This window comes from Psittacula echo (genome assembly GCF_963264785.1).
Source record: "Psittacula echo genome assembly, chromosome: 1".
NCBI classification, from domain to species: Eukaryota; Metazoa; Chordata; class Aves; order Psittaciformes; family Psittacidae; genus Psittacula; species Psittacula echo.
This window is the reverse complement of record NC_137735.1, coordinates 116980852-117125030: the sequence shown is the minus strand read 5'-3', so window position 1 is coordinate 117125030 and position 144179 is coordinate 116980852. Positions and strand designations below refer to the sequence as shown.

Genomic DNA, 144179 nt, shown 5'->3' with positions numbered 1-144179 from the left:
GCTAAAGCTAGAGAATGGCTGTCACTCCCTCCCTCTATCACAGCATCCTACAGGCATCAGCGTGTGGACTGTGTTTGCAGGAGTCCCCACTGTTCCATACCCAGAGTACCACAGGGTGACTGAAAATGGGGAAGAGGAACCTCAGCAGCACCTGGTTCATACAGAACCACAAATGGCCCCTAAAGCCTGGATGATCCTAGCTTTGGAGTGCCACTTGAGGACCCCATGCACATCCCCAAGAGCCATGGCATGAATGTTCTCACACATTTTCATGCCATACTTGACAAAAAATGGGGTAGTTCTTTACTTCACAATACATGATTGTTCCTGTCATCCTGATCCACTGATCTCACAACTGTCACTCTCATCCCTCCACTTGTCATTCCTCTATAGTGTTACCTTTCCCTGATTCATGACTCTGGGAAAGAGGCTGATAGCATTTCACAGGAGATGGACAAGGAATCGCAGCAGTAAAACACAAATCTTCCCTCCACTGGTGAGAGGAAGACAGGATAAAAGAAGATTTAGGATTGTTTCCTTGTTTTTGTAAAGGGCTTCTTTTTTAGCATGGCAAGTCAGGGACATCTGTGATAGGTTGACTATCTGCTAGTGACTGTAGTGGCAAGAAAGGGAAGAAACTTTGCCCCATGAAAAGAAGATGAGGGTTTAAGGAGGAGAAAAGTAAGTTATCTGAAAGACAGGGAAATTAGAAAGGGGAGGGATGAGAGAAGAGCTGTGAATTTCAAGAGGAAGCAGAGGCATGGTTGATGAAAGCTATAACACCTCCTGGAGGCATCTTCACAGGGTTTGGTAGATGAAGGGAGACCAGTGAGTATTCTCTACCTTATAGTTCAGTAAGGCTTTCAATAGTGTCTCCCATAATATCCTCCTAGAGAAGCTGATATAGTACAGGCTGGAGAGCAGACATTTAGGTGAACTGAAAACTGGCTGAATGGCGCGGTGCAGGGGATGGTTATCAGTGGTAAGAAGTCTAGTTGAGACCAGAAACTAGTAGTATTCCTCAAAAGTCAGTACTAGATCCAATCATCTCTTCGTTTAAAAGGCACTTTTTACCTCAGGAACATAAATTCCTAATTCACTACAATACACCGCAGCACCAAGCTTTACTACTAATCACCTTGCTAATATGTAAGATGAACAGAATCTAAAAAATATTTTGTTAATTCTGCTAAAAGTCTCCCAAAGTTTTCCAAGGAAGGTGAGAAATTTGGCAAGTTTTCATAAAAACAGGCATCAGTCTAGCTGATCTGTCTGTACCATATTTCATTAATAAAATGCATCAAAATGTGCTTTCCTACTCAGCTCAATGGTGTTATCATTGTGGTTTGATGCATTTATACAGCAGCAAGACAGAAATTTGCATTTTATTTCCATTTTAACATGAAAGCCTGAATCAAGGACTGTACTGCTTCCACTGTCTTCCTTGTTGCATATTGCTCTCTAGTCTTACCAGAAAACAAAAGACACTTGAGCAGATATTATGAAGTGCTTCATGTAAGAGGCATTTTAAAAACTCTTTCATGTGGTTCTCTCATGAAAAGAGCTTGAGCTGACCCTCAACATTCTTGTAGAAAGGAAAAGGTGTTCTTGCTCTCAGAGGCTTTAAGATCTCCCTGTAGACAGGATCATCTTTGCTTCTTACATTTGTACATCATTTAGCATAACATCAGCACATTTTGAGACAAAGAACTTCAGTAGTGATATAACATAATCATATTTTGGAGTTAGCAAGGTAGCACTGCCAGAGGGCATTTGCACATTAGTTTTCTCACCTTGAGTCTACCGGGGATTTGAGCTGTAAGGGTTTCTGCTGATTGGATCATGTTTTATTTTCTTCTAAAAAGGAAAAAGGAAGCATCCTATCAGTAGAAGCTCTACTTTATAATTCCAGCCATAAGAGATTCAGGGTGCCTGATTCAGAGAGGTAACCTGGTTAACACAAAGCATGAGACTGCATTTTTCTTCCCAGGTCTGTTCTTGAGTTACAGTTCGATGCAGGAAATGTTTCTGACACACTAACTCTTCTCAGATAAGGAATTTGGGGTTTTTTTTCTTTCATCTTTCAAGGGTTTGTATCAGCACAATGCCATGCAGACACAGTGACCATTACCCCAGCACCTGCAGAGGCCAGTATCCAACTTGACCAGCAGCCAGGCCAGAAAAGCTGATGTGTTGGATTTGGCTTGGGTGGAGTGAATTTTCTTTACAGCATCTACTATAGGCTCTGTTTTGGACCAGTGCTGACAACAATGTTGATAATACAGAGGTGTTTTAGCTATTGCTGAGCAGTTCTCACAGAGTCAAGGCCTTTTCTGCCTCTCACACCACCTCACAGCAAGTAGGCTGGAAGTGGCACAAGCAGTTGGGAGGGGATACCTGGGACAGCTGATAGCTGACTCCCAGCTGACCAAAGGGATATTGCAGACCATATCAGACCATATGGCCTCATGCTCAGCATATAAAGCTGGCAGGAGAAGAAGGAATTTGGGGGGGTGATGTTTGAAGCGATGGCATTTGTCTTCCCAAGTAATCGTTACAAGTGATGGAGCCCTGCTTTCCCAGAGATGGCTGAACACCTCCCTGCCAGTAGGCAATGGTGTGTGATGCCCTTGTTTCTCTTTGCTTGTGTGCACAGCTCTTGCTTTACCTATTAAACTGTCTTCATCTCAACCCACTAGTTTTCCCACTTTTACTCTTCTGAATCTCCCTCTCATCCCACTGTTGGAATTGAGCAAGCAGCTGTGTGAGGCTTAGTTGCTGACTGAAGTCAAACCACAACAGCTGACCAGGTTGTTTGACATCAATGGAGCTAAACAAAAACCCCTTTACCTATTCTGTCAATTCAGATGTACAACACAGATACTACAACAGTTATTTTCTAGAGAGTGGATCTCCACTGTGGATTTGGAACCCACAGTATACTGTTCATGTCCTCAGTACAAGGTATGTGAAGTATTAGACGTTACAGATCCAGAAGACTCCCTTTTTGTGTAGGCTAGGTAGCTGGAAATTATGTCCCTCTGAAATCACATTTCTTATTACTTTGAAACTTGCACTTTAAATCTGGCATACATTTTCTCTGTTTGTTTTTAATGTATCAAATGTGATAAATCAGTATTTTTAACTCAATGCCTAATAGTATCGTTTCCCCAGGGAAGGCTTTTAACATTCTTTCCAGCCAAGAATAAGGTGAACTTTTGAACCAGGGTTTCAAACTATTCAGAGTACTGACAACAAAACTACACATTCTGATTGCTTGGTGAAGCCTACTACGGACAATTTTTGTTGCAATGACCCATCTAGAGTAATCACAAGGATTTAGAGTTTCTGTGTTCTCTCTAGCGCCAATAATAACTGCAAAATTCTGTGTGTTGCCACTACTGAAGTCTCAATAATATAAAAAAAAATCTTTAAAGTTTGGAAGCTTCTGCTTTGTCCAGCTTAAATTATATTTTGTTTTGTTCTTCATTTGTTTGTTTGGGGTTTTTTATTACAACAAACAAGCCATAATTAAAGGTAGAGTTCTGGGGCACTGCTGCTAGGGGAGACAAGAACTTCATCCTGCTATGTTTGTTAGCATGGACATAACATCCACATGTACCTGGAACAGGTTGAGTGGGTTGGGTTTTATAGGAGGCCTTAGTTCTGTCTCTGTTACTTTCAACTTGTGAGTATGACCTTTATGTAAAGCTAACAAAAACTCTTTAACAATAGTGTGACGCAAAAGAGCAAACTTCATGACTTCTGCCTACTAAAAAAGTACCACTGAAAAACTGTACAGAGTCATTGGCACATAGACAGGAAACAAATTAATGGCAGCCATTAATTCCTTGGTGAAAGAACCAAACATGGAAAAATGCTTACCTGAACATGTATGAGCTGCTTAATGACCTACATCATAGACTGATTTGTTTTGTAGAAAAGAAATTTTAGCCCCAGATTTGGGTGTCTCATATAAAATACTGGGCTCCATAGAAAATATCGAGAGTGAACTCAGTCAAATCTAGTATTAATTTTCCTGCCCTGCCACAAATAAGCTTTTCTTCTTATATACCTGATTCTCTATTAAATAGTTGAAGGCAGAAAAAGCTAAGAAAATATCATCCCTTTAGCCTAGTCCCAACCCAGATTTCTTCTGCCCTCTGTGTCATGCAAACTTGATCATTACATGAAATCAAATGCAAAGTTTCACTTACTTGGTCTCAGGCAAACATATCAAACTTCTTCCTGAGAACTCATTAACACTTTCTTGCTTTTCAATACGAAGATACTGAAGGATGAAGTATGCCTATGATCCAGACTAAAACCAAAAATTGCTTTGGCATCTGGGAAAATGCCCCAGTCATCTGTCTGGAATTATTCACATTTTCTCTTTTCTCTCCTTTTCTGCTGTAAGAAATCTCATTTTTAGGAACCCCATTATAAAGAAGCAACAGGTTTACGTGTTCCAGCCCTACAGCAGCTTTGGAGCCTGGTTCTTCCCTCACAGAGACCTCGCTCTGGCCTTGCAGGTAGGCATCTATGCCTGTTAGCAAGACAAATCATACCAGCACCTCTAACATCAGCATTTCCTACAGTTACTTTAAACATTTTCATTTGCTCTCCTTCATATCTTATGCCTGTTCCAAACCCCTATTGGAAATACCTGAATCTCTACTTTTGTGTATGGCGATTACTGGCTTCTAAGCTAGATGTGTCAGTGCCAGTCCAGCAGCCAAGCAAGGACAAGGACTGAAATAGTGGGAGTGTCACCACTGCATAAGCAAACTCTGAGAGCCTGTGGTTCTGAACTGGGTATTTGCTAGACAGTGCTACCAACACATTTGCACAAGTTTATGTAGGTAGAAATAAAAACAAACATTTCATGGGATAAGACATATGATCTAACCCTAAAATAATTTATTCTTAAAAACAAAGAAACAGTAAATTAATTCTCTTACTTTGTGGCCAGAGTCAAGATGACTATCAATGAAAAAATAGAAATGCCATTCAGTGCCAATCTAACATTTTTCTGCTATGAAATCATAAAAAATGTACTTCATGTACTTGGCTGCTCTCAAAATACATGGGATGAACACTACAGAGAAAATGAGGAGTCTTTCCTTCAAGGATGAGAAATGAGTTTATGAATGACTGATGATGTAAGAGGAACACACATTTCATAGTATGCTAACTTTTTACAATTCACTTGCACTTGCAAAGTCCTTTCTGTTGTCATAGAAAGTCAAATCCCAGGATCTTCATTGTTCCAAAGTCTGTGTCCTTCTCCAGTTGCTTGTGCTTTATTTGGTCTCATGACCTACTATAAGGAGAGAAACTCATCACAATCTCTCCAACTTCCATGTAAGATACAATTTTTAATGCTTTTCTATGCATGAAGACACAGAGAACTTGTGAGTAAAGCTTGAATCTGTAACACCTAGGTCCTTTTTGTTTTCCAGAATTATAAAATAAAGTAATGACTATTTGCCAAAAAGCTCGGCCATCCCACTATTAAGCTTCTTGTTGTCCATAATCCTGACTTCTGAAAGAGAAGTCCTGCCTCAGAACACAGGAGGTGAATGTTATGGTAAATGTAACAGGCATACTCTAGTCCAGGCTTTGTGCCACACAGTAAGTTGCTCAATTGGATTCTTAAAAAAGAAAGAGGTATACTTTTTATATGGTCCCAGAAATTGCTAGTATTTAAGGCAGAAATCCTTTCAGACTGTCACAACTCTTAATGACAGATGCTTGAGTCTGAACCTAGCTGAAATCAGTGGTTAATGCTGTAACAGCATTAACAGGAGTGGGAAAAGGGTTAGAAATCGCGTGTTTGCTTGAAAAATATATAACTGAGTGTATTAATTAGAAGCAGAAAGCAAGAAAGAGTTCAGAATGAACTGAATGGCCTTATTTATGTAGACAACTTAACTTGTTTTCAAATTCCTTGAAGTACCCTTAATCCTGAGGTTACCTTGCTTCTCAGCAGAGACCACATTGTTTCTCATGTACATACAAAAGATGGTTCATGCCAAAGAACCGTCCACTGTGTGGAAAAGCTTAAAGAATGAGAACCTGTCTGCTGTGTATGTGAACACAGCAAGCAACTTTATGAGCAGCATGGCAAGTCCATTCAGAGAGAGCCTGTCCTGGCATCTCATCTATGCTTTCTTGTAAAAAGCCTTCAAGAAAAGGAACAATTCCGAGTACTGCCCACACCCACAAACAGATGTAGAAGTGGAAGGCTATTACAGCAATTAGCTATGATAAACTCTCAAGAGATATTTTGTAACCCACAATTTGCCAGGATAATCCCAGCCACGTAGTTTGTCTCCCATGAAAACAGTTTGACCTCAGATTTCCGTCTTGGAGTGTGCAGCAGTTTTTTTTCCCAGGACCCTCCCTTGAGCATTCAGTGGAACAGCTCTGTTTACTAGTGTTTCAGCCATTCCAAGTATAATATGAGAGTGCTAGAAATGTAATGTTATTTCAGATATACAATCTTAAATTACTGGTACAGTTGCTGGCATGTGATTAAAATAATGTAAAAACTTCCAAGGAATGTTACCAGATACTGAAACTCAATTTGTTGGAGATTTTCAGGGAAGGTTCCTTCATAGAAAAGTCTCCATTTTATGTTTAGAATAGTCACATTTTGAGCAGTCTCAGATTTGTTGAAGTTCCATCCAAGGCAACTGCGGGTATATATCAGAGCAGAACCCTGATTCTCTGTAAATAAACATCATATAGTAGGCAAAGTATTATAGCATGTTCCCTTTAGTCATATAAAAAGAAGACACAGAACTTGCTAGTTCGGCAACTCATGTTCTCATAATAATAACACTTCAACAGTTTTCTGATTTCATGATGCATTCAAAATTATGAAATTGGTGCAAAATACTTTTTGCTAAGAGTTCTTGGGCAATAGCTGAACCCTAAAAAGTTTCCCAGAAATCTCTTTCTGAACCTCAACTTTAATGTTATCTCAAAACATAGCCTCATACATAGTCAATCAAGCTGATGAGTTTTACACTACGTCATTTTCTTACTCCAAGCCCTGTTTCATGAGTGGATCACACATTAGCACAAATACCAGTTTAAAGGACATGGATCTGTTGGAACAAGTCCAGAGGAGGGCCACGAGGACAATCAGGGGAGTACCTGATCATCAGCACCTCCCATATGAAGATAGGCTGAGAAAGTTGGGGCTGTTCAGGCTGGAGAAGAGAAGGCTGCGTGGAGACCTCATAGCAGCCTTCCAGCATCTGAAGGAGGCCTACAAGGATGCTGGGGAGGGACTCTTCATCAGGGATTGTAGTGATAGGACAAGGGGTAACGGGTTCAAACTTAAACAGGGGAAGTTTAGATTGGATATAAGGAAGAAATTCTTTACTGTGAGGGTGGTGAGGCACTGGAATGGGTTGCCCAGGGAAGTTGTGAATGCTGCATCCCTGGCGGTGTTCAAGGCCAGGTTGGAAGAGCCTTAGGTGACACAGTTTAGTGTGAGGTGTCTCTGCCCGTGGCAGGGGGACTGGAACTAGATGATCTTAAGGTCCTTTCCAACCCTAACTATTCTATGATTCTATAAAGGTGCTCTGTAGGGCCTTTTCTTCATGATGAAAGCCATTAGTATAAGATTAAGATCACAGAGTTGGGAATTTTCTTCCTGAAACTGTATTTTTTTGCATAGTCCCAAAGCCCATAATTCATCTCCAGGGCAAAACTATAAGGGGCAAACAAAGGAAGAACTAGGTCTACATTATTGTCTTAACAGTATTTTGACATCATAAAACTACTATATTTTTGACAGATACTAAGTGATGCTTATTCCAAGTTGTGTATATGATTCACATGCACAGGAGTTCACAGTATCAGCAACGGTATTGGATTTTAGAAGCTATAAGTAAATCATTCTGATGGAAAACAAAATAACATGATCTCTGCCAACCAGTTCCTGGAAAATAAACCACGTGTGTATAACTTGTGAAACAAGGAGGCAACAATCAGCTTGTCTGAAACATCTATAATCTTTGTTTGGTGCTTTTTTTATGTACAGAGGCTACAGACAAACCAAGCGGTCGCTGGGAGGTTAAGGTCATCCTGCTGAAACTCCCTTTCAAGTGAACAGCTAGCCAAAAACATGATGCATAAGTTCTTCATAGTAATCATGGAAGCTGGGAGTAAGATGGACCTAAATCACCATAAACTGTCCCACAGGGATAAGTTTTAATCACATGGTCATGTTCAGTAACCCAGCCATGCTTTGGATCTGCTTTGGGCCTGATGGAATATGAATATGAATAATAGAACAACAGCAGCTACATTTGCAAGTTGCTGATCTGCACACAGGATTGTTACCATATGATTTATATCTGCCCAAAGCAAAAAAAAAACCCTCTCAACATTGCCAGTGGAATACTTTGGCACATCTCTCTTCATTCCTCACTCCCACTGTATTTGAAAAGGAATTTATCACTGTAGCTACTATTCAATGCAGTGACACTGAAGTGTTTTCTAGACAACAAAGAACTGAAGTAGAAAGCTTTGCCCTTTCCAAAATTCAGAATCTCAGCTAATATTTGGTATATTGTTAAATTAAAACTTGAAAACCTGGTAAATCTCCACCTTTGCACTGAGCAGCCTTTGTTTAATGTGTAAATCCTAAGGAAACATAACAACACAAAAACAGAGAGAAATAGAGCATTTGTGCTAACTGTCCACAGTGTTATACAACATGGCTTACTATAATGTAAAAAATCATTTGGGATCTTATCTGGAGTATTTTTTTTATCTATGCATCTTTCCAAACTGTCCTTGTTACAAACTCCTTTGCTTTCAAGGCTTATTCATCAGAACAGATTTTGTTATCTGAAGGCTGAGTAGATAGGAGGGAAAACAAGCAGCCCAAGCTGTTGTATGTCACCAGACAATGTCTTACTGCCACCTTGTGTTGAGCAAAAAATATGAAAAGCTCGTATTTCACAGGCATCTGAACCAAATAAAAAGCTGTCCAGAAAATAAACAAGGAAATCTTTTAGGAAGGTGTATGTGAATACTTGAATATATATATATATGATTACAATAATGGTTTAAGAGTTTATAAAAAGATAAAAGTGTTTTATTTTCATTTCAAATTTATCTTTGCAAGCAAGTGGCAAATGTCCACTAATGGTTAACAGTCTTTTTGCTTTAAAAGCTGCAAAAAGGGCAATTTTTTTTTTTTTTTCTGGGGAAATTTAATGGACATTTATGATTTTATTCCTTGTGCAGGGTTGGTTTTTTTTCTCTCCTTTTTTTTTTTTTTTTTAATAGTTACATCATGAATAACAAGATTTCTTGAGAAGCTAGACAGATTTTTTATCTTACTCTTGGGCTTTTTCTCAAACATTACAAACAACACTTTTTTCACACACTTTGGTACATCCAAGTAATGAAAAATTCCTACAGTGTTTTTTCCTCTTAGCAGTTCAGAATAAATCCACATGCTGCAGACAACTTTCCCACCTACCAAATAAATCCAATTCAATGGCAGGATTGGTCCTTGCAGTTTAACAACTTACAAAATCATTGCTTAAAGAAAATCTGTCCTCTGGTAGTCCCATAGATTAGTTTTCCTTATGAAGCAATCACTGCACAGCAACACATACATACACGCATGCACACACATGCACAAACAAAGCCGAGAGGCAGTAAACTCTTCTGCAGCATTTGACCTTGTAGACTGATGATTAAAAGAACACAATTAATCAAGTATGTATTAAAGACATTAGCATTACTACAGGTTTACTCTCTCTATGGTTTCCTCTATGGCTTACTGAACACCATCCTTTATGTTCTAAATCTGTTGTTTTCAACTTGCAGCTTGCAAACCCCTCAAAGTCCTGTGGAGTATGTCTAATGTGTCTGCAAAACCAAACTTTTAAAGAAAGCTCATTTTTAAAAGAGCATATGTCTTTTCTAGCTAAGTATATACACAAAGTTTTCAAAGGCTTTAGTTTTCCATTGGTCGAAACTTAAAAATCCACGAAGTGAAAGATGTAGGAAAGCACTGAATTAAAGCTCAGACTTGATCACAGAACTTTGGGAGATACTCAGAATCACATTTTCTTTAGGACACCACATACTTCTATCTTCAAACCTGTGGAAACCAGTAAACTGTTACTATCAGCTTAACTGCTTAGTAGGATTCCAAGCACCAGTTATAAACTTCTTGAGGCTTTTTAAGGTTGTCATGCTACCATGACCATGGATTTCTTTAGTATGCTAGATACCATTATTTGACAAGTCTACAGCAAATGAGGAAGTATCTTGGGGTAGTAATATTGATTAGTGAGAAGTGGTCCCACTAATTCCATCATCATCAAAGAGTTCGTATGAGCATTACGGACTGGTAATGGACTACAGGTATGTAAGTTTCATCTCCTAGAAAGTCAGTGCCTGTGATGCCATTAGTCCCAGTATAAAAGAACTGAAGTTCTATGGCTTTGTGCAGCATGATAAATGGATGAAATAGTTACTTAATTTTGTGTGGATGATAAAGACTCTTTTCAGACATGTATGACGCTTGCTAATCCCAAGTCATAAGAGTGAGCTTGTTTAATGCACTTTAAGGCACAATGCTGTCTCTTGAGGGTTCACTGACTTCAGTCACTGCAGTCTGTCCTCAGGGAATTACTTGCCGGGCTGGTGAAAGTGCTTGTACAGCAATTAAAAAAAATAATAAAATAAACCAATAATTATTAAATATGTATAATACGAATTACCACTCAGGTTTTGATGTCTGTAACTAAAACAAGTCTTCCCACTCCCATATTAACTCCTTGCTCATTGTAAGAGACTTTTATCTGCTGCTATCATTCCTAACTAGGAAAATCTGTGCTTTGGGCAGTCATGGGAAGGTATTAACAAAGTCTGAATGTAGTGAGTTGCAAAAGATGTTATGGTACAGGTTTAGAGGCCCAAACCAGGAGATTGCTTCATATCCAAGTAAACAACCCAAGTCACACTAACTGCGACTGCTGGAAAGACCAGATTAAAAAAAAGGAAAAAGAAAGAAAAGATAGCTCAAAGACAGGAATAGAAATAAGAGCATCAGAAAAGGGGTAAAGCACATTTTTTGTGCCCCAAATCCTCTTTCATGTTAAGAACTTTTCTAAAAGGGTAATTTTCAAACCCTAGGACTCATAGTTTCCTCAAGAATCCTTCAAGCTTTGGCAAGAGAGTCATATCATCCTGTCTCAGTTCTGCAGGTCGAAGAGATGTTAGAAGGCAGCCCTCCTCTTACTACTGCTGTATTTGTCCTTGCCTTATTCCATTCCATTCCACTCCATTCCATTTCTTCATATTTCTCCTCTGCTTTTTACCTTCCCCTTTTGTTACAGAAAGAAGCAAGACATACCCCTTTTCTAGTCCCAGAAGTGCTCAAGGTCACTTAAGTCAGAGACCTCTTATGGCAATAAGAAAAAAGATACCAGTAAAGGGGAGTTTCTCAGACTTTGCTACCCAAGACAGCTTTCATTCTGTCACTCATAGTCTTAGTTAATCATAGGGCTGCTAAATATGTAATGTGGTAACATGCTTTTATGAGTCTCTCCCAGTCTACATAGCCTACTCAAAGTATACATTTACAGAAGTGCCTCGTGGTCCTGTTCTAGATCCTGCAAAATCGCACTTGTGGTTAGTATGTCTTGCCTGTAAACACAAGGACCTTTGAGGCCAAACTCCAGGAAGTAACTAGAGATTCATGCATTTAAATCTCTTCAGAGTAAAGGAGAATTAATTGAGCCAGTCTCTTCTGTTGCAGTATTGTCAAATTACCAAGCTCAACCAGATGCCATGTGTTCCTCTGGCAGGATGTGGGTGTAAGTAAAACCTACTAAAAAATGGTTGCCTAAGATTGAAGATGTCCATTTCTTCCATACTACAAGGAGAAAAGTCACCCATATATACAGGTTAAATGCTCATAGGTATCAAGGCTGCACAGTATGGATTTGGATTATAAATCCACATGAAATCTAGATGCTGGCGTTTAATCCCTGCGAACCCTTGACTGTGTCATAGCTTTGAAGCATTCAGTTGGAAAAGCCTGTCTAGAAGCCCTGTACATGAACGATGCCTTTTGTGGTCAGATTTGAATCAGATTTGTCTGATGGTAGCCATTGATGACCTTTATCAGACTAGTATTTTCTCCTACTTCTGTCTGTAGAACCAGAAGCTTAGAAGTCATTCATTTCATGAGAATGAAGCTCAAATATTTTTTCTTACAAGAATTTGAAGGATTTCTGTGTTAAATTCTTAATTCCTTGCTCCTAGTTTGTGACTGAAATAGCTCTATATTATTCTAACTTGCCTGTGATAAAGAAAATATGAGGGAAAATGTACACCCACACAGCAGCTCATTGTGCTGTGTAGATTTACCCCCACCACCACGAACAATGGCTGCTCAGCTGCCAGTATTTAACAATAAACAAACATCAACAAATAAAAATGTTTGACAATAAATTTAATTACTGTTGGGAAGGGGGGAGTTGCTTTTGTCTTACATAAAAACAAGCAAGAACTTCTTCAGGAAAGACAGTCAGTATTTCAAGCAGAGGAGCTATGCAAGTAAATCATTAATGGAAAGAGAGCCTTGCATCTGGGACAGAGGATAAAAGGGAGCTAAGCAGCCAGCAGGATGCAAAATGACAGCTGTTTAAACCACATTTCTAACTGCTGTGGCCAATGGTTTGATATCTCTGAGGAACAAGCAGGCAGCCATGGAGGGGGGTGGGACACAGAAAAACAGAAAAGATCAGCATATTATTATTTCTATTGTGACCAGACTGTCTGTTCCTGTCCAACTTCTATAATAGCTAATTAACAACTGCCAGAGTTCACCCCATCCAAACATCTGGTTATCCAAGGCCTGCTTTCCCCTCTAAAGCTTTAATGAATTTTAACATGTTTGAAAAAGCATTTCCCTCTGGCTTACTGAGATAAAACAAGATATAAACAGACCCCTTGGGCCTGGTACATCCTCTGCTCAGTAGTGTTCCCAAAATGCTTATTCCCCTATCTTCTCAGGATTTATTTGCCCCCAGATCTGCTAGCTTTTGACTTGCTGAAAAAAGAAAGCCCTATGCCTTGTGAGAAGGATCATACCCCTGCTCCTACAATATGCCAGGAGCAAGAATAAAGCTGCTGAAGAAGGTATTTCAAGGTATTTCTTACCACAAAATGCTGTGATGAGGCTTTGCAGTGATAGAGCATCCCAGCTCTATTTCCTATGCAAGCTGCCTTCATCCATGACAGAGCATACCTCTCATCTGCAGCAGCCATTCTGTGTACACTTCCAGTCCTCAACTATATTCTTATACTGCTTGCATGAACCAGACCTCCAAAGCTGTCTCTAGTGAGAGTCTTACTAAGCATGACCCACCCTCCCTAAAATACATTAATTTTATGCTACGTATGTTTGTCCGGCAGGGGGAGGTTGGCAGTCCAGCTGGCAGTCCAAGTAAATGCCATCAAAACCAATCTTGAGACAATTCAGTCTACATGGCAGTGTGATAGTATGAAAGAAAGGGAGGTGGGGAAACTGACCCAACACTCCAGTAATTCCTGGAATTACCTCAAACATGCTTCACAAGTTTCTCATGGAACCAAACACCTGTCTGCCTTCACACGTTACATGGCTTATTTGCTCATCCATCTTCTTACTCTGAGCACCCAGAAAACTTCACAAGCAGGCAAACTGTTTAATCCGGTAACTTTGTACTATCAGCAGCTGGAAGTTATAAAGAATTGTGACAGTGAAAGTTTCAGTCCAGATTTCAGTAGGGTGCTTTTACACTGTTTTAAGGAGTCTTAGTTAGCTCTTCACTCACATTAGCTTACTCTGAAACAAGTTACATGAATAAAAAATCTGGCTGTGGTACCAGATAGAGAGAATGATAAGAAACAATTTATTAAGTTTGACAGGGTGTCTGGTGTGAAGCTTCCTTACAGGGTATTGGATGAAGCTACCTAGTTTTTTTGCTGTTTGTAGAGAACTACCATATCAGAGGAAGAGAAAGGTGGTAGTATTTGTTTACACAGCTCTATAAGCCTGCTGCTGTAGCCACTGAATGCTTTCACTATCAAAGACACTTTGGCAATAAGGTTATCAGAAAAGAAAGGAGAATGTGTACATGGCTGAAGGATGGATTTTTCTGCAGCCACTTGCTTCAGAGCATGGATAATTACCACACCAGCTGCTCCTACCAATTCCTATTTCTCCTAGTTCTCAATCTATTGTTATTATCTCCCCTGACTTCTCACTACAGCTGCCCTACTAAGTATCTCACCTATGTCCCTGTACCACCTCCCACATGCTGTTCCATATGCATTTCACCTGTCCCTGCTCCCCAAGCATGCTTCACTGAAGACCCAGCTGTAAAAATCAAAGCTGAGGAGAGCAGAAATCTTGTGGCTTATACCACTACTCATTAGGGGAACTCCTTCCACATTCCAGGGCTCACAACACCCCACGAACTACCTATAAATCCCCGAAAATCCCTTCCGCTTTGACCTGACCAGAATGAGAAGAGACTAAAAGAAAACAACACTGATGGTGTTATGGGCAGTTTCTAGCACCCAAAAAGAATTCAGCCTGTATAGACAGAAAGCGTAACTAGCAACTACATCACATCCTAGGACACTGCAACTGTTGACTGAAACGCAGCAACCATTTTGCTTTGTTCTTTAGTCAGGCAACAGTACAAGAAAGCAAGTAAAGCAGAATTTTATACCTGGATCCAAAATGCATTTTCAAAATGAGGGCATATCTATCACTTTACCTGTAAAGTCATGGGAAGAAAAGATTTGTCCCTTTAGACTTGGGAAGTTAAGCAATTTCATTTTCCTTTCTCCCTTGCATATCCCTGAGATAATTCCCTGTTCTCCTAGGAGGACTGCCCTTTCCTGGCATTTTCTCTTCTTTTGGGTTTTTTCCATACACGTGCACATACACACTCAAAATGTTTCTGCTATACTTTGTTATCCGAGTCTTGTAGCTTTTAACAGGGCCTATCAGAGACAAGAGAAGATGAGATTTGGCTCAGTTGACCTTCTGCAACCTGCTAAAATCAAATGTGACAGCAGCAGACCAGCACAGCAGGAGGTGTCAATGACAGCTGAAAGACTAGAGACACAGACCTGTGCCACAGATGAACACTATCCAAACATCTCACACATAGTCTCAGTTAGAGATCACTTCTGAAACCTCAACTACTGATTTCTATTTGAGGCAGGATCTCATGGTTGCATATTATGCTCATTTCTGACCTCAGTTTTCTAGGAAAAGCAAGGGATTAACTTGCAGTGTCTGGAGATTTTAATATTTTTTTTATTGTTCTTCACAGGAACATTCCAGTCATATTCCAGATTTCATCTGGAGATCACCTTGTGATCACTTTGTGGCACTTGAGATGATGGAGCTTTGACTTTTATTTTACCAGAGTCTGAGTCCTCTTAGTTATCATTTGAATGCATTCCTATATCCTACTTACACACATATTTGTCACTGCTTACTGACACATCAGTGAGGAATACCAAACACATGCATAGGCTTATAACGGGGGCCATTATATCTGATAGATTCTGTCTGAGGGACTTGAGGTATCTGTGTAGTCAGCCTGTGAGATAATGTAAGCAAAAAAGCAGCAGCACAATTACACAGCCAGACTGAGCTGTGGCATTTCCTGATGTTTAGTGGTTAACTGTGTAAATGTATTCTTGAGTTAGCATAACGTTTTTATTTGACTTCCCTTGAATTTGTTGTTTGCTTCTGATTTTCCTTTGCAGATAGCATTTCAAAAGGCTAATCCCTACTGCTTTGAACCTGTGCTGCTTAGACAATAATTACACAGCAACCATGTAGAGTCTGTTGGTGTTTGACTCAACACTAGTCCAATCTTCTCATTTTATTCTACTTTCCTGTAACCAAGCTGTCTTTAAAAGTGAACTGTGAATACCATCTTTCACTAGTCCCTAGATTAGCTTTCTTTGTCTTTATAACCTATCTAGTTTGCAATTATTTTGGAGTTCAGGGAGTTCTGATTATACTGAACAAGCACAGACTACAAAATAACTTCTTTTTTTTCCTACTGACATGCTTTCCAAATGCTCATATTTTAATCAATTAAAAACTCATTTGCTTTGCAAAAATACAGTGCCTTGCAGTCCAGGGACCGTTACTTCAATACCAGGTCCAATATGTAATTTTATCTTTTATTTTGCTTAAAAATAATGTACTTTTTCCATTATAAACATATGGGGTGTTTTTACTCCATCTCGTATCTCTATCTGAACTAATGTTTCTGAAAATTTTCAAAGGCAACTGCCTTCCATAAAAAACTCCAGGGAGGGGGTTAGACAGTAAAATAGTTATCTCTGTGCTGGGGTCTCTAAAAAGCAAGGAACAAGAGGGGTGTAGAAGGCTATAAACGTATAACTCTTGTGCTGGTTTTTATAACTTTTTGTACTGTTGCCGGGCAGATTAATGCTGGGTTTTATCTTGCACATACCTAACTGCCTCAGGAATAAATGCACCAGTGATTCAAGGTAAAAGCATGACACTGGCTTTCTTTACATGTGTGATTACTTCACTGAAAGGGTTATCAAGCATTGGAACAGCCTTCCTAGGGAAGTGGTTGAGTCACCATCCCCAGAGGTATTTAAGAGACAGTAGATGTGGCACTTAGCGACACTGATGGACTTGGCAGCGTTGGGTTAACAGTTGGACTTGATCTTAAAGGTCTTTTCCAACCTAAATGATTCTATGATTTACAGCATACTGAACATTGCTTCTGTCTACTATCTCAGAATTTAAGGATCAAGGCAAGTTGCCCTCATTTTCCTATGTGTTGGTTTCCTGCTCTATAAAACTGCATTAACTATGATGGTCAGATAAATGGGACTTAGGAACCTCTCCCAAGTGCATATGAGTTGCATGGGGATGAGGAAAAACAGGACTCATTTTTCTATCCCAAGAAGATCTGTGTCATAGTCAATCAAGCACTGGAATAGTTCATCCAGAGTCTGTGCAGTCTCCATTCCTGGAGGTTTCATGACCCAACAAGAGGAAGCCCTGAGCAACCTGGTCTGATCTCAGGGCCAACCTGGCTTTGAGCAGTTTGGACTAGAGACCTCCTGAGGTCACCTGCAGCCTGAATTACTCTGTGACTCTGTGTCTCTCCTCATCCTTACAGCCACAATAACATTACTAATGCAAAAACCCATCTCAGAAGTTGCTGGATTTGAACATGTATAATACAACTGAAAGCTAAAGGATGCAGTGATCTGCACAAACTGACATCAGAAATTCTAGTGACTGACACATTAGCAATAAGCTGGGCTAGGGAGCCTCCAGTCTGACAGCTCCGCAGAGCTGGGATCATTCTCCTGTAGAAACAAAGCACAGGGACTAAACTCTTTCAGGTCGTACAAACCTAGCCAATGTATGGTGCTGCATCTCAGGAAAAACAGAAAATCCCAGCAATGAGTGGTCAGTAATCTCTCAAATTCAGTGTTCCAGCCTTCGCACAAAGCAAGATGCCTTTTTGAGGCAATGACTGACAGGCTCCCAAAAGAGGTATTATGTAGCAGATAGCAGGAACAAACACCACCCAGAAAGTATAAAAGTTATGTTACACTGGTAATGCCTTATTACAAGCCCAAAATCTTAAGAGCTCACCAATTTTAATGTCAGAACCATTACCACCATCAGTGAAAAAGGATTTCACCCCTTTTGTATAGCGGAAATCAATCAATCACTGCTGTCATAAAGAAGATATGAAAATGGCCCATTTTCATATGGGCTAACTGGTAGCTAATCAGTATTCAAAATCAGTATTCAAAAGGGAGAACTCAGTAACTTGAAGATTAACTTATCACATTATTTCAAATTTTAAAACAAATAATAAGTTCTTTTTTTAACAAAGATCTACATACAGCATCTTGTCACTTTTCACTTTACTGTGAGTTCTCTTTTTCTCTGAGCAGATTTACAAAAATAAAGGTAACTTTTCTTTCTTAAGTATTACAGCTGTCCTCTGAAGGTGTTATTCACTTGAAAAGTAATAATTAAATATTGAAGATAAACACTTTGTAGAGGAGGATATCTTATCAGCTGAGTTCTAGTTGCCATTTTGATAATTGATTGTAAACTTAATTATTGTAAGTACTTATTTTGCACTAAAACTGTTGTCTTCAGTACTGTCTGATACCTTCCATCAGGGAATATACACATCTGTATCTGCACTGGTTTTCTGCTGATCTCTTTGATTTTCACCAAGTAGTTTTTGCTCAGCATTAGCCCAGCTGGAAAACTCTGATCTTCACTAAAGGGCTGGGGATTTCGTTTATTGTATTTGATTTTTGTAACTGCCACAACTTTTGAAGGAAATAAATAAATAAATGAAAATCCAGAGTAACAGCAAACACACTCAATGCACTTATGTTGCTGTTTTCCCATTTAGTAAATCACATTCTGAGCTCTGAATAATTCCATTCTTTCTGCAAGTGAAGAGAACAGAGTTGTCATTATACTAATCTTTAGGTTGTGACTATATTAATTCTTCTTTTAGATTAGCATGTGTCTGAAAGGGTGAGTGCAATTCTGCTCTAAGCAACACAGCTAAAATTCCAAGCCTTTTTCCTAAGATGAATGTATAAATCACTTAGACGCGTTGATCATCAAAATAGCTGACACCAAGTCTATGGAGACTGCTATTCATAGAAGTCTATAGCTGTAACTGTATGGTATATTACTGCTCTAGCAGAGGATCTAAAATACAGAAATGTGTATGAATATCCTGTTGAGATGGTGAATCTGTGGATTTTTTCACTGTAGGGGAAAATTATTAACTTCTTAAATATCAAAACACAGAACCAAAGAAAAACAAGAAAGCAAGCTTCCAGCTGCAGGGAAATTATTGCCAGTTTTGGGGTTGCTCTTAGTCAGCAGCACCTCTGGTTTCACCCTCCACGAGGCATGGATGCAGACCAGAGATTTTTAGAGGTGTTCACATAATAAACTGTTCATGTTGTAAATGAAGTAGCTTTTTAATTATTTAGTCAAAGAGTGCTCTGCTTTATGTTGAGGATGACAACAAAAAAGGAACAAAAGGGTGCCTTCTTTTGCTTGTCTTTATATTATGTTGTAATCACTGCCTACTGACTGTCAACACCAGAACAACCTCTCAAGTTGCATTGTAATAACTTCCAAGGGTTTTACAAAGAGAAAATTGCCATATGGGAGAAAGACAAACTACCACAACTATTTTACGTTTACCTCTATTTTTCATTGTAAGACATATCCCTGTTTTCCTCCATTACCTTTTCTCCTTAAGCTAATGCTAAAAGAAATAGACCATAGGAGTGGATGTAGTCATGGTAATTCATAGTAGATTAATTCTTTCATCAGTTCATGGTACAGATAAATATTCTGCCATCCCAATGAACATCCATAACAAAAAGTGATTATCCTTCCTTCTCTGAAAAAAAGTTGTCAATAAAAAATAGATTTATTTAAAAACTAATGCAATGTTTCCCAGTTTGGAGGATGGTCAGTCACTTCATATCTAGATAATACCAGATATGGTTCTTTGCCAGCTAATACTAACAGCAACACCTGCCAACATCTGGTAGGTAGATGCAGCAAAAACAATTCCCTTTAACTTGCCTTTCTATTGTCCTACATGTTCTTCAGTTGGAAAATTTATTGAAAATCTTCAGTGGTGCAATTTATTGAATTTATATAAAAAAATTTGCATTAACCTGATGATACCAGATATGAATTTATAACTTTCCAAAATACTGGGGAGTTCTGTTCTAGGAAATCTTCTCTCATAGCACATGAGGTCCTAAAAAACATACACAGAATGCAAAAATGTTTGTAGATATTTGATAGGGATCCTCTCATTTTCATTACTATGATTATCACGTGGGAAGCCACTGATGAGCACACAGAAACAGATGTCATTCTTTACAACATGTCTTGGCAGGACTACTGTATCCACTAAGTCCAGCTGTCCGCATAAACCAATGCCAAAGCATAATAGTGTGAGGGAGATTCAAAGCCTTTTCTTACCAACACTGCATGTTTCCTGGGTGTATGCCATACAGAGCTGGACAGGAAAAAATAAACATCCTTAGGCTAGAACACAGGCTAGTTAATAGAAAGTTACTGTAAAACTATGATTTTTCATGTACAGCTTTATGTTGTGATTATTCCATAGCTGATCAATCGATATCTGTTACCGTAACAGCCTCATATAGTGCTCACGCTGATGTCAGGATACTGGGTTCTTCTGAGTCAGTGTTAGACTTCTGCTTACAGCTTTTACATTGTGCTGTAAAAAAGACGGTTCTGAGGGTCGTTGGGAGAAAAATCTCTGCAACTTTTAATTTAAAAACAGCTGTCCTAAGAACCACATTAAAGTAAAAGAATCAGTCTCATTTATCAACACTTAAGCACACAGATTCCAGCTCTGTATTCTCGATTGACGATTTGCCAGATAATTCCTTTCTCCATTTCTAAGTTGCTTTGCCTTCAGCTGGAAGGCTACAATTCTTTCCTTCATTACACCTCTATTCCTGCAATAATTATCCCGCAAAGAGGAGAATATCACTGTCTGAAACCAAGTGCAGCTGCAGAGAAGACGTTGGTTTGGAGGTCTGGAATCCAGGTTGAAGACACAAAGTTTCTGACACAAAGTCTCATTGCTCATTTATTTATTCAGTTTTTCTCTCAGTTTGTCACTTGTGAAATAAGGTAAAATATTTTACAAGACCCTTAAAATGCTCTGAGAAATAAAGGATATTCACATATCACCCAGATTATGTCAGGGCCTCCAAGTGCATTAACAAGCTATGAAACCTCTTGACCCCTCCTTGGGCACGTTATTGATTGTGTGCACCGTGTTATAGATGGTCTGTGTAGAACAGCATATCCTTGCCCTAGCCAGTGCCACATTCAACCAGGGGAAGTCCTTCCAGGTCTTTTCCTTGCCAACTGCACAGTTTTCCACCAGCAGCTCAGCCATACAGGGGCCAGGCACCATCAGTCACATCCATGGATCAGAATACAAAATCAAGGTAAAGCACAAGCTTACCACTCCTTACTGAACAGACAAGGTTAGACAACCTCTTTGCAAACTTCATGCATCTGACAACACCATGCTGTAAGACCAGCAAACATGCTCATTAAACATGATCCATCACTGACAGTGTCCAAGGCCAGGCTGGATGGGGCTTTGAGCAACCTGATTCAGTGGAAGGTGTCCCTGCCCATGGCAGGGGGATTGGAACTAGATGATCTTTAAAGCTCCTTCCAACCCAAACTATTTGTCCTGGGTTCAGCAGTAGCAGTCACTTTTTTCTCCTTCTTAGTAGCTGGTGCAGCGCTGTGTTTTTGACTTTCAGCCTGGGGACAGTACTGATAAAGCCGATGTTTTCAGTTGCTGGTCAGAATGTTTACTCTGACCAAGGACTTTGTGAGTCTCATGCTCTGCCAGGGAGGAGGGGAAGCCAGGAGGAAGCAGGGACAGGACACCTGACCCAAAGTAGCCAAAGAGGTATTCCATACCACAGCACGTCATGCCCAGGATGTAACTGAGAGTTACCTGGAGGGGCACTCTCTGCTCCGTCGGGCTCGTTTTTGGCGGGTGGTATCGTATTCTCTTCCCTTGTTATTTCTCTTATCATTATTATTATTGGTGGTAGCAGTGGTGATTTGTGTTATACCTTAGTTACTGGACTGTTCTTAACACGTGAGAGTTACATTCTTTCGATTCTCCTCCCCATCCCTCTGGAGGGAGGGGAGGAGAAACTGCGTGGCTGACTTGCCAACTGGCTTAAACCATGACACCATTCTATGATTAGCAACTGAGGGCCAGACAGCTTGAAGACCATAGGAAGGATTCATGTAAGATGGACAGATAAATCTGAAATAGTCACACCTTAAGCCACTAAGGAGAAACAGTAAAATCTACTGGGAGTCCTAAAATAGGTGCCTAATGTTGGTCAGGTGAATTATCCCCTGAAGAGCACTGCATGCATAAGAGGTTTTACCTCTGACTACACAGGGACTGGAGAATGGTTGCTTTAGGTGTGTGCCTGTCTAAACATGGATGAGATTAATCCCTCTCTCAAAACACTTGAAGTGAAATTGGAGAAAGCAGACCAGCAGCTCTCAGATCTGCCAGGTGAGATTCAGACCTGATCCCTTGACTGTTGCCTCCTAACTCTGCTTCAGCATTCTGCTTTGCAAGACACCACAGGTTTTTATGCTTTTTAGATTAGGTGCTGAGAGATGAAAACCAGGCACAGGATCTGAAAGGAAAGGCAATCACTCTAGATCACAAAAAGGTATCAACGTTGTAACCAAGATGCTAAAGTTTAAGCTGACACCCAAGGAATTTTTAAGGTAATTCCCAGAAGAGAAGAGGAACCATAAAGGGCACATAAATAAAGCTGAATAAGATCTTCTTAAAATAAGTAGATTTGTTGAATTATGTGGTTTGGAAGCAACTCATGTAATAATACTCAACAAATGTTTTCTTCTAAAATTATTTTTTTGGAACTAACTCTTCAAATGGAAAATTTCAACTCTTGAAGTGACCTATTTTTAATGCTAAAAGCATTACCTACCCAAAACAATGCTTCACTATGCCCAGAACAAAGTTACAGGGAAGTTTGCCAAGACAGTCGTTTCTGTTTTACTTTAGCCCAAAACTAAGCTGCTTTTTCATTATTACTTTACATCTCATACCCTAATACACATACCTGGACATGATTCCAAACCAAAGCCACATACAAAAATTGCTAAATATTTGAGAAATAAAAAATGTGTTCCTCCTCTGCCTTTTATTCCCTTTGATTATTAGTTACATTGTTGATGTCACTGATTTCTGAATAGAAAGAAGATTTTCTCCATATAGTTTGGGTTACACAGAAAAATGACCATTGACATAGAAGTTTCATAGAAGTTAGTTCGGAAAAAGTCTCTGCTATTTATAGAATTATAGAAAGTTTTTCTATTAACGGGGGGGATGGTATGAGATATTTTTGCCTTTGTTTTGTTTTTCTTCTATAAATCATATTTTCTATTTTCTCCAATGGACATTAAAACTAATTGCTTTATACAGAAACCCTGTAGAAGAGGTAAGGCACTCTGCATCACTCATTAACTTCTGTAAAAGTGTTGCTGTCTACTGATTTAAAACAAACCAAGCACACTCTTATTATTAAAGGCCGAGCTGACAGTACATGTTAAAATCATCCAGTACGTGCTCTCATTATTATTAAATTCTTATTTGCTTTGCCAGATTTTAACCATTTGGCAGAAATCTCATACAACAAATATCTGCCATTAACTGAAGTCTTTGAAACTTCTCAGGCAAAATGCTCCAAATTTTTGAGGGCAAGTGCAGAGGATAAAAATGTATTGTTTGTGCCATAATAACAAAATGGAGATTTCTTCTTTTGTAACTCTAGCTTTGGTTAAGTCACTTAAAATTTCACTGGAAAATAGAAAAATAGGTTTTGTTTAATTTAGGTTGATCCCATGAAATTTTCAAACTTTGTTGAAGGTATTGTCTTGGAAAAATGGCAATGAGTACCTTCCTGATTCAATTTCAGAAGGTTTCTGTCCACAGTTACTAAAAAGATCAGCTAAACTTGCACTGTCTATGACTAAAGCTCTGGGACAAGCCAAGACTTTCCTCTCTAACTGAAAACAGGAATCTTCCTTTCTTTTTTTCTTTAATTAGGGCTTAGGATAAGGGGGCTGTAAGCTTTATAGAAGACTGTACTTTGGTTGCAAAGCTATGCGCCCAGAAATGAGAAAGTACCAGAACATAAATCTGCTTTGGTACCTTTTTTGGTCTCTTTGGGGAAAAACTCAGTTCAGATAATGGAGAAATGGTTGCAAAACCTGCAGAGCACCCTGCACCATTTCGTCCAGTTCTGGCATTGTGATGGGCCTTAAACATCTGTTCACACTGTGTGTTGAATGAGACTGTTTCTCAGGGTACAGGATGTCCTAGCTCAGGGAATGAATCAGTACTGAGACACATAGGGGACCATTGCTCTTTATTTGTTTAAAAGTTGAGAAGCATGAGATGACTGAGGCTGACATTCATAGGGAAAGAAACTGAAGTTCTCATGTGAATGCTTCCCCAGAAAAATAGATTTTCTCTCTTCATCTACTGCATAAGTCTCTGTGGTGCTGTCCAAGCTATTTAAACTCTACCCTGTCTTGTGAAAGCATCCATGCTGAGACTGACAATTTTCTCACCATAGAAATGCTCCTAGAGGAATCTTACTGATAGACCAAAAGATAAGACTCCAAAGTGTGTTCTGAACTTCTAAGCCTTCATTAGGGTGCCCACATGTACAGTGTGTAGACTCTTTGACCTTAGGACCAACTCCTACCTGGCTTGCCCCACAGCTCTCAGCATAGTCTTGCATTCTAGCTGGAAATCCATAACCTCACGTTGTGCCCCAGTTCTGGTAACCACTACACTTGTTTTTGTGGGAAACACAAGAAAGAATAAGGCAACAAATGATGCCTGAAAACCCAGGAAGAAAGTTGAGGACTTTTCCAGCCAACTTTGATAACCCACATCTCCCTGAAGGACCTGCAGGGACATCATAGCTAGAGGTACATAATCCTGGACCACATAATTTTATTTCTGTAACTTCCTCCCTAAAGAGGCTATCAGTAGTCAAAAGGCCAGCTAGGTGCATTACAACTAGAGGGAGGTCTATGATCTCCTGTCATGGACCTCTGTGAGGTGCTTGCAGACAGTGCTGCACTCATTTATTTCTCTGCCATGAAACTAAGCTTCACTTGTGTTCTAAGGACCTATTTTGAAAGACAAGTCTGAAGGCTACACCTCAGCCTAAGTTTTGGGTTAGATAAAGTAGAAAACTACAAACTCTGAGAATTGCTTAGTTCTTAAAGGGTAATGCAGCAAAGCTGAGAACAGGTTTAATCCATCTGGCTACAGTTAGCCCTCTGACAGATGAGGCAGCCCTGGTGTTAAGGCTAGACCAAATGAGAAAATGAGATTATGTACAGACAGAATCTCAGTATCTCCTACATTAAGAAGCAATTTGCCAGGTGAAAAGGAATGAGGGGAGGAGCCATTGTCTATATTGCTGAGGTGACATGAAGCATAAGGGTTCAGCATACAGAGGCTCAGTAGCATGATTAATGTGCGAGTTCAGAAGGTGACTGGAGAGGCCAGAGAGGACGCCTGGCTGTGTGTATTTCTGGAACAACCAGGGAAGTAGGGCTGGAGAAAACATTTAGGATAGATCTGGTTATGTTCAAAGTTAGCAGAGATCATTGACCTAAAGTATCATCTTGATCCATAAGGGGGCATAGGTCTACCTTAGAGATTAACCCTAGGAGGAATCATCTGGCAACATCTGCAGCTGTTTAAAAGACCATGGCTAAGGCTGATGGTAGCATTACAGCCCAGGTCAGCAAAGGCCAACAAACAAAGGCAGTGGCTGTGCTCAAAAGAGACTACCAGAAAAAGATGAATAAAAGACAACTGATCAACTTAACCGTCAGATTGGAGGTGTATTTTAGATTAAAGTTAGTTGACAGAAAGCTGAGGTTTGAGCATGAGTATTAATATTTTGACCATAAAAGGCCATTTATCTAATGTAATGATCTGTTTTAGAAAGCACATAGAAGGTAACTGGAGCTTGGTCAGTTAAATGACAGCTACATTTGCTTCTGAGGAAAATTATAGTTCGCAGAATTAATGCTATGACAAAGGCTTGCCTAGGACTGAGTTTATAGTTGGAGCTAGGATGATACTTTTTTGAAAAAGTAGTAGCTTATACAATGTGAGAAGAGGTGGTGATAGGAGCCCGTTAAGTACACATACATAGTCCAAGCTGAGACAGGTACTTGCTTTATTACAATTAGGTCTAAGAGGCAAGTTAGGCAGTGCGAATGAATTCTGGGCAAAATGAGGGCAATCGTAATTTCACTTACATCCAAAAAGCCCCCCAAGTTAAACCAAGGAAATGCTTAAACTGTTAAGAATAAAGGAAGCTCAAGATGGTTTTCAATTTATAGCACCAGCAAATGGGACTGAAATATATTAACCCAGTAGCAATTATGTTATTCTAAGTGTACTGATCACATTAAAGATAAGCCTCAGCTAGAATGAAAAAACAAACAAGCAAACAACAAAAAAGCCAAAAAAAAAAAAAACCCACAACAAACCCTCACCAAACCCCGCACCAATCGCAGAACACAAAAATACAAAACACCAGTCACCCAACTGGTCTTAGTCAGAACTAACTGGTAAAAAAAAATGGCCTTAAAATAAGGTTTCTGCCTAGCTACACCAAAAGCCACCTAAACTAGTCCGGGCACTAAGTGCCAGTGAGTAGTTCACGCCAGCCCTGATCTCAGGCTAGCACTCTAAACATTTATCCTTTTCAGATGCAATTAAGTGACATTTTCAGCAAGTGCTCTATTAACTGATACTAGTCTTAGCAGCAGTGTTATCTGTTTCTTAGAAGCCAAATTGGATGAAAACAAAAAAAAAAAACCAACACATTGTAATACTGTCACAGTCTTTCAAATAAAGTCTTTCAATTTGTTTTTTTATTTCGTTCTTTTGGAATAATCCTCCCTCAATCCACAGTCACATCCAAAGCTAAGCAAAATCAAAGGCACTTACCAGTTTTAGGGTATCTCATTTTGATTTGTGGATGTGTTTTCAAAAAGTCTTTACAGAAAATGAAAGCATCATCCTGCAAAGGTTATCTGCATTTGCAAATGTTCACTCAACCCTCCGAAAATGTGTGCTAACTACCCAACATTTTTGAACATTTTTTGAAGTTGGTGCTTCCTCAAAAGTTGTGTATGAAAAAAAGCTCTTTCTCCCAAGCTTCGCTTTCAGTTCAGCCAACCAAATAATGCTTAAATCAGTTCTGATGGGTTCCAATCAGTTCTGCAACACACACACAAATTGTCAATTATTGATGTTTGGGTGAATTTGCAAATACTCCAATAGTAAAATCAGTGTTCAGAATTACTCAGATAGTTAGCACATTTGTTAAAATTAAACTCTTACTGTAAATAATGTAATAAAGGGATATATCACTACTACTCTTTCTTGAAGGATGAACAATGTGTAGTTAGATCCAGCCAAATGAATAAAGACAAGCCAGGGGGGAGGAAGAGGGACGTGGATTGTCGGAAAGGAGTGGAAGAATTTCATTTGCTCTTGCAACTGATTATATGCTTGACTGACATTTCTCTTGCCAAACTTTATCAATGTGACAAATACCCCAAAATATTATGAAAGGAATGAAGTTTATTAAAATGTATGGATCATGTTACCTTTTGTATATGGGCATTCATCCTGAAGCCACTTCCGTCTGACCTGATAAACAAATCCCCTAGAAACAAACCTACAAGAAGAAAAACTAGTTCTCTATACCAGCAGTCAGTAAGGTGGCGTTAGAAGAGAAAATGCTACTGCTAAGCCTAGTAGCAGTTAATCAAGCACTTGTTGAAAATGTCATTTAATAGCATGTGAAACGGATGTGATATACTGGAAGTCGATAAATCTTCACTTGGCTACCTTGGTAAGTTTAATGATATACGCTAAATTTTCTCTCTGTGTGTGGCATATTTCTGCACTTTTTTTAATAATATATTTCCTTTACAAATATTTTGCAGCTTTATTCTATTTACTCACAAAAGTAACTCATGAATACTCATAAAGAAACTAGTACATTTTGAATGTCTTTTTAAAAAGGCAGCTTATTAAACTGGAAAGCAAAAAAGATCCTATTTTTAATACAAGTTTTCCATGAAAAGATGTCTTTAATCTTTCCTACTTCAGCAACGGAACACTATTAACATGAATATCTGGAAGCTCCTTGTCAAGCTGCAAAATTCTGCACAAAGAAGAGGTAGTTATTAAAAAGAAATAGAAAATAAAAAGCGAACAATGGCCAAACAATGATCAGTTTGATGCAACTGCACTTCACAAAAGTCTCAAAAGGTTAACAGCAGTAATGGCAAATCTCAGAGCAATGGTGCATATGCAATCATGTCTTTGCTCAGAATTAAAAAATAGTAATCATTTGTCATTATTGTTATTCATGATATATCTTGAATGTGATTTTTCATTCTAGTCCATTTTAAAAAGCATGAGTTAATTAGCCCTTATCTATTAAAGAGGAATTAATAGATGCTAATATATTTGTGGCTCTTCACCACAGTTGTGAAAGAAGCCATTTCCATCATAAAGATATGGGTTTTATTCCTGTAAGCATCTAAATACCGGTCCTCTAACAGCTGAGGAGTTTGTAAAAAACAATACTTTGAACTTTAATAAAAGAATTTTTTTCTAGTGCCTTTATAAATCAATCTGATGGGACTATATAATTAGACAAAAATTATATTCAATAGCTCACAAAAAAGTCAACATGTGTTTGAATAAACTCATTCTAATAAATGGAAGTCCCCAAAAGAAGCCAGTAATCATGAGCAGATTTAAGATTCCTCTTAGCAAACAAACTGAATTAAATAATAGATTGAAGAGGCTGAATTAATAATCTTCAGCTATAACTTGAAATGTCAGCCCAGTTTTAGAGAGACTAGTCATCAAAATACTTTAAGATAGAGCTTCATGAATCACAGAACATAAGATTATTTACTGATCAATCAACAGATTACTTTGATTCGTTGTCTACATAATGTTTACTACAAAATACTTTTCCTGATGAAAAAAAAAAAAAAAGGAAAAAGTTATTAGACTCACCTTACATAAATGCCAAATTGCATTTGCTTAAGCATTCAGCAAGTAATTAGTATTGTACGTAAATGATTTTGCAACAATTAGGACGTTTGAGAGCTAGTGATTTCATTTTTATCCCACATACAGCAGTGTCATAAACTCCCTTATTGATGGGCGAGTGGCGACAAGAAATTAGGTGGCAGAGTTCCTAATTACAGGGTTACTCATTACCATCTAATTCATTCTACTAACTGATGCTGACACTGCTTGCACACTCAAAGTTAGCAGCCACTTAAACCACTGCTTGCTGAAATTGGGTCCTGAAACTGTTAACACCTGCATTTAAATAGGATTTGAAGTGTGGGCAATTGTTCCTGTGCTAGTGCACATATCTACATTATTTTGCTTAGATTTTTTTTTCCCATTTGCATGTTTTCCCATATAAAAATTCATATGGCAAGTTACTAAGAGCTTTTTCTGATCATGTTTCCTAGCATCTATAAATCTTCATGCTGCAAATAAAGAATGCAACAACCAAGGTCTGATTATTCTCCAGACCTGGTCAAAGAAACCTGCATTAGTGTGGAACTTCTAAACAGGGAAGCTGACTGTCATAAGAAAAATGTTGCTTTGTCTGGAAGCAGCAGTCCAGAAGATGTCTTCAGCTGCTGTGAAACACAGGCAGTATCAGTTTGTGTGGACACTGCCATGCCTCCAGATGACTACATTCAAAGGCGAGGCTATACAGAGCCTTCACTTCTGAAGCTTCCTGTGGAGGAGTCCATTGGGAGTCACCACACACCTTTCCAGTTTGACCGGCATGCTCTGGCCAGAATTTCCACTTCCCCAACTTTAAGACGTCTAAGGATGAGCTCTGCTTCACAAGCACTGTCATTCCAGGACTGTTCTGACACAGCTCAGCTAGAGAATCTAAAGGAATACAATGGCTCTCTCCACCACATTTGCAAGAGTCCACCTCGGTGTACTACAACTTCCTCATTGTCGTTGCTTCCTTGTGTTCATGCAAAATTAGTGTCTTCCAAAGCCAAGTCTGAAACAACTATTGCAAACTCAGCATCTGCCAGCCCCAGATCAAAACTGCCAAGCCAAAAAGGTCCTCTCAGCAATGGCAGTACCAGTGAGAGACTCCAAAACTCTTGGAGAGCCAACTGTGCTACCCTGCCTAGGAGAATCCCTAGTCCCAGCCCTACACCACTGGAGGGTGTCCAGGTAGGAGAAATAGAATGATGCAATCTCCTTTTCAGTCTTGCATATTCAGTGTTGGTCCATCACGGCCAAGAGCACAAACAAAATCACAGTTCTTAACCTGAATTGCAGCCTGGCCTGTGTTCCTTTGATATAACAGACTGACTTCTGTGTTCATCAGGAAGGGAGATATTTCCTTCCAAATCAGCAAGAGACAAGGGTTCCAGACTTGTGTTGTGGTGACCAGGTTGGCCTAGTCTGCTCCTACACATGGCCACTCTTTCTCAGCTCTGTCCATTCACCCTGGTGGACCAGTATAACTGGGTTTGGGACTATGAAAGAACAAAACTAAATGATTCACCCAGTTCTAGCTTGGGTTTTACAAGATTTTCTTTCCAGGATCCTTCAGCAGGGTTCCTCCTAAAACAGGGCAGTTCTCTATTCTGTTTTACTGCATAGGATTATTAACCCTCCAAACCCCAAGAATGAAGTCATTCAAGATGATTGAGCCAAATGTAAGGTTTCCTACTATCAAACGAAGAGGTCCCATACCCTTTCTTGATTTCCACTTACCTCTGCCAGCTCTGTTACTCGCTGGCCCCCTTCAGTTTTATGTTCAGCTCCAAAAAAAAAAGATACACTGGTACAGCAAATGCCAGTGTCAGTAATAAGCAAGGGAGGAGCTAGCTTACTAGCTTAGAAGCTTACTAGCTTCTAGTTTTTCTTCTTTTCCTAGAAGTAAAATACCATTCAGCTATCCCCCATAACTTCACTGCAAGGATGAAAGGAGAGGCAACGCATAAGCCAAGTTTGCTGCCAGATCTACTCTCAAAGACCATACGTTACTTGCACAAGCAGTTGAATTCAGACACGTACTTCATTCTGTCCTTACACAAAGCACCTACACACATTTCACTGAACTGAACTGGATGGTGTCAAATAGGTGCACAGCTCTTTACTAACTGGGTACTTTTGTGCCACAGACCAAAAGCTATTTCCCCCCTCCTTCAAATATAGAAAACATTCCAGATATCAAATGAGTTCTCCTTTCTCCACAACAGTAAAAATAACAAACCAATGCCTAAGTCTAGGTAGTGCATTTGTCTTAATGAGTACTTTATTTTTTTTTTTAATAAAATCAGACTGCTTTCTTGCTTTCTGACCAACTAACAAGAATATCTCACTTTCTTTCAGCAGTGTGGATTGCCTATACTAAGGTATGCATATATTTATTTTATCTTATCCCAAGCTTCACTTCTCTACATTTTTAATGAATCCATTTCACTCTAAGACAAAACTGAACAATGAGGCATATGTGTAACTCAACTTCAATTCATAGATTGGTTTTGTGAAATGCCTATCACTAGCTTGCTAAACTAAACTTTTTAATGAGATTTTCTTTCAAAGCTGGCCCTCTCCCCAACAGGTTTAGCTATATTTCATGCAATATTTCAGCTGGACCATCATAGCTCTGCACTAAGAACTAAATGCCAAAAGGTCTGGCTGTTTGGATTAGCAGTGTCAAGTTTCTGCTTGAAGAATGTTAAACATCTTATAATCTTGAGCAACATTCTTCAGAACTTTGTGGGAAGGAAAATGGGAGCAAAGAAGCTAGCAGAGCAGCTCAATATTGTTCTCATACATAAGCAAAGCAGATCTAGGTCTGCTACTAGATGGGGAGATTGTTAATCCTACAAACTAAGAAGAACTCTTGAATTTTGCAATTCAAGTGCAAGCAATATAAGGTGCTGCATACCATAGATCTGTGCAGTGATTTCCATCAAGCTCTTACAGGCAATCGTCAGGCAGTAAAAGCTTGATTAGAAATTATTTTGGTTCGGCCATGTTTGTTTCCTCCAGAAGTCCAAATGTTTACAGAAGCGAAACAAAGCTTATTTTCTTCTCCACACAACAAGGAAGTTGGAGCTAGTACCTCCCTTAATAGCCCTACCTCTCTTACTGATGGTGCAGTGCTCACTAGACTGCATGATCCCCTTGAAGATTTCAGGTCGGTCATGCAGGTGAGTGAGGTATATTAAAAGCACAAGCACTGGTGAGGAAGTCTTGGCAAAGACAGAAGTAGCCTCACAACAAACAACAATACACTTCTTCTGTGACTCTATCATAAAGTATTTCACTTGTTAATGCAGTAAACGCCATTAGTTGAGCTGTATCTCCTCTTCTTCCCAATGTTTACTCATTTTTCAGGTAAAAGCTCTGTTATAACCTGCAGTTTATAAACAGATCTGCGTTTCAAGCATATTTATGTTTGGAACTGAGTGGGTTGGAGCAGGCTGATGCAGTCTATGAGCCATTACGCAAGGCAGCTCCCTACACAAAGCGTAACAGATGTGTGTATGCATTTGAAATCATGTTCCCTGCAGAACAGGCCTCCTAGATTTTCTCAATTGTTGCCATTTCAAACCCACTCTTCAGTATCTTTAATTAACAATGGAGACTGAGAGAGGAGGGGAGGGAGACATCTTTGCATCTTGGTGTGAAGACAGGTGATCTGTACCTATTATGGGAAGAATCTGCTCTGACCAAACTCAAAACTGTGATTTTATCTCACTGACAAGGTGAAGATTTGTGTGATCTGTAGCAAACTTCAAGGGAGAATTTGAAGGATACTGAATGTAAACGGCTAAACTGGAGAACACTGAACATTTAATGCCACTTGTCTGGCATCTTCAGAGGCAAGCCATCTATATGACAGCTAATATATTGGCTCTGGACTTCTATCCAGACATTTTAGAAATCAAGAAATCACACAAGGAACAACACAAGCTTTGTTCCATAGCCACCAACACAAAAGATTGACCAAAGGAGGTTTGGATGATGTATCAGAATTTCTATTTTTTGTCTTGACCAATATTAGAATGTAGAAATATAAAACAAAAATAACCAGCATATATAAAAACAACCACTAATAACAAAAATAAATTTCTGCTTTAAGATTTTTTTATCAAGTTGAATTTAGCCCAAGGTCTGGGCAAAGGCTATATTCAGCTCATTCTTTACCCAAATCATTAGTCTAACTCCTTAACAGCTTATCACAGCCAGAGAAAACTGCTTGAAATATCAGGTTATTTTCCCCACCTAGAATCACATTGAGACAGATGACAACTGTCCTCCAAGACTGACTTATATATCATCCCAGTTAAAAATCATACATCCATCCTTCAGTTTTAATGAATACATCTTCTCCCCACTCCCAGGCTGTACTTTCAAAAGTCTTTCTTAAAGCAGCAATGCTCTTTTTAAACAGAGTTCCCACACACAGCCCTCAGTCAGGAATGCCAGTATATCTCTGTCGGCATGGCAACATGCTGAAATGGTGCTAATTAAATATAATCAGCCAAAATAAATAAGCAAAAAGGACAGAGAGGTGTGGCTGGGACAAGGCAAGATACTAAAGCCAACTCTGCTGTGGAAGGAAATGTTGATAAAATAAAACCTTTACTCTGAGCTCATTTTCTCCTTGCACCACTCAGCCTATCAGAGACTCACCGGAAAACTGGACTGCACTATTTCCTAAAGACAACCAACTAAAGAAAAGTCCTCTCAGTAACTGACAAAGCAGCTCCTTTTCAATTAAGTGAGGGAGCTGGCCTCGTCTATCTTGAAATGCTCCTCTTCTTCTTTTAGTGTTTCATTTGTCTGTAAAGTGTCATACTAACTCTTTGAATCTGGGAGTCCAAATATGCTCCCTGAATGGCTTAGATGAAATCTAACATCTATCTCAACACTGTGACCACCCTACAACGTTGACCTTCATAACCTTTTTTAGTTGCTTTTATTGTTATGTAATGATTACTTCTATAACTAACATACCTGTTATTTAAATAAGATGATTTATACAGACATCTATTCCTTGGGACAGCTGGTTAGGCTAAGATTATGGATATATAGATATAAACCTCTAAAAGGCAATCAGCTGAAACTCTCTGTGCCCTACAAGCAACTATATACACAGGATATTTATTTTTCCAGACCATGAGCTGTTTCAGTGCCTTTAATAACGTTCCATAACTTTGTAATGTTAATCTATGACATTATCTTGTTTCACAAAACAAGTAGATTAAAGGAGGAATTGTTGCATTCCCCAGGTGCTTGAAGTCATCCCTAAAGTACAAGGGTTTGTTTCACTCAACACTTCAGTCCTCTGCCCCTTGTAAGAAAACAAAACAAATAAACAAAAATCTAAAGAAAAGAGCAAAGCTGTAGGGTCTATAGGCATGAACAGATTCTAAAATATTGCATATAGACTCAAAAGCTGGCAAAGTGCATTACACAGCACTCCAGTAGTTTAATTCCTACAGAAAACCCAAGAAAAACATCTAACATATCTAAGACATCTAGACACCAGGCCAGTTGATAACAGATACTTGTACCTTCATCTGTGAAGCATGAGTGCATCATTTAGTCATTTAAGTCATTAACTGGCCCAGGCATGCAAGACTGCAGGGGCATATTGTAGATACACATGCAAGTGACCTTGGCACGCTTTCACATATCACAGGCTTGATTAACTATGTGAAGAGCTTGCTTAAACATATGTGGGTTTGAAGTTCAAAGTTTTTTTGATCTAAGAAGGTAATGCCATTTAATTCAGTCACAATGAAGCTATGTTTCCCATTACTTATCTTCATAAGCCACTAGCCTCCAACTTCAAAATATATTCTGAAATTGAAGTAGGCTAGATACTTTAAAAATCAATAATATATTGGCAAAATTTTTCTGTGATTCAAACCTGAAATAAATCTCCTGAATTTCCTAGTACAGGAGTGGCAACTTTAAGAATTATCTTTGTATTATATTGCAGCATCTGGATTGTATAATAACTCAGCTGCCCAAGAATTTACATTGTGGCATCACTGAAGGTTTCAGAAGCACCTTAATACAATAGTTACCAACACTTAAAATTTCCATAGGGTAGCACTCAGCGCACCTCATAAGGAAGTGGTCTCCCTGCACTGTTACGGGCTTGCAGACAACCAAGAAACAGACACCACCCATAAAAGCTGTAACGAACCGTGTGTTAGGTTCAATTTCATGATGAACCTCAGTCTCCTTGTAAATCCCAGTTAAATAAACAGATCCAATGTTCCCCATTCAGCAAGACTACCAGAAAAGGAAAAACTCTTAGAGAACTCAACCATTGCACATTGTAAACTCCTCAGCATGTAGTTTCCAAGCTGTAATATGCCCATATTTCAAGTGTTAAAAGTCCAAGACCTGGCTCTCCTGTTACCCTACAACCCTCTCTGCTGTTAGGACCAGTCTTTCATCTGTACAATTCAATTGGTTTAGCTAAAGCAACCGCAAGCAATGTCACTGTCAGTTCTTAACAAAAAGCATAACCTCCATGTCCTGCTATACATAGCAAATCCCAGTTCTTTCCATCAGAGCTCACCTGCAACTTGATAAGTTGTCAAGTGACTATTCATGCACTTAGGGGGAAAAACATACCTGCCAGGTTTCACATCAGGCCTTGGCAAGTGGCTAGATATTCAGTAACATATCTGCCTAGGCAAAAAACGAGCAGTAAGAATTACATTTAACTGACCTAAAATACTGTACAGAATAGGTGGTGACTGAAAAAAAATGTATATATGTACACACACTTCGTGCTTCCTCCCTCAGCTACTTAGCTACTGACCCTTTGAACTCTAATGGAGTCTTCATGCATCAGTCAGTTGAAGACTATAAAAAAGGCAGCTGTAGACACCAGTCAATTTGCAGCAGTACACTAACACAATTAATTAGGTATTGGTGTGAGTTACTAGTAAAATCCCAAAAGATTTTGATGTGCACCAGTAGTTTCTGTATTTGAATGCAAGCAGCCTCTGGCACAAACATGTTATTGGATACAGAATGCCTGTGTCACTTCACTTGATAGATCTACATCCTGGACAACACCCTCTATTAGTAACAACAATAGTTAGAGAGAGCCATCTGTTTTTGATCAGCAGGGCCACTAGGTCATATTACATTCAAAACACAAAATATTTGAATTAACAGAAAAATGTCAAAAAGATTTAAAAACAATAGCACAAACTTGCCAAAAGGTTAAATATTTTAAAATATATACCCAACATTTTAACTATTTCACTAGTATGCCATCTTTTCTTGAAATCACTCAAGTTATATGAAGGTTCAAAGTAATGACAACCCACGTATCAACTAGGGACATGGGATTTAACTACTCCTTTGTTCTCCGGTGTCAAAACACACATTCTGAAATCTCCACTCACTTTTTTTGCCTAATCTCAGAAGAACCCAAGAATTTCCAATATTTAAGCTCTCTAAGTACCTATTATCTGAGGCAAGCCATGCTCATAAGCACCTTGATCTCAGCAACAATGTGGAGTTAGAAAGATAATGAGATATCTCCTGTCGATCACTGAAATTTTGTACTCATTGTTCCTTTAGTACATCATTTCATAGCTGCTGTGATTTGGGGTTTTTAGCTCAAAGGAGTGCTTCAGAAGCTTCCTCTGCAGCCATGAGCAGAGAGAGATGATGTGTTGTTGTTGTTGTTGTTGTATCTCACAGACCAGAAGGGCGCAGGCGTAGCTCCATGGTAGTGAGTCTGCCGGGACTCGAGGTGTTCCCTGGAGACCTCCTGGTGTCAGACAGTGCAATGGACTGCGTGCCCCATGCCACCCTCTTGTTAAGTGCAGGTCAGATACGGGGTGGTGTTTGTTCATCCGAAAATGCATGCGCGTGTGGGATGGGAAGGGAGGATCAGTGCAACAATTTCACACAAAGCAGCACAGCCTCTGTAGGGGATGCTGTTAGCCCAGACCAAAGAGACTGCATTGCTAATTTAAAAATTCCCCTCAGTTTATTCTTTTTGCCTGAATGTTGTTGTTGAATACAAAATGTAAGAGGTAGTTGCGGTGGGGAGGACACAGATCACCTCCCTCCTCCATAGGCCAGGCATAACCAGAGCCCAAGCCAGGATCTCCATCTACAAGCAGTTGAGTTACAAATCCCAATCCGTACAGCTTCAAACAGAGGGAAGAGATTGGCCCGTGCAACCTTTTCCAGCAGCGTTCAGTCGCAAGGGTAACAGACCCAACTTATGGCTAGAGGTTGCTCAAAAGAACTTCCACCAGCAAAATGTGGACCTGCAATCAATGTCCACAAATACCTACTGTGGAACATAGAGCGATTGCTGGTGACCAGAGATCAAAGTTCCTTAAAAAATAAGTCAGTCAATGTCACAACCAGCAGCTTTATGAAAGCAAACAAGCCAGCCATCCCCAGACAGAGAGATGAAGGCCTTCAAAAACCAAAAGGAGAAAGTTTTGACTGCGATTCCCGGTCACACACTTGCCTGAAGGTAGGTGCCACATATAGAAGAAATTTGTTACAAATTTCTTGCTGAACAAACACAGGCATTCCTCACTTCTCACCCAGTGCATTCCTACATCTAGATCCTTAGCTTTCCCTGCGCCTCACTAAAGACCATGAGTTAGAGCCTACAGCATTATGCCAGTCCCATGACAGATCTGAGGCTCAGAGTTTGTAGGGTTGTTTATTCACAGGAGTTTTAAATACCTGCATAGCTCCAAGATATCACTAATGAGCAGACAAAGCCCAATTCTTGCTTCAAAACAACAAATATCTTAAGGTATGATGTGTTTTCGCATGTAAAGAACTGGCAATAACACACTGATCATCTGCAGCAAGTGGGAGTATTTAGCATCATCCAAGATCCCATCACAGACAGACATAATTCTTGCTGGGCGGAACCCAACAGGCTTAATGGGTTTTAAGTCTGGCACACAAACTGTTTAAACACAAGTATTAAATCTGAGCCAAGTAGAGTATAGTATATAAGGCTTCATCTTAAAAAAAAAAAAAAAAAAAAACCAAAAAAAAAAACCACAAACATATAAATAACAGTTTTATTTTTAGTTATTTGTTTCCTTACTAATAACATGTTTGTTTTACCCATTAGAGTCCAAAAAACCAAGGTGGCCATTTGCCAGAAGAGGAGTTGTGAGTATTTAACTTCTTTGTTCCCCCTTGCACTGACCTTGTCTTCTCCCACAACTAACCTGGATAAAAAAGAGTTTCTTTACTTTACTGCCTCTGGAGAATGGCAGCCAGCAGGTGAGCTGAAATCACAGGCCTCAGCCCACCCTGGACTTAGGCATTAACCTGCAATGAAGGCAGGTAGCTCCAGCGCAGCCACCAGCACCACTGCACATGAAAACAGTCAGTGCTGCTGCTCCCCATCCCCATGGGTGGTGGAAGGAGAGGTGCTCTTAGCTAAGACAGTGCAAGAGATCTCTCTCATTCAAGGTGTTCGGGAGTAGCAGCAGGTCCAGTGCAGCTCTGCAGGGTAAGAGGGCACAAGGTGGGCAAGCCAGTCTCATCGTTGCTTTGACCACAGTGTATCCTGTATTTTCTGCATGTCACCCTAGATCTTAGGCCTTTAGGGCTCTGGAATATTTGCCTAACTCCCACTCATATGGGAGGGATCTAGGCTCTACCCATAAAAGTAGCTTTCTGGATGCTTTCTTAGGCCTTTTCTGTCCTCATGGGCAACCCACACACACACTTGCCCGCATAAGCATAAACACCAACACAGTTCAGTTAATTTCCTTGTCTAACACATTTCTGTGTCTTTTCCAGTTATGAAAATTTTCACCTACTATGGTATTCAAATTTCCCTTCTGAGTGTTGTTCATCATTCCAAAAAAAGATCATTTACAAGTGTCTTGATATCTTTGCACTTCTAAACATGGAATTGTGTGCAGTCCCTTCCTCATATTATTTGCATTTTGTCTTCTAAATCTCAACTATCTAAAGGAGAGTTTGTGCACGTGAAACCAATGCGAATACTCAGTTTACACATACAATAATCCTCATTTCATTTGATAGCATCCTTATACCATTTGAAGGAGCATGGTCTAAAACTGAGAATTTTTAAATTAAGAAAAATATTTGAAATCAGCAATAAAATGCATTTGATATTTAGCCAAAAGTGATTTCTGAAGCTATTGAATGCCATGAAATTTGTGGGTACATTGGTTAAGTGGGTGTATATAAAATCGCATTACTGTTTATGCTTCATTTCAAGCTAACTTTCAAAATTAAGAGTTGAGCTTAAATTCTGAATTTCAAATATTATAATCAGACACGTATTTCAAAATTGGCTTGCATTCAGTGTCTAAAGTTCAGACAACAGAAATCCACAAAGTAAGAGGATACTGTTCCAGACAGCAGATAAAACTTAAGCAAACACCTTACATATAGACTTACCTTACAAGTTTATGCTCACAGCACTAATTTATAGTTCATAAATATTGGTTAAACTTTTTACATGGCACTGTTGGCCTGAAAAATAAAGCCAAACCAAAAGCAATTGTATTTATTTCATGGTCCCTCACACAGACAAACTCCTCCTGCTCTCCAAGCTTTCTGAAGCTCACATTATAGACACTACTCTGCAGCTGACCAAAGGAGTTTTTTCAACATGTAGTTCAAAAAAATAAAAAAGCCTGCAAATTTTGTGTGCCTATGGCAGAAGAATGATTTCAACCATGAGGTTTTTCTTCCCTACTTCTGACAGGCCTGAAGGAATCAAAGCCTTTTATTTGCTCTGTCTTCTGAGGGTAGCCCAGTATTTGTTATTACCATACCAATGAGTTGCCCTGGCAAAAATTTCTGTGTTACATAAATAATACCTTACATACCTACATACCTACACACCCCTCCCACAGCTACAAGTAAACCTGCCATCACTGCTTCATGTCTGTGTAGGAGAGTCTTGGAGATAACAGGAAATCACTCAGTTAAGGGCAAACCCTTACAGATCAGAGCAAGGTGATCTGAGCTGGGTAAACTTCTTAGCAGTCTTTAAAATACTGTATGAATCAGGGCCATTTTTTTGTTATTCAACAGGGTAAAGACAAACAGAAGCAAGTATCTGATCTGGAAAACTGTCTTTCAACTGTTAAGATCACAGACTGCAGCACGTATGAATTTTTCTGCTTTAAGGTATCAAAATACTAAGTATACTGTACCAAGGATATTTAAAGAAGGAGAGAAAAGCTTTGTCTTATTTTCAATTTACCATTTTTCATTACATTAATCTGGATAGGAGACCTTTTTAATTATTTTAAAAATTAATGCATGAGCATAAGATATATTTTTGAGGCCCTTAGTGACATGGTTTAATGGTTGGCTTGGAAGTCCTGGGCTAGCAGTTGGACTTCATGATCTTAAAGGTCTACTCCAGCCTAGTTGATTCTATGAAATGGAGGGGCAAGGGCATTAGCAAGGAACTGACTTTGGAGCAGGTCACTGAGGTGGTAGCAGCTGCCTTAGGACTAAACAAAATATCTAAGTACCTATGAAGACCCAGTCCTTCTGTACTTTGATCATACCATCTGGAAAATAGGAAGCTCTCATACATCCCCGCTTTCCAGCAACAGCACTACAGATTAAATTCCTTAGCCTTTGCAAGCTGCCCACTATTTTTTTCTTGCGGCATCCTTCAAACACAGACTTATCATACTGTGTTATTTTCAGATTCAGTACTTTCATGTTACCAATATTTTGGAGGAAAACATCAGTTTTTAAAATCGCTTTTAAAGGCCTCTTTAAGCTTTCAGAAGAATTGCTAACACTGGCAGTCAGGCTCTTTGCAACAGTCGGTGGTTTTCTTTCTTCTTCAATCAATAGAGTAAATCTTGGCATGAATTTATAAAGGCACAACAGACAGAGCAGAAAGATGTCGACAGCCGGTTCGAAGTGAAAAAAGAAGCAGCAGTGTGGGAACTTTTCACAAGTGAATGCACCTACTTTCTGGACCATTTGCTGGTTCTCAAAATGGTAACTTCAGATTTCATTTCTCAAAAATAAGTATTTTCCCTGCTGTCAGCATGGCAGACATAAAGCCACCTGTAACCTCTCATTGAGTGTCTGTGGGGGAATGACTTAAGCAGTTGGTTTTTCTCCCATCTTGCCTGCTCATCCTGTTGCCACAGTTCCCTTTGGTTTTTAACTTCTTTATAGCATCTCTTCTTCCAGATACCTCTTTCTAGTGCTTTACAAACACCATCTGATTGCAGATCCTGCCAGTAATTTCAGCTGATACTCTACTATTCCTCTCACTAATGGTGAACTGAAGCCACTCTTCAATTGACCATACTAGATGTTTCTCTATTACTGATCTGTAACACTATAATCTTAGTTTAACTTCATATAGAACCATGGTTAGATTATCCTAAATAGATCATGAAAATCTCAGAATTCAGCAGACCTGTAGTTCTAATATTACAAGAAAACAAAGGAAACTAAAAAACTACTCCTCTCCCAAAACCTCCAAATTGTCTCCACCATGGTGAATTTTAAGAACTTTGAAATATGGACAAGAATATTAGACACTGATACAATAGCTGCACAATTTACATTCAACACACATCAAAAGTTAGTGTACACATTTAAAAGGATAGAAGCTTCCCTAAATATCTTCATATCACTTTCCTCTTATTCTGCAAAGTAAGTTTCTGTTTTCTCATTAGTCAAAGGAAAAGATTAGTGAAACATTTTCCAGGTTGCTGAGAAGTTAGACCAGGCAGTACAAGAAGTACTGCAAAGAAAAAGGAATAGAGAACTGGGCTGAATTCCTCCTTGGTGGGGAAGAACAGGAAGGGAAAGGGGATGACCAGGACCAGCTGTTGGTCCAAGGCAAGATGGAGGCATTCTTCCTTCCATACACTTTGTTCAGGGATCTGAGAAGATTAAAAACAGGTGAATCCTTGGAAGAATGAGGACAACAGGAGACATGCATACCCCTTGGCAAGTCTGATGTAGGAACTCACAGACAAACCTTAGCCAGGCTCCTGTGACCTATAAATGATGAACTATTCAGTCCATGCTAGCTTTCCAAACTTTTCTGCCAAAGAAGGAACCCACTGAATTTGGGTAGCCAGTTTTAGAGATACCTGCTACTCTAAATACTTCCCAGTATAGAAATATTCCACCGATTTTAACGAATCTCCACAGAGAACTTTAAGACCACTGTAAATCCCCTTTAAGGTCTCAGGTCAACTGCTCATAGTGACAAGAATTACACAAGGCTAAGCAAACCCTCTCACTAACTCTTCAGTCTTGGCACCTGGATGACAGTTTGGTGGGTTTATTTTTTTCATTAGTGCTTTTCACACATATACAAAAACTCCACTCAGTAATCTACATTGTTTAAGCCTTTTTCAGGTTTAGGTCAGATTCAGCACAGCTCCAAGATCATCATCAGAGCTTAAATACTATAAAACCTTAAACAGCCAATAAGTACACATGCAGTTTTCACTCAATACAGGTTAATAAAACAAGCCAAAGAGATGAAAAACTTCATGAGCCCTCTACTTACACTATTCCAACCACTTCTTAACCCCCATACTAACTCTAAACAACTTCTATAGCAGCAGATACATGGGATAGGGAGGAAAGCATTTAGAAAAGTCATCATTACAGAAATCTGTAACAATGACTCTGATGTTATTAATTCTTTCACGCAGAAAGAATGCTAGAGGACCCAGCAGAGACATAGCTGCCTCTGTGGCAGCCACAGAACACCCCAGGGACATCACTCATACTCTCCTCCTCACACAAAGCCCAATATTTAGCCTTCAGGCAGGTCTGGATAAGTTTCACAGACTGCCATTTTCTGCCCTCCCCAGACAAAATAATCATTAAATAAGAATTACAGTGCAAACATGTTCTCTTCAGGAAAAAGGAAAGAAAGAGGACATACATTGAATTGCCCCAAACAGTAGATAACGTGGATTTGTTTTGTTTTTAAAGGTATTTATGAACACTCTAAAATACCTCCAGAGTAATGAACTTCTCTTGGATGTGGATTTATGGGGACTTTTTGCAAACTTAGAGGAGTTAAACAAGGTGAGTAAAAAAAAATAACAGTCTTATTGAGATCAGAGACCAACCCAATAAAAGGAGATGAGAAACCATCCACAAAGTTTCTATTGAGATTCAGTGCTCACATTTGGGACTTAGTTCAAACAATTAATCTTTCCTTCGTCTCTATTTGGTATATCAGGGGTTCAAATTTCACCAGTGCAAATTATTCTCATGCACCTTCAGCAAAAGATAAACAGGCATTTGAACAGCAAGGAGAGCTTGTTTGGCAGCTGTTTCTGAAGTAAACGTGAGATTTAGACTAGTTCTCATAAGCAGCATCGTTTTAAAAGGATTTCTGAAGATAAACTCTGACTGCACAATCCTTACAGCAAAGCACTAACAACAGCAAAATAACTTCAATAACAAGTTTCCTTCTGCAAATGGACACAAAAACTTTGCTGTCTTTTGTACCACTCCAGTAGGGCAAGTTAAAACAAAAGAGTGACCACCCCTCTCTGCTGAGGTTTCCCTCAGTGTGAGTGGAAGGATGTTTCCCACACAGACTGGATGCTCTGTGTTCATGTGCTACTTACCCTCCAGCTTCCAGGAGGAGGGAGACCACATGGCTTGACTGTGATGAACTCCAGCTCTCTGCTGCTTGTGGCCAGTTGCTGGGAGAACATTTCCAGCTCTGAAAGTTAAAGGAAGCCATAAGTCCAAAGTAGCTTTTACATAACTTTAGAAGCAAACCAAAACTTTTTCTTAGCTTGAGAGGTCTCTTTCAGGACACTTTGTCCTTGATAGCAAAGTGACTTTTTGAAAGGTACTCTCCAGCTATGTAAATTGAAGGAAAGCTCTTCAGAGTAGGGACAATTAGCCAGAGCTTAAACACATGAGCAAGTCATCTCTGCTCTGCTCTACCTCACACCATGTGAGCTGCTGTGAGTGACCACCTGAGCAGGTCTGGCGATACAAGAAAAGGTGTTTAGCTGATGTGTTTCACCTTGCACTTGTGTACTAAGACCATACATGCAGCCAGCTGCTAGAGTTCAGCTGATGTGTGGTTGCTGATTCCTTCGTTCTTGTTCAAGGAAAGAAGTGGGTTATAATGCTGTATGTCATTTAGCAATCACAAAAGCTTTGAGCTTGGCTGGAGCTGGGTTACGTCTAGAGAGAATTATCTTTAATACATTTTCTGTTTTGTTTTCTAATTTTATGTCCTTATTAATAAAGATGCTAAATGATCAGGCATTACTCATACTTGTATATAAAACAGTGATCGAATTCTGGAGAAAATATCTGCTTTCAATGCCTTTTATGCCTTTGTTCATGCATTTTACTGTATCCATTTCTTCCTGACAGCAGGTTGAATCCATCAAAAAATGCATGTTCTAAAAGGCATAAAATACACCCTTGTCATAATGAAACAATAAGCATCATTTTATAAGCAGCACTGTCCCCATGAATACACCAAACAAAGCTGTGTGTGAACCTACAACAGCAGTTCATACCAGTATCACAGACAATGATGTTTCCTTCTGGCCTAAAATTTGGCCTAAACTGAGCCTGGTCATGAATTTGTGGGCAAATAGTGCGCTAAGAAGGCAAGTGTGGGCTTATGAGCCAACTGTCATCCCCATCTGACTGACAGTGTGGGCACCCTTCAATACAGTGCAAACACATAAAGTTAACTTCTGGGCAATATGTGACTTTTTACAGAATTTTGTAGAGATTTCCCTCATCTCCAATAGCATGAAACAAACTCAGACTATGAAAGATGATATCTTCTTCAAAGGGCCATGAAGACTCCTTTATCATCACAGCTAGGTCATATTCAGTGTTTTCCAATAGATATCATTCATCCATTTTAATTTTTCATGTCAATTCATGTTCGATACAGCTGCTGCCCTAAAATAAGTTTAAATGGAATAACTAATCTTGTTTCAAAGCTTTTGTCGCATGGCATTATCATGACGTAAATGGATATTTGTATAGATTTGATTCAACTTCTAATTAAAGCATTCATGATGTAAGTCTGAAAATAATTCTGGCAGTGCTGGGAAGATAACTATAGGCACCCCATTGGGCTTGGAGCCTTTGAAGAGACGAGGGATGGGAAATAAATTTGTTTTAAACTTAACTTCAGAAGATCACTGCTGCTAATTCCTCTTCTTTTTTCCCATTTCTTAGATAAGTCTCAGTTTTCTGGAAACTTTTTTTGAAGCCGTGAAGGAGCACGTCAGAAAGTCAAACTATCCAATGGATTTCAGGTCCATACTCAGAAAGGTAACATAATTACAAGTATTCTTATTTAATACGAGGAAAGCCTTGCAGCAGGCCATTTATCATAGCATGCAGGTGATTTAATGCAATCAAATCAGTCAAGGACACGTCATCTGTCATAGGCAGTTTGGTCTCAGCTTGAAGCACCTTCTCTCAGTAGGATGTTTTCCTTTTTATCCATTGGCATGTTTGAGGTGGTCATGGAAAGGTGCTCTGTATGTGGAGCTAAGTGTGGAAATATTTTACCTTCCTTGAGATTAAATAGCTCAGACTTCGAGGAGACTTTGCCACAGGCAGACATGAGTTTCTTACTCCATGGAAGATGTTTTCCCTGAGACCAGACTCCAGCCCCATCACTGAAAGTTCCCTAGCTCCTTTCACTCCACTGCATAGATCCTTCCTTTATTCCATGGACTGGACTCACAAGCGTGTTTAAGTGCTTCATTAAGAGCTCAATGGGTCTGAAATACCTCTTACTCTTTGTCCTGTGCCTGCTAAGCAAGAGAGAAGCACAGACACAGCTGTCCTGCCACTGGTAAACACTGCCTGCAACCTTTCTGGGCAGTCTTCATGGTAAACATGGAGTTGTCCAAACAGCAGTCTCCAGGGACTGCATTTCCTGCACAGCTTCCCAGTGACTGAACAGTTGGACACACTAATACAGACAGAAAATCAGTTCATGGGCTTGAACCTTCCCTGGTAGCAGAGGCCACTGGAAAACTTCTGGAAAATAATAAAACAGACCCTATCTCAAGGTCAGGATTTTAAAAAGGGGAAGTGAGGCTGGAGCTTATCTTCTCAGCCCCATTACCTCTGTCTTCAGGCATTCTCACCAATAAGGTGTCTGTGAGACAGATGGAATCCCAGACAAAACTGAGTTTTATCATGGGTGGCACATAACATTTCTAAGAGCTATCTAACACACTCAGATATAAAGTGACATGCTATACAAGGGCATGTGAAGCTGTTGCATAGATAGTGGGGTTTATGTTCAGCTTCTACATGGATTTCACATGACATTTATTCCTAATGAGAATGAAGTCTAAGAATTCTTCACACCTCTGGAGAGCTGTTAGAACTGTGCTCCCACACATTGCTTGAGCTCTGTTGTAAGGTTTTTACTACTTTACCACTTTTACTACTTTTTAAATTGCCCTTTTCTGTCTTAACTCCCCTTTGTCTCTTCCCCCATTTTCCTCGGTAGGAGTAAATCTCAGGTAAAACGCACATTGCGAAACCAGAACTGTTGTTTCTCCCTTTGATATGTCATTTTTATTTCTTGATAAGTTTCCAAGTCTTTTCTGCAGTTTTTCCAGGGTGACCTCTGCCAGACACATCAGATTTATTGCCTTAATTATACCTCTGCTGTCTTCTACTTGGAAAACCTGAGACAGAGAGAAGATTTTGGCATCTACCTGAAAGTAAAGTGATGGTGGTGATGGTGATGGTGATGTCTTCAGCCTTTCTGCCTTATGACATGATTTTAACAGCAGACTAGGGAAGTTCATTGGAAGCAAAACTGTGTAGATAGCATTTTACACAAATATTTTGAACTGCAGAAGGTATCACAGATACAAAGTCACCCTTCTGAGTGTATGTTCCTCTGCACGTGTGAAAGCCCATACTTGTAATTTAGAACAGACAAGAGGGGGAAGCAAAAAAGGAACAACTGGCGGCATTTTTGAAGGCAGAAAATATGTACTGCCAGCCTCTATCATTCACGTGTTCTGCGCGCAATCCCTTGAGTTGGTGACCTCCACCTTAACAAAGTTAACTTGTTACAGAAAAAAAGGAAGCAAAAATCAATCAAGGCACATTGTAAAATCTTTCTCAAGTGTGTTACTTTATAGATGTCCCGCACATCAGCTTGCTTTAGATGTTGAGTGGGAACACAGTATGTAGGGTATTACGCTCCTTAACAGATGATACGGCTCACATTCCCTGAATACAAAACAGACCCCAGCATCCACTTTGCCACAGTGACTGGAGAAACTTATGATGGGTTTCTTCTGCGTAAGGAAAGGGCTATATGATAAAAGCCAATATAAGGGGAATAGAAATCCAGGTGCACATCAGTGCTTTCTTGGCACCTTTGGTGAAAGGGCAGGGTGGGTTTTGGCTGAGCCGGGGCAAGAAAGCAGGGCTGCTTTCCTCACTTATGGGTATTTGCTGCCTCATGTGCCCTCAGCGAAGGAACATCCTGGGTAGAACAACAACCAACCTTCTGCAAAGGCAAGGATAAAGTTAATTATCTTCCTAGTAGATTGTATAGTGCTGTGTTTCTGATTTAGGATGAGAATAATGATAACATGCTCATGTTCTAGTTGTTGCTAAGAAGTGTTTACACTAAGTCAAGGACTTTTCTACCTCTCACACCACCCAACCAGCAAGTAGGCTGGGGTGCACAAGAAGCTGAAAGGAGACACAGCTGAGACAGCTGACTCCAACTGCCCAAGGGACATTCCAGACCACATGGCATCATGCTCAACATGGGGTAAAGCTAGCTGGGTGCCACTGCTTGGGAATTGGCTGGGCGTCAGTCAGTGGGTGGTGAGCATATTGTGTTGTGCATCACTTGTTTTGTGTATTCTAATTCTTTTATCATTATTTTTATTTTTACTTTCCCTTCCATTTCCACCCAATTAAACTGCCTTTAGGTCAGACCAGGAGTTTTGTTTTCCCCTTATCCCCGAATTCTCTCCCCCATTCTGCTGGGTGAGGGGAAAGTGAGAGAGCAGATGCATGGTGTTTAGCTACCTGCCAGATTAAACCACAAAAGTTTTACACTGCCCTTGCTCTCACTGGGTAAGCAGTTCATCTTTAATTAGTCCCAGTCTCATTACAGTCAGCTGATGATGCAGAAAACTGGTTACCACCTCCCTGCCAGGGAGCACAATGAGGCATAAGGCAGGTTTTCTTTATCTTCAGCAGTGGTGTGAACAAAACGAACAGTGCAAGAGGCTGCATCTGTCAGAGCTGCTGGTCGCCCCTTTGCATCGACTGATGCGCTATCCCCTCCTCCTCAACAACATCTGGAAGAGGAGCACTGATGAAACAGAGAAAGGCTTTATCCAGTCACTTAAAGAGAAGGTGGAAAAGTCCATATGTAAGTAGCTAAGGTTAAAAGTCAAATGTGCAATTAACTATTTGCTAGTTATGCGGCCATTTGCGCATGAGTGTGAATTGGTCTGGTCTCCCTGCAGAGATGCAATGAGGATGTGCATGCCTTCTACAACCCTGAGCCCTTCCTCATTCTGTAGAAAACGATTGGTGCCACCCTTGGGCTGTCAAACCCTCTTTGAGCAAGGTCACAGGACTCTCAAATCAGTGAGTCACCTGTATTCGCTCAGAATCATCTGCAGTGACATGCAAACAATTAACAGGAGATCACAAATAAGAACAAATCAGGAAAGTTCTCAAACAAAGAATCCTTTGAGTTGGATTTATGTCTAAGAAGGCTTTGTTGGGGCTAATCCTTAATAGGATAAAATTGCACTCACAAGGGGAATATTATGTCAGTGGCCTTTCAATAAATGACAGGGTCCTAGTATGCAAAATAGCTGAAGTGCTATCCCAGCTACAGATTTTCTCTAGCTATTATGGAGAAAAAAAAGGGATTGGACCAGGAATTTTTTTATTAATTTTATATAATTTATTAATTAGGTCTTGATCGGAAAGCTATAAATGCATCTCTAAGTGTCTTATGGTCACATAGTACATAGGTACATTTATTTCCCAAAGGCCTCATGCAGCCCCTACTGAAATCAAAGACAAGGTAGTACATCAGCAAGACACTTATCCTGCCAATCTTGGCAAGGAGAGGTGCCAGGCAGTGCTTCATCCTCATCAGCAGTACACTCAGCTTGGTGGCAAGTTCTCTGCCATCATTCTTCTGCTCATCCTAGAGGCTGAAGGCTCAAGCATCTCCTTTGGAGATGAGGCAGAGAGTAAATGTCTTCTAGAGACAGATAAATCTGAGGCTCCTTCTTAGATAAATACTTCAATGACAGAATTACCACCTAAAAGAGAGGCCTGGGTTCTTTCTCTTCTTGCCAAGTCCTATGAAGTATCTAGCCTAATGGCCACTCAAGGAGTACAGGTTTTGGCAAAGAACAGGTCCCATAGGAAAATAAGATTGTTTTGTCACTAGTCTAGAGAATTCTGCTGGGCAGACAGCAGATTTAGGAATGCCCTGAAAGACCATGGGACACCCGAGGAATATACCTGGCAAAAAAAAAATAGGTCCTTCCAGAGTTTAGATATTTCTGAGCTAGGGAAAGCAATGATAGAGGGGTGACCCCTCTTTATCACAACACCTAACAAAGATGTGGCTTCAGTTTTTGATCAGTGAATCAGTGACATAAGGAACAGCTGCAGTCCCAGAATTCCCCTTCTGATGTTTGTGTGTGTGTGTGTGTGTCTGAAACCATTATCTACAATATCACTCAACTCAAAAAGCTGGAGTTCAAGTTGCAGGTTTGTTAAGGTTTTCCCCGTAACAGCCCAGAATCAGCAAAGACTTAGTCTCCACTTTTCACCTTCTGAAGCACCCCAATCCCAGTCTTTGGTCGTTTCTGGCGTCACTTCCCTCAAAATGAATTCTCACTAATTGCAACAGTCTTTTTACCAGGCTGTATATAATGAAAAATATTTTTCTCTCACTAGCCCAGACACTTTAGAAAATCAGCATTTTTTAAGCAACTTTTAAAGATTCTGGTTCAATTGAGTTTTATACAATTCCCCCTGTTTCCCAACCAGATTAGCAAACACAACCTTTTCATTTAGCACTGAATTTAAGCATGTTTGAATGCATGATTAGAAATTCCGGTTCTACTGACCTAAGAAGAGCTTAAGCATTTTTTACAGTGAGGACAAGATTTTATCTGGGACTTAACCTGTGAGGAGCTTTGGCCTCTATTAGAGAAAAAACAACATTCAGCATCTTCTGGAAACAGGACTGGGTTTGCCAGCCTTGGCAGTAACCGATGTTCTACATATTTCAGGGGATCTGGAAGGTAAAGTCAAGTGGTTGGACAACTTTCAGAAGTTCAGGCAGCTGCAAGAGGTCATAATTTGGCCTCAGGTGTGGGATCGTGACAAGAGATTCTTTGTCCCAGAGGTAAGCAGTTTTCTAAGGGGCATTTTTCCTCGAGGAACATTTCGTTTCCTATCTATCTTTAAAGTGTGTTCTAAAGTTGGCTGCTTGTCTATATTTTAGTTATGGGAGATGGCTTTGCTCTAACAGGAACAGCTGCAGCCTGAGCACTACAAATACTGTAGCTGAACACGCAGGCTGTGCACAGTGTGTTGGATGATAACAAGGGTTGCTCTTAGTTAGCATTCAAGATCTTAGTTAGCATTCAAGAGAGTACTATCCTGTGATCCAGGAAGGCTCTCCAGAGGTTGCTGTTAGGGGGCATAATGAAATGGGATAGATATAAGTATTACTACCTTTTTATAAGGATATGAAGCGGAAATTATTTGCCTCTTTCACTCCTCAAGCTGAGCCAAAGAAATTTCTATTGACATTTAAATAGCATTACAAAAAAATTACACAGCGTACCTGGGAACATGTACCTTTCTGCTGTGGTTACCTCCTTAGCCATACATACAGGCTTCAAGCATTATGGTAATATCATCAAGTGGGTCTCATCTCAAGGACTGTGTCTGTTCACATGCAGGGCTGCGAAAACCTTTAAAACCACTCCGAAATGTTGGAAAAGAAAAAAAAAACACACGGCTGAACATTTCAAAAGCTTAAACAATATATTTAATTTTTAATTTAATATTTAAGCAATAGCACTGTTGAAGAAACCTAGCCATGCTCAGTTATTAACTGTGTGATGTATTTAGCCTGAGATAAGAGCACACATGTGCTCAATTTAACTGCTGGCTGCCTTGCAGTTCTCCATCAGATATGCAAGACTTCCTGTTCACTCTCTCTCTCTTTTTTGGGTCAAGTGTTTGAAGCAAAGCCTAAGGGAAAACAGCAACGAAAACATTTTGTGTTCAACGAACAGACTTCTCCTTCATGAAGGGAGGCTAACACTAGCAGGTAACGTCCCTAAATGTCCCAGTATCAGGAGTTAGCTGAACATAATCATATTTTGCTATGGCAAATCCAGAATGAACCTCTGCAACAGTATTCAGGCAGGTGTGGGAAAGAAAAAGCAAATGTACAGCTTGTCATAGAGAGACTGAGAAACAGGAAAGCTGCCAAAAGGATGAGTAATCTGCATGGTTGTTTACTGTCACATCTGGATATTCAGTCTGCCAGGTGCTGAAGGAATCAGCTTGACTAGCCAATGCCTGCCACTCACAGGGAGCATTTTACTGTCACATTCAAGAATGTGTCAATAACAAAACAGGAAGTTTAGGCTGTTCTATACCAGGTGCCTCATGTGCCTGGGGACCAATGTCAACACACCTCACCTCTCTAGCACCATATCCACCATGTGCTTCCTTGAAAATCACTGAAAAGTCCAGAGGTTTTTCCTATTTTTATTTCACATTTCTTGTTTGCTCAGACTGCTGTTTTGATGGATGCCTTGGAACAAGAAGGTGTTATTCTGGCAAGTGGCTTCCCTTCTCTGAACAGAGCACTCCTACAACATGCCATTAACTCCACAGGTAGCACAGTGGTCCCACATGAGCATGTTGATTTCTTCATCTCTGTTTGCAGCTGTCTATCATGCTGGCAGAGTGAAGACTCGTATCTCCAGACAAGCAGGCATCACTCTGCGGCAGGGCACAGTTTGCTTGCTGGCGAGCTGCTGCAGAATCTACACCTGCAGAGGAAAAGCGAATGCCCTCCTTGTATGAGCAGGAAGGAGAGCCTGGTCAGTTTGGAGAAGACCATCATGTGAAAGGACGCTGAAGGCTGCATGCTATGGTGGATACAGGGCTGAAGAAATGGCTTGAGAGAAAGGAGCAGAGCCAATGTCTTATATTTCCTTCACCACCTCCTCAGAAATAAAGGTGAAGAGAATAGACTTTCTGTCTCCCACCACCATTATTACTGTTATAAAAGGAGCAGCAAAAGAAACTCCGTCTATTTTTCAGTGTTTCATGAGGAAAATTATAGTTGCACAGAGGGCACAACATCAGGGACATGGAGAAGAGGTTGCTGATCATGTTTAGGGGGCGGCAGGCACAGCTGAAATCAGGAAAGCCACTGAGTCCTCTCCTTTCCATGCTTCCCTCTACACTCATTGCTCTCTTGATGAGACATCAGCCCCCAGAGCAGGAAGTGAGGGTGGCCATTGGGGGGCTATGTTTCTTTCTGCAATATGTAATCAGAAAGTGGAAGGAGGTATGAGCATAATTCTTACCCACCAAGCCAGCTGCCTGCAATCTGTAATATAAAAGTGCCTGGCAATTCACCACTTGCCTGAATGAAATATCTTTCAAGACAAAAATGAAATCACAAGTCAAACGTAATTCCACGCAACAGAAAGAAGCATGTCCTAAAGTCACCACCCTGAGCAGGCTCACATAAATTTGGTGTTAAAGGGAATGCGATTGCTTGAATGAAACAGAGATCACTCAGATTACAGTTGCATGGGGCTTTTGTAATCCTGTAGCTGAGAATAGGAGCAGCTGAGAGAAGTGGATTTGTTCAGATGTAGCAACAGAAGGCTCAGGGAAGACTTTAGTGTTGCCTTCACTGCTTAAGGGATGATTTAAGGCAGATGAAGCTAAAGGCATCTTGGTGTTTCACAGAGAAAGGATGAGATATAACAATGCAAGTTGCAGCATGGGGTATTCCTCCATTAGATACTTGGAAAAAAAATTTAACAATTAGGGTGGTCAAATAATGGTACAGGGGACCAGAGAGGTTGCTTTTATGATGCTATCAATTAACATTTCATCACTACAAAAGCCTGTGAAGAGGACAGCATACCAGTATTTAAAGGTACCAGGGAAAGGTGGCACTTCCCTCTTTCTTTATCTCTGCCATTTTCAGAGGGTTCACTGTTTACCAGGTAGAATCATAGAATAGTTAGGGTTGGAAAGGACCTTAAGATCATCTCGTTCCAACCCCCCTGCCACGGGCAGGGACACCTCACACTAAACCATGTCACCCAAGGCCTCATCCAACCTGGCCTTGAACACCACCAAGGATGGAGCATTCACAACCTCCCTGGGCAACCCATTCCAGTGCCTCACCACCCTCACAGTAAAGAATTTCTTCTTTATATCCAATCTAAACTTCCCCTGTTTAAGTTTGAACCCGTTACCCCTTGTCCTGTCACTACAGTCCCTGATGAAGAGTCCTTCCCCAGCATCCCTATAGCCCCCCTTCAGATACTGGAAGGCTGCTATGAGGTCTCCACGCAGCCTTCTCTTCTCCAGGCTCAACAGCCCCAACTTTCTCAGCCTGTCTCCATATGGGAGGTGCTCCAGTCCCCTGATCATCCTCTTGGCCCTCCTCTGGACTTGTTCCAACAGTTCCATGTCCTTTTTATGTTGAGGACACCAGAACTGCACACAATACTCCAAGTGAGGTCTCACAAGAGCAGAGTAGAAGGGCAGGATCACCTCCTTCGACCTGCTGGTCACGCTCCTCTTGATGCAGCCCAGGATACGGTTGGCTTTCTGGGCTGCGAGTGCACACTGAAGCCAGCTCATGTTCGTTTTCTCATCAACCAACACCCCCAAGTCCTTCTCTGCAGGGCTGCTCTGAATCTCTTCTCTGCCCAACCTGTAGCCGTGCCTTGGATTGCTCCGACCCAGGTGTAGGACCTTGCACTTGTCATGGTTAAACTTCATAAGGTTGGCATCAGCCCACCTCACAAGCATGTCAAGGTCCCTCTGGATGGCATCCCTTCCCTCCGGCGTATCAACCGAACCACACAGCTTGGTGTCATCAGCAAACTTGCTGAGGGCGCACTCAATCCCACTGTCCATGTCACCGACAAAGATGTTGAACAAGACCGGTCCCAACACCGATCCCTGAGGGACACCACTCGTAGGATTTGCTAATTTATAGCATGCGGATGGTTGCCTTTGTAGGTACTCCAGGGGATCCAGGTAATTTTTCCTAGCATTCAAGTAGTTGTTTTTCGTGAGGTAGGTGCTACATGGTACAAGTATTAGTAGCCAAAATCAACAAGAGACATTAAGTACTGCATTTGAGAGTGCAGACCAGGGGAGAAGTAGTTGTGTACTATGTCGGAAATCATGTTTCTTTGTTAGAAGCATTTTACACGATGCTTTTAACGTGCATGATTCATGGATGTGCTTCATTATACAATAGTAATTCCTTAAAATAGTCACACCATAAAACTGATTTTGTTTTGGTTTTCTCCTCAGAAAGCACAAGACTCCTTGACATCTACCTCTTCCTGTTCAACGATTTCCTATTAATTACCAAAATCAAACGTCACAGAAAGGTAATAATGGATAGAGATATACATGGTTGTGGTTGTTATGGTTTTTAGCTTGGTAAATATTTTGAGTGTATTTTGGATGATTGATCTAATGATAAATACAAGATGTCTCATCAACATGAAGTACTGGTGATACCTCCTTAATAGAAAACCATAACACTGATTCAAAACCCTGCTTCTAGGCTCAGTATGTCACAGACACACTATGACAGGCAGAATTTACATTACAAGACCTTAATATTTGCCTGTTTGCCTGGTAGTGTTCTGACAGGCTGGATTCCTGTGGCTCAGAAAAGTTTCAAGGTTATGAGAAGATTTGTAATGCTCCTTCAAGACTCAGTTCAGCACCTGAGAAATTTTTATCCCAGAGGTATCAGAACTCTTGGGAAGAAGTAGAAAAAAAGAGGGGAGGCAGGAGAAAACAGGGACATGGAAGGCTGGCTTTGTTCTCAGCACTAACACAGTCTATTGGACGTCTCCTCTCTTTGCCTTGATTTCTCGTCATGGTTTAAAATGAAGGGAGTTCTATATATGATAAATATCTGTATTTAGCCACCAAAAAAGGGAGTGGATGACCTGATATTACTAAAGCTTCAGTGTAGGAGCGCATCTAGCTACTTTATTAAGCTGATGTAAATTAAGGCTAAGTGAACCTATGCTGATCTCAAGAACTTTGTACCTGATTTAAAGACTTGGGTTTTTCTTTAAAGAAGTAGGTGTTCTGCTTTTGTAGAAGATAGAGAACACGTGAAGTGAGAGATTCTAGACCAGCAGCACCATCCTTTAGCAACAGAGGGGGATGAAGGGAGCAGGGATTCAAGGGACCTGGTGCCCACAGGCAAGTCTCAAAGGGTTGCCCAACATACATATTTTGGGGAACCTTCTGTGAAGGGCTGCAACCCATGTGGAGCCCCAGCAAATCTGGCGCCCCCAGGCACTGTCTGCATCTATATGAGGGGAGATGGGGAAACACACCTCCAAGGAATGGAGAAAAAGTCCTGTTATTAAATCAGTGGGGGAGAAGGTGGAGAAAATAAGAGTTTTGAACACTTTTGTCTTCTGCCTGTGGACTCGTACTGTGTTTCTAATAAGGCTTTTTAGTACAAGGTGTGACGTAGAGCTCCAGGTACCAATGATTTTTCTGAGGTTCCTCAAGCAAGTAAGCTGTCTGAGTACCCTTGATAAGAGAAAGCACATAATTTAGGCCTGCTTAGTGCCTATACTTCATGAGCAGATGGCAGACAACCAGCTAAGCAACTTCATCTTCTATTCCCAGAAATACGGGAGCTCAGACACCAGTTTAACGCCTGTCTGTCCTTCCCTCACTCCTGAGCTGCAGTCTTTCATCAGAGAGGGTGGATTTTGCACTGTCCTAGACCAGCCCATCCCGCTAGACAGACTGATACTGAAAAATGTTGACCCCATCCATGTTACAGGTATGTGCCTATGTGCATTTGAACATCTTCATAAATACCACCTCAATGCATTGTGTATGTGACAGTATAAGGGTAAGATGATATTTGTCCACAAACTGCCCTCAGATGCCTGGGGTGCCTTAGCACTCTGGCTTCACAGCTTTTCTCCTACCATGAACTGCTTACACAGATGTTACATCCCATGTCCCCCTGCCTCTAACAGTGACTTTTACATACACACCAGATATCACCCATTCACCCTAAAGGAGGTAGTTAGACTCCAGTGACTTCTTTCTCACAAACCAAGTATTTCCTTGCCCTAACTGTCCTCACACTCTGTCAAACCTTGGGCGTCCTTCCCAAGCACACTTTCAATCCCATACTAGTTATGCAGCATTTTCTTCAGTTGTCCCATTGCATTGCTTTCCTGAGTGTCCTCGCATATGCACAGCAGCAATTCTCGAGGAGGCTGAAGGGATCTACCTCCTGTAGAAGTGGAAATCACTTACTGTATGTCAATGCGTCCTTGCTTAGAGACATCCAAATGCACTGCCAGGGGAAACCAGCTCCAGTAACTGCTGCTGTGCCCTTGGGTGAGGTATGGAGGAGGACTGACCTCCACAGAGAGTGACCAACCTCACCCTGACAAAACAACATCCCTGGAGTCACAAATCAGAGCTTGGGTGAGAGAGTAGGCATGAAACATCAGTTTTCCCTTTGGTCTGAGCCACTCATTCAGGCTCTCACACAGCCCAGCCTAACACTGCCCAGATCCCAGGAGCCTCCTATATCAAAAGGAAACAAGAGAAATCCAAATCTGCAGGCTCCAGGGCCTGTCAGCCATCCTAATCCTAAAGACTGAGAGGAAAAGTTCAAGGAGCTATAGTGCTCTGTAGAAAATCAGTAGATATGGAAAACAAACCTAGAGACTATAAAATTCATTAGAACTTTGAAATGTATTCAGCCAGAGTACTTAGTATTCAGCATCAATACCACCAGGAAATAAAGGTAGGTGATAAAAGGCAAATTACTAAAGATGAGATAAGGGGATGAACAGAGAATAATAACATTTTCTAGAAGGTGCTCCAGGCACTGTCTGTCTAACAAGTCTCCCTACCAACCCAGCAGAAATGAAGCAATTGCAGCAACCACCTCTCACCAAGGGAAGGGCAGCCTCACGATCCTGCCTAAGCCCAGAATAGATGCAAGGTTGATAGCTTCTAGGTGCTGTTGCGGGCAGTGCAGCCACCATCTGGTTTGTCCATACGGCCATACGTAACTGGCCATAAAAGCCATAATGGAGATGGGAATAAGATTTTTGGATTTTTTTCCAAGTCAGCATTTCCTGCACTCGGAAATTGCTAACCAAGGTCCCCATGATCCAGCAGCAGAATAGGCAAAGTTACCTGGCCACTGGCTACAGCCCTTCCCTGCACACAGGACCTCATTGCCTGACTTCTTTCCCACATATTCCTACCAGCTTTATTACAGTCTCTCTCTGTGAGTCTCTGTCTCTTTATGGCAATCTCTGTTACTTACCTGTAGTCTTGTAACATCTTGGAAGCTCCATCCTAATACAGAACTCCTTGGAGCAGGGTACAATAAAAATGGTGAGAAAAATGACTACAGGGAGGTTGCAGTTCAGATTTCCACCATTTTATGTAAAACAACAAGCAAAACTTTCAATGCCAATGGAAAATATCCCTTTGCAGGAAAAAATAAAAGTTTAAATATTATCAGGAACGTATGACCTTGGGGAACGCTGCCAATTCATTTGCAGTCTCAAGGAGAATTTTGCTATTGGTGACAGTAAAAGATTAGAACTGCTATTGGTGGCAGTTCTCAGAAATGGCAACATCTGACTTGTAGTGGTTGTAGTGACCCATCACATTAATCAAAAAAGAAATCCTGATCTTTGATCTAACATGTACTTTTGCATCCATTCTTTCGCTGAGGGTTGATCTCATTTTGGGAAAAAATGTACCTCAATACATACACGAGAAAAAACTATATATATTGCAATGTCATAGAACTACTCTTTTGGTAACGGGCAGGAGGATGACAATTATGTAGGATAATTCTAGTCCGAAGCCTGCTACGTATCAGTGGAGGGATAAGAGACATAATGGTGTCCTTAGAATCCTGGGAAGCCACCCTAAAGCAGAACTACTTGCAAATGCCAAAACCTTGTACAAGAGATTTACACTTACATGTAAAGTGTAAGAGTAGGAACCCATATCTGAAGCTCATAAGAGAAACATATTTTCTGATTAGGAAATCACTTTCCCTTTCACATTCGGCTGTGGATTTAAGATTTGGGGAGAATCCAAACCCATCATCATCAGCCCAAGTGCAGCCATTTCCCTACCTGGCAGCCACAGGTATTTCAAGTATGGACTTGTTTGAAATAAAATTAAAATGGTGCCTTTCTCTTAAATTTCTGATATTTGTTTGTCTTTAATTTCAGTTAAGATTTAGTCCACTTTGAGTGGAAATTTCTTTTAATGACCCTCAGCTAGACTCAAAAGCACCGTAGCTGTACAATAGTAAAATCATTAAAAGAAATGAAAGCAGGATTAGCTTTTGAAAATAACAAAGCCTCCTGCACAACAAAAAACTAACCCTATCAGGGTGCATTGCCCTATTAAGAATCATAAAATATGATTACATATATCATTTCTTCAATCATAATCAGACAATGGGATATAAAGTTGGACTGACAGCTGTACGAGGGAATTTCTATCACCTCTTCACATTTTTCCACAGTCTTCAGCCTGCGAAATGCTTTCCTAATACAGCATGAAAATAGGTACCATCAGTGCATAGCAGTCTTCTTGCTACAAGCTCAGACAGAGGCTGCTAAGGTAAGTAGCACACTATTTTTCTCTTCTCTAATTACACAACCACACTTTCCCTAGAAGAGGGTTGCAGCCTGAAAGCAGCCATGCTGTGATAACAATCTACTACAGCTGTGACATTGGACCAGAACCAAACCAAAACAAAATAACAACCCAGTGCTCTGGCTCACACATTTCTTACAGGATTTTTGCTGTTGAACACGCACCAATTTGCTATCAGGGCTGGCAGCAGGTCATGTTCTTGTTGAAAAACACTGTAATTTCTCATTAGTAAAAAATCAGGCATTTTTTGTGTCACAGAAATAAAGACAGTCAGCCCCTCCAGAGAAGTCAACACCAAAACACAACCCCCCAGCTTATAAGTGGTAGTACTCAGATCAGAAAACTGTACCACGCTCATCTATGCACAACACACATCTTGCAATTTCAGGTTGAACAGATGGTATGATTCATTCCCCTGTTACATAAGTTTAGCCCCATTTTCACACTCCACCACATTCTAGTAATAGTGCTGCATGTAACATCCGAAAGTGTGATAGACACTTCACAGAAGTATATTTTTTTTCTCCTGTAAGTTGAATTTCATTCTCTAGTGCCTAATGCACACAAATTTGACTACCAATAATACTAATTCTTAAGAATAAGTAACAGTAGACAGACTTTTTCAGAGAAAAGCAATGAGTGAATTCTTTCAATTTCCAAGTTTGTTGGTACTTGGAACAGGTATCTACTATAGGTATACATACTATAGATACCTACTCAAGAAGTCATTACCTTCTCCTATAATTGAAATATTACCTTTCCCTTCTAAAGCTGTCTTCACACTAGGTGGCTACCATCTTCTCAATGTCTCCCAGGTCCAGTTTATCAGAGAAGAGAGCTTTGCTGTGAAGGGTACTTTTCACTTGGGTGTGGTGGCATTACCCATTTTGTTGACGCAGGGTGCTCTAAGCCCTGGAAAGGGTAGATTTTCCAGCACTGGTTGAATGAAGTGAATTACTTCATTTCAGCTCCCAAGAAGCCAAACCTCAGCATGATCAATATCTATTTTAAAGAAACTTTGCTAGCCAAGATGAGCTCATGGGTTTAGCTGATGTGATTCTGCAAGGCACAAAGGAAGGTGATTTGGGTAAGATTGATGGGCTGGTCTAGATGACCTTTAAAGGCCCCTTCCAACCTGAACTACTGTATGATTCTATGATACTGCTGAGTAGTATACAGGGAGCTAAGTATACCTGAGGCAGACGAGTGTCTCAAGCTGGCTAAGCTCTATCAAAAGGGAGACAGCAATCTGAAGCCATACATGTCATATTCCCATTGACTCGTCCCAAGCAGAGGGCTGACTCTTAGATCTCCTGACTTTTGTGCAGTGCCTACCTTGGCTCCCAGCTCTCTTGAGAGGCTCAAGCTCACCCTGTCCACCTGCCTCTTGCTGCAATACTGCACTCTACCAACCGCATGGGGAGTACACAAGGTGCATTGAATGTTGATGCAGTGAATCCCATGCCCTATTCCCATCTCTTTCTCAGAGACCAAATATTCAGCAGACACATGAAAACACAGACCTGAAATACACTGCTGCTGCTCATCCCACCCATACCACTATCCTGCCTTCCGTTGTCTATCCCCATCTCCCACTCTTCTCCCTGAGCCTTGAAAAGCTCAACAGCTTAAATCCTGATTCCTGTGAGCCCAGTACTGCCTGGCAAAGCGCTGTGCAACCACCACCACACTGCACATCAGACCTCCTCTGCCAGAAGCTCCAGAGGGCTCAGAGCAACCACCCCATATCAAACATAGGTTCTGTGCTCTGCCAGGCACATGCAGACTCTTCCATGTCCTCTGCTGGGACCCCTTAGACCTGTAGGTCATCCAACTTATCTCTAGCTTTCTGTTTTTCTGAGTGATGTTTTTAACTCATTCAGGGTATAAACATACACAAAAACCAACCAAATAGGTCAATACAAAATGTATGTATCCCAGCATAGCCTGAAGTATGAGGCTGCCCCTTTCCATGTGTTTCTACTCTTTGCATCAAAGCTTAGTGTCTCTGCATGCATTACAGCAGGAGAGCAGCTCCTGACTAAGCAAAATAAAAACCCTGGGACGGAAGAAGCACAGCTAGACCTTAAGCCTATATTGCTGCCAACTAATTTGTAATGTCTAATCACAGCAATTCAGAGACAACTTAGCTTCTGTGACCCAGACCATCTGGACTAGCACAGAGAGAAGGAAGTTGCGGTCTTTAAATCCATCTCTCCAGCCATCACCCCCTGCTCTCATACCTTGATGACAGCACATACAGAGCTGAATGCTGTCAGCGTGATGCTAGAAACTGAAATTCATGTGGCAGCACATGATAGATCTCAGAGGGGAACAGAATTTGTGATGCTGATAGCACTGGGGCCATCTTAATCAGAGGAACAGGAAGCTCAAACTGCAGGGGCAGCGTTAAGCTAATAAATATTACACAAAAAAGAGTGAAATAGCCTGCAGCAAGCTTCACCATTACAAGCAAACAGAGCATTAAACCCCTACCTTCCAACCAAAAAGGAAACAAACCCTCACTGTAAATCCCTGGCCCCAGACACTGACTCCAGCAATGTGTAGTGACCTGAGCAACTGGGAGCCTTGGTTCTGAGAGAATTCATGTTCAGTTCAGGAATCATGAGCATGTGCCTTGAAGAAAGGCCAAATAAAACTCTGGTGGTTTATTTGTTTCAATTACTAGAACTTTTTTCTATTATCTTGGTTAACAACTTATTTTTTCGCGCTACAGAAAACATGGATGTCACAGATAGAAACAGCAATCTCCAATTACTCCATGCAACATGAAATCAAGAAAAGCACCACTTCTTGCCTCCCAGCTGAATCCTCTGGAATTCAATAATGTCAGCACAGCACCGACAGAGGCAGTGGAAGACTATTGTGGTGATAATATGTGGTGATAATATTGTGGTGATATTGTGTTATACCTTCCAGGATGCCTTAAGTTTCTGAAGCTAACAGATTTCTGACTTGACTAGGCAGGTGTAAGGTGTTTTGATCACAGAATGTAGAGATAAACTGAAGGAGGGAAATGTGCCTTGCAGTTAAGTGTGTCACCCTTAGAGGCTCCTTTGCTTCAACTAGGGTAAGGCTCTTGCCATCCAGGAGAGCTTTGATACAGCTTGTCATTTCCTAGAAAGCAGGACAGTGGAAACACCTATGTTGGTGAGGAGAATACCTTCACGAGAAAAGTCTAGAAAGGTTATTTTGAGAGCATTCACACTGTATTAACAAATTTCATTAAATTAATACTGTGTAGCCGTAGCTGCTGACAGTTATGCCTCTCTACCTACTGAATTATAATATCACAAGATGTTTTTGCATTAACTTGAGCATGAGATCAGTGAAAGCATATGTTGTGTTGACTCCATTAATTTTTTAAATGAGATTATTTAAGTTTCTTTGGAAAAAGTCATAATTACATATAACATTCAGTTAAACCAGAGATGCTACTGGATACATAAAAAAGAAAGAAGTGCAACGATGCCCTGCTTTATTTGCATTTTTTTTACCTGAGGTTTTTCACCACTTTATTAACAGCAGATCTGTCATTATGCATTTTTTTCATACTCACTGCAGCCTTTTAAGTTCGCTTCAGAAACTTGAGTGTTCCTTTTGCATTAAGCCATTCAATACATCACTGCTATTTCAGATCTATGGTCCACATAGCAGAAGTGTGCCCATTAGTCACTTTATTTTCCCCTCTTTCTGAGGTACTGGGAGAGACCCACACAACAGCCTGAAACTACTTGCCACAACATTTGTGCAGGTTACTACCATGGATGAAGGGTGCTCTCACCAGGTTAGCCTTGGCTAATCTCCTGATATTAGCCATGATCAAGAGAGAAAGGAAGACTTCCCTAAAGCCAGTCCTAGTGACTGTCAATTTTCCCTCTTTCTGTCCCAAATCAACCAGTCTCCTCAGCAGGAAAGTTATCCATTAGAATATCCTCTCAGAGTCAGAAATTACTTCAAGGGGAATGGAATAGAGAAGACTTGCAGATGAGGGCTATGCTGAACAACACAATCGTGCAATCCCAATTGTTCACAATATTAACAGGGGAGCCAGCATTCACCTCTACACCACAACTGAATTAGTGATGAGTTTGAGTGTTGCTTCTAATCCCACTCCTCCCCAGCAACACCCACGTGGATGTGGCTGTACATTTTACCCACTGGTTCACCAGTACATACAAGCTACTGTCTGGAGACTATATATATATGTATGTACTCACCTGGTTGAGTACTCTCCAGATGCAGCCTAAGGCCACTGCGGTACACATCCCTGTGCTTTTCCCTGTACCTGCGGTATGCAAGTTCTTGTCACAGCTTCCTGGGAAAGGAACAGCCACTCAGGCTCCGTGCCAAGCAGTGAATGTGTAAGGCAGGACAGCAAAACAGTGGAGACAGCAGATCTGCTGCAGGGCTCCATACAATCTGCAAACACTTAGCCACAACTTGGCTTACACAGCTGTGCTCAATCTCCCTGATCCCAAGCCCAGCTTCACACTGCATCACACCCTCCCCCTTCCACTACTAGTGCCTCACCAGAACCTCACAGTACCTTGAAACATAGGCTGTCTTCAGGGAGACACAAGCTCAACAGGCCCTTCTGTGGTCTGAAGACAAAGATGCCTCAGGCAGAAATTAACTTCCCAACTCAAAGTTGGGAAGGAAACCTCTTTTCTCCATCTTTTTTCCACTGTCCATACAGAGCCGCAAGGAAGATCTGCTTCAATAGTTAAACATAGGTTTTTGTGAATGCCCCACAATTCAATAGTGGCTTTGTTACGGAACTGGTCTCACACACATCAATCACCTGGCTTCTCTGCAATACAGTTCCACCCTGAAAGACGTTTCCATCTCACAAACGAGCCCTTCATTAGTCTAAAAAAATAAAACAAGAGCTACTTCTGAGTCCTCCAGTTATGCCAATTGTCCAACTGCATTGAATGCAATGTCTGAACACAGACAGTGACTTGAATGCAGGATACTCAGCAGCCTTTTGCAGTTACTGGGAATGGAAAAACTACTCTGAATTTAACCTCTGAGGAAACGTTTTTGAAACACAGCCATTATCACTGCCTCCTCAAGAACGTGAAAACTTTTCTTGCATCTCCCCACAAGTCTAAGAAACTGAGCATTCGGCTTGTTCTTAGATGTGTGGCTTCCCAACAGAGCATTTGTAAAATGATATATCCTCCATTTCAAAGCAACTTTGCTATCTTGAAATGGGGCAAGGTAGTTCTGAATGACAAAACTGGTCTATTAGAAAGGTCTAATTTTTCTCTTTTTTTTTATTGTCGTTAGTCATTCCTTTAACAGGTTAGAAAACAAAAAACCCAAAACATTTCAGTAACATTTCATCATAGTTTATACAGAACTGGTTGATGCATGGTGTCATCTCCTTATCCAAATCCACAGCCGCTTTTCCATATCGCAGTTCAGGAATTACAGTGCACACTGGACTATATTCTTTCACAATGTAAGGCACAACTACATGATCACAAGTAGTAAACACACACACTGAAAGTAGAACTTAAGAAAATGGAACTTCAAATAAAAAAAAAACCAAAACCAAAACACACTCATGCAAAAAATCTACATACACCTACCAAGATGGTATGATCCAGTTTAAAAGAAGTGCAGTACTCTGTAGGTAAAACTGCAACATAAGGCTATTATAATACATTACGTCTAAATACTGGGTAAGAACTTAAAACTTTTCCCATTTATATTTTATGCAATCATACAGAAATCAAGTTGTATGAGCAATATTCACATCTGCAATAATAAACTGATCATTAAAATTGAGAAAAGAGGCAAACAAGACAATGTAATTTGTGGCACGCATCCATTACAGTACTGAAGAAAAAACAAGACTAAACTAATGGTACATTTGGTGAATGACAAAGCTGCATACAAAATTGCTTACACCCAGCAGACCATAATTATGACAGCTTCAGGTTATGATTTATTTCCTGTCCAGCAGCTGAAGTTTGCAGGATTTGAACTACAGAAGTTAAAAGAATACAGAGTTTACAGTAACTTGAAACAATGGAATACTTTCAAACACATTAAATGAAGAGACTTCGTTCCTTTTTGGTGATAAACATTTGCAATTTTGGCATCCACTATAACTTGTACATAATGTGACAGTGAGCAAACCTTATTAAACTTACCTAATGTTTGAATTTCACACTGAGAGGTAGTTTAAATGAAATCTGATGTAATGGCATCAAATGGTGGGGGGGTTTATGATTTTTTTTTTTTTTTTTTGGTGACTTTTTCTCTTTTTCTTACAAAAGTGACAAAACCTATACAAGCAGCATTTTGGACACATCACTATAAAAAGTTCCGGTATTTGCTAACCCAGCAAGATGTTCTTTCAAACATCCCTTTGGTGCCCAGAATCAAGCTATAGTGTGATACAGAGTACTTTGCCATAACGCCACCAGCAGGAGCCTGGACCTGCCAGCACTGGCCTGTTGACATATAACGATGAACACTCTTTCCGAGCCCTCTTCACCCAAGAAAGGCAGGAAATATAGATGAATGCAGTTTTAGTTTAGGTCATAGGGGGAGGAAAAATTGGAAAACACGCCTACCGGGATTCTGCTTTCATAGTAACATTGATCTAAAAGGGTTAGCAGGGCTTCAGTAATCTTCAAATGAGCAGATGCTCCTGTATCTGTTGCACAGTGAGTGCATAGTGTGTGGTGAGCTACAGACAAAAGGCAGAGTTTATTACCTTAACTAGTACCTATCCTTTCATTACTGTGATCTTAAGTGGCATCTAATGTTCTCTAAAGATGTAAACCTCTTTATTCAGTGCCCCTTAAAAAAACAGAAAAAATCCAATCCAAAACTGAGTTTCTGTGGCAAGGACTTCACTATCCAGTTATTGCTGGGTCTGAAAAGTACACCATTTAGTGCTTTTGGAAAGCCCGTGGTTGGACAACAATTGTAAACTTATCCTAGAAGGGATGCTGAGGTCAAGACTTCAAAAGTTAAGAAGTGGACAACTGGAAAGACCCTTAAAAATACACAAGATTCACGTTTTCTCATTTAATAATCTTAAAATGAAGCTATACAAAGACAACGTGTGCGTGATTACATGGGTTTTTCTGTTAATGTGCTCTCAGATGACGATCATGATTTTGGTACAAAGAAATTACAAGTGCAATTCTCCTTACATAGCAAGGGGCCAAATGTAATACAGTGAGAAGTCCAGCTGAAGACAAACTTTCTGTTCATTGATTACAGCTCACACATGCAATGTAAAGTATGCCATTCCACCTACTGTAGATTATATTCAGTTAGACAGCAAAAAGTGCATAGTGCAAATGACAGTGTTGTTTCCTAGTCCTCCAAGAATATGAGAGTGGGAGGGGTGGTACTTGGAGGAGTAATTTATCAGTTTCCACATACTCAAACCATTATACCATTCTTCTTGGCATAGCTTATATTCTATTTGAACTTAAGCTCCAGCAGTTTTCTATCTGCCACTACATACTGGTCATAATAAGTTATAAAGTTTTCCAACAAGCATTTGTTTTCATTTGATGTTTAACTGACATTAAACAATCCAGAAAAGTACCTGAGTTTTCCAGGTCCCTTCTTTAGGAATGTCACTTCTCTTACATCTAGCATTAAAGAATCAATTGTTCTTGCTCATGTAATACAAACACAGCAAGGTTACTTCATGCTTCTGCTCCCAAAACCCTTCTTGCTTCACTAAGAAAGCTTTTCCAGTGAGGATTCACAAATAATCTTAATCGTCCCAGAACCAACAAAAATAGTTATTCGTTGTTCTTGAGTACCTAGTGCTCCACACCTTGGCAACTTGGTTATTTGACGCCTTCCAAATAAAGAGGGATAAACCTGCACTGTACCCTAGAGCCTTGGACTCTTGTGCCAGAGAGTAAAACCAGCTGAAAAATGAGACCCTGCTAAACCTCTTTCTTGCCTCTGCTGGAAACTGCAGCTGAAAATTCCTTTTGTCTCTTCATCTGCAGAGAGCAACTTTTCCTACTGTGACTCATTAATTTTATCCTTTCTGTTCAACCTCTCCAGAAAGGGGAAGATTATTGTAGGGAATACATGAGGAGAAGAAATAAATAACAGTAAACACATCCAGCTAAGATCAAAAGCCTGCCACTGATCTCTGCAAAGCTACCTGCCTGCAGAGGGGTTACAGGACATAAGTATGAATTGCTGACCTGAGGTGGGAGTAGGACTGTATGACTGGCATTCTGGAGGCAACAACGCAAGGGATTGTGGCTCTTTCACCAGGAAGAGATATGAAGTCTCCAGGAAGTTCAAGAGCTTTTCCCACCCTTAACAAGACCCTTTACACTTTTTGGATTACCTCAGTAGCTTGTCTCAGCCCATGTAGCAGCTGGCCTCTCATATTCTGCTTCCCCAGCACTTCTGAATGTGGATGAAGTGTCTTGCAGAGGGGAGAGTTTCAGGAAAAAATCCCACACTTCACTGTCCCATTCCTGATGCCATGGTAGTGCCTAGCAATCAAAGGCAGCTTGATGATACCACACACCTACTGGTTCGTGCACTGGTTTTACTGTTATTTCCACCTCTTGCTCTATAATGGCCTCTCCTCAGTGAATGAGAGCAATCTGGTTCTTTCTAGAGGCTGTTGAAACACACCACCATGTGTTCTCCAGTTCCAAGACTAATCTCTTCTGACATTTTATTAGTTTTTCCCTCTGTCCCTGTGTCTGTGGTCTAACAAAAACCAGTACATTAAACTATTCTGTCTGGAATCCTTTAACACAGCATGGTAAAAATTACCAGGCTTTTTATTAGGTTTTCCTATTATTAATATTTCAAAGCAGTGCAATAAAACACCTACGTACCTACTGATACATGCCCATCAAATCAGTCAGACTCTGCAAGCAGATTTATAAATACAAAGCTTTTCACCTTCTAGGTTCCCTTATTTAGTATCTTACAGTAATTTTACAGAGCTTGAACAAAATTTCCAACCTGATATTGAGGCCAAGAGCATTACAGGGTCTAGTATACCATCAACTTGTCAACAGATACAGACCAGCACTAAGAACCCTTAGGAGGATTCATATGCTCTTAGAAGGAGCATAAGATTCAGCAATGAAATCGTAAATTCACTCCATTTAAAAACTGTAGCAATCCTGACTTATTGCTGCAGACTCAAAGCTCAAACATGAAAGCTCCTACCCCTGTTCTAGGTACTAGTTACCCCTGTTTCTACCCACTGTTCCTTCAGGTTTTAACAATCCCTCTTTTTACAAGTGTGTATTTGGAAAGCATTTCCATTCCCTCAAAAAGTTGGTCATATAAACTTATCAGCAAAAAGCAATCTGCAGAAATCAAGCTGGTTTCGCCCCTGAAGCTGAGGAGCTCCAGACCGAGGTCTGATTTGCAGTCAGCCAACCACACTGCCTCAGCAGCCAGCTGAGTGAGGTGACTCTGCTTGTCTTTACATAAAGGCATCTCAAAAGGCTGAATTAAGAACAAGCCTACTAGAGCTTCTACCACTTCCTTTGTACTGCAGAGCTCTCTCTTCATCTCTCACACATTCTCATTCAGAAGCAAAATGCCTGAACATAAGTGAGCCTTTTAACCATTTTCCTAGCTCCCCACGAAAGATTTCCATCTTCCTGTCTCATGTGTTTTGTCCCTGTGAAGTCACAAGAAGCTTTTCTCTTCCCTCTCCAAATCCTTTCTGCGCCACGTGGTCATCCTTCATCCTGAAAGCAGCACAAGGCTCTCTGTGTTACCCAACAGGACAGAGCACATCTACACTGGAGCACGACTGTCACTTCTTTTCCCATGTTCCTGAAGCCACATGTCAGACAAAGAAAGGCTTGAAGGCAAACTCTTCAGATTCTCCCAATAAATAAATATACAGAAAAAACAATTCCCAGAGCAGAGAATCTGTTCATATGTTCTATTCAAAAGATTCTTATGACAAACTGTTACACTGATGAGGAGAAACAGTGAGTCCAGGGGCTGTTCATATGGAATCATTGCAGCAATTTTTTCTTTTTAGCAAGCAACTCTCAAGTTCGAACCAGAAAAGCAGATCAGTATTTCACATAAACCACAACAGTATCCCAAACTCTTCTGTAGTGAGGAGAACCAGTTATGTAATACAGCTGGCTTTTGGGAAATAAGAATTTAATGTTAAGAAAACTTCTTGAGGAAGACTCCTTTAGGCTGCAAATGTAGAACTAGACAGGTAAACTAAGAAGAGACATGAAACATGTAGATCACTACTTCTGGAGAAGAGGGATTAAGAAGTTTTTTCACTGAAGAGTTTATCAGGACTAGGCTTTTTCCATCAGAGACTCTTCTTCATTCACATACAGAGCTGTCAATAGATAAAAGCAAATGAACCTGCCTAATGATGGCTGAGCTTACATTGTTGTGACAGAATTTGGTTCCTTACCTCCAGCAATAAGTAGAGGAATCAGAATACAGTCTTTTTCTCTAAACAGCTGGCTAAATTTTGTAGGACGGCTGAGGTGTGGGGAACTTACTAGAGTATTTAAGACAAACAGTCCCTAAATATTGGAAGGCATAACCCCTGCTCACAAGAAATAACTTTAATGATTTTAAAATACCAGACACAAAGGGAAGAAAGAGACAGGCAGGCAAGAATGAACAGGTGTAAATAAAATCACAACAAAAAAGAAGTTTGGAGCCTTCATGAACTCTACAAGGAACCTGTGTTGCAATTACAGTAAAGAAAGTATGAATAAATACCTAAAGACGCATATATTGCCCTCTTCTTTAGAGCTGTTCGTCTATAACTAAGCTAGTAACAGGAGATTCACACCACTGTTCTGAGCAGACTGTCATGTAACTAACGTAACATTTAAAACCCACTGGTAATAGGATGAGATGGAGCACAAAACTGAGGTTTGTTAGGTGTAGCAGGAGTTCAGTGTCTTCCACTAAAAGTTGAGGAAGGGACAGAAGAAAAGGTCAGACATCTGCAGAAGTCTCAAAGACTTTTTCTTAGTAGGATACCTAGCATGGAAGGTCTGTATGTCCCTTAGAACCTCAAGGACCTCCCAAGGCTTCCACAGTAAGGGCAAAGGGAGATATGCGCTATAGGCTACTGCCAACATTGTTTGTTTGCTTTTTAAAGCCCACATATAAGGGTTTCTGGAATATTAAAATCCATCAAACAAATATGTAAAAGTGAAATCAAACAATACAGGATGGAATATTGTAATTTATCATTTAATATTCCTGCAATGCCCACTAAACTCTGTCTCATCGTTGGTTCACATGTACTTTCTCTCAGACACACACACACACAGACTATGCAATACAGTATGTGTAAAGATGTTCCAGTAACCAAGCACTGCAGTTGGATAAGGACTCAGGCGCTGATACTACAAGTTCTAAGTGAGCAAATAAAACCAAGCTGGAGTTGAGTCCAGCCATTACCCTCACTGTGCAGTTCAAACCTTAGAGAGAAAAGTCTAAGAACCAAAGAGATAGAAAGAAAACAAAATCACAAGGGGTTATAAAGAACATCAGATATGCAATTAAATGCAATAATTAGTTATGCTTTTTTTACAGCAACATTTGATACATAAAATCCTCACAAATTTTTGCATCTTCCTTTTTCTTTGAAGGAAACAAGAATAAACTACAATATCACATAAAAGCTGTTTCTCTTGAACAAAAAAATAAAAGATAAAAAAATACATTGTTACTCCTCTGTTTAAACTTTATTTACAAATAACTGGATATTTCTAATCTAGACATAGAAGCTCTTTCCAGGATAAATGGCAATAAGCTATGGATGATCTGAGCCCATGTCTCACAAAAAATACAATAGTTTTACTTGGTATCGATAAACATTTTAAAATATACTAAATTTTGCCAAGTGTTACAATCATTGTCCAAACTGAATAGTAGTCTGAGTGCTGAACGAAGTGCATTGACAGAAATTGTAAATTCTAGTGTAACATTTCTTTGTCACTCGCGATAGCCAGTTATCCTTGCAAGTCATTAAAGCAAGTATCACAGACTCTGACAGGCTTCTTAGAAGAAGGAGTTAAGGCATTCTTTGCTGAGCACTCAGCACAAAAGATATTTCCACACTGTCTACAGTGATGCTGCGAAAGAGAAAAAACATAAATGCAGAACATGAATGCATCGACCACCAACAGAGATCACTATCATGTCAAGTATCATGTTTTAGAAGTTAGTTTGACTACTTAAATAGTAGTTACATGGCACACGGAAGGGCACAGGAGTAAATTCTTTCTAAAGGGTATTGGAGTAAAATATCCAGAAGCACTTCACTAAGTCAGGAGACTATACCAGTTTTGGAAATAAACTGATTCAAGCTCATCCTCCTCTTAAATTTATCCTCTTGGACTTGTTCTGGTCACATAAAACATGTTCTTACATGTAACTATCTACTCTCACATTGAAAAGCATCCTTGAATCAAAGGATCCAGCAGCCTTTGTTCAAAGACTACCCGAAGAATATCACTGAAATAACGCAGGTCATGGAGAGCCACCTAAGACCAAGCCAGGAATCACCGCAAAAATGAACCTCACAGGTATCCCTCATCTAGTTCATGGAGCATACCCTGACAGCAGCGGAATGCTGTCAAAGAAGGTCTGACCTAAAACATATCCAGTTGTTTCTTCTGTTCTATGTCTAGTTAGTGTTTAGAAATATATAGTCACAAAGCACCAACACATGTTGATGCCTCCTATTTTCACATATATATGCTTCATCCCTGGCAGTGTTCAAGGCCAGGTTGGATAGAGCCTTGGGTGACATGGTTTACTGTGAGGTGTCCCTGCCCATGGCAGGGGGGTTAGAACTAGATGATCTTAAGGTCCTTTCCAACCCAAACCATTCTATGATTCTATATCTAATTTCAACAAATACACATTCCTTTTATATCTGTAAATCCAGTTCAGACTGGTTATAAATAAGTTCATTGTAAACACCCTGACAACAGTGTAATTTTGCTTGTTTGCTTGGGGATTGAACTATTTTAACACTGTTTATAAACTGATACTGTTAAAATGGCAAAAGAATTACGAATAAAGTAAGTTCCACACACTTTATTTTTAATATTTAAAGTACTACAAGCAATAACTATATTCTGAGATGAATTCCACAGCACTATTAATGTAATTTTCTGAAGTCTGTATCCCAAGTAAGAGTTTGAAAACAATAGAAAAAAAAAAATCCCCACAGACACACAGTTAAACACACCTACCCTTCTCACTGTCACTGAAAAGCCTTTTCCACAGGCCATACAGTTCTGTACCTCATTGTCTTCTGCCCACTTCCTGTTGAGAGCTTGGGTGTGTTTGATCTATATAGAAGATATACAAAAAGGTTTGTTTTTTAAAATGCTTATCTAATTCCTACTAATTTCCTCCGTTTTCACTGCACACACTACCCAGTGTGGTATAAAAGCACCATTTCTGCCATGATATTGAGAGCTTATATTTGTTCAGAGAGAAAACCTTTCAAATTTCAGAACTATAAGCAGATTTAATAACCCACAGACAGCAATATGGCCCTCATATACAACAAGCATAACATCTTAATCACTCTGGAGAGTAACCCACCACCAGTCTGACACAAACTTGAAAATCTCGTAAGTTCCCACACAGAGAGTCAACAGGTTTAATTGCTTCAAATCAGATTATACCTGTAATGACTGGTTTTCTCGGCCAAGTTCCTGCATTGCAGCAGTAGTGTTGTCCAGCTTTTTCTTCATTTCCACAAGTTTGGCTTGAAGCTTTTCAATTTCTCCCTCACTTTTTATACACCTGAGGAAAAAACAGTAAGCAGTCAGCTCAAAGCATATACAGCAATACATACTGCCTCCTTTGGGCAGGTTGTCATGTCTAAGAAGCTTCTCTCATAACTCTCAGCCAAAAATATCCTTGCTGTGAAAAGTTCTTGGATGCTCTGACTGGAAAAATATTCTGTTGTAACAATCAGTTTAAGATTATCTGGCACTGCTCCCAAGGATCTGTGGCTTACTAATACCTGGAATTACTCCTAAACCCAGGGACATTATTGAAGGAAGTCCATCAACAGCAAGCCCCAATATGTACCCCTGTGCAACAGGACACTCTCGCAAACCAGCTGCAGCAGATTAGGTCAGACAACAGAGCAGAAAAGAATCCTTTTCCTTTTAGCAAGGCCACCTCCCATCAGCTGAAATTCTGTTAGCTGTTGAAAGCCAAATTTCAAAGGTTCGTTTCCTGCCAAGCTGTAAACAGCTACTGGATGAGTTCAGAACAGTATGGCAAGGGATTGCCAAAGAAAGAGGATCTCTCTTGCATTGATGCCATCCTCTCCCAAGGTCTACTCTCACAAAACAAGTCAGCAAGCTTGACAGTATTCAAAAATGTTTTCCATTCTGCCTTCACCAAACATGTCAGGAAATAGGGACAAATAAAGTTTCTTGTCTCACAGGTGTTTCTTTTACCTTTGTAATCACTGCTTTCAGGTAACTCCTGCTGCCTTGCCACCCTCCTGCTGCCTGAAGGAAAGGTATTCTGCTTACCTAACATTTAAATCTATCATAGTGACTATAGCAGAACTGGAGAAAAGAGGACTGTAGGTTTTCAGGCGGAAGAAAATGCCTTCTGTATGAACCTTAGCCTATCTAATCCAACGAGATATTTAATCTCCTAACATTGAGCAGTGGGCATACCTATAAGTGTCTAAACAAATTCTTGTTACTGGAGGCAGTAAGAAGTCTCTTCCAGGCTTCTGGATGACTAGTACACCTGCTCTGATTAAGTCAAGGCAGGGGAGCCTTGGAGTGATGGAGAAGTATAGCTAATTCAGATACGAGAAGCTCTCTCTGCAAGGCCTTGTAAGGCTCATACGGCAGATCAGATGAGAAGCCACAACCTACAGACTTCAAAGTTCAGAGGAGCCCAACGGATTTAGATGGCTTTTATGTATGGGTGTAGATCTTTGAGCACAAGCACAAAGTGTGACTTTGGTGATAAATAAGGTCATGATAGGCCTGCCTGATTTTCTACAAAATGGCCACCTTGTCGAAACCCACAAAGAGCACAGTTTATTCCCAACACCCCTCGCTGTATTTTGGCAGTGACAATAGAATGTTGCACTCTGGAAACTGCACCCACAGCCCAAACACTAGGAACAAAAGCAGATTAAAATAAAGCACGCATAGGGAATCCTGAATCAACTGAAACAAGTTTGTAGCGTGAGGCTTTCCATTTCCCAAACTACACTTCCACATGTGCCATGACCATAGCTTACCTCTCCAGCAACGCTCTTCTTTCATCCTGGTTATTCTGCACCGTTGCTTCCAAGACAGCAATATCCCCACGTAAATCATCTGTCTGTTTCTCCAGCTCGCTCACTCGCCTCTGACTGCTTTGCCACTCTTTCTTCATGGTAGCCAGGTTTTCATTTAGGGCTGTGACCTGCATGGTGAGCTTGGTCTCCTTTTCCTCATGTTTCCTGTTTTCTTCTTCTTTCTCTTTTTGCTCTGCATGCTAAGAAAACAATGGAACAATGAAAAACAACCTTCCAAGTATTCTTTCCCTATTCCCTACATTTAATTAAGGCAAGGAAACTTACTGTACTAGAATCACTACTTTTAATCAACAAACTCTATTAGACAAGGCTGTCATCCTATTGAATTCTCCCACATCCTTACATGCCTCAAAGATTTCTGACCTTGTCATTTAAAAATTAATATAATGTGAAACTAAAGTCAACTCTTTGCTTGTTCTCTGTCCCTGGAAGAACCCAAAGGCATGGGCACAAAACAACAGTCTTATACTCTCTAACATACTAACCAGTTTAGCTTCAATTTCCACACATTCTTTCTTCAGCTCCTCTTCTCTCTTTTTCAGCTGATCTTTGACAGCTTGATGGTTTTTTTTCTCCTGTTCCAGAGCTGAATTAGTATTATCTATTTTGCCCTGCAGCTCTAATTTCTGTTGAATCAATAGCTGGTTTGCATCCTTGAGATTTGCCACCTCCTGTTAGGATACAGAGTTCAAAGTTAAAGTAGCAACTCTGAAAGTGTAAATGATTTTAAATTCAAAACTACTGTAAATTCTTTCCAAGGAGAAGACAGTAATAATTTTAGTTTTATCACTGGAAGAAATTAGAATTTTATAGCACAAAATTTTATATAAAATTTTTAAAAAATTTTATAATTTTAAAGTATCAGTGATTTTCATTATCAAAGATTTTAAACTTTTACCTATATTATGAACAACATTCATTTAGAAAATAAGTTTACTGTATATTTCTACTAAAGCAGTTGAAGCTCTGCTGGATTATTTTATGCAATTCTTTGAAATGAGACATCCATAGTAATTCTCCAGAGTCTGTTTTAAAATTTACTTTCCATCATTCTCTAGTTGCAATAATGAGGTTAAAGGCATTGTATTGACAACTTAAAAACCTAACATTGATGGTAGCTACTTTCTATTAGTCTTAAATGTATCAATAAATACCCTCTGTTTTAATTAAGCAGGATGATACATTTGCTTTTAAATATTAATTTTAAGTGTACTTTTGTAATAAAATGTAACAAAATCCTGAAGCAGAATAGTCAATTTATAGGAATCGTTTACCTTAAAATTACACAGCCAAGCATGGCGGTACAAACAGACTCATAGGGGCTACCAGTTTTCCATAAATCAAAATTAAAACAAAACCAAAGACAGGGAGAGAACATATCCTGGGAACAAGAGGATGCCCTACAGATGCATACCTATTTACTCATTGGTAGATGTGAAACAGAATATAGGCCTTTAGGAGACTTTTTCTGGTTTAGTCTGATTGCTTGTATGTAGATCAAGAGATGAATATTAAGCTGCCATTGGTGTGCAAGCATTTTATATACATCTTTATAAATTTTCTTCTTTAGAATAAATATTTTAGGAGTGATGAGAATTATAGTAACCTTCCCCCAAAATCCAAGAATGTACTGGGCATAGATTGCTTGACATAAAGTACAGACTTCTATCTAAAAATAAGAGACCAGTTTCTAAACACTGGAGAACAAAATAACATCTGAAACTCATAAGATATCATGTTACTTTCTTTTTATTAGTGTATAGTGTATAGGGACTGTACCTACGTTTATATTTATAAAGCAACTTAAACCCCATGTACTTAACAGATGCAAATATAACTCTAATACTATAACATGGAAAACAAACACCAGTCTTTTAGGAGCGCTTGTTTCTGCAAGGACTAAAAACTTAAATACATAATATGCGGTGAGAAATGGTTTGTTTTACAGAAGACTGAACATTATTTAATTAAAGCCTCCAAACTTTTACCCTTCAGAGAGCTCATTTGATTGTTATGATTTTGGAAGACAGTCTTTTATGAGGCTCCTGACATTGTTTCTTCTCTGACTGTGACTTTTACAGACATTTTAAGAAACCACAGCACATCAAGGGAGTTTCAACTCTACCACGCATCCTTGATAAGTACCAGATGTGCCTAGAATATCTGGGAAACTTCACATTCGTGACACCTTTGGACATCTTTTCTGCACTTCAGAATAGTTGAGCAAGGCTATGCACAGTGAATCTACAGTGGTGCAGAAGAAAAGCCAGGATATACAACCCATCCTGAAGCTAAAACAAGTTGTGTGGTTCACCTGGCCAAGAACACTGGGCACGGGTGCTCCAGGATTATCACTAATCAAGTCATCATTGCTCGGGAACCACAACGAAATCTAGCCTTTGGTTCCTTTCCCTGTAATACTGATACTGACAGCAAACATCTTTGCAAAGCCATTACAAATAACAACTACTGAGTAGGCACATATTTCTTATAAGATAACCAATCAAATGAAGACTCAGTTTGTCTGAATATACCTTCTCAAATTCATGCTTGGAGGCTCTAAGCTCTTCACCCAGCTTGGCACTCTCTTTTTCAAGTCTACTCCTTATTTCTTGGAGCTCTGTTGTTTTACATTTCTCATTAGCCAAGTCTTTTTCTTTCAAAATCTTGAAGAGAAATAGAAAGTGTTAGAAAAGTTACTCCTTCCAAGTTCACAAAATAAATAAATGAACAAACAAAAAACATCCAGGGCCCAAACCTACTTGGAGGCTTTGTAATTAGAAGAAAACAACTGCCACATATCTCTATCCCTAGTTCATAGTGCAAACAATTAGCAGCATGTTTGCAGTTCTAAATTTAAAACCAATAAGATTTTTTCACCTGTCTAGCCACTTAGAACAAATTAACAGCCTATTTTGAACCAAATTCGCTTCAACTGCTGTTAAAAGTCTTTGCACCAAAGGTTCAGTAAAACTGTCACTGCCATGCATTACAACAGTGCTATGCCCCCCATATACCCTTTGTTTAGAGATCTAACAGAATTTAATAAACAGTGTCTGCGTGGGGTGTATGTGCCGGTGTGAAGATGTCAAAAGACATTTACCCTGTCATTCTGAAGATCCTGTAACATTTTCGTCTTCTCACCCAGCTGCTGCTCCTTCTTTGATGCATCCTGCTCCAGCGTAGACTTTGCTTTCTTCAGTTCCTGAATCTGCTGATTATTGCTAGCAATTCGGTTTCTGCTGGAAACCAATTCCTCTTGAGCTAGAGCAAGTTTTTCTTCTGTGGACTAATCACAAAGAGAGTTCCGCAAATTATCTATCAGCATAAGAGCTTCAGATACTATTAAGAGATTCAGATACTATTCAGTATATTTTAATATACTATTCAGATACTATATTACTTAGTGTGCAACATTTAGCTTCAAATGTTGACAGAAGCTTCTAGGTTACAAGGTTACCGTAAATAAACTACCCCAGTACCACTTCCACCAGCAATACCTTACTGTGCATATTCCAGCTTGCATCTTTCCACAGAGAAAAGGTGCAAACATACAGAAAGGCAGAGAATGAAAGGTAACTGATAAAAAGTAGACAATTTGAATTCACTTACACGAATTTATTTTGTTCTCTGGGCAAATCAACTGATCTATAACTCTGACAGTTGTTACTTAAGCAGCAGTGAAGCTATACTTTTGAAGATTTCAAAAGTCATTCAATGCTATTTTTTACCCATGACTTAGTGAAGCTAGTGCTAGGACAATTGTAATTTGTTTTTAAATGCTAAAATGAAATGCACAACCTAAAATGCTACTATCAGGGTAAAATATTTCAGTCTCAGTTGCATCAGCATTTTAAACACAAAATTTAAATTTCCATTCAAAATCCATTGCAGATTATATTTTCATTTGCCTCCAACTCTCCCCATTAGCTAGAAAAAAACCTTGGATTCATCTCTCTATAGAGATACAAAAACCCCAACAAACAACCTAAAACTTGCACCCAAGGCTCATTCTATTTGCTCACAACAAAGTCAAATTTGGGAGTTCTGCTTGAGTTAATATTCTGGAGGTTATACTTTTTTAAGCCTTAGGCTTAGGGAAGGACTAGCTCTGCTTAGAAGCATGTTCTTTCATAAGGAACCAATGAGAAAGAAAACTACCAAACGCATCCTCCACTCATCCAAAATATCGGTGTTTTATGGAAATCTTTGATGCTATGATCACACAGAATGTGAGGATATTTGTTATTAGTAATAAGTTTATTACCTCCAGTGCACCAATAAGAATTTAAATTCTTTCAAGATATACTAAATTCTTTTTTAAGCTCTTACTTAAATCCTAATCAAACCTCTTGTTGAAGGTTAGTGTTTTTAAAAGGAACAGTAAGAACAACTTTGGCTTCCCTTAATTATGCGTATACTTTAGCCTCTCCTGTGTTGATTTAAAATCAAATTGATTTCTGATGCCTCCTAATCCTCCCTTGAAATGTCTAAAGTATTTTGCCTGTAGAGTCGGATGTAGTTTGAAACATCAGTGATGGAACACTGCTGATTCAATGGCATTTTCAACAATCTCAGTGGCACTTAAAAAGCTTGCATTGGCTTTTAAAATGAATTTGCAGACAAATTACTTTATTTGCTTTCTGAGCTATTAGAGTTCACTACTTAACATTTAGCGAGGTGTTAACTCAGAATTTTTTTTAAGCAAAATAGGAAGCGCTTCTGCAATTTCCAGCTTTCAGCACAGGGTGGGTCTTTCAGAAAGCAGAATTAGCCCTCATCCCTCCACTGTGGGCAGTGGAGTACCATATTTTCCTAACAATGAGAAAGGATGGGAAGTGCAGCGTCAAGTGTAGCATGCAACATCTTCACAGGCAAACTCAACAGTATCTGCAGTTTTAGAAAGAAACATAATGAAGCCACAGCTTTCATTCAAATTTGTTTCCAGAAGCGAACGTGGTTACATCCAATTGGTTAGCACAGGATGATAAAATTTAATAAAGTGAATAGTGACACACAAATTAAAAGCCTCACATAGGGAATACTTCTCTCTCCCCTCCCCTCTCTCCCCCAAAGCATCTATGCTGTACAGGCTATCTTACTGCGCCTGTACCTACACTAAGACAATGTAAATCTTCTTATAAGGGGAACTAGTATTCAGCTTATTCTGCTCTGTATTACGCACAAACATTTCTGTAAGTCAGTAGTTTTTAATATGAGTCTTGAAACTTTGCATACAATTCAGCATGCTACAGCTTACATGTGTAAGTGCCTCAATTGTGCTGTGATTAATAACAATACTAAGTAACCATTCAATGCAATTTTAACAGTAAATCAACCTTCTATCTATCCATGCCTTTCTTTCCACTTTGCTCAAAAGTCCTTCACAGCATCCTTTGGAAATGAGCAGAAATCCTCCGGCACATGGTTAAACATTCCAGTTACTACCCTTGTTCCTGCCCCAGTCTTCACTATGGCAGCAATTCAGCCCAATTTTTTTTGACTGCTGAGGAGATTGCATCTTTAACATGAAACCACCTCTCAAAAAACCTGATGCCATTTACGTTATTTAATTACCATTCAGTTTTGCCATTGCTCCCAGAATATGACAGGTGTTCTACCAACAAGATATCCTTAATCATGAGACTGCTCTTCAGGATGACAGACAAAACTGAATTCAAGGAAAAGGTACAGAAGAGAAGATGGCAATCTATATTTATTTTTGCAAATCAAACCAGATGCTAGGATGACTGGTACAAAGTTTAAATAAATAAATAAAAAGATAAGAAGATACCAAAGCCTGATTCACAACAACTTGGTCTGTTGCAGTGTAAATTATAGTGCAAACAGCAGAACTAGTCCAGGCTGGGTGGTAGGTCCTAGATCCTTAGGCACCTAAGTGAGGTACACAAAAATGAGCATTTTAGTCCGTGTGCTTCCTGATCCCAGTCCACAAGGAGACACATGAAATTATTCACAGATGCTAACCTGATCTCTCTTCACCCCCTAAGAAGGGTTAGACTGACAATAGGCAACTTAAGCTTCTGACTTACAGGCCTGAGGTTTGGCAGTATGAATACTGTCCCAGAACATCCACTGAAGATACGCTGACAGAGATGCCAACATTGGAAGCAAAGAAACATTCTTTAGAGAACACAGAGGAAACCAGGACTGACTACAAAGAGCACAAATGCCAAGACTGAAAGATACTTGGCAGATCTCGGGAGAGAAGGATTCAACAAAGTATGTTTGCACGAACTCAAAATAAAAAAAATAGCAGTTCTGAATTTTTATTAACCCTTCTATATAAAAAATACCTTTTCCACAAAAAATAAGCTTAAGTGTGTGTGCATGCAAAAATACGTATATCTTATATATACACACATGTATATCTGTGTGTATGTCTGTATACACAAATCATCTGTGGTGCTATTCTTTTTTAATTGTATGTACCAAAACCTATAGCATTTACAAGCACTCAAATCCTACCCAATTTCTTTTTCCAGTCACAAAAATGCATGAGTGTAGTTACTGCTATAGGTGGTAATTCATACCAAAGTAAATTTGCAACAAATAGTATCCATAAAATTATAACTACATTCTCACTTCCGATTCTGTTACAACACTCACTTTTCCTCTGCAAGACTTACAGCTTCAAAGCTTGCATCTTACTCCAGCTCCACAGCAAGGATCTTCTGTTGCTGAACCAGAAACTAGGACCCAGCTGTGCTGGTGCACTCCAGGGAGCAGCTGCCCACTCTGCGTCTGTCTCTTATGCAACGCTGTACCTCCAACTGCAGAACTTCACTGAAACATTTGCTCGCTTCTCAATCACACCTCAGTCTCCCAGCCTGAGACGAGCCAGCGATTTCAGCAGTGATATTGCGAGCAGATGCCAGAAGATGGTGCTCTGTGTACGGCCCAACTCCTTCCATCCCCTGTCAGGATCTAGCCCTATCACCCTATTTGTGCCATTCGCTTCTTGTACGGCCTTTTATGATCTATTCCCACACCAAAACCTTGCCCTCACCAAAAACATGGTGCTACACCACGTGAGAATATTTAAAGTTTCCCTTGTAGTATTTTTAACTAGAGAAAACCTACCATTGCTACAATCTCATGGTACAGCCTAGTTGTGTCAGTCCTTGACATGTCTGGGCTTCAGACCCTGCTGCCTCAGCACAGCTATGCAGGAGGATCGTATTTCTACTAAAAATCACCGAATGGCTTGAGCTGGAAGAGACCTTAAAGCTCATCCAGTTCCAACCTCCCTGCCACAGGCAGGGACACCTTTCCCTAGGACCACGTTGCTCAAAACCCCATTCAAAAAAATCCTGCACTGAAGGACACCCAAGCTCACCTTACATACAAGGTTTAAAAACTTCTACTGCCTACTAATAAGATTCAGATCAATCTGAACCCCAGCCCACCCATCAGCTTTGGTTCCAAACTTTAATCAAAATCCGTAGTTCTGGCACAGATTATATACTTTTATTAAGTAATTCATTCAAGGCAAGACATTATCCAGACAAATGACTTTGAACTGGACTGTGAAACTCCACCATAAAGTTCTTCTGACTTGAGCGGCATTTTGATGTTCAAATCTCAAGACTAACGTTATCATGCTGAGGCTTTCCCAATGTGCTTTTTCCTTTGACGCCTCCTAGGAAAAGTTATTACTGTTCTTTAGGTTAAGATTGCAATGAGGCAGCACATCCACAATTAAAGGTCAGCTCCACACCTTTTCTCTCTTCTACATTTTACATTAAAAAGGGGTGGCAAGCAGACCTCACTAGTCATAATTAATATGTTTTTAAATTTCTATTTCTTTTTTTTAATCCAGCAAACAGCCTCCAAGTTGGTACACCACTTCACTATTGGGGACCTCAATCTTCCTCAGGCCCTTTAGGCTCAACAAACACTTACATAATAAATCAAGTTACCTGACTGCTCATCTTGAAAGTCTTGTTTTCCCATCGCCATCACCTTATTGTACCTTTCTGCAAGGACGTTCTAGCTTTCTTTTTTGCTACCATCCACATTCAAGTTTAAAAGCATGTGGGATGCCTACTGTCCTATTTTATACTTGCCAGAACTAGAGGTCATCGAGCTGGTTCAATAATACTTGTAACAAGGCTATTTTCTGCAACAAGTGATACCTATATGAAAACTATACCAAAAAGAAAGCCAGTTAAATGAGCACATCCAATGCTTTTACAGGTCATTGTATTACCAAATGTTGATCTAAGTGCCTTGCAGGAAATTAACATACAGAGATATGTATGCTATAGTAACTAACTATAAGAAAGAGCTTGTTTAAACCACTGTTGCTTGTTAATCATGCTGAAGTTCTTCACAATTTAACACAGCAATTCAACCAAGCTACACTGAAAGTAAAGCCTCTGTACCCTGCAAGGAAATGTGGCAGGTAATCTAATGTTACAGAGGAAGAGGAAGATTAATAAAACTCCAATCAGCTACATTTAAAGGAGTTGTTTCTCTTTTTCTTAAAACAACCCCAAACCTGGAGTTTGCCTAGGGCTCCACAGCTCACGTGGGCCTATCTATCTGAAATGGCCAGGAGATCTTTAACAGTTTCAGTGGTGGAGCTGAAAGGCCACTGGGACAGGTGAAAGGGAGTGATGAAATCTAATCCATCAATGACTTATACATAATGAAGCCATAAGAAGCTGACATCTAAAACAGATCAGACAATCCAATCTCCCGATGTGCCTAGTTCTCTCCATAAACTTCAGAAAAGCCTAGAACAACAGTGTCACACACAGACAAAGCTGCAGTGTGATTCATCTGAAATGAAAAGTGACGAAGCTACAGATCTTGCCAGTAGACAGTCAGTTTCTGCAGCACAGTATGTGCTGGGACTAACTGGAGCATCGGCTTAGCACTGACATGAAGAAGGGAGGCAGAAAAAAAGGACATACAAAGCCACCTTTGCTGACTGACTCAGCTGCCAGCAATACCTCTTTGAAGGCACTACATCCTAATATCGAATCAGATAAATTCAGTTTAGGAATATCAAAAACTTCAAAGACTAAGTTCAGACACTTGTATTCCACGCAGGTCCCTAAAACTACCATTTCTATTAGCTTGACATCTCTGAACATCGACAGTCGGCCAAGAAGGAAGGGGCAAGGGCATGGGAAAAGACTGACAACTAAAATTCTAGTTAAATCATCTAGAAGATAGCAGTTACTTACATGCTGGCAGACTTTGCCCTAATTACCTATGCTGTTTAAATTAGCTGAAAGCTGAAATATATAACAAGAAAGAGCAACTCGAAAAATTAACTCGTAAAAGAATACAAAAATAAATCATTTTTCAGTTCGCTGCTGCATAAATGCAAGGGTATTTCAGGTAAACTGGCAAATATCCTTGGAAGGGTTTGAACAGCACTAAATTCTACATATAGCATATGTATAAAATATGAAGAAGAAGCATTTTTCTGCCTCTACAGTTCTTGAACAGTTTCTTGGACTTCAAAATGGATATAAAAAGATCTACTAAAAGCCACGTATGACGTTAAAATGACCGTAAGTACCTTAAGGTCTTGCCTTATTGCCAGCAGCTCAGACTCTTTCCCATAAAGATCCAACTGCAGCTTCTCCATGTTTTCTTTATTTTTTTCATGGCTCTTCTGTAAGTCTGCTAGCTTGACTTTCTCTGCTTTAAGCTCCTGTGCTGACAAAATAGACTGCTGTTGTAGTTTATTCTCCAGTTCTGCCTGAAACATAAGCATAGGAAGTTTCAATTAGAGTTACAGTCAGTAAAGCTTAATCATTTTAATAAACTGCATTTCTACTGCAAGGCAAGATTTTTTTCCCACTTACGAAATAGCAGTTCAGTAATCAGGTATTTGTGATTTTATAGTAATATTTTGTAAGCAATCTAACAGCAAAATTTAATTCATGACAAAAAACTTAGTGAAACACATTAAGACCAAACATTAAGAATCTTAATGTTTTCAAGTGTTTCAAGTTTCTGGCTGTGATAGAGATAATATTCTTCACAGTATCTAGTATGTTTTGGATTTGTACTGAAAACAGTGTCAATAATACAGATATGCTTTAGCTATTGCTGAGCAGTGCTCACAGAGAGTCAAGGCCTTTTCTGCCTCTCACAGCACCCCACCAGTGAGTGGGCTGAGGATGCACAAGTTGTTGAGAGGGGACGCAGCTGACCCCAGCTGATCAAAGGGATATTCCAGGCCACATGGCATCATGCTCAGCAGATAAAGCTGGGGAAGAGGAAAGGGGTGATGTTCAAAGTTACAATGTTTGTCTTCCCATGTAACAATTATACGTGATGAAGCTCAGCTTTCCTGGAGGTGGCTGAACACCTGCCTTATGAGGGGAAGTGGTAAATTAATTCCTTGTCTTGTTTTGCTTGTGTATGTGGCTTCTACTTTACCTATTAAACTGTCTACACTCCAACTGATGACTTTTTGCATTTTTATCCCTTCCATTTCTCTCCCCCATCCCAACAGAGGGGAGTGAGCAAGCAGCTGTGTGGTGCTTAGTCGCTGGCTGGGGTTAAACCATGACACCAAGTCCTAAATCCTAAAGTTTTCATAGACTGACTAAATATGATCATGTAGCATAAGGCAACCAAAGCTGGAGCAATATTTAACAGTGGATGGCACAGAACGCAACATTTCCTAATGCTGTAAGACATTTGAACTCTTTCTATTATGGTTTATGAGTTTCATACTGTCACTCAGATAAATTCTTCTGGTATAATAAGAGAAGACTTGATTTAAAATTGTCACAGAAGTTCCAAAACACTGTAGAGTTTGTCTAAACCACTCTCACAAAATTCTACTGCTTTACAGAAAATGTCAACTTTGCTTCATAGCATACTCCTGAAGCAACACGAACACATTCAGTCTAGCCATTTTTATTACTTTATTGAAACTCAGTTCCTACCAAATTCATATATCAACACTGGTTTGTTTTATTTTATTATTGTTGTTAACGTTGTTTGTATCTCCAACAGCTCTGAAGACCTTGTTTCTACATCCTGACCTTATCTACTACAACAAACAGCTGTTTATCATACACTGAAATAAAAGCTGCAGCATTTATCTGAGAAATTTATATTCATTTTCTTACAGGAGCAAGAGAGGCCAGTCTTACCTTTTCTAAAAGGGCAGTTTTTAATTCAGCTTGCAGTGTCTCGCTATGTTTTTTCTTCTGCTCAAAAGATTCCTTTAACTCTCTCAGCCTTCCCTGGAGATGTTGCTCACTTTTTTCTTTCTCCTTCAGAAGACCCTGAATTTCCAGTATTTGCGTTCTTGCTGCATCAAGTTCTATCGACAACTGCTTAGAAATCTATATTCAGAAATATTAAATAACTGTATATAATTTTAATTTAAATCAGTATTTTTATGAAAGTATGAAAAAAAGTAGGACGTGGTAATACGAAGTAACCGTTTCACTAATGAAAAAACCTGATGGGTTGTAAAATCCTCACATCTAAGATTTGTGCAGCACAGAAAGGTAGGAGTAAAACCTGTATGTTCATCATATTATCATCTAGGAAATTTTAGAACCACCTTATTTCAGTGTCCCAATTAGGTTACAGTTTGAGAACTGCAACCTCTTTATCCCTCATCAGTCCCAGCATGTGATACTGAAAATTAATCTTTTAAATACTTATTATTACTGATTTCTGGATTTTCGAAACTACACAGGCAGCTTACCCCCTCCTTTTTTTCCAGTGAGTTTTTCAGTTCATTCCTCTCTTTAGCTACAGACTCTGTTTGGACCTGGAGCTGGTGTTTTAACTCTTGGCAAGATTTTTCCTAAGGAAGATAAGACAAGAAAATATTCATGTGAGCTTCTAAGATGAAGTACCAGATATTTCTGCAGGATCTACAAAGCCTTGAGAAATCATGCCTTCCCTTCCAGTGAAAGAGCTTTCCTTCTCAGCTGCAGACATATTTTCAGTTCAAAACTCTTTAAAACTTTCAGAGAGGTCACTCTAAGCTGAACACAGCTGATACCCTGTACTAACAAATGCAGCCACGTGCCGAAGAGTTTTTCCTATTACAGATAGTCTCCCTCTTTGAAGCTGCTGTTGGCAGCCCTTCTTCTTGTGGGAAGCAGTAGGCTCATCACTCTCCTCAGGATTCAGAATTTCTTGATGTTCTAAAACTCATGTTTGCGGGAGCTGTATTCAAATACAACTACATTTTAAGCCCAAATACCATACACTTAAGACAGTGGCAAGCCTCCAAATGACTACAGAATTAGAAGCAGAATCTGGACTCCTATCTTTTAAGTCTAAACTGGGGAGAAAATCCTTCAAGATTTTAGGACAAACAAATATTTAAACAGCAGTAACTAAGTAAAGCAAATAAAAAGGCTTATCTGAAAAAAGTGAAGACTAAAGGAAAAGGTTATTTTTAACTAGGAGCAAGATTGTTTTTAGATCAGAATAAAAGCAGCTCTGACCAAGTTCTGGGAAATGGTGACATGTAAGATGAGAAGGGAATGAGAAAGACACCTCTACCATGTCTGAGGCAGGGGTGTCAGAACAACTGCATAAGAAAATCTATAAAATATGTACTCATACAGTGCCCACTCATAGTACCAACAAAGCAAGAGAGAGAAGGAAAAAAGCATATTTTAAGGCTAGTGAGAGTTCACTTTCTTTACCATAGTAGGTTGCTCAGGTTATCAAGCACTTGTTATACCACCACTTGAGAGACCTTTATGAATCTTAGTTCTAGCACTCCGATAATACCTTAAGGCCTCTCCACAAACAACAGATGATGTTACTTTGCCTGCTGTACATAGCCTTCCAGCATGTCAAGTGCACAGGAAGGTTGTACATACAAAGACTCCAGAAATGAAGCTAATATGGCCTTAGCAAAATAAATTATTCTTCAATATGGTGACAGCTTAGCAAACAGTTTATAACTTTGTGTTGTTATAATAAAGTTGATGTACTTTACAAAAAGGGACATTTCCCATCAAATTGTTTCACTGCTTGTCTCCATTTAGTTTCTTCACCATACTAAAGGCATGCAGCAAGAAAAAGGGATCATGGTGCGTGATGTTGTCTACTGAGAACATCCAGACAAAAATTTAAGGTAGGACACATATATGAATTAATAAAAATCACGATTTGTTTTCCTTAAGGCAATTAATATCCCTGCATTGTAACTGTATGTACACTCTTTTCAGACAGAAAGCAAAATCATTTTACCAGACTATAAATTCACTAAACTTAGTGTATAATGAAAGAAACTACTAACCATTTCTGCCATGGCTGCTTTTGCTTTTTGTACTTCTTTTTCTAATTCTTCCTTTCTTTTTTTGAAGGACTCAGAACTTTTTGAGAGCTTATCTTTGGTAGCTGTAAGATCCTTTATTAGAGCATCCTTCTCTGATTTCACTTGTTGCAGCTCTGATGATGCTGCTTGCATTTTACAATCTAATTCTCTGAGTTGCTTACTACTATCTTGGTTTGATTTTTCAAGGTTTTGTTTGAGGCTGGCCTTCTCCTCCTCGCGCTTTGAAATTTGCTTTTTTGCTTGTTCAAGGGCTTCAGACTTTTTCTGCAAATCCAATTTAATATTAGACATCCTGCAAATACAAAGGCAAAAATAATATTTGTTTCTAAATTCTTCTTCACAGCTCCTTTGTACCATTAAATGTCTCTATTATTTAATATATTAACTGTAAAACTACTTCAAAGCATACCTCCTTCATCCAGAGCATAAGCATTTTGTCCCCCTGAGGAAGACATACCAGCAACTTTAAAAACTATTTTGAGGTAGACTTTTCCTCCTCAACTATAATGAGCAGAAACTACCCCCTTACCATTTATGCATAAACTGCAAATTAGTCTTTGCAAAAAGTTACAGGGCTATGGATACTTAACGATGGATCTCAGTGCTTAGATACCTAATGTTTAGATAGCTGACATTAAGCACAGTGAATGCTCTGAAGAAGTGAATTGACTCAAAGCAGTCAGTGATTCACATGAGACAACATGGCAGACGGAGTCTGCATGGCATAGAGTGAAAGAAAACAGGTGGGATAAAATTCAGTTCTTGTAGCAAATGGGACATATCACTTATCTATGACACTCAGAAATCACAGCAGAGAAAAACAAAATTCCAACACTAGTCCAAACTACTCTAGTTCTGTGCCTGACTTTGAAAAGCATAATAACACAGGAAATGCATACGCTTCTCTTGCTGCTTCAAGTTGTTTACTCAGTTCTGTTGTTCGGAGGTCTAATTCTGTGGATTGCTGTCGCTGCTGCTGTAACTCCTGAAGAGCTTGTTCTTTGCTTGCTTTAGCATCAAGAATGTCAGCTTCAAGTTTCTGACATATAAAAATAAAAAGTTATCAGAACACAACCAACAAAATCAAAATAGCAGTAAAAAAGCAGAAGTCATCTGGTCTGAGAGTAGCATTTATTGCAGATAGTCTTCACTGTAGAAAGCAGTCACAGTTCTTGCACATTGTCTACCTATTTCTTTAGTTTCTATTTGTCTTTCATTATTTAGTTCCTGCAAACCTCTTGCTCCTCCAGAACTGAACTATTTTGGTAAAACATTTAAAATCATCTTTAAATTAAAGGCCAAGCAGTCATTTTACTGAAAATAAGATAAAAAGCAGGTATCTTTAAAGAGCTTATCCAAAACACGTATATAAAGAAAGGCCTTACACAGTGCTCAACTTTGCGGCCATGTTCCCATCCACCACTGAGTAGTTTCAGCAGTTTCAAATGACTGCTCATTTACATATCCCGAGAACTCTGCTATTCTTTATAACAAAAACAAAGATACAAACTATATTGGTGATAAAATCCTATGCTCATCTGGAAGAGGTTTTTATTGGTTTGTTTGGGGTTCTGGTTTTGGTTCTAGTTGTTTGGGGGGTGTCGTGGTTTAAGCCCAGGCCGTAAATTAGAACCACGCCATCTACTTCCCCCCCTCCCCACCTTTCTTCCCTCCGCTCCTGGAGGGACGGGGAGGAGAATCAAAAGAATGCAACTCCCACAGGTTGAGATAAGAACGGTTTAATAACTAAGGTATAACACAAGTCACTACTGCTACCACTAATAGTAATAATGATAAAGGAAATAACAAGGGAAGAGAATATAACACCTCACCGACCGATACCTCGACCCCACCCTACAGTGTTCTAGCCCTTCCGGGTACTCTCAGTTCTACATCCCCGGGCATGACGTGCTGTGGTATGGAATACCTCTTTGGCTAGTTTGGGTCAGGTGTCCTGTCTCTGCTTCCTCCCGGCTTCTCCTCCTCCCTGGCAGAGCATGAGACTCACAAAGTCCTTGGTCAGACTAAACATTCTGACCAGCAACTGAAAACATCGGCTTTATCAGTATTATCCCCAGGCTGGAAGTCAAAAACACAGCGGTGCACCAGCTACTAAGAAGGAGAAAAAATGACTGCTGCTGCTGAACCCAGGACAGGGGCAGTGCAGGAGGGTGTTTTTGTTGGGTTGTTTGGGGTTTGTTTTTTTTTTTTTTTTTTTTGAAGGTGCTTCTTCATTTACTTGGAGTATAAAAGAACACAGGAGTCTTCAGTAAATGGGCACTGCTTAGATTCTTCAACACACTGGCAGTTTTACAGGCACTTCTGCTTTCACACAGTGGCCATAAAATAAAATGGCCAAGTTTTTCCAAGAAAATTCCTGAGGGCTCTTTGTTTTCTGTTTTTTTAAAATACCATGCATTCAAGTGGAATAATCCCGAAGAATGGTAATGATGCCAAGGTTTTACACAGTATTGCGTTCCTGTTGACAGCATCAACAACCCTGCACTGTTTCACACTTAAACTACCAGGAACCTCATAAAATCTTGTGCAAGCAAGCACTGTATTCCTCCCAAACATTTGTGTCTGTCGGTTACTTGTGAAATTTTTGTAAAAGGACAAGAAATAAAAACACAAATCAAAGGGAGTGGGAAAAAAAACCCAATGTGCAAAAGAAAAGAGCAATGAAAGCACAAAATAACTATGCTGGTAATGCATTGTATGACAGCTTTATTTTTAATAGCATTGGATTAAAATTTCCTATGAGGAAAACAATCTTCTTTATTTTCGATAGAGCACATAAGATTCGAAAAACTCTATGCTCAGTCTTGAGCATAGAGATTGCTAATCTCCCTCAAAACAAGACACACAATACTGCAAAAGCAATTTTGCATTGCTCCCAAAGCCCTGTACCATACGCTTTTATGTATTGTGAATTCTACCAAAATTTGTAACAAATATTGAACAAAGGTTAAAGCTCAAATTTAAAAGCTCTCAAGCATTAGGACTAATTCATATCCTTAACTGAACATACTAGTATCTCAAATCACCAAAAGGTTCTGCAAACCTCCTGCCAGAATTATTTAAAAGAAAAACTGATTCCAAAACTGGAATGCAAAATTCAAGATCAAGTTAGAAGAAAAACACCAATAAATAAATCTTGATTAAAAGCCTCTGGAGAAGCCCACTGAAATGCTTTGGAAATGAACAAACCAGAGAAGCAGTGTTAACTTGGGCTAACCAATGTAACACATATTCCCTACTACCACTTGCAAAGTGTTAAAACTGTGAACCTGAAGACCCTAATTTTGGGATATATTCATATTCCCTCTCATAAAACTTTCCAGGTAGCACAGAGGTTGGTAGAAGCACATGTACAGGAAAACGACAGTACAATATCCTAATCCTATCTTCTTCATGTGATAAACTAGCATAGAAGAAGAGGAGAATAGGATTAAATGGTGGATCAGGAAACACAAGTGAAAAAGAAAACCTGCAAAGTGGTATTGATATAATCCTTCCCCCCTAATTTGAGAACAGCTTTTATCACTACCAAACAGTGGAGAACATCAGTTTTTGTAAGCTCAGATACTGTGTTCAGTACAAACCTTAAGCTGTCCCTCTAGGTCTTCAGTTTTCTGTTCTAAATAAAGACTTTTCTCTTTGTACTCTTTGAGATTGGCTTCCAGCTGAGCACAGTACTCCTGCTTGTCATTCAGCTTAGCTGTAACTTGATCCAGCTGAATGCTGACCTTATTTAACTCCTGAGATAAAATAGAAGTATGACAGTTGTTAGTTTTTAAGTAACTTCAAAAATTACTAATGTCATATATGATTTAAATGATGTAATATGTTCCAATTAAAAAGGAAAATAATGTTTCTTTTTTTATTCTGAGGGGCGGGAAATTGAGAGGAGAAACACAATCACGTGCACAAATTCTCTCTGTTAAACTGACAAAGTTTCTTTTAAATCCTCAATATTCCCCTCAGACTTTACAGACTGTGGGTTAAATCTTAACAAAGGTGTTTGAAGTTATAAATGGAAGAGGAATTGTAGGTAATAAATGCACTGGATCCTGCAGTTAATGGACCAGTAACTAGAAAGTAATACTACGAAACCCTAGAGAAATTTTTTGCTGTCTTCATGAAATCGAGCACCACCGAAGCAGAAAGCCAATAATACCATGTGGAGTCAATACTCCAAATACCAGAGATGATTTCAAACCATTTGGTTCAACACAAACAACATGAGCACATTCACCTTGTAACCACTATAACAACAGCTACATCAAAGCTCGCTGCCTTCCAACCAAGCTGATTTATTTATTAATTAATTATTTAGCAGTTGGGGAAGAAAAAAAAAGTCTTCTCCTTACAGCAATTAATTACATTCCCACACTAAAAAAATGGTGCTATGTTAGCATCTGCTGGATGTTTCCATGAAGACCCCAGTGGCACTGATTCTAACAATGCAAATATTAGATTCAGCATCCGGTGGAATGCACCACTAGGATTAACACACATTAAACCATGCAATTTTAGCAACAGTCTTTGCACTGAATTACACCCAATAGAGCAGCTTTGATTCTGAACCATATTCCACAGCAAAGAGTGGATTATTTATACTACAAAATACAAGTAAATTCTTTATACTACAAAATATACCTGGTCCAGATGACAGCAAAAAGAACTAAATACATATCACATGATTAAAATATCCTAAATTATTATTTCCAAATCATAGAATCATAGAATAGTTAGGGTCGGAAAGGACCTTAAAATCATTCGGTTCCAATCCCCCTGCCATGGGCAGCGACATCTCACATGAGACTATGTCGCCCATGGCTCTGCCCAACCTGGCCTTAAACACTGCCAGGGATGGAGCATTTACCACTTCTTTGGGCAATCTGTTCCAGTGTCTCACCACCCTCACAGTAAAGAACTTCTTCCTTATATCTAACCTGATCTTCCTCTATTTAAGTTTGAACCCATTACCCCTTGTCCTTTCACTACAGTCCCTGATGAAGAGTCCCTCTCCAGCATCTGTGTAGGCCTCCTTCAGATACTGGAAGGCTGCTGTGAGGTCTCCAAGCAGCCTTCTCTTCTCCAGGCTGAACAGCCCCAACTTTCTCAGCCTGTAATCGTATGGGAGGTGCTCCAGCCCCCTGATCACCCTCCTTTGTATAGAGGCATATAAACCAAGCTCCAAATAAATCCAGCTCATTGGATGCTCTGCATTGCTCCGAGCATTCACTGCAGGTGCTGGCAACTGACTGGTAGCACTGGGATGGATTGGTGCTGTCTTCCCCCACCAATCTATATGCAACAAGTACATAATCACATGTTTATTTAGTTTCTAAACAGACTATTCTGAGGCTTTTAAATAGTTTTTTCAGTAACAGAGAAACTTTATACGTTGCTTATAACCTGTTGCTTATCTTGCAGTGCATGCTGGGCAGTGTCAAGGTGATTCTGAAGATCTGCTCTTTGAGCAGCTTTCGATGCTTCTGCTGAAAGTAGCAATTCAGTCTTTGCTTTTACCTGAAAGACAAGTTGTATTTCAGTACAACACCTATTTTACCATGGCTCACTTTAATTTTCCTTATACTCATCAGTAAATTTAATAGTAAAATCAGTAGGTTTTATGTGCTAGTATAAAAAAAAAAAAGGAAAGAAAGTCTCCTCAAGGTTTAGACCAATATTAGGATTTTAAGCCACAGAGTTCTTATCTTTACTTACTAACAAGAAATAATGGGATATCCTTACTGTATTCACACCTATGCATACCATGATGGCCTTATACTACGTGCACATTACAGGGCCTTCAAACCTTCAAAATTCTTAAAAGCAAAAGGAATAAGAAACAAAAATACATGTACGCTATCTCTGCTTTTACCTGCCTGTCTGCAAGCAACCTCCCTTCCTTCCAGAACACTCAGCAAAACAAATTTTGAAGGTTGGTATGACTGGTGTTGGAGCAAAGTGGCAATATTCAGGGTCACCTGCTCTTGTGGTTTACTGTTTTTCTCCCTACTAGAAATGCAACTTCTCTGAAGGCTGTAAGGAAGCTCACATTGTCTTAAAAAGCAGCTGCAAAAGCGCATAGATTATAGGAATACCAGCCCAGACAGAGCAGTGAAGCCTAGTAAAAATGGCACAAAGCTACACCAGAAGAAGTTCCTAGACCTGTTTGGAAACTGTATAACACTAATACAAAAGACATCAGAGTGCATTAATCCAACAACAACAGTACTAGCTGCTCCAAGTGTACCAAGGCAAGAACTTCTGGTTAAATGCTGTTTGTTCTTTGAGATAGCTGAACACAATTAGCAGCTTTTTAGCTTAAGCAGAACTTAACAGTAGGAGAGTCCACACTGAGTCCATGCTAGGGAATTTCCTTGTTAAGTAAATTAAACTGACACAAGGTGTCCTGCACCTTTTTTTGCTTTATTTTTGACAAAGACACCAGCATAGGAAATGTCTAGGCAACAACAACATCTCAGTGACTCAATAGACTTTCACTCTGGTGCACAGAATCCAGAACTGATAAAAGCAGGGTTTTGGATCCTGCTCTTTTTATTTAACCATAACAAATATAAGAAGAGATGCTAGAAGACAGATTTTTCCCAGCTCAAGTACTAACGTTGGGGTTTTTTAATTTAAAAAAACGAAAAACAACCAAACAAACAACAAAACCAATATAGACCCCAAAAAAACCCACCAAAACCAAACAAACAAAAAGAAAAACAAAACAAACAAACACTTGCCATCTATTCTATTCGGAATCCACTTACATTTTCCTCAGTTTTATCTGCCTTATTCTACTTCATTTATCTGTTAGTAGAAACATGAATTTTTTCCCAAATGACTTTGTACATTCTCTGGAAAGAATACAGAAATCGCATGCAGAATTTATCATCACCAGGCACTCCACAATTCCATTACCTGTACATCAAGTTGTGATACTTTCTCTTTACTTTCATTTAGCTGGCTGGTGAGTTCAGTGATGTTTGCTTCTAGGGAAAGCACACGGTCTTGAGCAGCTCTTAAATGTGCCTTTTGCTCCTGTACTTGCTCATGCAAATTCTCTTGGGCTTGTTTATGACTTTCTGATTGATTCTTCAGCTTCTCTGTCAGCTGAGTTACCTGCAGCGAAAATGGAATGTAAGTAGAAGAGAAAGCTGGGACAGCAAGCCCAAGGAAGTCATAAATCTTCTGAATTTTAGCATGTCTTGTCATGGCTCTGGAGACTCAATGCTATCACATTTCTTTTTCTGAACTATTACAGTAAAGCTATATTGCAGACTATATCAGAGGTTAAACAGGTTACCAGTTGAAAACAGAAGCAAAAGGGTATCATCAGTTTGGCCTTACTGTAACAAAACCAAAATACTAAGGAGACAATAGATCCAGGATAAACTGAGTTTTGGTGTTGGCGTTGAAAGCTGGAATTAAACATCCTTTTAAAATAAGAGAAATAAACATGTACATGTATCAAAAAATTATTTGCAAGCACATATTACTAGGGTATGTACATAGGAAACATCTAGGAATTCCTTCCCCTATGCTGATAGCAAGGAAGTCACCAAAACATAAGTCCTGTGAAATTTACATTAAGATCTTTAAAGTGTCAAAGAAGCAGCAAAATACAGGAAAATTTAGCATTATACCTTATGAACTAGGAAAAAAAAGGAAATGGAATTCGTAATGAGAATGAAACAAGTCTTCAAAAAGAAACAAGTCTTTGAGTTCTTACCTGTATTTGCAATGCGTGGTTCTTCTCTTGTAGCTGGTTAAGAACTGCAGTTTCTCCTTCACCAGCTTGAATTTTTGCATATAAGTCCTCTCTTTCTTTTTCTAGCAGGGAGATGTTTTCCTTGCTTTTTTGAAGCAAAGCCTCAAGATTTTGAATTTTCTGGTCCTTATCTCCAATTTGTCGCAGTACTTGCTCCAAATCATTCTAGAAAATTGCATAATAGCTTCCTTAGTTATAACGACCTTAGAGGTTATTCCTAATGCATAAAATGTTGGACAAATTTATTAAACACTTCCTGTATATTCTCTTCTAGATCTGCAAGTTAATTTACTGAAACTAATATAAGTCATGCAAGTCACTACTACAGAGAAAACATCTTTAAAATAATGAAATCCTGAAATACACTTTGACATGATGGTACATTAATTATGCTACCTGGGCTTCTCGTAGTTTTGCTGTAGTATTTTGCTGAAGTGTCTGCTGTTCTTGGTGCTGCTGTTTTGCCTTATCTAATTGATGTTGCAATTCTGTGGAATTTGCTGCTTTTTCCTTCAGCTGAAAGAAAACAAAAAAAACCCAGACAAAACAGACTAACGAGTGAACAAGCACCATGCAGTAAGCCAATAGTGCTCCATGTTCCTTCTAGCGCTAAGAGATTTTAGTCTAAACATGAATCTTTGAAACATGGTATAAAAATAGAACCGTGCAATGCTAGTTAAAGAATCAAAATCTAACTAAAGCATTTATTACTATTAATAAATGAGATCCTATATCACACATATGTATTTTAGCTCTCAAAAATCTAAAATGTAAGAGATATTTAGTATGGTTTTTTTCCAACATTTGTTAAGCTGTAACAAGACTGATAACACAGATATCTGTGAAACAACATTATTATTACTACCATTAGCAGTTTTTGTAGCAACTTCAGTTTAGCAAGGCTTTGCAAATTAGCTACAGATAAGCTTTAAAGCTTTGACAACTCAGATATTTGGCCAATCCCCATACAGGCAGCAGAAAATCAGCAATATATATATAAGACACTCATTAAAACAAACAAGAATTAATTAACCAAGTGTCTTGTGCCCATTCATCCTACACAGATTATTACCTACCAATGACCTGCTGCACCATGTTCACTTTTTCTTTATGTAGGGCTTTATCTCACAAGAATATTTACATACAAAACTTTACCCATACAGGCTTAGGTGTCCCAAAGTTTTTTTCTCGTAAGATTCTTAGACAAAGTTCGTAAGTGTAAAATGCATATCTTTTGTTCATCTGTAACGGACCATGAACATACATGCATCTGATAAGCATTTAGCCTTACAAAAATCCGTAATGCAATTGGCATTTCGGCAGATTTTGACAATTCTACCATCCCCATGAGGGCAAACTTTCTAAGCTGCAACTTCACCACAAGTGTATATACAGACTACTGTCAGAACAAGAACAAAGTAGAGTCTGCATAAAAGTCCCTACCTGCTCTTCAGCTCGAGAAAGTTTCAATTGCAGATCGGCCACATGCTGCTCTTTGTCCATCAGCTTCTCACTAGACAGCTGCCTCTGTTCTTTGAGCCGCCCATGAGCTTCCCCCAGCTGCCGCTCTGTTTCTAGAAGTTTACTGTGCAACTGCAAAAATAAAAGTAATCAATTTTGTAGTCATTATTTAGCCAGCAACACTGTATTTTAGACTCCCTTTGCACAATGTTAACCCTAAGTTTTCACAATCCAGAGTAAAACAACCACATGAGCTCCCAAAGCCATGGTGTACATCATAAAGCTCAGAAACACAAATCATGTTAAAGAACAGCATCAACTGCACCATGTTTGAACAAATATTCAAAAAAGTAGGTTGACAGGACCCAGAAGCATCATTTATCTACAGAAGGCCTTCAATATGATTTACAAAGATTTAAAAGAAGAATCCTGACAGAGAGAGCAATCCTTCAAAGACATAACGACTATCATATCAAGTAATGATCCTTAGAGCAATCAAAGCTCATACAGCACACACCCTCAATCCTACAGATCCAGTGGCTGAAGCAGCATAACTTTACCTGCTTCGCTGGCTCCCACAATATATTGTTCTGCATCGCTAGAATAGTAAGAGTGTAATTTTTATCTTGACCTGGCTACATCAATGGCATTCATTCTCTGCAGAAAAGAGATACTGAACCTTCAGTGTAGAGTACACAGTAACTTCAGTGACTTTCAGTCCAGCACTTTCCAGTGGCAGAGAGTAAGCAAGGGGCTGTGCTCTTCCAGCTGGACATAAGCCTGCCTCATGATTTTTTCAGTCATTAAAAGCAGTGCTGCACCATCTTCAAAGTGCAAGGATGGTCTTTTACAATTCATTGTTCTAAAGAGCTCTCTCCATAAAGTCAGCTTTTCTCCTACTTGAAGCTCTCATGATAGGTCCTGGGTTACCACCTGCCTATTTCTACATGAACATATTCACAGATACACAAACTTTCAACCCAATGCAAAAGCAGAGAATGAATCAGACCTTGCAGCACAACAAGAACTTTCCCCAGGTATCAGGATAAGTAAAGCTTGCTTCCCTATGAATTTATGTCCAAGACCCTTGAATCACTCACTTTTTAACTCCAGGTCCTCCCTTCAACATCCCTAAACCCTTCTCACACTTTCCTCAAATCCCTACTAGTATCTAGGCAAAAGCCTGCACAATCTTACTGCTCACTGCAATCCACCACTTGTTGACTAGCTGGCTGCCTAGTAGGCCAGAAAAAGGAACAGTGGTTTTGATAACATTAAAACTTCCCCTCAGGCACTGAGGGGGTGAGGCATTAACATATGTCCTTCTCCTTTACTAAGCTACCTGTTTCCACAAGAATTTAACACTGAAGAACCTAACTCTGAAGACGTCTGGGCCATCTGTCAAAATCCAGCTGAAGTTAGCAAACAATGCAAAAGTTACAGGGGACAGGGACAGGGAAACAAACATATCTATGCCTTATTTTCTTAGGAAACCAAACTAAATAATTTATTTATATGTTCACAACCACAAAAACTGTGAATGAAAAGCTGTTTAGCATGTGGCCAAGATGCTGCCTGCTAACTGACTGCACAGTGAAGAGAGAGGTAGGAGAAGACGGGGGATGGAATGAGGAAAAAGACCATAATCTCTCCTCCAGTGATCCAGAATGTTTGTCATTTTCCACAGTAATCACTACATTATTAATACTTCTTCCTCACTAAAAATATGAACAAGAGCTGGAGGAAAAAACCTAACGAAGAAAGAGTGCAGCAAGATAACTACTATAACTATTCATGGCTATGCTGATACTGGGAGAGAGTATCTGGAAAGGTGGAAATCAGCAAACAACATTGTACAAAAGTCCCTTTTATTATAGACACAGTTAAGTATTTTTGAAGGACTTTAAGACTGACCTTAGTAAACAGAATTATAAAATCCAGCATTAACCTATGTTGCAGAATATAAAAATAATAAAATAAATACTTAAGACTCAAATATACAATCAAGTATTCAAGTTTTCCCAACAACAGTATTTATTAGCAATTAACATTTCTTCAAGATTGAAGGAGTCTATATTGTACTGTGTTAACCTCTTCCTATTGTTGTGCTGGGAGACCAACATTATCACTGAAATTTCCTTCCATTATGAAGATCACTTCTTTCACATCACTCAAATTCTGCTTCTGTTCAAATAAATTTTGAGAAAATGGCAAGGTTTCTTTGAAAATGCAGTTTGACTAAACAGCTACCCTTTGTAAGCAGCATTCATTGCGTCAACATAAGCTATTGGACTACATGCATAAAAGAGAAAACTCCATTAAAGTATGAAGTGAACAAATATGAGAAATTCAGTCTTTTCATTACAATAGTAACTGACCACTTGTGTGAAGGGAGAAGGTTTTGCTTGGCTTTTATTTTGTTTTATATTTTATTTTATAGCATGTATGGTAAGGTTTTTTTCCTCCACAATTCTTTTAAAATTCTAAAACACATCCTGAGATCCAGCAGCTTGTTCAGGTTCTCTTGCCTAGATTGTCTTCTTTCCCAATGGTATCACCAGAGAATGCGTGATGTCTCCATTTCCTCTCGTAGGAAATCATTCAGCAATGCTTTATCCATCTTCCTTCTCTTTCATTTTCTCACCCCAAATATCCTTCCTAAAAATGCTCTCTCAGGCTGAAGCCAGATTTCAGCTCAGCCTCTTGGCTATGTTTCTGAAGCTCGCACACATATTGCCTAGGCAGACTAAGCCAGTTTTACCAAGTGAGGATTCCTAAGCAAGTAACCAATATAATTATCTCCCCTCTCCCTGACACAAGACTGACAGGAGAAAGAGAGTCATTCTGGGGATGTAATACATACATAAATGAAGTTTTGCCAAGCCACAGCTCTTCCAGGATAACCTATATGCTCACAGCTTACAACTTAATCTATTTCAGACTTGACAAAGGCTTGAAAATTGAGAAACACTTGCTTTAAAATTATAGAACTTTCATGAGAGATTAAAATGAAGTTATGCTAACAAAAAAAAATGTTTTTTTAACATCTTAGGATTAGACATGATTCCCAATGCACAAATATTTTTCCAGACTAACACATTACTCCCCAAGACACTAGATAAAACAGAGCTCAACCAGCCACAAATTTCAGCATGCTCAATGTTATATGAAAGTCCTGCTTCCATAATTCATTGGACTTATCAGAACACCACATAAATGGTGAGGGGATGTATGCTCTGGGTGTTTTCACAGCTATCAGCAACATAAAGAGAAGGTGTTTGCACACAGACACAAAGAAAGCAATATAAAGATTTCACATTTTCCCTGCTTTTCACACTAAGTATTCTCTACTGTATTCATTATTCAATTTTAAAGCAAATTAAACATTTTTGAGTTCTAATGTAAAATGAAGACTTGCTTTTCTCAAACCTCCTATAGAGCAATAAAATTACTACTAAAAGTGAAACTACTTCTGATAATCTACCTGAATTTGGTTTTTTCATAAGCTGAATTCATTATAGCTTCAGCTACCTTATTGAACCAGGATAAATAATCTTGCTGATACCTTAGGATTTGTCTATTACAATATTTATCATGCAAACTCAGTATTCTGGGTTGCCTTCTCATTTGACAATACTGCCCTTATTTCAGGCAATGCATCAACAAAAAAGGGGAGGGGAAAAGTTGTAGGATGAAAGAAGAGTTCATTTAACACTTTAAGAGAAAAAGAGTAAAGGAAAAAAACCTGTCTCAGATCGGCTAAAGCTTTTATTTTTCACATACAAAAATAGTAAAATAAGAACATGAGAAATAAGCCACAAAGTTGATGTTCATTCAACCTTAATACTCAAAACTGAAATTTCAAAGATAGTTTTCAGAAGAGATCCAGAGTTTGGATCTACTAAAAACATTCAGACATAATGATAAACAAATATCAAAGAATTTCTGCACTCTTATCACAGCCTCTTTTTTTTTTGCAGTTCTTTTCTTTACTTCTCTAAGGAAAAGAGGTGATTGCATTTCATTCTCTGCAGTGTTAGGAAGAATACTTTATTCAAATACCAGCTAGCTTTACCTTTATTCAAATACAGATACTGGTTAGTTACTCCCCTTCAATAAGGAAATGCAAATGCATGAGCACAAAAAATATGCTGGCACAGTTTAAAAACCGCTAATGGGATGGTTTAAGGCACCATCCCAATAGGACAGTCTAGGAGGCTTAAGGAACCTTACCTGACTGAGCTCACTTTGGAGCTGCAGGCCATGCTGCTCTTTTTCTTCCCTCTGCTGCTGGAGCTGTTTACATTCTGCCTTAAGATGTTGGTACTTTGTCTCTACTTCAGACAACTCTTCTTTAAGTTTCTGGCTTGCTTCCCCCTTCTCACCTAGCTCTGTCTGTAATCTCTGTATTGAAGCTTCAGCTGCAGACAGCTTTGCCTGAAGCTGTTGGCAGTCCAGGTCTTTCTGGTGAAAGCTTGCCTGCATGTTCTTCTTACTCACAGTTACTTCATTGTGTTTTTCTTCTAGTTGGGTGTAGTCCTGTTCTTTTTTCAGCAGTTTCTCAGTCAGGCTCTATGAAGAGAGTTACACAGCTATTCAAATACAATTCTGCTCACAGCTGTTCAATGCATTATTCAAATTTCTTCTCAAGTGCTGATGCTGAACAGCAAAGAACTTGCTTACAAACATTATTAAAGGAAATACTGACCTCTATTTTGTATTACACAAGTTAATTCTGGAGCCCATACACACACAGTTTCAACTGGAAATACTGTTCTTCATGATCTCACCGAAATCCACTTCTTCTTACTGAGCACACCACAAAAAACTCTATTTCTGAATCCTGAAGATCAATTTGCTTTCCCCGAACATTTAAATTCTAGGGTATCACAACCGCATGTGTTTGGACAGAACACGAAATAGTAATTTGAGTTATTAGTATAAAAAAAAAAAAAAAATCAAGTATCACTGCCCTTCACACAATTCCTTAAGCAACAACACTTGCGGTTTAATTCCTGTCTAATCCTGTGCAGTCATCATGCTGATCATTTTAAGAAGCATCCTAATTTTGCCCTGTCACTATACTTACAAGAACGATCTGCTATCCAAAGTATGGAAAAGAACCTGTGAAAACTAATGAAATTTGTGATGTTAATAATATGTGATGATAAATCGTGATGATAAATCTCTGACTGAAAGACTCATGATTTAATATTCATTTCAGAAGATGATGTTTTTACATTTTAATTTATACTATTTAATTTCCTTGCATACAAACCAACTCAAAGAGGATGGTTGCTTTGAGTTTGAAAACACTAAAAACTGGGATTCCCTAAAAGAAAGCCATGAACATTGCTGAGTGTCAGATTTTAATTGCTATATTAACAACAGTAAATATTGCAGGGTCTAAACTCATACTATCAAATTTACACACTGAGACAAATACTAGGAAAAAAATATTAACAGATCACTTTCAGCTATTACATAATGATTTTTATCAAATTTCAGGAACTAACCAAAACTATATTCAGATAGAAATTAAATATCTTAATGGACAAGATATAATTCCAGAAAGTTTGTGGTTTCCCCCAAGTATAGCTGAGCCACTAACTAGAATTTGAAAACAAAGAAGTCATGAGAACCATTTTAATTTTCCAGTGGCACTTTTTAAAGCACAGAAATACAGCTGCAGGGAGGCCCTGGTCATCACCCAACCACTAGCCACTCATTCCATCTTCCTGAAATGTACCAGGAGGTTCCATTTATTGCAGCATCTTACTGTCGTCTACTTCAGCGGAGCATTACGACGCAGACCACTTGAATCCTTGTGTTCTTCTAGCAGTTGCAGTGAATACTCTATTCTCTGTTCTCTTTCAATTAAGATACAGAAAAATAAAGAACACTTATAGCACATCAGCCTGAAAAAATGCCAACACTGAAGTCAGTCTTACGTGTCAAAACTTCAGACAGTTCTGTGACTTTGGAATAACACTGTTACAAAGATAAGATAGTGCTGCAATTCCAGCTATGCTGGCCATTTTACAAGTGCACTGCTGTGCAGTATCCAGGGATGAAACTTGTTTTGCCAGAAGAAAACAGCTGTAAAATCATTCAAATAAGTTGAACAGTTGAATAGTTTTGTTCTATGGATTTTAGTAAATTATGACTAGATTTGTTGTTATAAACCATATACAGACACTTCTATTTTACAATCATGATAAAATAAACAGAAGAATCCAGAAAGCAAAGAGAGATTAGAAAACAAGCAATCTTGCAAATAACTCCAACAGTCCAGCAACCCATGTGAGAACAAATATAATTATATAATTAATGCCTATGTGCCCTTTTACAAAAATGTGTATTTTCTAAAGTATACTACTCAGTCAAAAATTCTGGCTTAACACTAAACTTTGGCTATTGAATTCTAGACCTGAAATAGTACATTTTGAAATGTTTCTTGAAAAATAAAACAACTTGGTGCTGCTAAAGTTATGCTAAAGGTATGCATAGATTTATTTTTGCACATAGGAAATGCGGGAATGGACCACATAAAGAACGTAACTGAGGCCAGGTGCCATCTTTACCCTCCTAAAGTCAGCGACAAGGCTCCCACTGTTTTTAGAATATATTTCACCTTCAAATAGAAAATAATGTTGCACTTTCCTTTACATTAAAAAGAAATTACCAGGCAGGCACACTGAAGAGTGTTCCTGAAATATCAACACACCACAGACTCCTTTTTACCATAGCTGGGCAAATTAGAGCTAAATATTAATTTTACTACTACTTCATAACTGGATCTACATATCACAATTAGAACTGCTATGAACTACTTCATGAAGAGTCAGTGCAGGGCAATAACTTAAATTTGGAGGTGTAAAGAAATAGAAACAATTACTGTTGTCTTGAAGCAGACTGAGACTTGAGGCCACAGAGCTGCCAAGCTATGGTCATTCAAGTTACATCAGTGGACCCAGCAGTGTTTCCTATCTGGATGCATGTTCCAGCTGCATCCCAGACATATAAAGAGATATGGGCACATACAAGCCCCCTCTCTTCCCCAAGCCTTGATTTCCACAGAAAAGGAAGAGGAAATGACAGTATGTTACAGCATTCAACAAAAAACTTTTAGCCTTTGAAGCTCACAAAATGCAATGGAGAACACCACATCAATCCCCTCTTTTAAAACTGGTCCTTGGAAAAAGTAAATATAATACATGTTAGTCGTTGACAGTGGCCAGGCATTAAATAACAAACTCTGTGGGCACTGATTGAATTTCAGAATAGTTACATCAGTAGAGGGTTAAAACTAAGCTTTTTTCCCTGTAGCTAACGCATCACAATTCTCTTAAAAAAAAACCCCAAACACCAAAAAACCCACAAATGCAATGAGTTTAGAAGTCCTGTACTTCAGGGAATACGCTGGTTTTACACATTAGGTCTCTTCTGGGCTACAGGCCATTACTGGCCTCTGCAAGGCAAGCCAAGACCCAAACTTACAGTGCTCTATAAATGAAGGAAAGTTCCACTGGTCTCTGAGAACTGATCTTATCTCCTTGTCATTCACTATTCTTGGTATAGATTGCTTGCTTGAGGTGGTACATGAGCTTGAAAAAAATCTGCAACAATGCACAGAAATACCTTCCTGCATTGCAATGGAAATATAAATGAATGTACAAATAAAAATGCAACACATTCTATCCTGTATTAATGGCTCCTACCTCCTCCCTGACAGCTTCTTCAAAGATAGCAAACTGTTTGAAATGTGAACAATTTCTGTTATTTGGGAAGCTAGTGTTACCTGTTCCAATTCTAGGTCCAATTCCTCCAGGGCCAAGGTTCTTTGGCTAGCATACCACTCTTATAGATATCATCTTTCAAAAAGCTGCATAAAGAGATGGCTGTAAACTGGTTTAAGTCATTGAAACTGAAATGGGAAATGTAGCTTGCTGCCACTTCTCTTCTTCCTATTCCTCAAGTGGTGTTCGGCATTAGCCTGACATAGCAGGGGATTGTTAAATTATGGTTATCTTATGCATGAATCTGTTTCACTTCACATGGTTAATGGAATAGCAATATATTCAGGCAAGGTGTCTAGATTGTACAGCAATACTTCTGTCAAAAGTTTGATCCAGTGTTGCTGGTGTGTGGAAAAGTACAGCTCAACAATTCTCACCATTTCAGCTCTGCACCTGACTTAATGAGCCAAACCAAGAGTCACCCTAATTCACCAATTTTTAATTGCACCTTATTATCTTCTTTCCAAAGGCTGTTTTAATATTAATTACACTAAATACACAGTGTTTGGTCTCTGCCTTTTCCTATTTTCCAAGATCAACAAGGTTGCTGGTGAATACATATACATAATGTGTATAGTTCATACACAGTGTTAGATAAACATATAACAATCAGCAGCATGCGTAGAATCATAGAATCAATAGAATCAAGTCCAACCGTTACCCAGGACTACTAAATCCACCACTAAACCATGTCACTAAAGGCCTCGTACACGGTTTTTGAACACTTCCAGGGATAATGATTCCACCATGTCCTGAGGAAGCCTGTTCTTATCCCCTATCACCCTTCTGGTTGAGAAATTTTTCCTAACATCCAGTCTAAACCTCTCCTGGTGCAGCCTGAGGCTGTTTGTTCTTGACCTATCACTTGTTACTTGGGAGAGGAGACTGGCCACCTCCTCTCTGCATCCTCCTTTCAGACAGTTGTAGACAGCAGCTTTCTCCCTGTCTCCTTTCTTCCCTTACCTACATTTTGTTCACCACAACACATACTCTTTTTAATGCAAATCCAACAAATGCAGCAAGCTGAAAGGGCTTCAATAAAAGCTCTCAAGGAATACTTACAAGCTGAGAAGCTTCTGGAGTTTATTTCCGTTTTCGACCTTCATGACTTTAATAAATGGCCAGAAAATGTGACAGAACTACAATCTAAAAGCTAAGAAACTGCAAAACCAATGAAAAGAGCTAAAAATGCTTTCTGATTTATGATTTTTAGTGAAACACTGTAACATTTCAAAGGGTACTGATTTTTCTTTGCATGTGTGAGATGGCAATACTGCTTAATGATAGGTAAGCATAAACTACAGCAATTAGAAATCTGCAATCATAAAAACCCTGAGGACTTCAGTTGTAATGTACTGATGATAGTTAAAATATAGTGTTTGCTTGCACAATACCCCTCATATTAAGCAAAATGGCAAAGGAATTTTCAACTTCCACAACCCCAAGAAGTGTTTTGCTACAGTCTTCAATGCTTCCTGAAGCAGAATGTGATGTGTTTCCATTTTAATATGAGCTGACAAGCATAGAAAATAATGGCATTCTCACCTGGTTTTTTTGTTCCAACTCTTTGACTGAACTTTGAAGTTTTTGCAGCTCCTGAACATATACAGCTACCTCCTGAGGTCCTTTGGCAAGTTCAGCTCTCAACTGGTTAATGGTAGCCTGATCAGACAAACAGAAAAATCCACATTTAAAACAATGATCTGCATGCGTATCCCAACAAAAGCAAGATGTCTGGTAGCAAAATAAAAAGCATCCTGTATACAAATAAACAGCTTAATAATAAAATCACCTGCAAATTAATCTCAGAGCACCATTAGCTACAGAAGTACTACTTGAGCATATTTTCCCAGCTGAGATTCATTCATGTCCTATTTCCAAAGACAAAAATTGGTTCCAGTCCAATAGGAAATGCCAGGTTGAGCCCACAACTGATGAAAAGCACAACAGATTATCTATTAATCATTACCACAGTTCTAGCTCAAGGTGACACCCTCCCAAGTCACAGCAGTTACATGGCCAAAAGCTTTGCCTCCCTTGTAAGGAAAATGTACTGGAAAACGCACTAGAAGCGAGTCTGGCATCTGATGCAAACTCAGTATGTGACTTTTGGACACATCAACCCTGCAGGTCAGCATAATCGGGGAACAAAACTACTCCATTAAAGGATTGGTAAAAACAGAATATATCAATGACTGCGAACTATCTGAATACCATAATAGAAGCACAAAAGAAAAGTACTTTAGATGGGTAACAATGGCTGCCCTAAAAGCATGCTGTGTATGAATGCACTCACTATGAATACACTATATAATAATGACCTTTTAAAAGAAATTTTCCTTCTTATTGTTCTCTTAACTACAGATTTCAGCACAAATGTATAAATACTGAATTCAAGTATGAACTAAAGCAGAACAGAAGTAGTAGACAATAAAACATACTAGCTACAACCTTTGTACAGAAAAAGCAGATAAAAGAGAACATATGAACACATGAACACATTATATGACTACATACAGTTATTAACTGACTTTCTGTAATGCTGAGCTTTACAAGACTGTTTCGTTACAGAGCTGTTAGGTAAAACACATCCTGGGATCTGTCTTTGGAAGGCAAACATTCCAGGATGTTGTCAGCAAACACAGTATGGGTTTTTCACTACTGAGAGAATATAATGCAGAAAACGTGCAGAAGATTGCTAAAGATGCCAATGCAGCCTTCCAAACTAGAATCATAACTTGTATCCATAAAGACACATTTCCCTCACAATTCAGTAAGCCCATCCTACATTTCATTCTTAACATGGAAATATATCATGAATGAATACTCATTCCTGATATTGTCTGGCTGATGTGTCTGTATGATTAATGAACCAATAAGCAAAAGGGAATGTATCTGTTTAACAACCTCTTGAAATTATCTTGATACAACAGAAATCTACTCTAAGCATAAAAAGGTTTCAAAAATATTTATCTCAAATTTAAGGGTCTTCATTAGAAAGCAGAATAAATAAAATGGATGGATGAAAAATGGAAATAAGCAGTCACAAAAGCTATAAATAGACACATTTCCTCAAATTTGTTTTCAAATATTCTGGTGGTTTTAACGCATTTGCTTAGTGGAAAAAAAAAAAAAAAAATCAGTCTTCGCTTTATTAAATTTACCTATAATTTAACCTACTAATTTTGTTTAATTCTGCGAACACTCTAGTTAACAATAAAGTCTAGGCCCTGTATTTTATGAAGATTTATCAGATACTGAAACAAACCGCAATCTGCAGAGATTCATAGAAATGCTTAGTTCACAGCAATGCATATGTTTTCATTCTGTGTTTACTATGCAGGAGCCAATATAGTGAAAAACTAAACATGGGAAGAATAGCTCAGAATGAACATTCATCTGAGATACACATACACCTGAAATAAGGCACAAACACCCAACCATAATGCATACATTTAGGCGACAACTGTAGAGCTGTCCAATTCTTCACATTCCCCTCCTGCAGCATCTAACGATGCTCACATAGGGTTAAGATTATCTTTGTTATTTTCTTCACCCATGCCATAGATTTGACTTATTTTAAAAACATCTCACTTTGGAAATCAGAATTACTATATGTATCCTCAGCCAGCTTGGAAAATGGTCAAGGATAGCATAAGAATCACTTTCAGCCCTTGAGGAGCTCTTAAAGAGCAAAACATGAAACAGGGCCAAACTTTTATGACCAGAACTGTACCCATTCTGCCAATGACGGACTTCCATTTCTTGTTTTCTTATGGCTAACACTTTCCATAACTGTGTTTTTTTAAGAAAAGTATAAAAGTTTTCACCACTATGACTTTGAGTAATTTTGATTTTTAAAAAACTTCTGATCAGTCACTTTACAGCGACAAAAAAGCTTTTACTTTGAACACATCTTGGCCTATTGTTGCCATACGTTGGAATTAAGCAGAGAAGACAGTAGCACTTCTGAGAAAAACCAGATTACCACTGCTTACCACGTTCTGCCACACAACTCGATCTTCTCTCATTCAGCCTAGATACTAATGAAACCACACAGACTTCTGATATTATTACAATTGTTGCAACGTAGTTTATAATCCTTCTCAACATCTAAGAATTGTTATGTGAACACATAATAACAGCTAAGGGCATCGTGGAGCCTTCTCCCCAGCATGCTCTTACTTCCAGAAGGGCTGAAAAAACCACCTTCACTAGTCTTTTTTCCTGTTAAAAGCTGCACTTTAAAGCTACATTTTAAAATGGCTAGTTATGTCAAAACTTAAACATACCTAATTTAGGGGAACAAGAACAGTTCATACTCCTGTGAGAATGTTTTAAGATGAAAGATTTTTGTTACATCCCTGCTGCTATGTCATTTTATCTTCACGTGAAAACTAAATACCCAAAACCACAAAAGACTACAGAGACAGTATTTTGAAATGAAATTTAAATTCCGCAGCATAGTTGTGGGATCTTACAGTTAAAACCAAACTGCAATTATGCAGCAACTTACACAGCCACATAACCACATTATATTCCTAATACCAACCGTGATATTCCTTTTTTCACATCTGATGAAGCTCTTGGCATACGTAATTTTAACTTGAAAACAATGGTAGGTTCATGTTTAGTACAGAACTGTACCCTTGAACAATTCCTGGAGCTCAACATATCTGCTGGGAGGGGAGGCAGAAGGGAAAGCCTTAAGAAGTTCATAATAATGCCAGGCAGGCAGCACTTCTCTAAAGCTCTGCAGTGCAAATGAACAAAGTCAAAACTGCAGTTCTGAAATCTAGGGCACATGAAAGCCTAGAATAAAAATATACCAGAAATCCTTCACATCCGCAAATCTCAACAGGACAGGGGATACTAGAAGTCCTACAGAAATCCTAGGTACTCCCTCATGTAAATTGTGGAGTGCTGCAATGACTCCACTTCACTATGGACCACAGCTCTGCGTTGACAAGTTTTGCTGATATTGCTGTACTAGTGTGGGACAACAGAAAAAGGGGAGGACAAAATTAAAAGGTCTTAAACACAGCTGACAGTCTTCAGTGAAGAATTACCCTGTCAAGTCATCCATTTGTAAAACTACACCAACCAACCTGCCAGACAGGTGCAACAGCACCCAGCAAAGAGAATTCTTTGGGAAGTATGGATTTACCAAGTCATCAGTAAATAAATCGTATGTCAGACAAAAGCACTTTTAGTGATACTGTAATTTTATCAAGATTTCTTGCTGCTATCTCTGTCAGAGATTTCCCTCACTGTCATGGTAAACAACATCAAACAGGCCAGGAGTGATATAGAATCACAGAACCCTAGAATGGTTTGGGTTGGAAAGGACCTTAAAGATCATCTATTTCCAACCTCCCTGCCATGGGCAGAGATACCTTCCACTAGACCAAGTCGCTCAAAGCTCTACCCAATCTGGCCTTGAACACTGCCAGAGATGGGGCATTCACAGCTTCCTTAGGCAACCTGTTCCAGTGACTCACCACCCTCACAGTAAAGAATTTCTTTCTTATATCTAACCTAAATTTCCCTTGTTTAAGTTTGAGAAAGTTTGAGGAGTAAGATTCACTCTTACAGATTGAAGTCAGAGATATTGCATTTTATGGAAGCAGAAGTGTTCACTGGTGGAAAAGCACAGGAACCAAAACCAAGAACACTGAATATTTGCTATGGGAGAAGCAGTTAGCTTTGCTTCCTTTAACACAGAGTTATCATTAATTCTATATGCAAGAAAAATGAAACTGGACAAGTGCTTTCAAATCTTCCATCAGCAATTTAGAACTTCTTCCACTGACTCAGCCAAAGCAAGACAAGCCTTCACAAAGTACTTCTGAAGAAATCAGCATATTCTGCAACTCAAGTAGACAGTTAAGATACTTCTTAAATGTGATGAATTTAAAGTTCAAAAGCAGCATAATATGGAGAAAAAAAATCAAAAAATAAAACTAACATGAGAACAATAGATTTTATTTTATGCTTTAGACCTTTAGTCTGCAGCAACGAAGATAGGAAAAGAGGTATCACCTGGAAACAGATTACAGGTGACATCCTGACCTGGAGACAATGGTGAGGCCCGGCAGTCTCTCACTTTCTGCTCTACTTGGTAACAGGCAACACTTGAAGCCAATTATGCAGTGGACTGAGGGAGGGCAAGTGTGCACAACAGATTTGTACCTTACACACAAAATATTCCTACAATAAACAATAGGTGTAAAAAAGCCTCCCATTTGACAGTAAAAACTAGGAAAAAGAAAGAAAAGCAGTTTATCTCAGTTCCACTGACGTTTTTAAATCTTATGTAAGTTCAAGAATTATGTATGTCCTATAAGAATACTGCAGTTATTTTCTACTTTGTCTTAATAATTTCTCTTTTATGTATTTTAACACTAGCATCCATTTTCAGGCACATCAACTCAAACATTAACCAAAAACATCATTTTCAGTAACAACTGATTTTGTCTGGATGTCACTTAGTAAGAGAAACAAGTCTTCAAATCACACAGGTATTGCTTTATTTCTCCCTCCCAGTACAAACAGCACAGCTCCACTAGAAGGTTTTTTCCTCTGCTATTGGGTTCTTGTAATAACATTTTATGTCAAGAAAAGGTTTTGCAATGAAAAGCATGGAGGCTTTTGTAGAAAAGACAATTTTTTGACAGAATTATGCAATTTAGTATAATGAAGAAACATCACTATTAGATAAGTTAGAAGATTTGGTTAAGAGGCTTTTTTATTATGATGAATTAATATTTTCTATTTTTTATGAAAATTGTGGTAAAGCTAGCACACACATCTTTAGGTATGATTATTACCTCTGAATTAGCCTGCTCTGCCTGCAAGTGCTTGCACTCGTCTTTCAGCTTTTCAGATTCTCTCTCACGTTCCAGTGTCATTTTGTCCATCAACGTCTGAACTTGGACCAGCTCCTTTTTCAGGACGGCTACATCTTCCACACCAGGTCTTTGTAGCTGAAAAGTAGCAGAGTAGCAGTGAGCAACATGCTGTTGGCAGACATGCTTCCAGTGTCAATGTCATCTCTAAATATCTTTTAAATCACCAATCTATACACAAGGTGACATATACTGGATTACAGCTGAGAAAAAAGAACAAACTCCACACAAAAACAGAACCATGGAAAAGTACTTAGCATTCCCAAAGGAAATAGGATTTAATGGCTGGCTGTCAGTTTTCATCTGCTAAACTTAGAACTTGTTGATTGGTTTCAATGAAATCTGACAAATGACAAAAGGTCTCAAAGATTATATTTCAGTAATTTTTATGTAGGTAGATGTCTGGGTACAGGAGGGAGACATTCCCTGGAAAAAACTCTGAAATGACAGAGAATCCATGCAAGAAATTTATCTGAAGTCACAATTCACCGAGAAGTAGGCTGTACTAACTCCCCTAATCTACAGAATGGAATGCTGTATATACTTTGCTGCTGTAATACAAGGACTCAGGACTGAGACACAACACAATCCAGTGCTACACAGACTTTTATAATGATGCCGCCTCTGTCTTCAAGAACTGTTTAAAAAAAGCCCCAAAAAGAACAGACAAAAAAAATGGAAATGTCTTGAAAGTTCTGTTAGACATGCCTTATACCAGATCCACAGGTAAAATCTGTTGGTAATTATATCTAAAACATCATAATGACCCTCAAAATGAAGCTATGGAAGGAAAGGAGAGAGAAGGCAACAGTGGGCACCGAAGAAAGCAGAGGAGTGTTGGCATCTAGAACAGCAAAGTTACAGGAAAAGGGCAAGAATGCAGAAGGAGAAAGGAAGATGAGAAACAACTAAACAGAGAGGAACGGGTAGGTCCAGTGGCTGGGCAGGGCCAAGAGGAATTCATGAGCCCTTCAGGGCAGCTAACTATAGAGAAAAAGAGGGATAAATGAGTCCTACTTTCCTCCAGAGTCTAAGCAGTGGTTGAGGGGGGGGAAACTAGGAAGTCCCCTTCACTGTTGCTTTAGAAGTGGCATAACTGCTGAGTCACTGGGATTGTTCCCTGGAGTCATGGCTGTATATAAAAGTCACCAGGAGACAAAATCCTGGAATACACCCACACTGGTGTTATCAGCCAAGTGCAAGAGGCGCAACATTAACACAGGCATGGTGATGACAGCTGCCAGCCTTTCAGCCATCATGTCACAAAACACCTCACTTCTTACAAATGCAGCTGTCCAGGGACAGTCAGAGCGTAACACCTCCTGGAAAAAGGGTGTTCTAAAGCTGTGGAAGTCAGCCACGGCATGATCCAAATACAGGCCTGCATAGCACATCTATATGCGTAATACCCTGCAAAACTGCTGAAGGGTAGAGCATCAAACAAGCAGACTAAAATATAAAGTAGGGTAAATTTTAATACATGAGTCAGAAACAACATGTATTTCCTTACTGGAAAAACATTGAAAACATGGGTCAGTGAAACAGATGAGAAACAGTGGTGTTCTGAACTATTTCAGCCCACAAGCAGACATCTCCAAGTTCAACAGTTCAACTGCTTTAAGACTGCATTTGCAAGCATTTTAAGTATATCCCTCCCTGGACTCGAAAATAACAAAAGCATTAGTGTGATGTGAATACCAGCTCTGTCTTTAAATCTTCAACTGTACTTCTCTCCTTCTGCAGTTCTTGTGTCAGGTTTGTCACTTTCTGTTCTGCACCCTCCCGAAGGCTGATTTCTTCATCATACTTTGATTTAAGTTCTAATAAGAAGGAAGTTAAATAAATGATCACTTGCCCAAGTTGCACAAGTAGAAAACAGAATCAGACCTCATGTTAATATACTTACCCACAATTTCAGTGGCTAGTTGTGCTGCTTTTTGCTCAAATAAGTCTTTCATTTGCTTAATGTTAAAATTTTCTACTTGGATCTCTTCTAGTTGCCGTTCTAATGATTCTATTTCCACAAAAAGAACAGTATTATTTTCAGAAGAGCTAGGACAATACAATTATGACCATAACGAACCACAGCAGGTAAATGAGTAAACCAAATTCACCTAACATCCAATTAACTTAGCAAAGTGAACAACTTTACTGAAGTTAAATATCTACAAGCATGATGCTGGAACCTGCCACTAGTTGAGTACTTTGCAGGATTAAGTACATATTGGTTTTCACTGGTCACAAATAGCAACATGATGCTGAATTGTGAGCCCCAAACTGTGATTAAAAGCTTTAATCATGTGATCAGTCAGACACTTTACGCACACATAAGGAAAATTTTATTCCATGAGTGCCTCATGGAGAAAAATACAGAGCAAAAAGTATTGGTCTGCAAAACAAAAAGTAAACAAAAAAAATCATTGTTTACTTTGCTAGCAATGAGTACAGACAAACACTAAATAAAACGAGCCCTCACAAGTGCTATACTTTAAATATAAACAGCCACAGTCTTTCTCAGCAAGAGACTTGAATATATGCTTGAATACATGAAATGATGAAAAACATGCCCAAAACTATTCGTGAGCACTGCTTTGAGTCAGGAGAACTTCTGTCTCACTTCTAGAAATTACAAACCCCAAGCCTCTAGAACTATTTCCCCAGACTGTGCCAATTAAAAGCTATCTATCTCAAGCACTTACAATGAACTTGTTTTCCAGTTAATTGTACCATTCCAGCTTTCTAGCTCTCCAATTTACCAAAAGTGCTTTTTCATAAACCTAAAAGCTACACTGAAAAAAAAATTAGAAATTCCAGACAGTGCAGAAATTAATATAATAAAATGGTAGCCACCTGTAGATGTAGCCGTTGTCAATCCATCGGACTTAGAATCCTTAAGAAAACAGAATAAATGCACCATTAGACAGAAGGAATAAAAACTACTACTACCAAAGTTCATCCCATTTTTGAAAAAGACAGAAATAAAGACTTCCATGCCCAAATACTGCAAAGCAGATTAAAATACCCAATTTAAACAGTTACAACTCAAAGACTGAAAAAGGCCAAGATAATTTTCCATTTCATATATCACTACACTATCAGGCTTCCAGACTTGCAAGACACCAGCAACAGTCCCTTCCCCCTCCCTTTCCTCAGTATTGAAATGTGCCCTAAAAACAGAAGTTACAGATATCACTAAATACATTCTGAGAAGGCATTCTGTTAGAAAGCAATTTCTGAGGTTTGTTACAATCCAGTAGGTAAGTAGCTCACAGTAATAAAAGAGGCAAGAGCTTCCTTAGGGCACAATGCACCAGCATTTCCCTTGCCTTGTTTGCTCAGTTCATCTGCGTATTAGTGACATCAAACTATCGTTCTCCAAAAGTTCTTACAATAAAGACCTCATTGCCTTTCTCATGAGAGAGAAATGCCACATTTGGTTTACTTGCTTTAATAAACTGAGTTCTGAATAAGCCCAACAGACAGAAAAGTCTGAACTGGACTTGCAGTGAGTAGTATGGAAGACTCATTATCTATTCTGACTTTGTTCTTCAGATTTATAAATACCTCTCCACAATGCAACTGTATAACTAGCTTTGTTTTCAAGAACATGTCAATATTCAAATTACAGAACTAACTAAATCAGGCCACGTGCCTTACAAAAAAGGTATTAATCTTCAATGTCAATGCTGATGATAAACCTGCTTCAAGTATTTTAAAGCAATTACTTGCTGCCGCTGCCCCTGCAATTTCTCTAGTTCTTTCTTCAGCTCTTCTGAATACCACCTCTCCTCCTAGGGGAAAAACATACAAAGAAGAAAAGGAGATGGGGAGAGAGAATGGTAAATTTGGTTGCTTAAGACAGTGGAACATTTTGCAATTTGAAACAAAGAACCAAGTGCAATTAAAATACATTTCCAACCTTCAGTGAAGCTTGCAAGTCTTGGACTTCTTGTCGGAGCAGTGATACTTCATCTCTGAATAAATACATCCACAGAGTGGAGAAAATGAATATGCAGTGGTTATGTTTTGTCAATTACATACAGGTTATAATGTGTATTAAATAACTGGAGTGATAGCCATGTACTACATAAACAAAACATAAAAACAAACATAATAAACATAAATACTTTTTTGATTTTTTGAAACTTGGAATAAACCAGATTAATACTTATTCATTCACTTTGCACATCATTTGAAAAATGCAAAACATATTAATTGGAAAAATAAAGAAATAGATATGCAAAAAGTCTCATTAAAACAGTGTAAATCTGAGTGCATCAGCTCAACCACATGAGTTCAGAATGGCAAAGCTATGCATTGAGACATTTAACTGTTTTGCCTGCCTCTTTATGAAAATGACAGGTTTACTCTCCTTCACTTCCTGTATCGCGTAAAGGAACACTGCTAAGAGACACTCATAATTTTTCATGCACACAGCAACTCTGTATGCTGCACAGACACATTCACTTAATGGTCTGAAGTTTTAAAGCCTTGGGATTTTAAATCCCCAAATTTCGTGCTCAAGCCTCCAACCACGCAAGAACACAAGATCCAAGGCTACAACTGTTACTAATTGATTTAGTCTCCTTACAGAATTGCACAACTATACATGCAAGGATGATGTTGCATTACCGAGATACAGCTACTTCAAATCTAGAATACACAGGTCATTAAAATAACGCAAACATAGCTTTTCTTACTGTTTGTACAGTGGCAAGACTGAGGAGTACACAGAACTCCTCAGAGTATATGTGTGTGGGTGTCAATGCCAAAATATTCTCTCAGTTTTGTACTATACAATTTTATCACTGCTGCGCTGCATTATCCCCTCCTCCACAGTAGTTATTTTAAATTATTTCATACTTAGGAGGAAAAAACCAAACACAAAACAACAAAGCAAGCTATTCCTTAGCTGAACGGGGAAGGAATACATCTAATCTACATTTGCATATTAACATCAGGTCAGGGCCATCAAGAAGCAAGTGAAACACACACTTGAACCAGTGAAACAAGAACTCAAAGGTGGACCAATTTCAATGGCAAAACAAACAGGATACGGGGAGGCTAATTTTTTTCAGAGGAAGATTTTCTGCTATTTGCACATTGTTCTGCCTGAGACATTCACTGCAGGTTTGCAAATACAATTTTACTGAGGCAGGTATAGCTGTAATCCAAATCCCGCACATGGCTGTGGGTGGCAAAGAGGGAGCAGCTTTCTCACCAGTATGAGTAAGTAAATCAGCTAATATGCACACCTAAGATTATAAATGAAATCTCAGGCAGGTGAAACAGTTAACTGTATTGAAGCTGGGCTGAACATATACCAGACCTGCAATACTAAAGCATTTAAGACGCTCTGGTCTTTGTAGCAGATAAAAGGTTTTGAGCTGTATAAAAATAGTTTGTAGTAGATGGGAAGGAAGAGGGGAGGAAAAAGGGAAAAGAGCAGTTGGCTCCATATTCCCAACACAGTTTTGCTTGATGATTTTAAGATGAAACCTAAATTCAGCGTTATTGACCAGCGGAAAATGGGGAGAGGGGGGAGGGGAGGAAGTGTAAGGGATCACTGTAGACAATGTAACTTTGTTTTTCTTATTGTCACACAAACCCTCACCAACTCTGTTTTTCTGCTAGGCCTGTTACAATCCCTTCCTCCTCTCAGCACATCTGAGCCTCACCATCTGGCAAAACCTCACTACTTTTCCTTATGCTCCACTCCATTCATTACCTGCAATGCCAGTGCCTCCATCCTAGCATGGAGTACCAATGGCCTTGCTGAACTGCTTGGGGCAGAGTTACATGATTTACCCTTGGCACATAATCATGGCAGTTTACTGGGGGGTGGGAGGAAGAGGACACAATGTAACTCACAGTACCTAACTTTTTCTATTGACTAAATAATGAATTTTACCTCCCAGTCCTGCTACTATGAATTACATGTAAGCTTTACTCGTAGGTGGCTGACAAAGCAGCTCCCTGATGTAGGTCACAATATTTCTTTAATACAGTATTCCAAGTCTTGGAAAAACATATTTATGTTGAATGAGAGCTTTCTCAAGCAAGCATGCAACAGAGAAGCATTAAAGAATACCACACTAACAGGAAGAAACAGTCATGTGTTACACAACAGCTCCCACCAGACTCCCTTCACTCCATCCAAACTCCCTGACCTTGTCTGCTTTTTTTTCAATTATATTAGAGAAAACAAAACCACTTGTCCTTAAATTGCCAAGAGGCATGAAAAATATAAATAAATTTCACCAGCCAACATCTGGTTGACATTGGAAACTTGAAGGCATAAAAATAAACATTTCATAAACTATACAAACAATATAGTTATTACCAATAATGCCTTCATGTGAAAGCTATTATTCTACTAAAAGAATCATTTCAGGTCTAAGTTATATCACTCCAAAAAGCCTTAAGTTAGAGAAGAAATGCTTATTCTTGAATAAATGTGCACATAGGAAACCCAATGTAATTCCACTAGTACCCTACCACTTTCTCCTGTACTAATGTTAATTTTTAGGATTAATTTTGATTTCTTTTGTCGCAGCAGCTGGGAGAGAAGGCAGCTATCCACAGGTAAGGGCCCATCCATGCATGAAGACCAGGCCTCTGCTAATGCTGGCTATTACTGGCTTGCCAGCTCTGCACAATGCTGGGAAGATACGGATCTTCACTAGGATAACAACAGAAATAGGTTACCCTCCATGCTTTTTTTTCACCAAAGAACCACCCTCTCTTGAGCTAGTGACATAAACACCTGTACTTCTTTCAATGCAATTATCATTCTGGGTCACATTTCTACTAGTGACAAAACATTTGAACCATTTACTTCCCAGCATCAACAGAAGTCAGCTTCATTTAGCAGGTGACCACCTGTGTGGTTGTGCAGTGTGTACCTCTGCTGCTGATTGATGACACGGCTCACTCTGACACTGCTGTGTACAAACCCAGAGACCTTGGGAAGCTGCAACAATACAGGAGCATGGACTATCGTTTACAGTAGTCCAAAAGAAACACTGAACTGAAAAAGAACTAGCAAGAAGCAAAACGAAACCTATGTAAATTTTACCCCTAAGAAAAAGCTTCCCGAACCAACACAGGCCAACTGCTCAGGTAAACTTTCCTGGAGAATGTTTTGCATTATCTGTTTCTGCTACCTGATGTGTTTCCTAGGAATATACTGAACAACACAGTTCTGACCAAACAATTAAATAAAATAAATAGAGAAGATTTCTGAAGATCAGCATGGAGTTTCTGGAAAACAGAAGGAGAATTAGTGACAGAAACTTCTCAGATTTACAAATAACTAGGCAATACAGAAACCTATTTAGGCAAATACTGCTGTTGTAATTACCCAGTAAGAAAGCTAAATACCCAGGGACAAAACCATGCTGCTTCTCTATATTCAGGGTTGTCCTCCCCACCCTCAAAAGATGAAATTTCAGCTCTATGCTAGAAATTAGGAATATGTATTTTTTTCCTGCCATATTCCTAAAAATCACTCCAGTCTGTAACATCGCATTACCACCTGCATGAGAAAGAAGTGACTTAATTAACAATATAAACATCAGGATCTGGTTTTCATAGAATCATAGAATGGTTAGGGTCAGAAAGGACCTTAAGGTTATCTAGCTCCAACCTACTCGTCAAGGGCAAGGATGACACACTAGATCATGTCGCCCAAGGCTCTGCCCAACCTGGCCTTGAACACTGCCAAGGATGGAGCACTCACAACTTCCTTGGGCAGCCTGTTCCAGTGCCTCACCACCCTCTCAGTAAAGAACTTCTTCCTTATATCTATCCTGAACTTCTTCTGTTTAAGTTTAAATCCATTACCCCTTGTCCTGTCACTACAGTCCCTGATGAAGATTCCCTCTCCAGCATCCTTGTAGGCCCCCTTCAGATACTGGAAGGCTGCTATGAGGTCTCCACGCAGCCTTCTCTTCTCCAGGCTCAACAGCCCCAACTTTCTCAGCCTATCTTCATAGGGGAGGTGCTCCAGTCCCCTGATCATCCTCGTGGCCCTCCTCTAGACTTGTTCCAACAGTTCCATGTCCTTTTTATGTTGAGGACACCAGAACTGCACACAATACTCCAAGTGAGGTCTCACGAGAGCAGAGGAGAGGGGCAGGATCACCTCCTTCGACCTGCTGGTCACGCTCCTTTTGATGCAGCCCAGGATACGGTTGGCTTTCTGGGCTGCAAGCGCACACTGAAGCCAGCTTTTGTTAAGGTTCTCATCAACCAACACCCCCAAGTCCTTCTCTGCAGGGCTGCTCTGAATCTCTTCTCTGCCCAATCTGTAGCCGTGCCTGGGATTGCTCCGACCCAGGTGTAGGACCTTGCACTTGGCATGGTTAAACTTCATTTATTTTCATTTATTGTCAGATCGATGTCACGCATTGTAATTTCAAGCTGTTTTTTAACTGTAGTTGGAAATGGGGCATGAACATTTAAATACCTGACTACATAATTACAAATTAAACAGCATTCAGTGTAACTAGAAGCAGCTCAACACTGACACAAAAACACATGCACAAATGAGTACTGCTTCACCTTTCCGGTGACTGATGACCTTCTCCTCCATGAGTTGAATCAATGCCAGAATTATGAACTGCTTCATAGTGCTTGAACAGTTCTTCAGCTGATCCATGAGATTTCATACAGAGAGGACAAATAAAGCCCTATTATAAAAAGGAGAAAAAAAAAAAAACAAACAAAGAGAGGTGAGAAGTAAACTTTTATTTTTTCCATCTTATTTTTACATAGAATTGTAAATTTTGTTTGTGTATCTAAAACAAACCAGATACAATCATTAAATTAATACCAATTATTTCATGTTCCAATAACAGTTTTGGCAATTAAAATGTTAGAAAATGCCTACAAAATTCATATTCCATTATTCAGCAGGTTTTTCCCCCAACAGCATTACATACTAGCAACAGAACCTTTATTTAGAAAAACTAAAAGTGATTTCAGAAAGACTGCACTACAATTTCTTCCTTCCCCCAAGAAAAGAACTTTCAATACAATCTGATTCTTCTTTCAAAGAGGAGGTAGGGTTTGGAGTTTGGTCTTAAAAAGCGAGATACAAAAGTCCACTCCAAGAATTTAACAACCAAACACTTAACTCATATACATGTGCATGTGCCAAAATGGCTACAGAAAATGTGTTAAACTACTAGGTTTCCAGTAACACCTATTTGATATGATTAGCATATGATGGCAGCGACAGTCATTCTGAGCACAAGAACCAGACGGAGATCCCTGGCAAACAGCAACAGCAGTGAAGCATAGGAGGGGTCAAAATGCAAGCGATTTATTTTTCCTAGCAGAAAGCAGTCAGATTCATACAATGACAGCACAACAGCATCCTTTTAGGATGAATTGCTATTAAGCAGTTCTCAGTGATGTATTTAGTTTCCCAGTGATGGGAAGGTCTGCTGTTCACAGAGAAAAACAAGTATTCCTCATAGCATGAGTAAGTGCACGTAGAAAGAACAAGTGTAGAAAACTGCCCTGGCCTCTCCTTCCTTCTGCCCTTTATTTCTTTCCATTTAAAGGGCAAAATCTTTTTCTTTCCTTGGGTTTGTTTTTTCTGTTTGGGGTTGTTTTGGTTGGTTGGTTGGGTTTTTTTTGTGGTGGGGTTTTATTCTGTTGAAAGAGGAGCCCTGTAGAAGAGGAAAGAATAGATTATATGTGCAATTAGCCCAAAGCAAAAGCAATCATTCATCTCAACTATTAGATAAAGCCAGCCCAAGATTTCCTAGGCAGGTGGATCTGAAGACAGTTGCTTCAAGAATGAGGGGCCAGAGGCAGAGAGCAGAGCTGCCAAGCCAAGGGAATGTGCTGCAGCTGAGAGGCCACAGAGTGGACTGGAGCTCCAGGTGGGCAGACCCGCTAGCAGCAGCAGAGGGGGAAACATGGACAAAACCTTCTCTTTATGGCAGAAACCCCTTTCCTCTCACTCAGGCTGGGATAAAAAGTGCATCACTCGCCAGCCCAAGCCACTCCACTGGCACTGCCACGACCATGGCTGGCCTCACTTTTGGGGGACCTGGCACTGTTGAAGTCAGCACTGAGTTACAGCTCTCACAGTCACCCTTACTCCAGGTGAGCATTTCCTAGAGGTCTGATGCACAAGGTTTAAGAGAGTAAGATGTCATCCTGCTCCAATGGGGCATCATCACCATGGAAAATAGCACCCTTCCTGTGTAGAGCTGCAGTGTGCAGGAACACTGGGTCCTACAGCTGCAGGCACCACCGCTTGCACATCAGAGCATTACATTGCATAGACAGAGGACCCTGCTGCGTCTCACAGGCTGCTAGTATTCAGATGTTAACTCTGATGTCAGCAGCACTAATTCAGTTCTCTTTAGAGGAAAAAAATTAAGAATCATCAGGATCTTCCTGGACACCAGACAGTAACAGAAACAAGTGTAAAGGTTTCCTGGGCCTGCAACTATTAGCCCCAAGTGACAATTTTATTCAGGAACTTGAGTTGATGGGTCTTTTGGTTTATCTCTTAAAAAAAAAAAAAATTAAAAAAATCAAACACAGACATAAAAATGTCTCTCTCTCTCAGCATCGTCTTGAGATGAATTTTGAAAAGATATGCAGAAAGTGTATTTTACTACTCTGAAGACAAATGTGTGAGAAGAAGGAAGAGGGGAAGAAATGTGATAGCTTGAGATGCTCAAATCTTGTAAGCATTTCTGTTGGTTTGCAGGAATTTATATCAAGTGCAGGCTATTCCTATATCAGGACCATGCCTGCCCTGGATAAAGAAGAGATTGCACAGTTACATCCATGAATGCAACACTGGTCACCGTAACTTGAGGGAGCTGACAGGTCCTTTCCAGTAAGCCTATACTTGGCCCCCTTAACTAAGAGACTCCTTTACAGAAGAAGCAATGACAGTAGTGTTCTCGTATCTGAAGAAGGAAGTTAACACATAAAACATGCACAGTTACACTTTTCAAAAGGCTGTATTTGCCAAGAGACACTCAATAGGTTTCCTTTTACAGTGCATTTAGGAATTACTTTGCATAAAGCACAGCCACAGAGAAGTGAAAGACATTTCATATTCTCCATTTAATAAAAGTGAAGACATCACTTATAGCCCCCTGCAGTGCTGCACCGTAAGTCATAGCTTCCTAACTAATGTTCTACTTGGGCTTTATCTTTTGCTTAGGAGAAAAGAGCCTAAAAAAAAAAAAAATAGTGAGGATTAGCTGGGTTTTGCTTTTACAAATAGAGAACCTTTCCACCAGGAAATGACAATTTATAGAACGCAAAGCTTTTTGCAGATGGCTGTCAGTTAATGGAAAACAAAAATAAAACCACAACCACCACATGCAGAAGTTTTTTATCAGGAAAGGGTTCTTAAGATGATCACAGAATTTCTGAAACAAGACAGAGCCAGAACAGTAAAACAGGAGACCAAATCAAAACCCCATATACATGCACAGACAAGCCACTAGGAGTCAGCATACAATTTGCAGCTCAAAATAGCCCCTAGTGGTCAAGGCATGACAATGAGAACGAGAGGCACACTAAACTTCAAATCCCAAAGTTCTGACCCCAAAGGAAGTGGTTCTCTTTCAGATGGATGCCTGTGAAGCATGCCTAGTACCAAGCACCTCCACAGCACCATGCTGCCCATGGTGGGACAGGCCTTCCTCGGTGCAAAGACTCCAAAACACACCACTTTCACTCAGAGTAGAACAGACATTGCTACACAGAAGTTCTGTAGGCAACTGTCTTGCCTCAGTTTGGAGTTATAATGACAAATCTCGACCAAAGATCTTGGACTCTGTAAAAGCACTTGCCTTTCTCAAGACAGACTTATGAATAAGCCTCTAGAAGAATATTTGTAGCTATTTTTTCTGTCTAATATTTAAGATTTACTTTCAGGCCCGATAAAGATAAGCTTCTCAGTGTTCGCTCTCTTAAAAGGCATACAAGGTAAATGATTCCTTTCAAGTAGCATTACTGTTTGTACAAATCATTAATACAGTATTCTTTGGGAAGTATGCCAGGATGCTAAAAGCAACACTGGAAGGAAAGTCTTGCCAAAAGAACTACCATATTTATTTTTATTGTACCGAGATAATTTACTGGGCTATTAACTGCTGGAAGAACTTTGGCCTCCCACATCAAAAAACTGCCCAGGGAGACCACGGGCACAGACCCACAGGCACACAGAACACAACCAGACCAACTGCAGGCTGTCGTAGAGCCATTCTAATCCTCAACTATTTATAAATGATTCAGAATTAGTTTACATTACAGAAAAATTAATGTATAGGACTGAATGGATTCTGTTTCTCTTGCTTCTTCTTGTATTACTCTGTAGAACTGAGGAGTGTTGGGCAGGGTGCAAAAATGTATTTCTGAAAATTTCAGTCTTCTCAGAATATTGTCTTACTTGCAATGTTTTTTCCCCTCACCGTTCTAATCTAATGAAGTTGTGTAGTGTGATGACACTTTGAAAAGCAGCATTTTCCTTACTCACTAGCAAAGACTGAAGGTTTTCAAAGATATTCCCTCAACAGGCCAAAGGCTCCCGCCTGACGTTTAAAAAATAACCATTTACACAAAGGTTTCCACTCCCCAGTCACTACCAATGCAGAGCTACTTCACACAGTTAAAAGAGCAAGAAGCTAACCAGCTGACCTAACAAATGTGTGTAATATATACACATATGTCAGCATAGCAGCTCCCTGGGCTCCATCATCAATAACTGGAGCTTGAGGTACCTACAAATACATGCATTAAATTTGTCTTTATCTGCCAACTGCTCTTTTTCCCCCGAGCTTTAATGAAATGGTCTTTGTAAAGTTAATATGAAGTCTAAACAATTAATGACTGAAAGCACAGCTTACTTTACTTGAAGCTCCCTCTTCACAAATTAAAACGTGAGTTATCCGGCAGAAAGATGACAACACTTCTTGTAGGGCAGTCTCATGGGCAAAACAGTTCTTACAGGATGGAATTCAGATTTGCTTATGTGGTTGGAGTCCAAGGAAACAGCTATGCTATTTAAGTTTGAAAGTCATAGCCATGGCTACCCAGCTTCCTCAGCATTTTCTTGAAGTATCTGATGACTATGTAGTCTATTCTCCAATCCCATTTTAATGCTGCATAGAACTGAACAAGTGGTCCCATTTAGGCTGCTACGATTGCTGCTGATTTACAGCTGTATGTGGTAGAAAGATATATAACATAGATAGCACACAGAGAGCTCGATTTGCTAATGCAAACAGAGCTTCTGCAACATCTTGAATTTTTATGCCAGCAATTATGTCATGAGTCAAGCTTAAGGAACCAAAGAACTTGGTTGTTTTCCACTGAGAAGTCAGTTTTATTCCACAAATACTCTTATTGGAAAAATATTTAAGTACTGTGGTGAATAAAAAAAATTTAAAAAGCCCACAAAAAAACCCAACAAAACCCCACAGAATTTTACTATAACTGATACTTCTACCATATGGAAAAAATTACTGACTATTCTACCATACACATGCGATAGGACAGCTTAGCCCAATCCAGTATGCACTTCCAACATGCCTGACATTCACATGACCATGCTTTATGTTTAAATAAATTAGAGTTTTTGGGCTTCATCTTTGACCTTTCAGAAATCCTGGACCAGCACTCAAGCCTGCAGCCTGCTTCCAGTAAGCCGCATGAACAAAATGCAAGCCTAGTTTCAAGCCCAGAGCTGTAACACCTTCCAGCCATGACCTATGCTTGCTTATGTCTCAGAATCCACACTTACATTAACAACTCTTTCACAACTGTATTGGTACAATAAGCTATATGGTGTGAATAAGCTATGTGCTGTGAATAAAGTCCAGTGTGCTTAAACACTGAAAGTAAGTTCAAGAGCTGTATGACATGTTCACATGCTCAGAGGCATAAACACTCTTCGGGAGTTAATTTTGGGTTTTGTGTGTCATGAATATTTGCAAAATTTCTAAATTTACCATTCATGTTTTTTCACTGCAGGTGAACCTTCACAACATTCCCTGACACAAGACAGAATCATAGAATGGTTTGGGTTGGATGGGACCTTAAGATCATCTTTGAACACCAAGTCTAAACTAAAACTCAGATACCCTCCAGTTACACAGCAAAAAAATCACAATATATTTTAAGTTAAAAAATAAATAAATTAGGTCAGTCCCTTTATATATTGTTAAAAGGAAAAAGAAGTTGACATTTTTTTCCATGCTTTCCACCAGAAAAAGCCCTTTCCTCTGTGTTTACATGAACAGTAAGATGACAACAGCTTCCTCTGACACTATCTCTATTTAATCATTAGAAAAGTAGTAACTCAATCATTAGAAAAGTAATCATTAGAAAAAAAGGTCATGTTTTCTATAATTAAGACCTGCAGTCCATTTCAATTTTACAAGTATTTAACTTTCCAGACGAAAAGATAAAAAAGGTGGTTTGCTACAGTTTATTTTACACCAGATTGCAGACTCAACATCTTCCCAGAAAAGAACTTGGATTCTTCCTGAGAAGAATAGAACCAACATAATTTCTAGTTCAGTTCTCTCCTGGTTTTATTACTATTGATGAGTAAGACTATAATTCTGTCACAACCTACATGACTACAACTTTGTCACGAATTAGGAATTCCAATCCAGTGGACTCTCTACTTCTTAAAGGAAAGTCACAACACATGACCAAATCAAATCAAACCAGCATCTCTAATTACTGCATTCTCTTTGTATCATTCAGATGTTGTAGCAAATTCATGTATTAATGTAGCTCAAACAATGATTTTTGCTCCTGTGCAAAGCGGGAAAGTACCACTGAGGTGAAAACAGCCAACAAAATCTAATTTGAGAAGCAACTGAAAAAGAATAAAATATCAGCACTAAAGCATTGACATGATGTTCTGTGCAAACCAGTCAGCAACATTTCAAGGGAATCCATAAAAACAGAAGATGCAATACACCAATTTACATCCAGGCAATCTTGCTACAAAAAGCCTATCCAGAAAACATCAGGGTCATATCTTGCTTGTATTAGCTAAGAAATACGGATTTACTAAACATCTGGAAAAATATGACTACCCAAAAGAACTGTGCAAAAATTGCCTTACATTTAACCTTGCTGTAGATAAGACAATAGATATTAACAGGTACTACATTCTAAACATTGCAGGAGTACCATACAGTGAGGTTTTTTTGGATGCCTCAGGAGAAACCAGAAAGGGAAATCTGAAACTAAGGCTAACTGACTCACTGTCTAGATGTCCTGAATGTCCAGAGACAGTCAGGAAAAGCTGGACACAGTTTAGAAATGTGTGATTCCTTTAGGAAATGAAAACAAAACAGAAGTCAACATACAATTTATGCTAGTGACACCACTGTATACATGAAAGCTGGGGAACAATGTCGCTGTTTGGGAATGTGGTGATGTGTGTAACTTCTATACAGCATTTGTTCGAACAAGTTGGCTATATATTCACAGAGACACTTGCCAACGCTTTGGTGGTTGTTCCGGCAGCTGAATAAGCCTTTGTTTAAAGTTTCATCAGTGCTAGGTGTAAGCCCTAGCTTAAAAATGAGGGCTGCACAGACAGCTGTTTAAGAGGGAGTCTATAAATAAGTCTGTAGACAGTGGTAAGGATCCTTTCCCACAACACCATCAGGCACCTTTGGAAACTGCAGGCGTGGATGTCCATAACTGAAGAACAAGATCAACTCTCACTGTATGAAGGACAGACAGTAGGGAAGAGCAAGGAGAACAGACGGGTGAATGATCTGACTTACTAAAATTTTCATCAGCAGGGAGGAGTGGAAGACAGGTTAGTGAAGAATACTATCAAAATTAACAGCAAGGTACTAATGCTTTGTCCTCAAAGTAACAATTTTTCAGGTCTCACAAAGTGTGAGCAAACACTGGCCTTGCAACATGTTCTATCTCCATGTTTGAGGAGAATGCAATGGCAAAAAAAACTGAATTCAGGAGCTTCTTGAGCATTGTTTCCAAGAAAACGTATTTGAACTTTTCACAGTAGTACCCACAAGCAATAGAAAACAAAACACCAGTTTATGCAAGGCAAACTCAGCAATGTTTCATATGTCTGCTACCTAAGATGACACTAATAACATTATATGGCTGTTATAATGCTGTCCCAGAAATGCCAGATGGAATGAAGGGTGATGACCCGTCTGTGTTGCTGTTTCAGGATTACAGTGTGCTTACTGCAAATGCAAACTATCCTTTTCTATCAACAAATACAAACCATCAGCTTCTCAGTAGTAAAGTATTTCAAACTTTACATACTAGCATTGATGATACAGATTAACAGATTTCCCCACTTTGTTAGTGTTTCTATGCATGCTGATACAATAAAAGACCAGTCTTTGTTTCTCCCCTCTTCCAGATACTTACCAAATCACTGTACCAAGAAACACAACTTTAGCAACAGGAAACAGCAACAGCTAGTAACAACTGAATTTGCATTTTATGTGCTACACTAAATCTAAACTTTTATCAAGTTAAAAAGTTGCAATCAGCTATTTACAAATAAAAAGTACTGACAAGTAACTGATTATGGAAAAACAAAACCTCAAAATGGGCAAGAACCCATAGACAACTTAATGAAACTATGTTAAACACAACCCAGCTTAAAGAGTACCTTCTTCAGGTAATCAAAGCACCTCTGATGGCTCATATCCCAAAATCTACCTTTACCATCTCATCAGGAATGCCACAGTCTGTCACAGGTAAGTCACAGCTTATTCAAGTAAGGTGTTTGCATTGTGACCAGATAATAAAGAATACACGTTCAAAAAGAATACACTGGTGATTGGAATACAAGTATCCCAATACCACAAATGTTTCATGTGAGAAACAACTGCAAATCAGAAAGCTAGATAAAGATAAATTCTTCTGTCGAATGTATACATTGGAATCAAATTATGTTTCAGCAAAGAATCAAAAGAAACAGTTTAAAAAGCTGACACCCAAGCAAGAAGAAAAGATGTATGTTCATTTAAAGCAGCCCATTACCAAAGCTATTGAAACAAAACAAACAAGACCCACAGTAACAGCTGGGAGGTCACGAGGCTCCTGTCTTCCTTCTGTCCCAGTGTGCTCATTCTGGTAATGCTCGGACAGATCAGTGGGAGTTACACACACTTTCATACATAGTGGACAGATGAAGCCCTGTGAAATGTATATTTGTTTTTAAGAAACTAATTAAGACAAAAAAGCAGATTCGGAATCAAACGCTGCTCAAATTCTTATGCTGAAAGTTCTCTACAATTGTCAAAGTAAGGTCTGTTTTCCCTTTTGGAAAGGTAGTTTTTTCAAAACACATCTGAATATCATGGAGAAGGCAAGAAGGAACAGTTATTAAGAACATGAAAATAAACAAATCTAAATCACACTATAAAAGCTAGCACCATACCACATACTATGTGTTTTCCAGGCACTCCTGGTACCCCTTTCATGTGACAGAGGAATAAGCTGCATAATGAGGTGTGAATGGACCGCTACAAGGCATCAGGTCAGATCCCCCCCAGAGTTTTCCATAAGGGTGTCCAGATGTTTCACAGGGAGAGGCAAGGGTGGTGTGGTGAGATTGAAGAAATACCCCTGTAAATTAATAAGCAAGGTTGCAGCCGCAGGATAGACCCAAGTGCCAGCACACCTGCATGCCTGCCTGGCTGTCATGCTCATATAGGGAAAATTATGCACCTTCCTTGGTAGGATTTAAAAAAAACTCAGCATACTCACCCGAGATTTACCAAAGCCACAATTTAAATTGGCAGACACATGCTACATGCTTAAACACCCAGAGAGAGTAGGCTGGACAGTAAAGTGCTCTGATGCCTGCACCTCCATGGCAGAGCACTAGAGAGGAAGTTAGAACAGATTGAACACAACCCTCCATGGATGCATGGTGAAGCTAAGGCCCCTTACGAAAAGGATGTCTGTGGCAAACCTGTCCAGCTCATGCAGCCACATTACAGTCATGAAAGTGTAAGCATGGTGGTGAGCTCACTTTTAGCATGGAATATTTAGCAACCCTGTAATGCAGAGAGTGTTGCACTGCGACCTAAGCTACAAAGGTAGGACAGGCTCAAACATTTCCTCCTTGGGCAGATTGCAGTGAATAAATTATGTCTCTAGACTTGATTACAGGTCTATGTGTGATCTGAAACACTGACATGGCCACAGACTAGACTAAAACAGATTTTTACCTCCTCTTGAGCAAGGAACAGTTTGAATTCAGAATTCCCCACTCATACTATAATTCTCAAAAATCAGGAACTAGGCTTGAGGAGGTAGAAAACATAAGAATCTGCACAGATTTAATTATTACTCTCCATCTGAATCTTGCAGCAATGCAAATTAGGGAATCTAGCTAAGAAACCAGTGTGCAAACAAGTTAACTGGATTTCTGTCTACATAATACTGAAGAACCAGGTGGCAACATAACAGTAAAACAGAGAGCAAACATTCTGCAGAGTCCCACTATGGTGCTCCTGGAGAGAAGCTCTCAGAGAGGCCACATCTCAGGCCAGCTGCACAGGAAAAGGAAGACCAACACAAAGGCTCAAGTTGTACGCTGCGACCCATGAACATCAGGAGAGTAAAAACCCATCACCAGCTTCAGAGCTCATCAGCTTGAACCAGATTTTGAAATCATATGCTAAGCAGAACACCTCACTTGTAGCTAATGTAACAGATGGCAGAATTATTGACAACTAAGATAGTCTTTTACATTATACAATATCAACCAAAAGTGACATGGCACCCTTTGGTCTCACCAAGTTTTGACTCAGTAGCAAGAAAAGCCAATGGTGCAACAGTGCAGGAACACCACTGCTTTGAAAACTCATCCTATGTTAAGAAAATACTACTACATTAGTATTGAGGTACCTTGTGACACCCACCAGCTGCACAGTCAGTGATACTGCACTCATACTAACAGAATTGTGCAATTTTAGACAAACTGCGGAAAGAAGCAATTACCTCATTGCACATTTTTATGTCTTAATTAACTACAGAAGTAACGAAGTTTTAGTCTGCAATTCAAGAATATTTATTTGCTTCCAGGACAGTGTAAATATGCGTGTGAGACAGAGCTGGACTCACAAACGCATGACTTGTGCAACATGCAACAAAATATTAAGGAATGTCTGATTATACTGACTGCAATAAAGCTTTAAGAAATAAGAAGCAGATATGCAGACGGAAGGCAATTACGATTTTAAAACAGCACAGTGAAAGTTTCTTCTATCTCTTATCATAGAAGACATTGGAGTATTTATATCACCATATACTTTATTCTGTGTCAGAAAAGGCACTTTGCTCCCTTTAATGCTGTAATAGGAGTAATGAACCTTGCACTGCATTTGTATGCTAAGCTGGAAACATTTTCAAGCCAGGTAATCAGGCTACATTAGCACAAACTAGCTTCAACAGCCAGTGAAGACAGTTTGTATTTTTCAGAGTTAATATTTGACAACACTGTAAATCCAAAGACATTGCAATACAGGATTGAAGCAAGGAAAACAACTTATTCTGCTGGTTAAGTATGGCAATCAGCACATAAAAATTGATAGGATTTACAAGGGGTAGCTTTATACACCAACACCAAACAAAACCCAACACATTTGATATTTCACAAGGAGGAGGAGGTTTCCTGCACACATTATAGTGTAGCAGAAGCAAGGTGAAAAAGGAGTACAAGTGTGATAAAATGTTAAAGCCTGGTTTTTTCGGAACTCTCATAAAATATTTACTAACGAGGAGTCTTAAGCTTATGTCTCATTTCTTTGAATTTTAATAATTCACTTCTAGGATTACAGGAAGTATTGCTTGTAACCATTTAGACAGATAAGCCTAATTGACATTTACATATAAATATGGTCTAGCCTTCCTTTTTTTTTTTTTACTTAAATAACAACCAATTCTTATAAGGTAACACTTCAAAGTATTTATTTAGTACAGCTGTTATTTAGGTAGGGCATCAAAAGTTACTCCCAACAGCTTCATGGATCAGAGAAACAGCACCCCAGGTTTAAGACTCCAGTCCCATGTATGGTGCACAGTACCTCAGAGGAGCCTTCACTGTTCACGTCCACGGCATTTCCTGGTGTGGCAGATGAATCCGAATCAGAGCTCTGAGATCCACCCCTACCTGGAGTCTGAAATAGAGGGAGGAGAAAAAAAAAAAGAGTGTCTACAGACTACTTAATAAAGCATGGTATGCATGCAAAGGCCTCTCTTCTACTTGCTGGAATACAGAAGTATTTTCCCTCCACAAGAGTATTGAAGTGAACAAGCTGACAAACAATTATATAATTTTCAGTGCAACACTTAACAAAAGCTTTTATCCAAGACTCTCCACACATCAAAATACAAGCAGATACCAGAAGCAAAGGCCAGGATTTTAAACCACTTCCTCCTCATGAACGCTCAACACAAAACAAAGAAGTAGGCTAAATTCTGCCCTTGTATTACTGACTCTGATGTTAAATTAGAGTTTAATTAAAAACATTAGAAATTACAATCTAAACATTTTTCAGAAGTAGTAAACTAGTATCATACTACTTACCTGACAACTTGTTTACAATCTGAACAAACCTTTAAGTATTTGAAAGACAGAAAACTGAAGAGTGAGGACTGTGCTGGTGCAATACACATGCAAGAAGGTACACTGCCTTGATTTGGAAATATAAAAATACAAAGCCTATTAAACAGAAAGACAATCTCTAAAAAAACCTCCTATGAATATGTTGAAAATGAAAACAACAGTATTTGAAACTATAGAGAAAATAAGCAAATCAATTTGAAATACTACACAATTCAAAATCTGGATAGATGTATTGCAGCTTATAAAGTTTATTTAACTATAACTTTGATTTAAACTTGATTTAACTTCTCTTACTCATCTCCAGAACACTATTGCTTGACTGGTGGCAGAAAACCTAGTAGTCTCAAAGGAAACACAAGTAAAGAAATTAACAATACTGATACGCAATCCTAGTTTCAACAGAAGTTTATTATCCAATTCCATGATGACAATTGCAAATGGGATAAAGTAATGCTACTGCTGTAGCTTAGCATATCTGGAAACAATTGTAATGTTATAAAGAATTTTCTATCTTAATATAGAGGTATTAAAGATACAGAATTTTAACTATATAGGTCGAAATCTACAGAGAAGGACAGAAGTAGATAGTTTTCATTTCTAGATCCTGGTGTCTCCAAAATAGTATTTGGGTTTGAATTTTCATGCTCAAATATATCCTTTTTTTCCCCTACACAAATCAACTATATAACCTTTTATAAGATATCTGCAGCATGCATGCTTTTCCATTCTTTGAAGATTAAGTACATTTTCCTGCTTTGTTTTGTAAAGAATGTTCTATTTCCAACCTTCATAAAGATAACTTTTTATTACTAATTAAATAAAAATATGTAATAAAAAGGCCAAGTTTACTGATTAAGGACTTAATTCCCATAGAGATACAGTTCAATTTTAGAAATGTTCCAAAGACTGGCCAAAGGGAAGTGAGGAGGAGTGAAGCAGCAAGCTATCGGAGCTGATAACAGTTGAGAGGACTATCTCTCCTCATTCCAGCCTTTTCTGGGGTTATCAGTTAAGTGATGAACATATGCTGGTTCTCCTACTCCCATGCCTTTTTTTATTGTAGCTGGTTTATGTTTCTAAAGAAAGTAAGAACATCATAGTTTCCTTCTAGTACAGCATATCAAAGCAATAGGGAAGGTGATGCAAGGTTATCAAGTTAATAATAGGAAAGGCAAAAAAGGTGTAAGCAAAGAACACAATGCACATGCAAAACACATAAAAATGAAGGCATCAATCAGTACTTCTCCTCCAGGTCACTGATACAGACAGTAAACAAGGCACATCCTAGCATGGACCATGGGTGCATGCTCATCAAGTTTTCATGACATCAAACTCGGAGGACCAGTTGACACATTCAGGGACAGGGCTGCCATTCAGGGGATCTAGACAGACCGGAGTAATGGGCAACAGGAACCTCATGCAATTGAACAGGGACAAAGAAAGAGTCCTGTGCCTGGGAGGAAAACCCCTGGCTGAAACACAAGCCTCTGCCGAAAAACACCCAGGGCTCATATCAATCAGCAAGCAGATCAGGAGCTAGTAGAGTGCTGAGGCAGCAGAGAGGACCACCAGCACCCTGGGTTGTAGTAACAGATGCCCAGCCAACGACCAAAGGAAGCGATCATTCCACCACTGGCTAGCACCCGTGGGACAACATCAAGATACTGCATCCAGTCTTGGCTCTCCCAGGCCAGGGTGGACATTGACAAAACAGAGTAAGTTCAATAAAAGGCAACAAAGGGAGCTGGAGCACCTGCCCTGTGGGAGTGGCTGAGGGAACAGGGCTGGCTCAGTCTGGAGCTCTGGGAGGGCTCAACAGCAGCCCCACCACCATCTATGAGGAGGTCATCAAAGGGAGAAAACCAGGCTGTTCCCAGCAACACACAGGCAGAGGACAATACACAGAAACTGAAACAAGACTGGTTCCCACTGAACGTAAGGAAAAGCTATTCCAGGATGAAGCCAGGCCTGAACAGCCTGCTCCTGAGCTCTTGAGCTGGTCCAGCTCACAGCAGGAGCTCAAGCTAGAGAGTTCCTGAGTTCCCTTTCTGCTCAGATTGTTCTGCGATCCCTGAAGTGCTGCCCTGAGGAAACACACGTCCCACAAGACAGCTCTGAAGCACAAGTTTAGTAACTCCATAAATGAAGGTATGGATTGTGTGCATTGACAGTTGGAAGAATAATGCCTAAAGCAATTGGTAAGGTATAGCCAAGTTTCTCAGTAAGACAAGGAAGTTTAATTATTGCATCTAATGTTATAAACAGTTTTCTTTGGTTTATATAGTTCAGAAGTTCCTTCCCATGTTCCTTCCCTATAAACCACAATCATGCAACCCAGATCTAAGTCTCACTTGTGAATCCATTTTGTGCAAAAACAAAGAATCCACAGAAGATGTACTGTCTATATAAGGGAAGATGGTCAGGTGTCAAAGCTTTCTTAGATAAAGGAGTTGAACTTTACAATATAAGAATCAATTTCTCATTGAGATGAATTTTTTAAAGGGCTTTAGAAATCTGAACATAATAAAAAGGCTTTTGTATGGAAGTTAGCTATGGTGGCTATTTTATTCTAGAAAGCCTGAGAACTTGGACCCCTCTCTGTCCCAGCATCTATACCTGCAAGTAGAAATGTCATGTTATAAATGGAGGAAGTGTCAGCATTAATGGATATGAACTTCTTTACCAACGCTTTACAAGAAAATAAAGCCTTTTGTTCCGCTTTTCAGCTCCAAAAACTTAAGAATGCGTCTTTACTTAGCCAAGGACAGAAAGGTACAAAAGCAGAGGGAGAACCTTAACAAAACTCAATAGCCTGGACAATGGCGGTAAGAGACAGTCCAACCATCTCTTTAGACGGGCAGCATATACCTCCACTTTTGCAATACTTGAGCATATACATACCCAATGAATCAATTCATCCCAAAGCTAAGAATCTTCTGTAACAATTAACACAATATTTTCTTCACCTTATAACTTCTTATACTCATTGTTAATCACCCATCACATTTCACCCCAGAGTTGACTGTATTTCGCAATGAGATTTGCGTATTAAGTTCTGCTAGTTTCAGCACTATAAACTGGAGATTATTACAACCTCCAGGATGAAAGGTCTTATATTAGAAGTACAGTTTTATTAGTATGTAGTTGATTAAAGTATTTGCATTATGAAACACTTCAGACATGCTACAATCACGCTAAAAGGCACCACACAGCATATCCTACAACACACAATACATATAACAGAAATTATTATACAGTACCTGCTAAAACCTTTTTAACTTTTAAAAAAAGCAATGCACTCTCTTTAAAAGAAAAATTATAGTTCCAATGCTGGTGGCACTTCCTGGCGAGTGGCATACACAGGGAAGAAGGGTGGGAAGGAAAGGGGTCATTAAGTAACTTTCAAGATCAGGAGAATCACCCCATAGCATCCATTTGCAAAGTAATACAGACTAGCAAGAAAAATTTATTACAAATTTGAAAGAATGCTATAGAAACCAAGACTGTAAATGCAATTAACTTATCTTTCAGAGCTGTAACATAAGTTTAAACATACTCCAACAGCCAAATGACTGGGTGATTGGGAATATTCTTAATTGATCATTCAAACAGGCTCACAAACATGTTGCAGCTTGGCTCCCAGACCACTGTTAAATCACATGCTATTTAAAAAGAAAATAATTTTAAAAATCACACCACATGGAACAATTCAGACTTTGTAAACTAAGGAAAGGCTCAGAATGATGCTCTTTGTTATCAGTTGGACTATATGGGGGAGCAAAAGAATGAGTTACGAATCCCATAGGAAAAGTAAATTTTCACACAGGCTTCTGTATATGTATCAGTACAAAATTAACATTTAACCCTTAAAATCATAGCTGGAGTTTAAAGACTGATGCAAAATTAGTCTTTCACTGAGTGTATTTCTTTTCTAGTTGTCAGTTCTATTTGCTTACTCTTCAGAGGCATATGTTTCTACTCCTAGCAATACAGTTGTAGAAGTAATATGCTAAATTTCATGATGTTCTCTGTATTCTCAAATCCTCAAGCTAATAAAAGGAAACATCATTAACAACTAAAAGGATGACAATGATTGCAGCTTATTTTCTGAAAATTATATAATGAATGAGTTGAGCTAATGCATTAAAATGAGTATAAACACGGATTGCTACCGTGTCATTTTGCATCATCATTTATCTGTCTATTGCTATGCTCCATTCAGTTATGATACTCTATTCAGCAGTTTTAAAATCAGAATAATTTAAACCTTTGAAAAATATGTTAAGCCTTGAGAAAGTCTAAACAAATACGGATTTATGCAGTTTTCCCAACACAGATTTAAATACTACAGAAGAGTCCAAATATATTAAGGTCTTGAAGTAACAGACAAGATGCAAGAACGGGAAGATAAGAAGGCCAAAGCCCTTGTTATCAAACAACTCTCAGTGCTAGAAACACAGTACAGTGAAACAGTACTATTACTTAATTCTAAAGAAGTGCAACACTGTTTTATCACTCCGTAAAATGAAATTAATCTCCTGACTTCATAAGGCATAAAACCTGTCTTTCCCATCACACCACCAGTTACAGGCAAGCAGGCCTTGTACCTAAGAAGAGCCACACATGCTCCCTTCAACCCCACAGGGAGGCCATGCGCACAGCTGCAGTTCAGCATCCACCTAAGCAAATAAGCTATCTAGCAAGTCCTGCAATTATAAACATAAAATTATAGGTAAAGCAGGAGATGCAATGCATCCTGGGCAAATAAATATCTCCGCTCCTGAGTCTGGAGTGAGAGAAAAGATGACTGTACTACCCAAGCTACAGAGTTGCCTCCAAAGCCCTATTCTCCACCTAGACCCCAAGATGTCATGACCAAGCACTCAAGGTTTGCTAGAAACACAGCAATGCGACCTTACCACCCAAACATAGCAGTCACTAACAGTTGCAGACAGCCAGTTTAACACAAAGACTGAAGACAAAAACTAGTGTAAACAGTAGTCAAACTGGCCCAACAGACGAATCTTTCACTACAAAACACCAGACATGGGAAGAAGGCTCAGAAGGTCAAAGTAATCCTTCTTCCACCAGCTGAAAATAAATGCCTCCTTATTACAAAAAGTGGGGACTTTTTTCTTTCTTTTTTTCCATTTTCTTTCTTTTTAAGTTTTGGTATCTTGCAAATATAAGAAGTGAACTCTTCTTTAACAGATCAGAGGCATCAGCCACAGCCCTGCTAGCAGATGAACAAAGGAGAGGTGACACAATGGCCACAAAGGGCCTTCAGAGTTGAACACAATAAAGAATAGGCAGCTCTCTAAAGAATATGCTGACAAATATCATAATATCTTGGCAGTAAAGTTTGTTTCTCAGACATTCCACAAAGGTGTTTTGGGAAAGACAACCTTTTTCTAGATCAGCATGACGAACCATGTGCAGAACTGAGAAGTGGCAAGAATGAATGAACGGGGGTTTTACAGTGCAAACGTACAGAACAGATGGATCCCCAGGATGTCACACAGAAAACACACATAACATTTAGAAACAGCTTGCAGGGAAAGGACCTAAACTGAGGACCTAGCTGAAGACAGCATGGAGATACTAAATTCAAATACTAAATGAGCAATGTTCAGTAGTGACAAGTATACAATACTTTCTATTTTGAAAATATGCCATTCAAAGTGACCATGAAGGTGCTTTTAAAAACACAAATTAATGCATGAAAGAAATAAAAAGGTGGTCAAGGAACAGAAGCAGTATAAAAAAGAAATATCCGATGTTTTAAAAATTCAGGATTCAGAATTTCAAATAAGAGACAAGAACTATAAACAGTTTCTTTGTAGCTTGATGGCCAGCTGAGTTATAAATAAAAAAAGGAATGCAATAATAAGGTTTTTTTAAACATACTTCCATAACTCAAGCTATATCACCAATAATGACTAGCCATCCACCTAGAAAGGACATAAACTCAATACATATACAAGAAACTATGTTTCAGTGACTGGAAGGTGGGTTTGTTTTGCCATTTTCATTAATGATGCCCAAGAAAAGGGTCAAGAGCAGGTTCCTTCACCTTCAAGCTATTGCCTCAGAGACATGAAAGATTTTAATACATAATTTTTAATTTGCTCTTTATGAACAAATTTGACAGCAAGCTAAGGCTCACTGTTAACACCAAAGTACATCAGAAGTCTTTTTCATACTTTGCCAACCACAGACTGTAAGTCAGAAAGGTATGTATGAGGTTGTACATTTCTAAAAGCCCTTTTAGCACGAGGTGTTTTCTTAAAAGCATAGTTACTTACACCAGTTAAAAGACTGACACCTTTAAAAATCTTGGCATTTCTCTGTTTTGGGGCAGGAAGAAGTCTGTTTTGTTTTTCTTGGCAATTAATTCTGCTGTAATCCTGTAATTTTTGGGAGCCACTAGGGAACAGTTTTTTCTTTAAACTTTTCAGAGAAGATGCCCATTTCTAACACATGAAAACTTTCACATTGACTTTAATTTTTTATAGGAAGTGTTTAGCTGAAATTATATTTAGAGGCAAATTTCCTCTGGCACTGTATCGAGCTTCCTCCTCTATCAAAGAAGCTTTCTTTGATGGCCTGTTATTCCTCAGAATCAATAAACACCCAGTTAAAAGCTGCCAATATTTAATTAGGTCCACGCTAAGTTTCCCAGCTTGTTAGCAGGGCTTCCCATCAAACTTCAGGAAGGAAGTTCTTCCTGTAAACACAAAGCTCCAAATAGACCAAGAGCGCTCTTCACCTGCTTAGGGTCTATGACCAAAAAACAACGTGAGGCACGCTTTACATTGAGAAAGTTGGCGGTATGCATACTGATGTACTTTCTTCCTCTCTGTTAACTCTCATTCTTGTAGCAACGCTTCTTTGCATGGCAGGTGAAGAAAGCATGACACGATTTCCGATAAAACACCCTTGCACAGACGTGCTACCCGGACAGCATGCTTTGAAAGAAACACTTGAAAGACACGTCAGATAAAACACGCTGGTTTCCCTTCCCTACCCGCGAGCGCTTTCTGCATGGCACGGTGCAGAATCCGGCGCTGCCTTCCCACCGCCGCCGTGACTCAACCCTTTTGGGTGCATCCTTCAGCCGAGCGCCAGAGACGGACTCCCCGAGCCCTGAGCCATGACGACTGACACCTACCCTTCCCTTTACCAGCCCGACGACTTCCACACGAGCCATCAGCGAACTTCAAGGCGATTAGTACCGCCGCGGCGATACGCGAGGATTTGGGATAGAAAGATTTCATAAACGAGTGTCGCAAGTTGGCTTTACACAGCAGGCAGAGGTGCCGGAAAAGCCGGTTCCTAACATAAGGGACACCGCTGGCCAGTGGCAGCCGGGATGGCTTTCGGCGTTGGGAGCTTGTTTGCCTGCTGGTCCTGGGGCAACCACCCCAGGTCCCGGCGGCGGCTCTCCTCAGGCAGGGCTTCACTGAACATGCCCGAAGCGCAGCCAGCTCAGAGCCGCCGCGACGAGCGAAGGTGGCGGGCGGAGACGCCGCCGTGCTGCAGGAAGGAGCCACGCCGGGACAGGGCCGCCCCTCGCCCCACCGGTAGGCCCCTCGCCCAGCATCGGGGACTTACCCGCTGCCGGCACCCCCGCCCAGGCCGGGGGACGCGCACCGCGAGCCCGGCCCACCCCGTCGGGGCTCGGGCCGTCCCCCGCGTCGCGGCGAGAAGGAGGCGGTGGACAAGCCCACGGCCTCTGCAGCCGCCACGGGCCTATCCCCTCCGCTGGGCCGTAGGACGGGACGGGACCGACCGAGCCGGGCCGAGCTGGTGATTCCGGCCCCGCTGCGGGGAGCCCAGCCCCAAGCGCTGCCGGCACCAGGAAGCGGCACCGCCACGCCACGGCAGGGCACGCCGCCCTTACCGCCGCCAACCGGGGAGCGTCTTGCTGCCTTACCCGCTGCAGAATCCGCCTTAACATGGTGGTGGAGCCCGGATGCCTCCGGGCGACCGCGGCCAGGCCGAGGGGGAAGCTGAGGGACCCCGCACAGCACCACCCTCGGCCCGCAGGATCCCGGCGCGGCCCGCTCGCCCCGTGACAGCCGCTGCGGCCGCGGAGGCGGGGCAGCGGCCTCACAGCCCCGCCCCGGGGAGGGATGGGCCGGAGGGGCCGGGGTTGTCACCGCCCGCCGGCGGGGAGCGGAACGGGAGAAGGGAAAACGGATGAAAAGGGGCCTGAGCGGCTGGGCGGAGGACGCCAGGCTGGCGGGGCTGAGCATCGGAACGGGGTGGCTGTGGCGGTGCGGGGTCTGCTCCCCGATCTACTCCGCGGGGCCCGGGCCAGCCTCCTTCCCTGAGCGCCGGGCCCAGCACCGAGGCTGTCGGTGCGCCTGCTGTTCTCCGCCGGTGTCTGTGCCACCCAGGATGCGGCCCGGTTGCGAAAGGAGAAGCGGAGACGGCGGTGTCTCCTCCCCGGCCCTCGCCCGCTGCCCGCTCGGCCTGCAGAGCCCGCGCAGGCCGCTGGTGGGGGAGCAGGCGCGTTCACGGTCCCCGGCAGTACGGCAGCTCGCCCCTCAGGGGCTGCGGCGGTACCTGCAGGCCTCCTCGCTGCAGTCGTTGCTCCGGAATCGGGTCCTGGGCAGGGCAAGGAAACGAGCTGTAGATTAAACTTGCAGGTGAGGCCCCCCGCATGAGGCAGAGCGCAAACGCAGTTCCGTGTTACTTTGCTGGTCGTGAGGTATTGAAAGTGCTCAGGAATGCACGTTAGAGTATGGCTGAAACATACTCATTTGGATAATGAACTGGAAGTTTCATTCTGAAGGAGCAAGCTACTTCCTTCGAGCCCTGAGCTGAAGGCAACCTTGTGGCATAGAATCATAGAATAGTTAGGGTTGGAAAGGACCTTAAGATCATCTCGTTCCAACCCCCATGCTATGGGCAGGGACACCTCCCACTAAACCATGTCACCCAAGGCTCTGTCCGACCTGGCCTTGAACACTGTCAGGGATGGAGCACTCACAGCTTCCCTGGGCAACCCATTCCAGTGCCTCACCACCCTCTCAGTAAAGAATTTCTTCCTTATATCCAATCTAAACTTTCCCTGTTTAAGTTTGAACCCATTACCCCTTGTCCTGTCGCTACAGTCCCTGATGAATAGTCCCTCTCCAGCATCCTTGTAGGCCCCCTTCAGATACTGGAAGGCTGCTATGAGGTCTCCATGCAGCCTTCTCTTCTCCAGGCTCAACAGCCCCAACTTTCTCAGCCTGTCTTCATACAGGAGGTGCTCCAGTCCCCTGATCATCCTCGTGGCCCTCCTCTGGACTTGTTCCAACAGTTCCATGTCCTTTTTATGTTGAGGACACCAGAACTGCACACAATACTCCAAGTGAGGTCTCAGGAGAGCAGAGTAGAGGGGCAGGATCACCTCCTTCGACCTGCTGGTCACGCTCCTTCTGATGCAGCCCAGAATACGGCTGGCTTTCTGGGCTGCGAGCGCACACTGAAGCCAGCTTTTGTTAAGGTTCTCATCAACCAACACCCCCAAGTCCTTCTCTGCAGGGCTGCTCTGAATCTCTTCTCTGCCCAACCTGTAGCTGTGACCTGTAGTATGACCCATTAAGTGTTCTTTAAATGTCAGAGAAGAACATTTGCTCACACAAACACACACCTACAGTAAAAAAACCAAACAAAGCCAACAACTACAACAAAAAAAATAAAACACCAACCCCAAAAAACAGAAATACAGCTCAAAAACATCAGTTCATCCAAGAAAGAATCTTTCTGGTGAAGCCCCACCAGACGTACAGCATTCAGCTCTGGACCCACAACATGAGGGATGTGGACCTGCTGAAGCAAGTCCAGAGGAAGCCACAAAGATCATCTGAGGCCTGGAGCACCTCTCCTATGGAGACAGGCTGGGAGAGTTGGGCTTGTTCAGTCTGAGAAGAGAAGGCTGTGGAGAAACCTTGTAACAGTCTTCCACTACCTAAAAGGGGCCTAGAAGAAATCTTTGAGAGTGACTTTTTACAAGGGCATGTAGTGACAGGACAAGGGGGAAGGGCTTTAAACTGAAAGAGATAGATATTAAGAAGAAAGAAGAGGTAGATATTAAGAAGAAATTCTTCACTGTGAGGGTGGTGAGACACTGGCACAGGTTGCCCAGAAAAGCTGTGGCTGCCCCATCCCTGGCAGTGTTCAAGGCCGGTTGGACGGGGCTTTGAGCAACCTGGTCTAGTGGAAGGTGTCCCTGCCTGTGGTAGGGGTGTTGGAACTAGATGATATTTAAGGTCTCTTCCAACCCAGACTGTTCTATGATTCTATGATCTGTAGGTCCTGAGGCAAAAACCCACATGAGACATGGCAGGAGAGTTGCCAGAATACCAGCAGCTTCTGGAATACATCATTCAGTACACTGCAGTTTTCTGTTCTATTCTAAAGCTGTAACTTTTACATATTGGATGCAAGACAAAGTGTTATGAGTAAACAATAAACCTGTTCAATGACTAATTGTGCTGAGTAGAACAAATATCATAGGAGAGCACCAGCTGTGCTGCAAAGATGGAAGATGTTTTTCTACTCAAAGGCTGACATTTCTAAGTACTCTGAAAGCCTCAGACTTAGCATGAGTTACAAGCACATGACCAGAAGGATTCGGCTGCGGCAGCTTAAGGCTTGAGGCACAGCAGCATTATGTGATTGAACTTGGTTTGCTCCAGCTACAGGCTCCAGTGTGCTTCATGCCATGTCATTTAGTCCACAACTGGGGTGGGTCAGGAGTGCACACACAGTTGGTGATTGCTTCAGCTGATGAGCACTGACGTCTTTGGCCAGATCCATTAAACCACTTTCATTTGCGTATGTGTCCAGAGTACAAAATGGTGTTGAAATTTGGCAGTTAGGTTTGTTTCAGAATTTTGCACATGTGACTAATAATAAGAATTGATTGGGTCTGTATGGCTGTACAGTTAAATATCCAGGCAGGCTGTACATTTACTCTGTAGACATTTACTCTATAGACATCTACTCCAAATCTAATCAAACTGACCGCAGATTTTAATATCTCACTCTCTTTACTAGATATTTCAACAACAGCGAGTGGCAGCCCAGATGATGAACTGCTGGAGTGTTCAACTTGCCATATCCATGTAACTTAAGCAGCCCATTCTTGCAACACATTTTTTATTCTCCTAGGTTATCCATTCCCGAATGCCCAGAGGAAGATAGACATCTGAGGATACTAGTTAAAAGTTTTACATCAGATGAGGATTTTCTTAGACAAGTCTTGCAAGGAAATGCATGATCCTTTGTTTGTGTGGATTTTTGTGCGACATATGCATTTGTCTCCCTGTCCACCCATCATTCCCTCTGTAACTTATGAATCCATCAGCCAATTTCAATCGAGTACAACAGAGACAGATAAGGCTCAAAGATATCAAGTTCCTACAAATTTAAATAGGCAGGCAGGGAGAGGAGAGAGACCCTATTGGTTCCTGTCTGTAAAGGAAAGACTGCAGCGTGACTGCCTTTACTCAACACAAGAGAATGCATAAAAATTCACCCTGGGGAAGAAATCTAGGGTGAAGGGGGAGTTTAAATCAGTCCCATTTGCAGTGGAAGTCCTTGGTTTTAATTATTATACGTATGGTAATGAATATGAATTCATAACGTGTTACCCTAATACTGAAATCTCAGGCTGATAGAGTATTACGTTATATCCTCAGGCATGGAAGTTATAAATTTTCATTGCATCCAACTTCATAAATTCTGTGAGGGGTTTGGTGACAGGGAGATTAAAAGGTACCTTTCTGTGGAGTCCACTGGTAGCCAGAAGTTTCAGACCATAATCACGGCAGAGGCTTTCCCAAATCCAGCTGGAAGCAGGTACTTCATCCTCTGAACAGAAGCCAAAGGCTGAAAGTCTGAACTACATCAACCTCTTGCATACCTGCAGAAGCCAGTGTGCCTTTATTTCAGTAGAGAACTGAAATCAATCTTTTCACTGTACCAGCAC

General features: G+C 39.7%; 2 protein-coding genes across 4 annotated transcripts; one reads left to right on the top strand and one right to left on the bottom strand.

The window, feature by feature from the left end:
• Nucleotides 1–29339: 29339 nt before the first annotated feature.
• Nucleotides 29340–61743, top strand: PLEKHG7 (pleckstrin homology and RhoGEF domain containing G7; the record flags this gene model as incomplete). The annotated part of the gene is made up of 16 exons (XM_080610072.1): nucleotides 29340–30044; nucleotides 31215–31237; nucleotides 36579–36706; nucleotides 37993–38033; nucleotides 39945–40040; nucleotides 40728–40877; nucleotides 42852–42947; nucleotides 45096–45191; nucleotides 46496–46609; nucleotides 48120–48294; nucleotides 50192–50307; nucleotides 51150–51243; nucleotides 54504–54583; nucleotides 55857–56016; nucleotides 58762–58859; nucleotides 61633–61743. 16 exons carry the CDS (start codon nucleotides 29340–29342, stop codon nucleotides 61741–61743), a joined length of 2283 nt encoding a protein of 760 aa, XP_080466198.1.
• Nucleotides 61744–64141: 2398 nt separating this feature from the next.
• On the bottom strand, nucleotides 64142–140272 carry EEA1 (early endosome antigen 1). 3 transcript variants are annotated; one of them, XM_080639116.1, is made up of 29 exons: nucleotides 140127–140272; nucleotides 131649–131741; nucleotides 120109–120236; nucleotides 115463–115517; nucleotides 115269–115334; nucleotides 114394–114433; nucleotides 113450–113557; nucleotides 113242–113363; nucleotides 111466–111621; nucleotides 106181–106297; nucleotides 101070–101408; nucleotides 96819–96968; nucleotides 95772–95891; nucleotides 95337–95540; nucleotides 94526–94726; nucleotides 93008–93121; nucleotides 91189–91344; nucleotides 88483–88622; nucleotides 87545–87875; nucleotides 85985–86086; nucleotides 85419–85613; nucleotides 83825–84007; nucleotides 77369–77554; nucleotides 76800–76931; nucleotides 74751–74936; nucleotides 74206–74444; nucleotides 72608–72728; nucleotides 72167–72265; nucleotides 64142–71038 (listed from the first exon to the last, which is right to left on the bottom strand). In XM_080639116.1, exons 1-29 carry the CDS (start codon nucleotides 140148–140150, stop codon nucleotides 70916–70918), a joined length of 4230 nt encoding a protein of 1409 aa, XP_080495242.1. In that variant the 5' UTR covers nucleotides 140151–140272; the 3' UTR covers nucleotides 64142–70915. The 3 variants fall into 3 exon arrangements, with proteins under 3 accessions (XP_080495242.1, XP_080495243.1, XP_080495244.1); XM_080639117.1 differs by lacking the exon at nucleotides 93008–93121; XM_080639118.1 differs by lacking the exons at nucleotides 115463–115517; nucleotides 120109–120236; nucleotides 131649–131741; nucleotides 140127–140272 and having other exon boundaries at nucleotides 115196–115295.
• Nucleotides 140273–144179: the final 3907 nt, after the last annotated feature.

Bases quoted from the DNA above. Each gene is read 5' to 3' on its own strand.
- EEA1 (XM_080639116.1), bottom strand. From the start codon at position 140,150: ATGTTAAGGCGGATTCTGCAGCGG. The intron at 94,727-95,336 runs GTAAGAACTCAA...TTTTCGCTGCAG, and splicing joins ACCACGCATTGCAAATACAG to GTAACTCAGCTGACAGAGAA. The intron at 74,937-76,799 runs GTATATTCAGAC...GTATCCTAACAG, and splicing joins CCAAGCATGAATTTGAGAAG to GAGGTGGCAAATCTCAAGGA.